The sequence below is a fragment of the Apus apus genome, chromosome 5 (genome assembly GCF_020740795.1).
Source record: "Apus apus isolate bApuApu2 chromosome 5, bApuApu2.pri.cur, whole genome shotgun sequence".
In the NCBI taxonomy this organism is placed as follows: domain Eukaryota; kingdom Metazoa; phylum Chordata; class Aves; order Apodiformes; family Apodidae; genus Apus; species Apus apus.
This window is the reverse complement of record NC_067286.1, coordinates 862,591-1,001,321: the sequence shown is the minus strand read 5'-3', so window position 1 is coordinate 1,001,321 and position 138,731 is coordinate 862,591. Positions and strand designations below refer to the sequence as shown.

General features: G+C 46.2%; 6 protein-coding genes across 12 annotated transcripts in view; 5 read left to right on the top strand and 1 right to left on the bottom strand.

Moving 5' to 3' along the window:
• The window catches only part of DEAF1 (DEAF1 transcription factor), a 16,376-nt gene extending 260 nt beyond the window's left edge, over positions 1–16,116 (top strand). The window contains exons 1-13 of the mRNA XM_051620552.1: positions 1–653; positions 1,709–1,806; positions 3,167–3,296; positions 4,030–4,176; positions 4,958–5,097; positions 5,796–5,861; positions 6,777–6,903; positions 8,691–8,819; positions 9,563–9,691; positions 11,980–12,230; positions 13,642–13,707; positions 14,787–14,876; positions 15,397–16,116. The exon at positions 1–653 is cut by the window's left edge and continues 260 nt beyond it. Of these exons, the coding sequence (XP_051476512.1) occupies positions 392–653; positions 1,709–1,806; positions 3,167–3,296; positions 4,030–4,176; positions 4,958–5,097; positions 5,796–5,861; positions 6,777–6,903; positions 8,691–8,819; positions 9,563–9,691; positions 11,980–12,230; positions 13,642–13,707; positions 14,787–14,876; positions 15,397–15,501 (1,740 nt within the window). The 5' untranslated portion in view covers positions 1–391 and the 3' untranslated portion in view covers positions 15,502–16,116. The remainder of the gene's footprint in view (positions 654–1,708; positions 1,807–3,166; positions 3,297–4,029; positions 4,177–4,957; positions 5,098–5,795; positions 5,862–6,776; positions 6,904–8,690; positions 8,820–9,562; positions 9,692–11,979; positions 12,231–13,641; positions 13,708–14,786; positions 14,877–15,396) is intronic.
• A 2,354-nt stretch (positions 16,117–18,470) lies between these two features.
• Positions 18,471–30,633, bottom strand: DRD4 (dopamine receptor D4). Its single transcript, XM_051621295.1, has 4 exons — positions 30,370–30,633; positions 20,383–20,495; positions 19,460–20,007; positions 18,471–18,746 (listed from the first exon to the last, which is right to left on the bottom strand). The coding sequence occupies exons 1-4, from the start codon at positions 30,631–30,633 to the stop codon at positions 18,544–18,546; spliced, it is 1,128 nt and encodes a 375-aa protein (XP_051477255.1). The 3' UTR covers positions 18,471–18,543.
• Positions 30,634–45,515: 14,882 nt separating this feature from the next.
• Positions 45,516–49,245, top strand: LOC127385293 (glucagon family neuropeptides-like). Its single transcript, XM_051620939.1, has 5 exons — positions 45,516–45,604; positions 46,457–46,561; positions 46,843–46,947; positions 48,022–48,123; positions 49,134–49,245. Exons 1-5 carry the CDS (start codon positions 45,516–45,518, stop codon positions 49,243–49,245), a joined length of 513 nt encoding a protein of 170 aa, XP_051476899.1.
• Positions 49,246–51,393: 2,148 nt separating this feature from the next.
• On the top strand, positions 51,394–64,928 carry CDHR5 (cadherin related family member 5). The gene is made up of 14 exons (XM_051622210.1): positions 51,394–51,530; positions 51,713–51,891; positions 52,787–52,837; positions 53,146–53,238; positions 53,357–53,455; positions 54,865–54,975; positions 55,328–55,504; positions 55,905–55,995; positions 57,438–57,535; positions 58,086–58,292; positions 59,352–59,468; positions 60,028–60,100; positions 61,410–61,561; positions 62,422–64,928. Exons 1-14 carry the CDS (start codon positions 51,452–51,454, stop codon positions 62,926–62,928), a joined length of 2,034 nt encoding a protein of 677 aa, XP_051478170.1. The 5' UTR covers positions 51,394–51,451; the 3' UTR covers positions 62,929–64,928.
• Positions 64,929–70,057: 5,129 nt separating this feature from the next.
• On the top strand, positions 70,058–91,276 carry BUB1B (BUB1 mitotic checkpoint serine/threonine kinase B). Of its 2 annotated transcripts, none has more exons than XM_051621287.1 (24): positions 70,058–70,144; positions 70,514–70,680; positions 71,723–71,782; positions 72,024–72,168; positions 73,003–73,199; positions 73,293–73,471; positions 73,591–73,784; positions 75,658–75,752; positions 77,843–78,063; positions 78,355–78,464; positions 79,795–79,895; positions 80,187–80,239; positions 80,713–80,793; positions 81,039–81,120; positions 81,577–81,679; positions 82,379–82,665; positions 83,592–83,776; positions 85,119–85,265; positions 85,436–85,548; positions 85,814–85,975; positions 86,691–86,833; positions 87,973–88,144; positions 88,508–88,614; positions 90,756–91,276. In XM_051621287.1, the coding sequence occupies exons 2-24, from the start codon at positions 70,538–70,540 to the stop codon at positions 90,943–90,945; spliced, it is 3,270 nt and encodes a 1,089-aa protein (XP_051477247.1). In that variant the 5' UTR covers positions 70,058–70,144; positions 70,514–70,537; the 3' UTR covers positions 90,946–91,276. The 2 variants fall into 2 exon arrangements, with proteins under 2 accessions (XP_051477247.1, XP_051477246.1); XM_051621286.1 differs by having other exon boundaries at positions 80,683–80,793.
• A 7,348-nt stretch (positions 91,277–98,624) lies between these two features.
• PAK6 (p21 (RAC1) activated kinase 6) lies at positions 98,625–137,961 on the top strand. 6 transcript variants are annotated; one of them, XM_051622184.1, is made up of 12 exons: positions 98,625–99,004; positions 110,808–110,955; positions 111,430–111,628; positions 112,242–112,308; positions 121,012–121,220; positions 125,033–125,647; positions 129,190–129,681; positions 129,932–130,065; positions 132,683–132,809; positions 133,001–133,126; positions 133,808–133,942; positions 135,846–137,961. In XM_051622184.1, the coding sequence occupies exons 5-12, from the start codon at positions 121,017–121,019 to the stop codon at positions 136,011–136,013; spliced, it is 2,001 nt and encodes a 666-aa protein (XP_051478144.1). In that variant the 5' UTR covers positions 98,625–99,004; positions 110,808–110,955; positions 111,430–111,628; positions 112,242–112,308; positions 121,012–121,016; the 3' UTR covers positions 136,014–137,961. The 6 variants fall into 6 exon arrangements, with proteins under 6 accessions (XP_051478144.1, XP_051478143.1, XP_051478147.1 ...); XM_051622183.1 differs by having other exon boundaries at positions 110,808–111,119; XM_051622187.1 differs by having other exon boundaries at positions 110,808–111,628; positions 129,217–129,681.
• Positions 137,962–138,731: the final 770 nt, after the last annotated feature.

Here is a 138,731-nt window from a genome sequence, read left to right as displayed (position 1 = left end):
AGGTATCGCTTCGGGCCGCGCTTCCACGGACTCGGCCGGGCTCGGCTGCGTCCCGCCTCGGGATTGGCCGGCCGGCGGGAAACGCGGGCCCGCGCGTCGGGAGCCATCGCCGGCCTTCGGAGGCGGCCTGGAGAGACTCGGGACAGTTCGGGCTTCATCGGAAGCGGCTCGGAAGCGCTCGGGGAAACAAACGTTCGGAAACGCTCGGGCGAGTTCGGCACCGCTCGGCCGCCCGCCGCAAAGCGCTCGAGTGACCCCGGAGCGACCCCCCGCCCCCGTCTCTCGCCACACACCTCGCGGCCCCCTCCCCAGCGGCGGTCGGGGCGGGGGGCGGCGGGCGTTGGGGCCCGCTCGGGGCGGCTCGGCTGTCCCCGCCCGCCGGCCGCCTCGGATGGAGGACGCCGAGTCGGCGGCGAAGCAGCTGGGCTTGGCGGAGGCGGCTGCGGCGGCGGCGGCCGCGGCGGCCGCGGAAGGACCCCAGCAAGAGCAGCAGCCGCCGCGAGAGGCGGCCCCGGAGGCGGAGCCCGAGGAGGAGGAGGAGGAGGCGGCGGCGCGAGTGACGGCGGTGACGGTGATGGCGGCAGGGGCCGAGCACATCGCGATGGGAGCCGAGCCGCTGCCCAGCGCCGACGAGGCCGCCACCGCCTTCGCAGGTCAGGGCGGGCGGAGCGCGCATGCGCCGCTCCCTCAGCGCCGGCGCCTCAGCCCGGCAGCGCCTGCCCGCCCGCCCGGCAGCTCTGCCCGCAGCTCTGCCCGCAGCTCTGCCCGCAGCTCTGCCCGCCCGTGGCAGCTCTGCCCGCAGCTCCTGCCCGCGGTGGCAGCTCCTGCCCGCAGCTCCTGCCCGCCGGTAGCAGCTCCCGGCCCCACAGCGGCCCCCGTGCCCGCCGGCAGCCCCGCCCGGGGCTCCCCTCACAGCCTTCCCGCCTTCCCGCCACGTCGTTTTACCTCAGGGGCTGCCGCGGGGACAGGGCAGCTCGCAGCTTTGCTCGCAGGCGCTTGGGCACTACACACGCTCCTCCACACGACGTAACCTTGAAGTAAAACACGCAGGAGGTGCCTTCCTGCGTCCTAACGTGGCTCTCAGCCCGTGCCCCTGAGCCCGGTGCCCTGGCAGGCTCTGGAGAGAAGCGCTGCTGAGCAGCGTTTCAGGGCCCTTCGGAGCTAGATCGGTATCGTCAGCCGCAGGGCTTTGTTGTTTTTCACTCTTTGCCCCGTGTGTGGCACTGAAAAACCTCCAGTTTTAGGGAGAGAGTCAAATATACATGTTAGGGACGTTTGGCTGGAAGTTTGGGCAGTCTTTAACTGCACCCTGTGTGGCAACACAGAAATCAATATATAGCAGAGGGGGAGTCAGTTGTTTCCTTGCCAGTCAGCTTTTTTTTTTTTTTTTTTAATAAAGAGCATCACAGATTTGTTTTTTTTAGTACAAGTGCAATATAAGTTTTCCCCTTAGTTCATCCCATGCTGATAACGACTGTTGAGGTCTCAAGGAGGTTAAAGCATGTTCATCCCCAAGCCACAGTAAAAGTCAGAATGACTTTTTGACGCTTAATGGCACTTAAAGGTGTCGGGAAAAATAAGATTAATTTTGAAGAGGGAGGAAGAAGGTTCTGCAGGTTTTGGTTTTTTTTTTTATTGCTGTGTAGCTGCTTGTCAGGCTCCCTGGGCTGCAGCACAACATTGACTTCACGTCTGTTTTACGTTTCAGAAGTCACCACGGTGACCGTGGCCAACGTTGGTGCCTCTGCAGACAACGTTTTCACTACTTCTGTGGCAAATGCAGCTTCAATCTCAGGGCATGTGCTGGTAAGTCTGCCCTTTCATCCGGGGGCCTTCGCAGAGCCCTGTGTACTTCCAGCGTCAACGAAGAGCTGTTTGTGTTGGAGCTGTACTGAGGCCAAAGATGTGTCTTGATTGCAGCGTGCAGGTTTATAAGCCGCAAAACCATCAGCCGGGGGACGTACGGTTTGGGTTTTTTTTTTTAATCACTTGAAGAGTTTTTGGGTGGTGTCTGTTTTTTTCACCTTTCCACTCGTGTGTAACGGAGCTGATGACCTGCGACGTGTAACCTTTGAATTTGGTTGGTTGAAATCTCACCAACCAACCCCCATGTGCGGGGGTCGGTGCAGCTGGGGGAGGGACCCCCGGGGGCGGCTCCTATGAGAAGCTGCTGAAAACTCCCCCCCCGGCTCAAAAAATCCAGCCCCGCCTCTGGCCCAGGCTGAGCCCATCAGCGACAATGGACGCGCCTCTGCAATTAACATATTCAAGAAGGGGAAAGGAGCTGCTGAAAGACCTCGGGGCGAGAGGGGAGGTGAGAGGAAGGCGGAGATCCCAAAGGCGGTGAGGAAAGAGGCGAGGGAAGGTGCCCCGAGACGGAGGTTCCTGCCGCCGGTGGGGAGATGGTGGGTTGTCCCCATGCAACCCGTGGAGCAGCACGATGGAACAGCCCGTGAGGGACCACGGGGGAGCAGATGTGGACCTGCAGCCGTGGAGGACCCCGCGCCAGGGGAGGTGACTCTTCCCGAAGCAGCCTGTGGCTCTGTGGGCAGCCTGTGCTGGAGCAGCTCCCGAGGGACTGCACCTCCTGGGAGGGACTCGTGGCAGAGAGGTTCGTGAAGGACTTTCTCCCGTGGGAGGGACCCCGCGCTGGAGCGGGGGAAGGCCGTGAGGAGCATCCTCCTGAGGAGAAAGGAGCGTCAGAAAAGAACGAACTGGCTGTAAAACCCCGTTCCCTGCCCCCCTGCGCCGCTGGGGGAGGAGTTAGAGAAATCGGGAGTGAAGTCGTTTGGGCCCTGGAAGAAGGGGAAGAGAGGGGTGGGGTGAGGGTTTTAAGCTCTGGTCTTTGTTTCCTCTCTTGTTTGCATCTGATCCGTGATCAGTTAAGTTGATACTTTTTCCCCCTAGTTGAGCCTGTTTTGCCCATGACCGTGACTGCTCAGTGAAGCCTCCCTGCCCTTGTCTCGACCCATGGTGGTTTTAGGTGGATTTTCTCCTCCCCATCCCACATTTTACTGAGGGGATTTGAGCAGCCTGAGGGGAAGTGGCAGCCTGGTGTGCTTTGTGAGTGGTGCTGTGGGGTCCCTCTGAGAAGGTTTGGGAGGGAATACTAAAATGCATTGCTACTGTAACTCCATCCATTTAGACTCTTTTGTTTCTTTTATAGTCTGGGAGAACGGCCCTCCAGATCGGGGACAGCTTGAATCCTGAAAAGGCCACTCTCATCGTGGTTCACACCGACGGCAGCATTGTAGAAACCACGGGGCTGAAGGGGCCCTCAGCACCTCTCACACCAGGTACAGGGCAGTCTGGTTTTGCAGTGTCACTCTCCCGGAGGGGGTGGCTTTTTTCCCCCAGTTGTGCTGTTAGGAATACAAACCATGATGTGCACAACATTACATAGTGGCCTTGTAAGGATGGTTTGTCCCCTCTTCAGGCTGTGGGACTTGTATTGCTGGGGAGTAGAGGAATACTTCAGATCTATTTATTTATTTATTTATTTTCTGTCAGAAATAGATTTAGTTTTCTTACTGTTTGCCCTAACCCTTGCAAATAAATCAGCTTCTTGAAAGATCTTGCCCTGCTGCCCTTGCCTACACCGATCCCACCCTCCAAGGCAGGTGAATCAACTTAATATCGATCATAAAAGTACCAGTCTGCTAGTTCTGCACATGGCTTCTTTTTAAAGGGGGCCCGAATCTAGTTGTACCTCCGTTCAGGCCGCTTGCCGGTGTGGAATATCGCGATAGCTGTTGTGTCTTGGCTGCCGGGGTCTGTTGCTCACGGCTGCTTGGCACTTTCCTTTCTGCCCACCAGGCGGCACCGCGACCCTTCAGCCTCTGGGAAGGGGGAAGATCCCGCCAGCGTTTCATGCCCTATTAAAGCCTCTTTCCTGCCCTTCTTTTCACGAGTAGTTTCTTCTCTTTCTTCCGTGTCTTTTACTTGGCACTTGCCCCAGCCGAGCCGAGGGCGTGAGGGTGTAGCCAGAGTGTTTTGGTTGCTGTCACCTTTCTTTTCTTTTCTCCAAAGGGCCGCAGTCTCCTCCTACCCCTTTAACAACCGTCCAAGAAAAAACTGGAACCAAGTATAACTGGGACCCCTCGGTGTATGAGAACGAGCTCCCAGTGAGGTGTCGGAACATCAGTGGGATTCTGTATAAAAACAGGCTTGGATCAGGTATCTGCCACCTTGGGTGAGGAACTGGGAGGGCTCCTTCTTCACAGGCTACTTTTAAGGTCCAATTGAGAGTTAAAAAAAGATTATTTCCTAGCCAGCCTAGTCCCTTTTGATATTACTGTTCTTCTCAGTTTTGCTCTTTTCTTCTGGGGCTTTTTAACATTTTTTCTTGAGTCTATGAAGACAGAGGCTGCTGTGCAGTGGGTCTCCCTGCTAATAAGTTGACTCTTCTAACATTCTTTTTGTCTGAGAAGCAGACACACCCCCGTGTTTCTACAAAGCTCTAAAGAATCCCTGCTGGAATGGGAAATGGAGCTTGTCCCCTGATGGGACTTCTTAGCTGCCTTATCCCCCCCCCCCCATCTCTTTTCTCTCTGTGGGAAACTGAAGGAGCAGCAGCAGGAATTGCCAGCCTGACTGCACAGCACTTGCTCCATGGCTAGAGAGTTGTCTTCCCAACCAGAAGGATTAGAAATTTCAGTGCTTATTAAGGAAAGGCTTAAATTACTTACCCCTCTGGTGGATGAGTAGTTTTTGTCCTAGCTTTTTGCTGCACCAGTGAGCCCCAAAGCTGGAGCTCTCTAAACATGCCCAGTCGTTGTCACAGCCAAGATAATAAATGGTCCTGGTTACCCCAGAGTGAGGAGCTGCAGCAGATGGGGTCAGATTTGGTGATTGCTGCAGAACAACTGCCGTTTTGTCCGGCAATTCCAGTATTTACTTCTTTGGGAAAGCAGCAAAATGATCCTTACTGTTGACTCACAGGTGTCTTTTCCATCAGGAGGCCGTGGCAGGTGCATTAAGCAAGGGGACAACTGGTACAGCCCCACGGAATTTGAAGCTATGGCAGGAAGAGCCAGCAGCAAGGACTGGAAGAGGAGCATCCGCTACGCTGGGCGGCCCCTGCAGTGCCTTATCCATGTAAGGTTCTGTTTGCTCCCTCTTTCCTGCTGGAGAGGGCAGGGGGAGCCAGGGCAGGGGCTGCAGCAGCCCAGGCTGTGCCCCAGCTTCTGCAGTTGCTTATGGTGGTGCCACAGGGCAACCTGGGAGCAACGTATGGATTGGGTTGAGAGAGGGATGTTTCTAGGAGTGTTTTCCAATAGCACAGTACCAGTCTTGGTTGTGCTTGGAAAGGGATTATGGGTCATGGAGGATGAAGGCCAGCCTGGAGCTGGATTGCAGACATTGAGAAGTGAACCCTCACCCATGATCCTGTGATTCAATAACCTGATCTGCCTGATCTTGTTTGCCTGGCAAACACCTTCTTCACTTGCACCATTTATGGAGCTTTGCTTTGGGTCCTTTATTTCCTCCCATGTCCAGGAGTCTCTTGGAGAACTGGGCATTGCCATTAGGCTGGCAGTTGAATTCTGCTCGGGAAAAAACTCTTATCAAGTCCCAGTTTCACAGATTTTGATTTGAAAATTGTTCTCCCTTCGCTCTCCTCCCCTCCACTCAACCCATCACCACACTGCAGGGGAGCTGCTCTGTTACTCCGTAGGGTTCCTAGGAAGGAATGGGTACATTTCTCTGGAAGCTGTTGGAATCTTTTAGCAGAATCCAGCTGTGCTCCTGGTGTTTCTGGGGCTGGTGCTGAACCTGCAACCTCCTCCTTTCAGGATGGGATTTTAAACCCTCACGCTGCCTCTTGCACTTGTGCCGCTTGCTGCGACGACATGACTCTGGTGAGTTGGAGAATCATGGAATTGTCTTGGTTGGAAAAGACCTTGAAGGTCATTGAGTCCAACAACCATTAGTTTAAAAACAATTCCATTGGTGAGCAGGTCATGAGGGTCCTAGGAATGTTCAGGAGAGCTGTGGCTGCAGCGTGTGTTGCTGTGTGAGAGCAGGAGGGAAGGAGCTGTTGGCACTGCTGGGGAGCAGCCTCATCACAATGGGGGACAGTTAATGCTTTTTTTCCTATTTATTTTATTTTCTAAAGTATTTATACATTATATTATTACTTGAATAATGTATTTATATAAAATGCCTTTTGGAGATCTCAAGGCTGTTTGAGATTTTTGACTAAAATTTCACCTTTTTTTTTGAGCTGGAAAAAAAAGTTTTTGTAAGGATGTAATGAATACTCTGTGTGGGATCCATGTTCTCATATTAAACTGCTTGTGGTTGGTTTGGGGTTTGGTTTGTTAGTTTGGTTTTTTTGTTTCAAAAATGAGGTCCTGAAAGCAGAAGCCTTTAGCTTGACTTGAAGTAGTTTTTTATATTTCTTTTCTGCTATGAACTGATGATTTCCTAGACCTGAAACTGTCCCCTGTCTTCCCCTCACCCTTGATCCCTTTTCTTCCACCAGCAGTCAATTATTTGCCCAGTTCTGCTCCTTAAATCATAGTGGAAAGAGATCTGAATCTGTGCCACTTCCCCCGGAGGGAGCTGAGCCCCACTTATATATATTTTTTTCATAGAGTTCTTTTGGGTTGGAAAAGTAGAAGTTTTTTGGTCAGTTGTTGCAAACCACAGCCCTCCATGGGTGTATTTGGTGCTGACCTTAGCTGCATATGGAAGGTTGAGAAGTAAACCCAAAGTCCCCAGGAGACCCCAGCTAATGCCTTTTCCTCTTCTCTCCTGTGTGTGTTGCCCAGAGTGGCCCAGTGCGACTCTTTGTACCCTACAAGAGGCGGAAAAAGGAGAATGAAATGCCTGCAACTCCAGGGAAGAAGGATTGTCCCAAAAACATCACTCTGCTCCCTGCCACAGCTGCCACCACATGTAGGTTCTTTGGTAAAAAACACTTCCCTTTTTAGATGAGGAACTGCCAGGCTAGATACTTCATGTCCCTCAGTGGCTCCTTGGAACTGGTCAGCTGAGGAAAAATGTCTTTTATTTTTTGCCACTTCCTTTTTCTTGGGTAGTTTTACTGGCTCGGTGTCTTGAGCTGATTCCACTTCCTGTTTTGTAGAAACTGGCACCGTGTTGCCACACTGAGGCTGCAAGCTGAGTAGGGAAAAGTACAGCTCTAGACCTTCAGGAGACTGGATTTTAAGCACCTTTTACATCCCCTAGGCTTCATATTTCGTTCTGAGAGCTGGATTATGTTGCCCCCTCTCCCTGCTCCCTCAGCCTGGTGGGGCAGGGGGAGTTGTGAAGTCCTGGCCTTGATCCATAGCAAGTTTCAGGTGGCTTAGTCACAAATGACAGTGGAGAAATTTCCTCCGGTTAAAATTAGGTTGAAGGGAAGACTGGCCCTTCTCTGCTCTGCTGGGAATCCCTGTTCCATGCCCTCAGCTTGGTTTTTGTCCTTCAGAAGCTGGTGGGGGTGGAGTAAGATTGGTGCTATTTCTTGAGATAGTAGAGAAGTGGGCTCTGAGCAGCTGGAATGAAACCCACAGCTTTGAAGTCGTTAATGAAAGAGGCAGAAGGTGATGTTTTCATCTGCAAATTTGCTCTCTTTAAGATTCAGGACACGCTTTCTTACTTACTGTTGATGATGGCTGAACCATCTGTGTGAGAACAGAAATTAATTTGCAAGCTCCTCAAGCTCACACGTTCCCAGCCACACTCGTGTGTCCTCCTGCTCTCACCACCATCTGGATGGGAACAGGACAAAGTGAATGGAGGAGGAATCAGCAGAAACCCAATAAAGAACAGTCAGAAGTAGGGTTGAATTAGCAGTGGCAGCAGGCAGAGAAACACACAAGGATTCTAGAGAGCTTTGGGGGTCTTTTTTTTTTTTTTTTTAATCCCCAAAGAGGTTTAAACTATATTTTCATTCAGGTGAGGTGCTCTGCAGTTGTGGGTTTGCTCCTACTGGCACCAGGGCAGAGGAGGCCTCTTGTTTTGGTAGCAGCAGCCACATTATTTCACCAGGCATGAATATGAAGTCTTCCAATTGAGTTAGTGCTTGGGAGGAGATCCCCCTGGCTGAGCCACAGAACCAGCCCCTCACCAAGCAGTGGTGCCAAGTTAGTTAATCCTGGTTAAAAAAAAGGGTTTAAACATTTTGGAGCCACTCAGATCTATTCATCCAAAAGGATTTTGTGACTTGTTCCTTGCATTGGCCAGGGATGTGGTGTCACTGAGTGCAGACAGACAGATAGAATTGCCCAGCTAACCAGACTGTCACAGAATTAATTGTAATCCACAGGTTTTTTTGTGTTGATTTAAGTAGTAAGAACCACTCTCTGCCAAAGTTGTAACAAAGCAGGATCAGCCAGAAACTGACGGGTTTTGTGACCCTGCTGGATCTTTCTGGTGGGTGTTACGTTACTGCCCAAGTAATAATTGGAAAGGAGGTGACTGGGGGAGTGTTCAAGAGAACATTCTGGCCTAGAACACCCTGAGGATAAAGGGGCCTGCAGGAGACCAGCAGCTCCTTCAGGAGCCCCCCAGGGCTGTTACCCCCATTCCCAGCTGTACTGGAAGGAGGTGTGACCCAACTGCAGGTGAGCACAGGCCACCTCCTGGTCTGTGAGCTCTGGGTGATTCAGGACAGGGATATCAGCAGCTAAAGGCCTCTGTGCTGAGTGTTAATTAAGGGAGTGCTTTAATATTTGCAGTCACTGTGACCCCCTCTGGGCAAATCACCACCTCCGGGGCCCTGACCTTCGACCGCGCCTCCACTGTGGAAGCCACAGCCATCATCTCAGAAAGCCCATCCCAGGGGGATGTTTTCACTGGAGCCACAGGTGAGATTGGAGGTGACATCTGGTGGGGTTGAGGAAAAATAGGTTGGGATGCCCATTGTTCTGTGCAGAAGCATTTGGAATGATGCACCAAGGGTTTATTTCTCTAGGTCTTACAGTGCGACTCTGCATAACCCCCTGTCCTCCCTGGGGAATCATTTCAGCAGTCTTACCAGCTGCAGAAAAGAAGTTAAAAGTTGTGCCCAGATGCTCAGGAGCACCTCTGCTGATCTCTAGGGGTTTATGGTCATCTCTGTCCTTTTTTTCACTCCTCCTTTGTCCTAAGATACTACTAAAAAATAATAATAAAAGCCGAGGGTTGAAACTATGCAAAAAGTGCTGCATAAATGCTGAAAAATGCCAGAATAAATTAAAACATAAATGCATGACATTGATTTTGGTTTTGTTTGACTTATACATGGGGTTGTGAGCCCTGCTGAGGGAACTACCCTGCTCTGAGAACTGGAGTCTGGGGTCCTGTGAGTATTGCAAATGGATCAGGGTACAGGAGGGAGAGCAGCAGCAACTTGGGTCTCTGGAAGGAAAGTCAGAGGGAGATGGAAGGAGTACAAAGTTGCCTTGCTTGCTACCTGTGGGATTGTGCTACTGTTTCCTGCAACCCTTGGGACTATCGAGGAACGTAGAACTTATATAAAATGTAAAAAAACCCAAACCAAAACAGGGTTGAGAGGAGGGTTAGAGATCAGCTGTTCCTGGGGGTTTGTAACACTGTTGTTGTCGTGCAGTTCAAGACACCAACGTGCAGCAGCCCTGCCGGGTCAGTCACCCAGAGCCTCACTACCCGAGCTACCAGGACAACTGCCAGATTTCACCCTTCCCCGAGGCTGCGCTGCCCACAGCCCATCCCAAGATTGGTACGTCCTGTCCGTGTGTCATGGGAGGTGCAGCTGGCACTGCTGGGGCTCCTTTTGCATTGTCTTTCTCAGCCAAGATGGAGGCAGAAAAAGAAACTGTTCTGCTTTGCTCCCAAGTTGTGTGATTGTTAAGCTTTGGACAAGCAGATTTTCCACTCTGGGAAGTTTTTCACTCTGTTATTGGGAGCTGTGGTGTGTTGGTTCCTGCCCGAGGATGCTGGTTGTCTCTTGATTTAATTTTCCCCATTCTGGGAAGTTTCTCTGAGCTTGACCTCACTGACACAGGGGTGCTGTAAGGCAGGCAGGGCTGGATCCCTGGGCCTGTTCTTTCGGGCATCAAGGAAAGATCAGGCAAACATGGAATTTTCCTTTGTGCAGCCTGGAATCTTTCAGAGCCTGTTCTCCCCTTGCCCTGACCTTTTATTTACTCGTTTGGAGCAGCAGAGAGTGTTCCTGCTCTGTCCAGAATGAAATCTTGTTGGTTTTAACCCTTAGTCAGATCTTGATCTTACTAATTAAACATGGTGGTTTTTTTCACCAGTTAATACTTTCTCTCGACTGATAGACCCATGCTGAAATGGGGGATTGGAAGTAATTCCAATTGGATAAGTGCTCAAGTGCCACTGCTGTGATAAATACTGTGCTGGAAATGTTGTAGGGGCAAAGGTTCTTCTGCAAATAGCTGCTGATAAAGGACTGGTTTATCTCGTTCATATCGAAGTGCAAACAGTTCTACACCGTTCATGTGCAAATTGGTGGAAATTACTATTTTAATTAAGGTCTGTTGAGCCTAAAATGTGTGTGTACCTGCATGTGAACTGGCCGGGCTGCAGGTCGGGAACCAGGTGGAACGTGACAGTCCCTGCAGGGTCTGAGCCCCCTTCTGTCTCCAGATCTGGGCTGGGCTCTTGCAGGTTTTGCTGCTTGCATGAGAAAGTACCAGAAAGGCCTGGGAAAGGGTTCAGGTGTCAATGCACTGAAATTAATTCCTGTCTTGGAAGATGCTCAGTGTTCAGTGGAAGAGTCTTTGCCTGCAGGTGCTTTACCACAGAGAGATTCAGAGCAGTGGGTGGAATGCTGGAATTGAGCCTGGCCCAGGAAGGTGTGTTGGCCTCTTGCTGCTCAGGCCAATATTTGCAGTTGAATTTTTTCAGGACAGGATTTATGGCTGAATGGTAAAGTACCATCTCAAGTGCAGCCCAGAAGACTTCCTAAGTGGAGGATCTGTTTGTTTTCAGCTGGGCTGTGCACCCAGTTGTTCTGTGTCTGAGGTCTGGGGCTTGTTTCTGCCTTTCTCTGTGGAGCCCCTTTGCTCAGACCAGCACAACTGGAAACCCAGAATCTGTGGTGACACCCAGACCAGACTGTGATGGGAGAGGGACAATAAAGCAGGTGATGTTTTGTTGGAGAACTTCCCTAAATGGTGCATTTAAATGCAAGCAGTGGTCAGTGCCCAGCAGGGCTGTGAATGCTCCAGAGCATTGTCTGTCCCTGGGAGCTGGGGAAGAGCTGTGCTTGGCAGGGCTGCTGGAGGTTGCCAGAGTGGTGCTTCTGGAAGGGAAGCAGACTTGGGATGGGATGTGGGATTGAAGTGGCTCAGGGCTCCTGAAGTGACACTCAGCTTTTGTTCAGTGCTTCTCTGATGGCCAAAGCATCCAGCAGTTGGAAAGCTCCTGCACTTACCGTGTGACTGTGTCACTCAGAATTTAAAATCAAAGAAGTGACCTGGCTTTTGGTGCCTGGAATACAAACAGCTCTTCACTTGACAGTGCAGAGCTGTCCAGGAGGGAATGTGATCTCTCAGCCTGCAGTACTTCCTGCTGCTTCTGGGTGCTGAATCGGCCTGAAACTCCTGCCTAAAGACCTGAGGAAAATTCCAGAGGTAGTAGGTTTTTGGCATAATGAGACTGCACAGCCCCAGCGCTGGTGGTGCCCCCTTTTTTTTTTTTTTTTTTCCTATTAAGCAATTTAGAGACGTATTTGTAGGACAGATGTTGGTAGATGTAAATGTCTTGGACTTAATTTTATGGCAGATGGTGAGTATTTATCACCGGAGCTAGAGTTACATTTTGAGGAAGTAAAGGCAGATCCTCTTTGGTGCAGGGAATGTTGCTTGAGCTGAGCTCCCACTGGGACTGTTTGCCTCCTGGGCCTGCATGGAATTTCCTCACACTGGGGTCTCCTGGAGCACGTGCAACCAGACCACACAGCAACAACAAAACCAGGCAAACCCCTCCAGTTTAAGGAAACAAACTGCCCTAATTTTCTTCTTCTTTCTTTCCATCCAGTGTTGACCTCCCTGCCTGCCCTGGCAGTGCCCCCCACCACCCCCACCAAGGCCATGTCCCCCTCGGTGGTGAACGGGCTGGAGGTGACGGAGCAGCGGAGCTGGTTGTACCTGGAGGAGATGGTCAATTCCTTGCTCAGCACAGCCCAGCAGCTGAAGAGCCTGATCGAGCAGGCCAAGCAGGCCAGCTCCTCCTTCCGAGAGGCTGCAGTCACACAGGCCAAAATTCAAGCTGATGTGGAGAGGAAAGAGGTAATTCTGCTGAGGATCTGAGAGCTCTCAGCCCAAGGGCACCTTCTTGGCTGAGTGAGGGACAGAGCAGAACCTTGCTGGTGCCTGAGTGTCTCTGATCCTTGGGTTACCCTCTGAGTGTTTGGTTTAGTGGATGTATTAATTGAGGGAAAAAACATCTAGGAAGAGAGTGAGTGAGGCAGCAAAGGCTCCGTGTCTCTTGTGAGGGAGGGTTGGCCCCTTGCAGGAGGGCCCAAGGGAGCAGGTTACAGGGTGCTTGGGCAGTGTCATGTTTTTGAGTGTGCATGAAGCCATCTTTTAATAAATCATATTGACTTCCAGAGTGGCAAAACTCCCCAAACTCTGTGCCAGAAGACATTGCTGGAAGACAATAGATATTCAGGAAATGTGTTAAAATAGTTTTTTGTATAAATATAAAATAATCAGTGTTGAAATCTGACAAGTGCTCTAGTTCAAATGGCCTCTGTATGTGAGCCCAGCCCGTTTGGGAACAAGATGGAAGATTAATTCAGCTCCCAGTTGGGTCTTCAGAATTCTTTTTTTTAGAAAGATGAGAACATTTCAGGGCTAGAGAGTATGAAACTAACCTAGGAAGGGTCAGGCATTGAAGAAACGTAGCTCTAGTCAGCAAACAATGGTTTGTGTCCTTCAAAGCAGCAGTGAAGCAGTTGAGAATGGGAGGTTATTTATTTTCTGGAGCTGGTTTTGTGAAAGATCTGGTTGTCTCTAATTTGATCCTCTCTCTTATCCCACCTTTTCCTTCTCCATAGTTTCTGAATATCTGGAATTCTTCACCCCCTGGCTGTGGTTCCATCAGCAGGTTGTGGGGCTGAGGGCAGGGCTGGAGGAGCTGCTGTGGCTGGATTTCTTTCCTCTTGCTCCCTTTCTCACTGGCCATTTCCCTGGAGAACAGGATTAGCCAGTTGTAGAGGATGAAGGGGAGTCTGGTGGAAGGATTTCAGTTCTGGGACTGGAAGGGAGCATGTTCAGCCCTGCACTGTGCACAGGCTGGTGGGAGCTGGGATTACCTGTGCCAAGGTTTTCAAGTCAGGTTGAAGTGCCAGCTCACCCCATGCTTTGGCATCCGCATTTCCACTTTTCTTTACAAAAAAGGAGTCTAGAAACATGACACCGTTTCCCTAGGCCAGTACTCCTGACATCCTTAAGGATTTTAAGGAGTGCTTGGCTGAAAGGAGAGGTCTGAGGAGGTGCTGTGGAACTGGCCCTTTGTCACCTGAGACCATTTGCTCACAGGCTTCTCCACACGAGGTCACAGTGTCCCCTCTCAGAAGGGAGGAGTGAGGTTCCCCTCAGTCCTCTGGTAGCTGCAGTTGGGGTGCCAGGACCCTCCATGTGGAGCCTCTCCTGCTCTGGCTGGACCATGACAGGTCTGGTGTGTCTTTCCTTGCAGCAATACCAGAGCCAGTTATTCCAGCAAACAGAAGATGTGGATGGGAAAACAGAAATCATCATCAAGGTGAGCTGGGGCTGTCTCAACGTTTTCTGGCTGAAGAGCCTTTTGTTCTTTGTCTTGTTCCATTTAAAGAACCGGAGTTTTTATCTTTCTTTTTTATTGTCACAGGAGCCATGTATTCTGACCTTGCCTTCCAGCACAAATCAGAGCTGTTCCAAATCCCCAAAACAAGCAGCTTTAAGCCCTTTTTTGGTGGCCTGAATCCCTCCGGCTGTACATTAGGAGCACAAATATAGCTCAGTCACAGCAGCTGTTAATGCTGGTCAGGTGTGAGCAGGCAGTGTGATGACCTCGGTGCTGACCAGGGTGGTGGTTTGGTTGTGCTCAGAGAGGAGCTGGTGGAACTTGAGACACCCCTGATACTTTCACAGCCCAGAAACTTCCTGTGGCAGCCTCAGGCTGCTGCTCTGACTTGCTAATGATCTGCCAGTAATTTAATGAGCTGGAAAGTGCTCTGTGAAGTGCTGCTTTTTGTGGTAGTTCAGTGATATCCACCTAAATATCCAGGTTATATTAATTGATGTCACTGGTACAAGATTAAAGCAATAGACACAAAAACATCCTATAAAATCCAGGTGTGATTTTTTTTTCACCCTTGTATCCTGTCTCACCCCAGTTTCAGGTTTAACTCCTCATTCCTGTTACAGCCTTGATGTTACTGCTCTGTCTCCTGTTTCTCTGCTGATGCAGTGGCAAAGGCACAAGGCTGCCCAGCCCATAGGAAGAGATCCCTTTTTCGTCTCAAAAAACCAGGAAAAGATTAATCTGGAGGGTCCCATCCTCAGACCTGCTGTTGTCCTTCCTCAGACCCTCTCTGAGACATGCCCAGGATTACAAACCACATCAAAGCAGCAACTGGAGTGATGTTTTTTTTGGAGATTACCTCAGAGCTGGGGTGCAGAGGGCCCGTGCGTAGCCTGGGCACTGTTGCTGGGGACATGGCAGCCTGGGTCAAGGATCTGCTGGGGAGCAGGGGCTCTGCCACGTCTCCTGAGTCACGTTGTGTCACAACACCTGCGTGAGCCTCGGTGACCTCCCTGTTGTTCTCTCTGACCTGGTCTCTCTGCTGTCCATCCTCACAGCAGTCCTGTGCCAACTGCGGCCGCGAGGCGATGAACGAGTGCACGGGGTGCCACAAAGTCAACTACTGCTCCACGTTCTGCCAGCGAAAGGTAGGAGCTTGGCTGGGAGCTGCTCCTTCAGTTGGCTGGAGAGTGGGTGAGGGCCTGGGCAGGGCAGTTGGAGCACAAGCTGTGCCCAGGTAGGCAGCCCTGGCTCCCAGAACCCTCCCCGACAGCTTCTCTCCAAGCAGGACTGAAGGGATGGGGCAGGTCTATGGGCCAGGGATCACAAGAGGAGGATCACAAAAGCTCTACCTTGTAGTGTGCTGGCTTTCAGGAGAGGGTTTAAGTCAAGATTCTGACTTTGTTTTCATAACTTTTCCATGACTTAACTGATGATGTCCTGGATCAGTTTTGGGGTTGAGAAGGCAACATTCTGCTTAGTTTGTGTCCACCTCCAGCACTGCTCCGCCTTGTGGCTCCTTTCCTGTCTGTTGTTAGTGGTGTTTGACCGAGGGCTGGAGACCTGTAGCCCATCTGTGCAGCTCCAGTAGGGCTTCCCTTGGGGCCTTGAGGGCTTCTGCAGGCTGACGCATCCCTTCACGGCCTTTCCCTCTGCTCTTCCCTGCAGGACTGGAAGGACCACCAGCACGTCTGTGGCCAGTCGCCCACGGTGACGGTGCAGGCTGACGAGGTGCACGTCACGGACAGTGTCATGGAGAAGGTCCCAGTCTGAGCACACTCCCCCAGCCCTTGGGCAGCGCCGGGGCGGCCGCTGGACCGGCCCCCCCCACAGTCTGTCCTTTGCCAGACACACTCTTCTCACTACTGACTCATTTTTTGAAAGACTTTTTAATACTGTGACAGCGTTTGCCTGCTGCAGTCCTCTTCCAGAGCCTGGGATAATACAGAGACTGAAAACCTGATCTGGAAGAAGCGAATCCCTCCCAGCTGCAGCCCAGCTGCTGGCAGCCGCCTTCGGCTGCGGGAAGCCTTGACTCTGCCAGGCTGGAACCTCCACCGTGTGGATGGCAGGGATCTCCTCACCCCTCTGGAGGTGGGTCTAAAGCAGGTGCTGCAATGAGCTCTGCCAGCAGGCCCTTCTCCCTGTGCCTCCCTACCTCGTGTTGGAAAAAAGAAACAGAACTTTGGTTTATTTAATTGCCTTGACAAAGTCAGTGCAGGTTTTTATTTGCCAGTGGAAGGACTTGGGTTTTGTTTGTCTTTTTTTTTTTTTTTTCCCCCCCCCTGTGTTCCGTCTGTGCTGGACAAATTTGGAACACATTGGAGCTTCTGCATTTGGATAGAAGTGAAAAATAACATTGTTAAATAAAATGCAGAGAAAGCACAAGTGTGGCCCCTGGTGCTGTTTAGTTCCCAGGGCAGCACCTTGAGATGCTGGTAGATGGTGGTAAATGCAGCAGGTGGCTGGGAGGGTTTGTGGCTGCAGTGGGGCTGTCACTGCAGCTGTGCTTACACATGTCTTCACATCCCAGGGGGCCACTGGGATGTGGTTGCTCCACGGGGAGCTGTGGTCTCATCCTGTGGTGGCCTGGGCTGTAGCTGTGGTGGCCACCTGGCCAGATCAAACCCACAGCAAAGAGTGTATTAGCAGGGAGCTGTCCTGCCAGGGCCATTTAGCAGCCACTAATTGAAGAGGTCAGGAGCTTTAGGAAGTGATTTCCTTCATTCATTGCAAGAAAATCGTTTAATGTTTAATGTATTTCTTTAATAATTTAGGCTAATTTGGCACCTTTATCTGTGCTTGAAGAGTAACATCCAGGCTGGAGGAGTCTCAGCAGACACACTCACATCTCTGGGGGTTTTGTAGCCTCAGGCAATAGAACTGTGAGGAGTTACTTGTCCTGTCTGGTTATTCACTCCATTCCAGTGTTGGTGGGCGAGGAGGATTCTTGCTCAGCTTGTATTCCAAGAGGGGTCGCCTCAGCACGACGGGGACCCCAACCCAGAGTCAAACACTGTTCAAAGGAGAAAACTCTACCCAGAGCTGCAGGAAGGAGCAATGGAGCAAAACATGATGGAAAACCCTGAAGTCTTGTGCCAGTGGTTCTGACAAGTCCCTTCCCTCCTCCTTGTGGGTGGCAGGTCTGCAGTGCAGGTCGGTGCACTTGGTGAATGTCTCTTCCTTGCCGTTTGCTGGAAAAGCTCTTTCTCCTGGAGCAGAGCTTGGGGGCAAGGCAGGGACTGTAGCCCAGGGAGGGTGAGGAGTTGGCAGGGGCAGAGGGGGGTGCTGCAGCCTCCAGGCCTCTGCTGAAGGAAACCATTCCCTGATGGAAAGCCAAGCACACACTGAGGCAGGATGGGAACAGAAATTACCTGTGTCATACTCCTGGGAAGGGCAGAACAGGCAAGTCCTTACATTTCCATAGCAAAATGCTTACTCCTGCTTCCCCAGAGTGATGCTTCAGTATGTCTAATCGTTTCTTCTCACACTGTTAAATGCTGATTGCCTGATTTCTAAAGCTTAAAGACTGAGTTAATTGAAGAGAATCTAAACTGAGCCCACAGTGACATGGCTCATTTGCAGGTTTCTTGCCTCTGTCTGGTGCCCATTAAGGCTCAGACCAACACCCTGTGCTGCTCTGGGTCTGCACAGGAGGGGGTGACAGCAGCATCTCTGGTGTTTGCAGAGCTAAAGCTGCATGGAATGTCAAAAATGGTGGAATGTGTTTCTGTCACTTCACCCCTTTGGCTCTCCTTGCAGTCTCCACAGCCATCCTGGGGTGGTGCTGCTGGTTGGAAACACAGCCCTGAGTGGATACAAGGACAAGAGGGGAGCAGAGACACCAGGTACTGATCCTGCAGCCCTCCTGCTTGTGCAGGTGACTGGGCAGCCCCTCACACCACCAGAGCCAGTCCTGCTCCAGCCTTACCACACAGGCTGTTGCTGAGTGTAGCTGAGCCTTGGTTACTGCCCAGCTTTTGGCCTTACTGCACTTCTTCAGGGGAAAAAAAAAAACCAAACAACCAAACAGGCAGAGAGTGGGGCAGCTTCTTTCTTAAATGAAAAACTGGTAGCTCGTGTAACTAAAGCTCTCAGGGAGCTTCTTGTCAGAGCCCTGGTGTCTGGGGCAGCTGAGCACCAAGGCAAGCTACACAATGCAAAAATTTACAATTTAATCACTGTGGGAATTTAGCCTGTTTATTTCTTGGTGATAAATTGATCGAGCAATTGTTAGTCAAAGAACACCTTCAAACCTCCCTGCAGTCCCTTTTTCCATTTGTTTCTAAGCAAACAAATTACCCCTTGGAAAGCAACAATCCTACACAAAAATCATTACTCAGAAAATGGCTGTTTCGTGCAATAATCATCTTCCCCTCTGAGCCTGAGGAAGGCACCAGCTGCTCCCTCTGGCTGCTCTTGGGGTCACTGCACTCAGCTTCACCGAAAGGTATCAAGGATTTTTTTCCTGCAGGCTGGAAATGATTCCTGGCAGACCAGACACCTAAAGCCAAAGCAAGAGCTGTTCTGAGAACCTCCCCTGCTGCCTGTGGCATCTCTTACCTTCTCAACTGCCAAGTGGTAAAAACAGTGGCTGCAGCTGCAGTTTCCAGTGGGAAGAGTATCTGAGCTGCATCTGCTGGTACTCACCTGGAAGTCTGTACTACAAAGAGCTGGGAACCAGTATCCTTTAGCTGCCATCTGGCCTCCTTCCCTCCTCCCCAACAAAGACAGCAGACCTTAGGCAGAAATAGATCTTTAATGAACTATACAAAAAAGGAGCCTGGTGGTTTCCTTCTCCCCCAGGGCCGGGGCTCAGCAGAAAAGGTGCAAGACTTTGCGGAAGAAGTTCCTGAACTCGGTGTTGAACACGGTGTAAATGATGGGGTTGAGGGCACTGTTGACATAACCCAGCCAAGTGACAGTGCTGGTGACTTGAGTGGGAATGGTGCAGGACTTGCAGAGAGCCCTGGTAATGTGGACCACAAAAAAAGGTGTCCAGCAGAAGAGGAAAGCACCTGCCAGAGGGACATGAAAGAGAGAAAGTGACATGAATGTGGAAAAGGGTTTAATTTACCAAGAACAGCCTGGGCTGAGGGAGAAGGGGAACAGCTAAGAGTGCTTGGGGAAAAGCAGCAGATGTGCTGACATGTAGAGCTGGGCTCACACCCAGACAAAACATTTAGGATGTCTTTCTCATCCTAAATGGTGACTAAAAAGTCAAAGTTATATATGTGGTTTCAGATACACATTTAAGATATCAGGAGTCACAGGTTTACCTTGAAGCCAAGGTTGGATGAGAAACACTGTACATGGGCCCTTTCCCAAGGGTGGTTGTTGGCGCTACTCTGGCTCAGAGGGATACTGAGATGGTCACTGGATAAACATCCTGCACAAGGAGGGATGGATGCAGCAGGTCTTGAGCCACAAGCAGGCTCTTTGGCAGGAACAAGGGCAGAGTGGGTGGTTAAATGAGCCCACACATGATGAAGAGGCAGGAGGACCAAAGAGATAGTGTTTATCTCAGCCTCCCCTCCTTCAGCAAGGAGAAGATGTGGTTCTCAGTGTGTCCCCTCTCATGGCTGCCCCAGCACTCTGCCTGGGCCATGTGGTTCCAGCAGGGAGCCCACAAAGCAGCAGTTCACCTCACCAGGTTCCGAGGAGTCCTGCCAGTCTGAGCTGCAGGACAAGGCCACCCCTTCCCCCCTGCCCCACACCCTCTGCTACTCACCAACCACGACGGGCAGTACTCGCATGGCCTTCCGCTCCCGGCCGTTGATCTTGGCCCGCTTCCGGCCCTGTCCTGGGTGGGGGTACTTGAGGTGTGGGTAGGAGACAGTCTGTATCCCATTGCTCACCCCATAGTCCCCAGGGTGGTCGGAGCGGGCGTAAGGGTTGCACTCCCCTGGCTCCAGTCCTGTCTGCTCCCTCGGGATGAAGGTTGAGGGGTGATAGAGCCTCCTGTTGGCCCCATAGATGTTGCCCCTTAGCTTGGCCTTCCTGGCTTCTTCCCAACGCTTGAGTCCTTGAAACATGGCGCAGTAGAGCACCAGCATGACGGGGCAGGGGATGAAGAAGGAGCAGATGGAGGAGTACACGATGTAGTTGTCATCCTCCAGCTGACACAAGCTGGGGTCCCGGTTTGGGACGTTGTTGAGCCCAAATATGACTGGGGATGCCACAGCAAAGGCGAAGATCCAGGTGGTGGAGATGAGGATCAGCTGCCGCAGGTCGATTTGTCGCCGGTTGTAGTTGAGTGGGATTGAAACAGCAATGAACCTGCCAAGACAGGCCCCAGGTGAGTCAGTCCCAGTATGGTGGTGTCACCACTGGTAACATGACCACGTGCTCCCAAAGCTGCTTGCCCCTGTCCTTCCCCCTCGGTTTGTTTACATACTGAGGCCTGAGCTACAACCAGCCTCCCTCCTCAGAAGAGCCCCCAAAGGGACAGCTCCAGCCTCCTCACACCACTGTGCAGTTTGGTCACCACAAGGGTACTGATGGGACACAAAGCTGGTGATAGGGGACACTGGCAGGGCAGAAAACCCTCCTTAGGGGAGAAAAGGATTCAGCCTCCCTCCAAGGACGTGCATGGAATCATCTCACTGCCACGACACAGTGCTCCCCTGGCATGGGGATGGGGAAGGCACTCACCGGTCCACGCTGATAGCACAGAGGTTGAAGATGGAGGCCGTGCACAGCATCACGTCCATGGTCATCAGGGCATCGCACAGCGCCGTGCTGAGGGACCACACGCCTCCCTGGAACTGAAAAGATCCCCAGGGTCAGCAGATGCCCTGTCCCCCTGCCTGTGAAATGACACCAAACAACTCATGTCTGGGCACCACTCACATTCTCCAAACATGGAGCCTGATGTTGAGCAGTCCTGGTATGACACTCTCCTTCCAGCTGCACATGAGAATTAGCCCCACCACGAGTTCACAGCTTGCTTAGGGCTTTGTAGTTCTGGTCTGGATGAAGAATTGAGCCCACAGACCATGGACCCAGGGCAGCACTGCCTTGGGTAAGTGCAGAGGGACAGCCAGCAGGCTCACAACCCCATGCTCACCACCCCAAAATCCCAGGAATGCAGGGCCGAGCATTCCCAGGGCAGCACCACCAGCTGCAGGTCACTGAGCTCAACTGCCCTTGTTCACATCCAAACTGCTCCTGTTTGCGGAGGACGTGAATAGCTGGTGTGTGTCACAGAGCTGCTTCATTCTGTCACTGAACACTAGGCCAGCCTCTGGAGACTACCAGAGCTCACCAGATCCAACCTCTTGTTCTCCTTCTCTCCAATTGCAGGCACCCAGGGCCAAGCAGCAGAGCTGCCAGCCAGAGGACATGGTCAGGCCCGTGTGATGGGTCCCTATTGGAAGCTATACAAAAGATAGCAGTTAAAGATCTACCTTGCTGCATCCCAGATAATCCCCAGGAAAAAACAACAAAGCTAGACAATGCCCAAAGGTTTGTGGATACCAGATTGTGGAACAGGAACGTTTGCTCAGCAGGATGCTGTGAATCCAGGTGTTGGAAAATGGGAATGGAAGGAAAAGCTCAAGCAGCACAGAAATAGATCAGGATTCATTCAAACCCTCTGCAGCACAGAGCACCACTTGTCCAGACCCTCTTGCACCCAAAGCTGGGGCACTGAATGTCACCTTCCTTCCTGCTGCTAGGATGAGACTTTAAACAGAATTTTAATAAAAATTCTAATTTTAGTACATAAGAGGGTATCTTTTTGTCTTCCCCTGACTGTTAAAAGAGGGACTCAAAACCCTGCTCAGCTCAAGCTCTTAGCCCTTCCAGCCTAGTTTAGCAGGAGAGAGGAAGACAGGTTCCCTCTTTCCCTGTATCAGACTCCTGTCAAACTCTGTCATCCTCAGCACTCAGGAGCAACACCACTGTGTGGTCTGCAAGCACCAACTCCAAATTAAATCCTTGTCAAAACCACTCAGTTCCAGGCACAACAAACAGAGCCTGTAAAACCAGGTTAGTGTTCTAGCATCAAAGCACTTCTGAGGCTGATGCAGAAGTGTCAGCTCAACCCCTTTCCTGTGCCATGCCAACGTGCTGTTGTTCCCATCAGCATTCTCAGCACAGGCAGAGACCTCTCCAAGTGCTCATCCCCCCCCAGGCAAACCAGGAGGGCTCAATGAGCTTTTCCCACTATGGAAGCAGAGAATTCTTCCTTCCAGTTTGTGAGTGCCAGGCAAACACCACCATCCCTTGGGTCCCTCTGCAAGAGCAGTTAGGTGAGGAGCCCAAGCTCTGTATTCAACATGCCATGCAAAGAGAGATGATCTAACTTGAAAACAAGGTGGTCAGTATCCATGGCCACTTGTCATGTCCCACTCAGACACAGGGCTCTCACTTGGAGCCTGTAGCTCTGTTCTCTCTCACACTAATCCTTAGCCATGCAGTTAGGTGATCTATATAATATACACATACATACACACACAGAAAGTTTGTTTCTTTAGCTCATATTCCTTGACAGTCTTAACACAGAAGCTTGTGGCCACCCTCTGAACAGGCTGCCTGCAGAACTGAAGGAGCTGAGCTGCTGGGAGAAGCAGCAGCAGCTCATGGGGATGCCCTGCCTAGGCCCAGGAGCCCCCCAGTCTGCAGCCAGGGTGGGAGAGCAGCAGCAATGCCCTGGCTGTGTCCCCTCCTGCAGCACCAGCCAATCCCGCCCCCCAAGCACTGGCTGGGATTAACCACCTGCTGCTGTGACCTGATTACTGCCAGGTAGGGTCAGAGCACACCCAGACAGCTCAGCCCCCTGCAAAGACCCATATAGACAGAATATAGATATCTAGGTATGGTCTTTTCACACCATAGAGAATACACACCTGTTTATAATTGTATATAATATACATACAGTAACAAGCTACATATTATAATTGCTGCAATATGAGATACAGAAGATGGTAAACATTTATACATATTGTGCACATAGAGAGGCTTTGGAATGTGTTTCTAGAATACATTGAATCGTTTAGAGGCACAGAAGCACAAAAACAGGCTGGAAAAGACCTTTAAGATCTTCCAGTCCAACTATTAACCCAACTCTACCAAGCCCACTGCTAAATCATGTCCCTCAGCACCACATCTACACAACTTTTAAACACGTCCTGTGACTCCATCACCATTTTAGACATTATATATAGTTTTCCTATCTCTTTCTATATAATATATGCTGTGTATGTAATGCCTGTGTATTTATAAATTAGATTTAAAGTTATTATGTTTATTATATACAAATAAATATAAATGTAAAATGCCCCTGGGACTTTGTAAAATATCAAACACTATATATATACACTCTAGAAATACTCTTACTACTATAAAAATATACATTATATATAATAAATATTACTATAAGGTATACATACGACTATATATTTTTATCTATGTATAATGTGCTGTATTATAATTATTTATATAATATATATAAGTTGTCCACCACCTTCTTGGATTAGCTCTTTGGTACCAGAGCAGTTTGGTACCAGAAAAATGCTGAGTAACCTGGGGGCAGTTGTTAAGGAATGGGACTGAGTAGCACAGTTCAGGAGCTGGGGATAAATCTGCTCAAGCAGAGAAGCTGCCCAAGAGATTCTGGTTTTATTCATGCCAGCACAGAAAAGGAGCCACGTGGGGAATGTTCTCAATGGCACATGGGGCAGGGGCAGCAAGGCCTGCCAGGACACGGGCAGCTCTGCAGGGATTAATAGCAGGCAGTAATGATGTCAGGCACAGGATTATGATTAGTGGAGCTGTGAAGCCAAAGGACAAACTGCAGAAACTGCCTGGCTATTTCTATACAGCCATCTCCTTGTGGGGTAGTGGGAACCTCCAGGGGAGGACTGGGTTCAGGCCTGGATGCTTCATTCAGCCTTTCCTCTAGCACAGCTCAGCCACCCCACACTGAATTTGGCAGCTGAATCAGAAAATACAACCTCTGATTTTTGCCAAGCTCACTAGGATCCTGACAAGCTCAGTTCAGATTAGGAGAGAGAAAATTTTATTCTGGGCTACAGTTTTCAAAGCCTGTTTGTGATTCTGGGGAACTCATTGCTCCTGAAAAGTAAAAGTGCTCTCAGACTGCAGCACCTTCAGAGGATGCAGCTTTTGCTGTGAGATTCAAGTTGGGCACTCAAAAAATGTTACAAGCTCTTCCCTTTCCCCACCAACCCCCAAGAATCAGGGAAAGTGCTGGGAGAGGACTTGCTGTTATGGGATGTTTCTGCCCTTAGCAAAATGTGCCAAGAGCCTCATGGATGGGTGAGTGACTTTGGATTAGAGGCATGGCTGGCTTTGCTGGGTCATACGATTGTGGTACCTAATTACAGGAGGTTGCAGAAGATTAACCCATCAAGGTACAATGTAAGACTTTAGGGATCATGAACAGCTCAAGCTACCTTTAACAAGTGCTCCAGAGCACTTCCACTCCCCTCAGCCTTTTTTGCATTCTCTGCTTTTTCAGTGCAAGACCCCTTGTTTTCAACATGGGGTCAGCAGTGCTGGTGCTGAGAAGCCACCAACAGCCAGTTGTGCAGCAAAGCAGGTGCTGTGCTGGCAAGATGCCTCCCTGAACAAAATGAAACAAAGCTGCAAATACAACCCCAGAGGCCAGCATACCTGCTACGACTGTCCTAAGGCAGATGACATGCTCTGCACAGCTCTGGTGAGAACACAGTCTGAGCCTTGAAGAGGTGAGGTGCAGTGACCATCACACTTGAAACCTCCAGGCATCACCTCTTGGAAAAAGATGGAAAAATGTATGTGTGTGGCAAGGAGGGTCACACCCTGCCCTTGGCTCACAGCTTCATGGCAAACAAGGAGGGTTTATAGGTAGGTGATAACAATGGTAGCTCTGGGCACTAACACTTCCAGAGTGATATCCCTGGCACAGACTGGCTGCTTGTTTAGCCAAGCAAGGCTGGCAAAGCCATAAGTTCACATCCAGCCACCATGTCTCTTACAAGGCACCAACATCTCATTACAAATGGCACTTAGGTTCTGGATCAACCACTATGTGCAGAGGAGAAACAACTCCAAATGTTTCTTACAACGAATAGAAAAAGATTTTATAGGATGATGGGTAGCAGGAGACTTCTCAAACACCCTTGCAGGCTGCCTTCCCAGTCTGGTTATTTTGATGTCCCTCTTCCTGAGCACCAGCTGATTTTTAAGAAAAAGAATCTGCCTTCTTGCAAACAAGCCTGATGCTAGAAGAGCTCTTACTCCACCAGTGCTCCTGAGGGCACGAGCCAGGACAGGGCCAAAGGTTTTATTCTTATTTGCTATGCTGCCAGTTCTTCTCTCAGTCCTGCCAGGTGCTTCTGCACAGCCCCACATGGCAGCTCCACACCCGCCTCTCTGGCCAGCCCTGCAAATAAGGGTCGCTAAGAAGCGGAGCACACAAAGTGATCCTTCCATCTTTGGTGGTGATGGCATCTGAAAGAAGACACCCAGGCAACAGCAGCCTGGCAGTGCAGTAGGAGATGCCCAGTGGACTTTCTGAACAAGCACCTGCCTGCCCTCAGTGAGGCCATGGCTCAAGCACATAACATGGAGAGACTGAAAGTGCTAATCCTAAGAGCCCAGGCCTGCTGAGAAGACTAGGACACCAATCAGAAGAGTAATAATCCTTGCAAGTGGTCTAAGTCCAGCACCAGAGTCCAAGAATTGTCCAAATGCTCACAAGAAGCTGATTCTGGGCTTTTTTCATGAGCTATGACCACTGCTGCACTCTGCAGAAGACACAATGCAGCCTGCAAGGGGAGCGGGTGAGGATAGAATGGGACACAAGACAAAGGTGGCCTCATGTCTGCTCTAACATCCCTTCTTGACTTAAATAATTGAGATCAAAGTTCTTCAGAAATGAGGAACAAGTGTGGTCATACACGCTCGAAACATTACGAGGGTCCAAAATTCAGAGACACCTTCCCCCTGCTATTGGTCACTGCAAATAAAATTCTTAGCACTGGTTTATATTGCTGGCCTGTGTCACCTCCCCAGGATTGTGTGCAGAGACTGTGTGGCTCAGGCATCAGTCAGGCCTAGGAGAACATCTATTTCCACTAAAGCTGTAAGATTCCAGAAAAGACTGATCTTGAATACTGCTGCAAAAAGGATGACATGCTTTCATAGAGAGCCACAGAAGATTTGGAAGAGCGTAGAGGTCTGGTCTCTCATCAGAAGAGCTGCATCACAGGCACACAACATGCGGTGGAAAAGAGATCTTTCCACACCAGTGGTACACTGACACCTGAAAGTTTTCTGCAGAACAGCAACATCCCACCCAGAAAACAGCTGGTGTCATTGGGACTGGCTGCTCTAAGGCTCTGGGGACCTGCAGGGCAGAGTGCGTGCTTGGAAGGACTCATCTTCCCTGTGGAAGGAGCTGGGCAAATACAGAGATCTGCTAAAACTGTTTCCTCTTTTTCATAACCAATTAGAGAGATCAGTTAGTGGTAAAGATGTTTACATAACCCTGCCTTACAGAGCCCCTGCAGCAGCCACTGGGATCCGGCCCCGTTCCCAGCTCAGGCACTCAGTGTGGATTAAGGAGAGAGCTGATCAGAGGAGCAGTTCACAGGGCCAGGCAGGAGGATGCTCCACAGCAGAGGGCAGGAGTGGAAGTTGCTCAGCCTGGAGCCTGCTCTAGCTGCTGGGAATGCCTCTGGTTAATGAGGACTATATAAACTGCTGCTGTGGCTCCTGCCATTGTGGCAGTATTTGGGCAAAGGAAGCATTTAACACGAAGACTTTGCAGCCCTGTGACTCCCTCACTGCTGATTTCTGGTAGGCAAAGCCACTCAGAGCCTAAGGAATCTGCAGCACCTCCACAGCACCTTGTAGCTTTGCTTTCTTGTGTCCTCACTGTCTCAGGGGAGCAATAACCCCCATTTTCAGTACTGTAAGTCCTCCAGGCAGACCCTGGCATCTTCTCCGGACCTCTCTTCACACAAAAGCAGGGCTTTGCTCCTGGGGAACTATTGTGGGCCCCTGGGAGTGCCCTAGACCACCTCCTTCCCCCTTGCTTCCCACTGTCCTTCCCTTACTGGCTCTGGATTTACAGCTAGGACAGCACTGCACACTCTCATCTGAAAGACAAGGCTGCTGCAGAAGAGCAGTCTACCTTCCCCAGAGATTTATACCTCTCCCTGTCATACTGCTGAGACACCATCTCCTGTCACCATCAGAAAGCCATCACACCACCATGGTGCTTCTCCCACAAGCTGCACATGTAAGTACATGACTAGGGGAGGTTTGCATTAGGTGGCCCCATTTTCCTGCCCTCTGCCAAGCTCTGGTTTCAAACAAGACTGCAGTGACTATGACATGGTATGGAAAAGAAACAGCTGTGACCACACACACCAATTTGCCCCTTGTTTAGCGCCTGTTTTCAGCAATCCTCCAACCCTGCAGGTACAAACAGGGGACATCCAGAGAGAATGAACACACAATTTGGCTTCCTAAAGCCATGAGTTCTGTATCCTCACCATGGCCTGAAGGTTTAGCTATGGCAGAAAGTTGTGCTGGCTCTTTCAGAATTACAAAAGGAGAGTATGTGTCAACAAATGCTGCTAACACATCAGAATAAGCTTTCTTAACAGCTAGAAATAGCAGGCAAGATCAAGGCCTCTCCCTCTGTGCTCAGGCTTCTGTGAACAGCAGCCAAAGATAATCCACCTCTCACAGGATGAAATCCTGTCACAAATGAAGCTTGTGGGAGATCTGCAGTTTTCTGGGAATGTCAGATATCACCTCAAAAGTTTCAGTCCCTCCAGCTGCTTTCTAAAGCCCTGACTGGGAGGGATGTTTCCAAAAACCCTACACAAGAAGCCATCTCACAGGAAAAAACCACAAGATGACCAAGCTTCTCCTGCTGAATAAAGGAAGTGGTCAGATTTTATTGTTGTGTTCCTGTTGAATGAGAAGCAGAAGCCCACCCTCTCAGCCTGTTTTTGTTTTCCAATAAGCCCTCCAAGTCCTCTTTTACTCTGTCAGGAGTATTAAAAATACCCAACGAAAAAAGCTCACACCAAGAATAAAGGTGGAACTGAACATTCAGGACTGTCCATGTCACAATGTCAGTGGCTCAATGCAGTGGCACAGAGTGTCAGCTGAAAACAAGCTAGTTTTAAACAGCAGCAACCACTATGCTCTGCACTTCCCATCCAGACATCTCATTCTGATCTACAGTTTTTGCTTTTGCCTCCAAGAAAAACAAACAAACCACAAAAAATCTGTCCCCTGGGACAGACTCAATGGTTACTCTCACTTTTCCTTAGAATATTTCAGCACAAAATGAGCCACAAATCCTGCACCAAATATCGATTATTCAAAATTAACATGGGTAACCTGGGCACTATGGGTGCTGAGCCCACAGAGGAACTCGCAGGCACGAGAGGGGTACTGCCTCAACACAGACAGCAGCCCAAGCTGCCCTGCATTTCCAGATCCCATTGCCTGCTTGGGGGCACTGTGCCTGCTGCACTCTGCTGCTGTTCCCTCCTCACCTGCTCAGCATCCTCCACATCCACTCTGTGTATCACCACTGCCTGGGAGGAGAGCAGATCCCAGTGCACAATCTTTTTACAGGGTCTCTGAAATCCTGCCTTGTTGCAGGAGATGCAGAAGTTGGAGGGAAAGACAATTCTGTCATATGCCATCTTCATCCCTTGGTGTTTAATATCCTGGGTGCACAGACATGGAAGAATTACACCACATATTGATGTTTACGAACAGCTATGGATGTGAACACACCAAGTATCACCATAGCTAGGGCTCAGGCTGGGCAGGCCAGGTTTTTAAAGCTCATACAGGGCTGAACACCCATTGCCTGAGCAGCCAGAATTTGTGGGGTGTCTGTGGCATCCAAGGAAAGCCCCATAACAGCTCATGTCCTATTGGAAGCATTTTCAGGGGTACCCAGGAGTATGTTGATCAGCTTTTTACATATGCCAGCAAAACTCAAGCCTGCAGCCTGGAGGAGACCACAGGTGTGTATGTCTGCCCACAGAATAGGGAACTAAAGGCATGGAAAGACAGCAGAAAAAGCAAGAAAAATAAGTGCATTCCAATTAGCAAGAAGTAGCTGAGTAGAATGTTGAAGACACAAACTTTCAAACCACCACAACTGTGTTAATGAGGGAAAAGCAAAACCACTAAAACCAAACAGCATGGGGGGGGGGGGGGGGGGGGGCGGGGTGGGGAGTGTGACTCCTACAAGTGTGGTAGAGAGAGGGGAACCTAATGCTCCTGTTCTTCTCTGGTCCTTCATATGGGTCCCCAGCTGAACCTGTCCCTCCAGAACACCTCAATACCTGTCTCCAGAGAGGTCATGATGTCCTGCAAAAACCTAGGGCCAGGTAAAGAGGCTAAGAGCATCATAAGCTCTAATCCCTAGCCTGCCTTGCTTAAGGAAATACAGGCCCATCACTGTCAGATGCTGAGAGGCAGCCCAGGCATGGGAGGGAAGGGGAGATGCTTTGGCCTGAGCTCTGCTCCTGTGCCAGCCTGTAGGATGGGAACACGGCTTGGTCTCCCTCATGGGGACAGGTGCTTTCAGTCCCTGAGGAAGCACCTACACCACCACCACCACCACCACCACCACCTTGCCAATCCTGTGGCTGTCAGAAACCACCAGGCACATCTGACACTCCCCTCACCCCCAGACTGCAGCTTGCTGGGGGTGCTCACTGTGCACAAGGTAACATCCTGGCTCCCCCCACTTTTGGAAAGGACTCCTTTCTCTCCCACCCCAGCAGCTCCTACAAGAGCAGGTGCAGGACAACTGCTGGGTTGGCCTGTGGGTGTTTCATCCTCTTGAGCAGGGAAAGAGCCACTGGCTGGTACTAATGGGCAGGCACTCACCAGCCTCCTCACCCTGCTTCACCAAATCCCCCGCAAAACCCTGGAAGCTACCAGGAGGAGCCCCGAACCAAACCAGCCAAAACCACCTTCTTGAAGGGTGACCAGATCCCTCTCACTCCCTACAAAGACAACGTCCTCATTTCAATTCATCATGGAAACCTGCTTCCTGGCTAAATGAGAAGCCATTAGAGATCTGGTGATAGGGGGCTAAAGAGCTCCCCTATCACCAAAACCTGCTCACCTTATGCCAAGCATAACACAGCACTGGAGCTCTCTACCCCTCCCTAACCATTTGCTGATGGCAGCCTGGGAAATGTGCAATGCAAGGGCTCCCCAGAGCTACTGACCCGGCGTGGGGCAGAGCCCCAGTGCATCTCTCCTCGGTGCACTTGGTGCATCTCCCGTCGGTGCACTTGCAGCTCGGCAATCGCCCAGGAGAACTGCGGGCGAGCCCACGAAATTGCACTAACGCGGCTGCCGCTCCCACCACTCGTGGTCCTGCGGCCGTTTGGCGCCGCAAGCAGCAGCGATGTCGTGGGACACTAAGGGGGAAAAGCCGTGGTGGTCTGAGAGCGGCTCAAGCCTCCCTGCAGCGGGAGAGGGGGGACGGAGCAGGAGGGCAGGGGCCGTCCCCAGGGGCTGGGCAGCGGCGGTCGCACTCCCGAAGCGGAGAGGATAGATTTCAGGATCCCCGGGCACAAAAACCACCACCCCCGGCCCACCGGTGCCTCGCAGCCCCCCGGGCAGCCTCACCTCGGAGTAGACGTAGAGGGGCAGGACGAGGAGGGCGAGCAGCAGGTCAGCCACGGCGAGGCTGACGATGAAGTAGTTGGTGGTGGTCTTCAGCGCCCGCTCCGTGCAGACACTGAGGCACACTAGCCCGTTGCCTCCCACAATGAGGAGGATGAGGAGAATGCCCAGGACCAGGGCGGCGATGTTGTGGCTTCCCGGCGGCGGGGCTGGCGGTGGCAGCTCGGTGCCGTTGCAGGGAGCTGCCCCGGTGCTGCCGTTCCCCATGGAGCCGCGGCGATGCTCCCTGCACCCCGGAGCATGGGAGCTCCCTCCCCCGCCGCGGGCTCCCGGCTCAGGTCCCGCCGCCTCCCGTCGTGCTCAGCCCCGCGGCCGGTGCGGGTTGGGCCGGCCTCAAACTTTCCGCGGAGCGGGGAGGAGCCGCCGCCGTGAGGCAGCTACACCCGGCTCCGGCCCCCGCGGCTCCAACTGGGTCAGCGAGCGGCTTATGGGGCGGGGAAGCGGGGGACAGGCTGCCGGGGTACCGCCCCCGTCGGAGCCCCCGGGGAGCTGCCGCTGCCGAGGACGCCCAGCCGCCCCCGGCCCGTGGCGGCGGGTCCAGCAACCCCTCCCTGGGGGATGCTGTTCGTGGGACCGACCCCTGCTTGTAACTGAGCTCCTCCAGTGGCCCCGGCGAGCGTCGCCAGCCCGGGGCTTCACCGGGGGAAGAAAAAGAAGTAAATGTTAAAAGATCCGGGGATTAACCCCTTGCCCTTCAGTGCCTACCTCACCACAGCCGCCTCCTCCTCCAGGTGTCCTCCCAGGATGAGGCTGCAGGTTGCCTCTTGAGCAGCAGCAAGAGAATCCGTACAGCTCTTCTTTGCTCAGCGCCCGGCGCCGGGTCCTGCAGCAATCGGTTCATATTCCCTGTGGGGTGCTTCCCGCCCCAAAGCAGCTCTGTGAGTGTTAAACGACAACACGACACTTGCTTCAAAGCTACAAACGATGATAAGAACAAAAGACACTGCAGTGGCAGGGTTTAGGGCTGGCTTTTGGGGTGGGTTTTTTTCTTCATTTTTATGCTTTGTTCTTTTATTTGGGCTTATAATTTGCTTGACATTTTTTGCATGGCAAATGTGGGGTCATTCAGTGACTTCTATTGTAAAAGTGGCACAGCAGGAGGATAAAAAGGAATAAGCCGAGGGCTGGTTCTCCTACAGTGAGACTTCTGTGTGATGGACACAGTGTCTCTCTTGGCATGAGCCTGGCCATGCACACCTCTCAGAAATGGCAGAGGCACTGGCCCCACCAGCACTGGATTGTAAATATTGTGGCAGATCAAAGAACTCTTGGGTCTGGGCTGGACACTCACAAAAAGGGAGAAAACTCAACAGGTAAGCAAGTGTTTAGAGTAGAAGATGGTTGAAGTCAGCCTGAGCTGAAGGTGTTTTCTCCAGGAGACTCAAAGCAGTTAAGATGAACAGTGAGTAGAGAAGTCAGTGTCATTAGCTTTGATCTCCAAGAGCATTTGAAGTCTCCGGAAGTCCAGAAAATGGCAAACACTACCTAGTTTTAAATGTGAAGAGACAAAAAAAAAAAAATCAGGGCACTAAAGGGCAACTTGAGTTGCTTTGATCCGTAGAAAGTAGAAGAGCTTGTTTGTTTCTGAGCCAGACCTGGGAGCACTTGTAGATATGAGGAGAAATAGTAAACACCACGGATCTCAGCTTTGACTCTAGCTGCAGTCTCACGTGGCATTCTCCTCAGCAATATAAGAGGAAAGACTAGGTGAAATTATTACAGGTTGGGTGAATAACTGGAAAATTGTATTCCAAGATCTGTACAGAACCTGGTAATCTTTAGTGTTTACATAATTGGCCTGCGGGTCCAGAGACCACTAATTAAATTTAAAGATAGTACCAAGACAGGAGAGGCTGCCAGTGCTCTGGAGCACAGAGGAAGAATTAAAAATGGTCTTGATCAGTTGGAGAAACTTTGCCAGATGTAGGATGGAATTCAAAAGGAATTTTGCATCTGTCCTGTGCAGATGAACTGCAGAAATGCAGGATCGAGGAAGCAACTGGCAAGGCAGCAAATATGGGAGCAAAGGTGGTAGAGCAGGTCACAAACTGAACATGGGAGCTACAGTGTCTGACTGATGAAAATGAGAGAAAAATAATAAGTGTATTCTGTACTGGCTACTGCTGGTTGAGAAATATCTGTGCAGCTGCAGTCTCAGGCAACCCTCATTCTGTTAGCCACACTGAGTCACTTTTCACATTATTTCTCATAATTACATCAACTAAAATAAGAGACACCAATTACAATTCCCAGAGGCAGGGTTTAGGGTAGTGTTTCTCGTTCCCTGGGACAAGCCCTTCCTCTCTGCAATGCTACAGGCAGCAAGGCAGAGACTGCCTGTGTTGGCTCTGACACCACTGACTGGTGTCTTTTTTACTGAGTAAGGATGGGGACAACCAGTACGGTGCCCCTGGCTGACTCTGCTGTACCTACCCCTGCAGTCACCCTGCCCTGATGGGAACCAGCTTGGTGCAGCCTAGCAGAGAAGGTGCCTGAGGCTGGGAAGAACAAGGAAGCTTTGACCTCCCCATTTCTAGTCCAGATGGCTTGGGAGATGTAGGATCTGATCCAGACTCAAGGGTATCTTTCCAGCTGTGCTACCAAACCTCAGATCAAATGTTAAGGGCCAGCTAACCATTTAGACCAGTCTGATGTTTATGGCAGGCAGTGGGAAGATAAGGCGCAGCAGGGAAGGGTTATTTACACTACATGGAGGGGGAAATCTATATTTTTGTCAGCTTTTTACAAAATGAGAACCTTCTCAGAGCTGTCTACAGGCTCCAGCTACCAGAGTTTCATCTAAATCTAGTAAGAGACTTGTGGAAGAAATCCTCCCTTCATCCCCATGCCCTTACTCCCCCCAGGTGCCTTAATTTTTTTGAAAAGGCCATGATTAACTCTCAGCACATGCAGCCCTGTTTTCAGCCATGGGGACACAGTAAGATCTGGGTACTGCCCTTTCCCTGGAGTGGATTAAAAGCAGTTGATCCACACAGTCTGTTTTACCCAGCTGCCTTGGACTCCACGATTTCAAACATGAATAGGAGAAAATTACCTTGGTTTAAGCACTTGGCTGGCAATCTGGCTTACCCAATACTGTCTTCAGAGGTGTGGCTTTCAAGTCTTTTCTAAAGCCAGCAGCAATGCCACCCTTCTAATAGCTACTGAGCCTTATTACCCCTCTCTCCCATCCCCAGTGTAGGTTTGCCACCCTCATTATGATCCCAATATCTATGGATTTGTCTAGTCATCTCCCTCTTTCAGCTTTGACCCAGCTTTGAGATGCACTGAAATCAGTGTGCAAAGAACAAGCTCAGTCCTGCATAGCACAGGAGAGACACTTCCATCTGCCCTGAGTGGGACCAGGTCTTTCTCCAAATTTGGCACTCTCAGCATCAGCACTGGAGTGGGTACTCCCACTCCTTTGGCTCTGCCTTTGTTCCCACATTCCTTTGGGAACAGTTTGTGTTGGACCCAGGTGGGCACAAGCATGACTGCACATCTGTCAGGTTAAGAAGAATTCATTTGGCAGTACCCACATCTGCTGTGAACTTCAGACAAGGAAGATGTATGTTATCAAGTGCAGTAAACTGGGACATAACTCCCTCACCAGTGGTTTTTAAGCCTACATGTCTTGGCAGTGTGTGTTTGCTCAGTGGTTTACATCTCCTGGTCACAGCTTTTGGTGGTTGTTCCCTAAAACTCAGCTGCTGGCACAAGAGATGCTGTCACAGCCTTCACTCAGCCAGGTGCTGGTGTAGCAGAACCGATTTTACCAGAACCCTTTTACTCCAAGAAATCAACTCAAATTAGCTAAAGGAGGCCCTGAAATGCATTAATGAAACTGCACTGAAACCCTCTGTGGACAGAATACCCTTACTTTATTTATGTTTAAACTACCTAAGCAGCAAAGAGAGCCCAATGGAATAGTGACTGCAGGCCTTCTGCCTTCCCACAGGGATTAATGCCATTTATCTAATCTACTTTAACAGTTAATTTATATTCATTATCTCAGTTTTCCCTGTGAGTTTGTGCAGAATGGCTCTTAATTCTGTGTAGAAGCCCTTATTCCAGACTAACAGTGCCTTAATCCTAAACTAGTTTAATCCTGGAGTGGATTAAACTAATGTGAAATGAGGCTTTTGACTTCCAAAAAAGAGCAGCCGTGCAAAGTACTAATTAGGGCAGCTCATCCATTGCAAATTCACAGGCTGCAGTAATCCTTGCTCCCTGTTGGGGGGTCCCAGGGTTCCTGAGTGTCTGACTGCCCACAGAGCATCCCTTGGGAGATGCAGTGGCTGTAAACCATGTCCTGCTAGGCCAGCTCCTGGCTGGGCTACTCACGTGGGCCAACTGGTTCAGATTTGGTGGGTGACAGTGTCTCCAGGGAGCAGTGAATCCTGGAGAGCAAAGGCTGGCAGGAAAGCATCCTTTTTGTCTGTTGGCAGGTATAGGCAGTAGACACAATCCCTTTCTTGGGTGAGATGAGCTGTCCTCCTAGCAGAGAAGGAAGGTCTGTAATCTATCAGCATATCCAAAGAAGTCATCTCATGTCACTGCAAGAAAGAAAAAATGACAAAGGGCAGCGTCGTTTGTCACCTTCGTGGAAAGCAAGAAGAATTAGATGTCAAAATGATGGACAGTGAATGCTTAGGAGCACCTCTGGAGAGTGTTTGTTGTGCTCAGTAGTTTGTAAAAACCCTTTTTTTGCCTGGATGTGCAGGGTGCCTCACACTGTGACAGCCTGCTGGCTCAGGGCAGGCAGGTGAAGAGGCTCTGAGAGCCACCCACAACTGCTCTTTTCTCACAAAAAATGTTTTCTTTTGCCCTAAGTAGGTGCTCTGAAGGACACAAGGTATGAACAGCAGCAACCTCTGCTAGCATGGACACCTCAGCCTTACATAAGATTGTGTCTCATTTTCCCCCTTTGTTAGACTAGCAGTCTAGTCCCCCAGACCCTCTAGCAAAGAGAGGTCTGCTCAGGAATAGAGGCTTGATATAAACCCCTACCAGTGCCTGTCACATATGGGGAAATATTAGATACTAGGAAGAAATTCTTCACTATAAGGGTGGTGAGGAGCTGGAAGGGGTTGCCCAGGGAAGTTGTTGATGCCCCATCCCTGGAGGTTTTTAAGGCCAGGCTGGATGAGGTTTTGTACAACCTGGTCTGGTGGTAGGGTTCCCTACTCATGGCAGGGGGGTTGGAGCTTGGTGATCTTTAAGGTCCCTTCCCACCTTAATGATTGTATGAAATGAGAGTGGTACCCAGGACCTCTCAGGACCTCTGCCTTTCCTTCTGTGCTATGCATCTGCAGCTGCAGCCTGTGGCATGCAAAGACCTTGCCAGTCAGCACAATGTCACCATCACTGCCCTCCAGCCACCTACAAGCTCAGCTGCCAGAGACCAGATCATGGCAGCATCTGGAAAGCACCCATTGCTTACGCAGACCAACAAAACAGTGGGAGATTGGCCTTCCCAGTGGGTTTTGGAGTGTGTTTTTAACAGCAACTCAGGCAAATGAGCAGTATGGTTGGTTTTCAGCAACCCTCTGCTTGCTGGAAGTGGCTGTGGTGGAACTGGTCCCCAACATCCAGCCAAGGAGCTGGGAGGAATCCCCCAGAGACTTCTCCAGATGAGTTAATGAGGAGGATTTGATTGTGAACCAGTTCAAATGATAAGGAAGGTCACGAAGTGAGACATCTGTCACAGTCTCCCAAAAGACGTGGAAGTTTTAGCACCACAGTTTTTCACACTTGAGGCACTGAATTTTTAAATAGAAAAGGAGAAAAAAATACCTGCCAAGGTTTCAGCACAGCTGTGCCTAAACTCAACCGTTGAATAGTTCCCTGATAGCTGGGCAGCAGATCACTGGGGCTAGCTTCAGGTTCAGAACAAAGAAAGGGAAATAAAGAGCTTTTAAAGCCAATCCTGTTCCTTTTATTTGACATACTTAGCTGAGCAATTCTCTGTAAAAATATCATCCTCAGAAAAGCTGTCCTGTTTTACAATCTGCCTGTAATACATTTCCAAGAGATAGAGGCAGCACCCTGCCCCTCAGGTTAACCTTTGCAGGAGAGGAATGAGGATGACATGTTCTGTGGGCATTTCAGGCTCCCTGAGTCCTCCTCTAAGAAGCTGCAGGGATTTATGTACACACTAAGTAGATCTTTTGACATTTAACATTCTGGGAAGTTATGATAAATCCATGCAAGGTGTAACCACTCAAGCATTTTCAGTTGTGATTAGCTGTGGGGATGAAGCTACAAAGGAAATGGCTGGATTTTCCATCTCTGTCAGCTTAGAGTCAAAATTATATGTTTTTGTGGATGCCTGTTTTCAGAGTAAGCCACAGAATTGATCTCACGCAGGGGCAGCCTAGTGGAATACAAGGGTTTGTGTCAGAGGGCAGATCAGATTAATACACTTCAAGAGCCCCTACTGGTTTTAAAACATGACTGAGCTTATTAGAGCCACTTGTTATGAAAAACCTCCTGGGGAGAAGTGCAAGGCAACATAGGCAGCAAAAGGAGTGTCTGTGAGCAGCAAGCACCTAGAAGTGCACCTCCTTCCACCCTCATCTCCACAAAGCCTGTTCTTGTACACCTGGAAGGGATGTCCTTCCAGGTCCCTGACCAAGTGCAAAGAAGGATGCAGCTGAATCAAAACCCAAGCAGCTGTGTAGTTGTCAGGAGCTGCTGTGCTCATTGCTGGCACTGCACACCTGGAACAGCTGGGCCGAGCCTGCCTGCCAGCCAGGACAGAGACCATGTCATCCTTATAATTAAAATTAATTCCCTGAAGTGCTTTCTCCTCTTCCCCAGACACAGCAAACAGCTGGAGGCTGAGATTATGGGCACTGATGCCAATTAGAGCTGTGCTGAGGCCAGATGCGTGGGGAGCATCAGTGCACAGCTCAGCTGCCAGGAGGTGGCCCTCGGAGCTCCTCTGTGGCCAGGCACAGGGCAGCTTCCAGCTGGGCACAGTGCAATGCCAGGCCAGGAGGGCACGGATGGCCAGAGCAGTCCTGGGGAGGAAGCCACCCATCACACCCCCTTGTGTTCCTGCAGTGATATGTTCTCCCATCCATGCACCCCACACCGTGGAGACAACCCGGAGACAGGCAGTGCCCCCACTCTGGCAGTCCTCAAAGGAGCTCTGGGGAAGGCCCATAGGTTGTAAAAAAACAGCAAGCGATTGATACAGCAGCTGCTTGTCTTTGTAGGTGTTTAAAAAGCTCTCTGGGCTTTCTTGGTGACAGAGAGACAGCTGCATCATGCACATAGGTTGGGAAAACAGAGTTCCCCTCTTCCTCTGAAAACAAGACCATGCCCCAAGCCTGGATTTTGCTTTTCTGGGTCACAGTGCCAGTCATGGCCAAACCAACCCTGGTTTCTCTCCATCCATTCCCAAGCAGGGAGGAAGATTCGCTGGCAGGAGGGAAGTGCCTCTTAGAAGCCCTTCCAAATCCAAGGCTGTCTCCTGCTTGCTGCAGGTGAGCCTGTGCAGGGAGCAGCCTCTGCAGGGCAAGCCTGGCTCCAGCCCAGCATCCTCAGGCAGAGCATCTCACACCCTTAGTACCCATCCCCACTCCAGAGCAGGGGGATGAGAGGTATTCTGCCTTGCTTCCAAAGCGCCTCTCATCCCATGGAGAGCCAAGGCACTCTGCCAGCACCCAAGGTACCACTCACATACCACTGTTTCCCTTTCTTTTCCCAATTTTTAGCAAAATGTTTCAAACTTTTTTTTTCTTTCCAAAGTGAGCCAAACACCTAATATTTTTCTTAATCTCTTCTTTCAAAAGATCTGGTGTTTACTGCCAAAAGTTTTGCTGTGGGAAGTGCCCCTGGGAAGTGCTGCCAACCATGGAGCTAACTAGCATGTCCAGCATCTTCCTTACAGACTTCAGAGCACTTTCTGGAATGTGACATTTAATGCTTTTGTCTCCTACATTGTAATTTTCTTTTAAAACTGGTGCACATGCAGAAAGGTGCCACATACTGCAGCAAAGCACAACACATTCCCACCTGGCTTATTGGACTCTGCTGCCCAGTCAAACAGAGCAGAGGAGAGACACAAGCAGTTAAACAAATGCAAGAGCAGGTCAGGAGCCAAACCCCGTGTAGGCAAACAGAGAGACAGCCACACACACCCTAGATGCAGACTTTGCTTGGAGTGATTTGCCCCTTGCTGGATCACAGGCTGCCATGCAGGGGTGTGTGGACTCAAGGACAGGGGTCTCCCATTCCAAGGCATTTGCACAGACAGAGCTGCTGGGAAGTCATCAAAACAGAGTGCACATGGCTTTTCCCTCTGTTTTCTGCATTGCTTTAAGCACAAACCTCCAAAAGGGATATTGGGGGGCTGACATGCTTCTGTGACACTGCATTTATTCCAAGACAAGGATTGCTCCTTATCCTGTTCAGGGTTTGGGAATAATAATTGCATTCCCCTTGGGGCTTGGGAGTGGGTTAGGTGTTTTTCTGAGGTCCCATAGCCACATGGGACTGCAGTTTTCCTTCTCCCTTCCTCTCCCAACCCCACCTACAGCTGCTCCTGCTCACCCCTTCCTCCCATCCCACTCAACCCTTTGGCAGCCAAAATTACAAAATCAAGTGGTAAAGATTAAAACCAGTCCTGAAACTATCCTGTACAAGAAAGGAGCATTTAGAAAACTAAATCCTCCAATCCCCTTATTCAAATTAGGATCCTTTCTCTTACAGACCTTGGAGTGGTGCAAGAACATGACTCCAGTCTGCTCTCAGTAGGCAGCAGCATCCTGGTCAGTTCCTTGGCACAGGGAATGCTCACCTGCAAACACACGAGAGAAAATCTTCACTATACACATGGACTCACACACATACATTAAGAAAGAAAGAAAAAAAAAAGAATGGGGGAGGCAGAAGTTCCTGAACACCCTGTAAGCTGATTAAAGGGTATTTTACTTTTACGTAGGAAGGATTTAGCCATTCAGTTCCTAGTACCATCTGACCTCAATAAGCTCCCATGCCATTGGCAGGTGCTGCAATTGGATGGGGTCACAGCCTGTGCCTGGGCTCCTTGAAGGTTAACTCCACCTAGCCAGCTTCACCAGGACTTGTAACACCATTGCTGCACATGTGTGGTGAATGAGATGGTTCTCTCAGCCTGTCTTGACCCTTGTGCACTTAGCCCCCTCAAGGCTACAGACATCAAGGAGAGCAGTGCAGAAGCTGTAGGAACATTTTGTGATGTGCATGTTGGCCAACCGAGGTGTCTCTGTGATGTAGAGCAGCCCCAGCAGACCCTGAGTTGCTGCAGTAACTCTGCTGGGGTCTGGACAGTGGACAATCTGGATGCCACCTTGTAAGGGTTGCCCTGGATAAACAGCATCCTCAAAGGCTGGATGGGCTTTCGTGGCCCAAGGCAGGAGCAACAATGTCCACATGATACTATAGCAGCATGTATCCAGCCTGTTCTTGAAGATCTCTGGAAGTGGAGTCTGAATGCATCCACACTGCTCCTCCAGGCAGAAGATTTTTTCTGATCTCCTGTATCAATGTGTTTGAAGTGTGAATGGGCTTTTCTGCCCTTCAAAACTCGGAGCGACCTCCCTGAGCTTTGTATGCTGATTTTTGAGGGTCTGCCTGCATCCTCCTTGCAGGGTAGGCTCAGAATATCTGGGTTTATGATGAAACGCTTTTTTTTTTTTCTTTTTTTTTTTTCCCCCCAAAAACCCCCGCAGTTTCTTGTGTCTTTTCCTTCAACACAGAAGAAGGCCAGGCCCATGGTTTCTCCTTAAATACTGCCAAATTTGGAGCTCTTACATGTAACAGTGCTAAGTTGCTGCCTTGGACACTGGAGGGCTGGTGACCCCTCCCTCCCAAAGGCTGCTGCTGGGAACAGCCCTTTCACTCGTGGCCGCTGGATTTAGTTAATGCAGCTCACCACGGTTTTCTCCACGCTGTGCATGTCAGCTGGTGTCAAGCCTATGCACAGGTGACTGCACAAAGCGGTGGCTTTACACCTGACAGTGTCCTCGGGGCAGCTCACTTTCAGTGCAGGGATGGCCCCGAGGTTCACAGATCCCTTCTACCTCCTGCTCCGGGGCATCTGTCCCTGCCCTCCTCAGGGAGTGTTGATGCATGACCTCAGCACTCCTGTGCTCCCTGTTGGTGGCACCCTGCTGGTGCAGGTAAGTCACTGGCAGCTGGTGACAAGGATCAGCTCAGCCCTGATTTCTTGCAGCTTCGGGTAGGAGAGCTGTGCAAGGAGCAGGGATCAGATGAGGGCAATCGTTTCCTTTTCCTTTGTCATTCTGAGTCAGTGATGGGGAGCTTTTCTCTGCAATGATGCTGCAGAGGTGATGGCTTAGATTACAGCCATTAATGGATGATTTAATCACGCTTTGTACCTGCTGGATGTGGGCCAGGGGAATCTCCACTCCCACTTTCAATCTCACACAAATGGAAAATGGGGAAAGCAAGGTGCCAATTCACAGAGCTCTATTCAGCTGATATTGCTAGGCAGTGTCATTTATCGCTCCTGTTTCCGTTATGTCTCCTGATGAGACTTTAATGTCACTTCTGGTTAAAGGAGACTCAGATGTTGTTTCAGGACTAGGGATTTGGTTTGGGTTCCAATTCATCCAGGTATAAATTGCACCTGGCAAAAGCTACTGAGTTTTCCTAGGTCCTGAATTCCCTCTCCAGAGGCTCAGGAGCTGCATTTAAGCTCAAACCCGTGGCTGTCACCTGCACCATGCACCTGCACCATCACCAGTGCTGGGCACGGCCACACACTTTTCTACCCCTTCACCTTTTCACTCTCTGCCGCTATTGCTGCAAGGCAAACTCCATTTTTTGTTGCAAAGAAGGTAAATCAGGTTTCTTAGTTCACGTTCTTCCAGTCCCCAGAAGCTTTTACTCTCCTCTTACTCACTCTCTGCTGCCACCATGGGGTCACTTCATCATTGCAATCTCCTCTGTGCTCCTCTTACCCAGACCTGTTTAGGTTCTCGAAGCAAACTGAGGTTCCTCAAGAGCTTGAGGACATTTCAGACCCATTGAGGTTATTTGCAAAGGAAAAGAAATCACATCAGTAATTTTAAGCTCCCTGCATGTTGTTTAGCCTTTTAAAAATAAACTTCTTTTCCTCCTTGCCTTGTTCCTACATGGTCTTTGTCAGTTGTTGATTATTAGCAACACCAGGAGCCCAGGCTGAAGCTGGCTACCACTGGTGCACACAGAAAATATAAATACAAAAAATATTAATATTTAAATGCAAAGGGCAAAAATACAAGAATTACAGATGTCACAGATGTCACTGGGGACTCCCAGAGCAGGACTGGGTGTCCAGAAAAGCTTTCAGCTGCCATGGGAGAAGGATGTGACTCACAACACATCCACACCTGGGTGTCTAGAGAGGGAGTGCATGGAATGAGGCTGCAGAAAGTGGCATCAGAGCAACGGTGGAAAGGCTGGAGGAGGAACGACAGCACTAACAGCTGGAGAAAGCAGCAGTTGCAGAAAGGAAAATGGTTGGGAAATGCCTCGATGTGTGCAGAACTAACCTGCACTGTCTCAAAGGAGAAAACTGATTCCTCTGTCCAAGCAGTGGCCATGGTAGCTCTTTGTCCTCCTGTCTGGGAATGGGGAGACTTTTCAACACTGTTCTCCCCTCCCTCTTGCAGGGCTCTGGCAGCAGCCTGCAGTAACACGCAGTAGTGCTGAGGATTGCTGCTCATCAGAGCGTGGGTTATTCTTCCAAGGGAAAGATGACAGGGAAAACCAGGTCCTTCCCAGCCCTCTAGTAGTGGGGAAGCCCTCTGCTTTTCAAAAAAAAAAAAAGATAAGTAGACAAGAAAAATGGTAATACAGGCCCTATTTCTCCAGCTGGAAGATAAGAAGATTTATTTATAACGATTAATCCTTCCAAGCTACTTTATACAACATAAAGAAAGGGTGTAATCCTATTTTCTCCCTGCATTTCCATGTTGCCTTTAGTAGCATATTTGACAGCAATGAGCTCCAAACCCCAGCAAAGGCAGGGAATACATTCAGGATATTTTCTATGCCTGTATAAATGTGCTGCTTTCTTTGAAGCTGTGATGCAGTCTGTTCTCAGCAAACCTTTCCCAGACATGTCTGTGAAACCACAGCTTGAAAGTATTGTCCCCCCATGCAAAAGTCAGCCCTCATCCTACTGATCAGGCCATGTTTGCCCTAAAAACACAACATATTGTTTAGCAGGTACACACATACACTCACTGACAGTTCCTGGCAATTGCAAAAAAAAAACCAAGGCAGGATTAAAAAAAGAAGAACAGAAGATTAAGCTCCTATCAAGAGGTGATTAGAGCCAGGAGAAGAGATAATGATGACAATCATAATTAATCAATTGGTACAGGGATGTTTGCCCAACAAATTACTGTAATAATAGACAAGAGCTGGAATTATTACCCATCAGCAGAAATACAGTCCATCAAACTGCTGTGAATGACCTGATCAGGTTTAGAGAGTAATTAAAAGGACATTCCAGCCTGGATGCATTATTTGCTGTTAATCATGATCACTCATATGCATATATTTACCCAAATAATTGCTTCTGATAAGGGCTGCAGATTTATAGGGGGCCATGGAGAGCAGTGGGACAGTGGTGCATCGTAACTGTTTGACAGCAGAGAGCCTAAGTGACTGCAGTGTGGTGAGTACTGCTGTGCTGACATGGTCAGGCTGGACCAGATGCCTTCTCCCCTCTTTCAGTTTTTGGGTGGTGGATTTCAGGCCTCCGTGGTGCTTTGCTGAGCCATTGCCATGAGACCGTGCACCTCCTGAGGAGCTATGCTGGTAATGTGTGGGGTCTTCCTCCTCTGGAGCAACCAGAGGAAAGAAAGGAACTCAAACAGCAGCTGGACCAGCTGGCTTCCAGAAAAATACCAGATTTAGGTAGAGCACAACAGATGGGCAGGAGCAAGGTGTGCAAACTGCCTGTGTACCAACCTTTTTGGAAGCTCTGTTAGCATTACTGCTCCTGCAGGGTGATGGGAGCAATGATTCAGCTAAGCCTTTGGGTGCAGTTGACATTTCAAAGGTAGGATTTGTCTGCTGGAAAGACCTGAGATGTTCCCAGGTTCCGAGCTGGCTTGGCGCACATGTCTTTCAGCTGGAGGTGCCAGATTCCTAAGGAGTTCACATTTACTGGCAGCCAGCATCACTGGGGAGGGCAATAAAAAGCTCAGAAGTATTTTAAGAAGGTTAAACAGTTCTACTGTGATGACACTGAAGACTTGCCTCCTCTCCGGGGTCTGACTGATTAAAAAAAACAATGCACTTCATCATATAATCATCATTATTGATACACAGGAGAAGTTCCCCAGCAGTCTTTACTGCTCCTAGCAACTTCAGCAACCGAATACGATCTGCACAGAGAAGTCAAAATTATGTCCAGAAAGGGAAAAGACAAGTTGATCTGCATGTTTTACAGCTAGAAAGGTTATGAAAAGAAGGGAAAATATGGGGCTAGGGATGAAGTTTAAAACAGCCTCTTAAATCTGGTGCTCCGAGGCACAAGGGATGGCACAAGGAAAACCAAAATGCTGTGGTGAGATCCTGGCCAGGGTCAAGGCACTGCATGGCAGCTGCTGGACAGGCTGAAGGACAGGCTCAGGATCCAGGCTTCCCTTCCCTGAAGCCTGCTGTGCTTTGTGTTTGGTGGCTGTTTTCAGCTCTTTTGTGTCCCTTAGCTAAAAAGCAGAACTGTGGAGTCTGTTTTGTTTGGACTAGAATAAGAAACTGGTCTTTGAAATGTCCTTCTTGTATTACTTATACCATCCTACTCAAAGCCAAATCAGTCAGGAAAATACAACTCTAAAGCATCAGAAGTGTGTGTGAGATGAAGCTTATGGATCCTTAATCATGCAAAACCTGTCTGCTCTGCAAACCTCATTAAATATTTGGGCTGTGGCTTCCAGTGACTACATTTCTGAATAAATCCCCCATTTTTGTCCTTCCTTGTCTTGCCTCTTCTCATCTTATGTAGTCTCTAGAGTAACAAACAGTCCCAGAAGGGTGGCTAGAAAGCGTTCAGGAAACTCTGACGGTCCTTTAATGCTCTTTGTACCATCTAGTTTCAGACTAAATATTATCAAAGTGTAAGGACTTTGATTTTGGCTTGGCAAGTACTATCTGAGAGTTTCCCGGATAGTGACTAAGAAAGCAAGGCTTGATTCTTTGCAGGAGGAAGGCGGGTATATTATAAATTACAGATAAAGCCCCTGAGTAATCCTTATGGAAATGTGAGCATCCTCTTACGAAGGCACACATACAGCTCTGCAGACATAGGGCTCTAAAAAGAGCCTGGAAATAAAAGGGAAAAAAACTTGCGATGGTTTGTGATAAACCAAATGTGCTTTTCTTTTCATTTTAGTAAGAAAACAAAATACAAGGTTCTGCTGCTACTGAAATTGTGTGTTATTTTGTTTTTCCTTCTTGAAATATTAGAGGATAGGCTTTGGCACACACAAGAGCCTTTTCTTCCCCTGTTTGGAAGTGAACTTTTATTTAGTAAATACTTCCCCCCGCCCTCCCCCTGAAAAAAACCCCAAACAGATTTCTCCTGGGCCATTCTCCAGGTACACTAACTGTCTGTGTGGGATATTTCCATGGGTGCTTCAAATCCTCTCCCTGAAGGGTCAGATGTCAGGAACTTAGAATAGGATGTTTTTTTCTCCATGGTGTTGTGCTACTGCTGGACTCACTCCCATGATACTTCCCTGCATACTCGAGGCACGTTACATGGACCCACAGCAAAGCTCTAGCACAATCACCCTACACAGCCAACCTCATACCTGCTCTGGGACTGCATGGTGCTGGTTGTGGGATACAACTACAAACAACCTCCAGCTGACTGGCAACATGAATGATTTGAATTGTTCATCTTTTGTATTTTAATGAAATACTATCTTTGCTGGCAGGAATTCCTGCCTAATTTAGTTGAAGTGGTGTTATTATGTAGCCATGTCTTTTGTGTGGCATGTGAAATCTATCAGACAAAGACCAAGGTCATTTGTGCTGCTGCTCATAAAACCTTGTGTTTTAATTCAGGGAAGAACATGGTTTCTCTGATGACTCGTCTGTGGCAACTAATTATTCCTGTGATTGTCCTATCACACTTCTCAGCATCTCTTCCAACCCAGGAGAGGTAAGCATTTCCTGGGCCTCTGCTTCCTGTTTCTCTGTAGCTTATTGTTCAAAGAGCCTGCTAGCTATAAAGTCAGCCTTTTATCTTCCTTCCAGAACTTCTGTGTGACTGTTGGATTTTTTTTCTTCCTTGAATTGATTTAGTTAAATGAGTGTGAATGTTGTTAACACCTTTTCGTGCTTAAGAATGGATACATTGATTTGGCTTAACTCAGGAGAAAAATCAGGCCCCCAGACAGATCAAACTACAGTAAAAAAGACATTCCTGAGCCTGTTTTCCAACTAGATACTTATGCAGGCTGACAGAGGTGGAATCATAGAATGGTGAAGGTTGGAAGTGATCTTAAAGATCACCAGGTTCCAACCTCTCTGCTATGAGCAGGGACACCTCCCACCAGACCAGGCTGCACAAGGCCTCAAACTTCGCTGAGGCTTTGAGCACATCTTCTAATGGCTTGTCAGTCACCTGCAAGTGCTGGTCTCTGGTGCTAGCACCATTATCTACCTGTTCCTCAAGGTTTATGTATCTGGCTGTTTAGTTCATTACTTCTCCAGGCTCTTGTCCTACTCTTTTGTGCTGAATCAGTGTTAACCTCACATCGCCATATCCTTGTGCTAACCTCACCTCATCCTTATGGTGAGGTGATTACATTAGTAAGAAACAAGTGCAGGTAGTTTTTCTGATATTTCTCTTAAATTCCAGTAAGATTTGTCCTTTTTTGGATGCAACTTTGCCAGATTGGCACAAATTCTTCCCCATCTTTGTTTGGGACCTTCTTTCCTTAAGGAGGCAGTTTTAAATGCTTGTTCTTCTCTGGCCTTTTCACCTCATTTTTCTCTTCTAACCTCCCAGGACAGAGAGACACGCTGATGGGCTCTTCCACAGTGAGCTCAGCAAGATGAATGGCAATGCTTACGTGAGGCAGCTCGTCAAAAACCTGGTGGGCCTCAAGGAGAGGTAAGGATCAGCTAAAACCACCCTCCTGGGGCATGAAAGTCTCCAGTGGGAGATGGAATCTCAGTAATGAGGGGAATGTCCATGGGGCTGAGCTGTCTCCAGCTCCAGAGCCAGCCTGACCCTGGTGTTTTCCAGGAGACGCCCAAGATGAGAGGAGACAGGAAAAGGGGACCGATAAAGGACTCCTTGATGGTGGGAAGGGAAAAATTTCTGTGTGTTGTGATAAGTCCCACATTACATGGCTGGGAGCAGCAGCTGTTGTACTGTTTTCCCTGACACAGGTCCCAGAGGCACTCGGATGGACTCTTTACCAGTGAATACAGCAAGATGAGAGGAAATGCTCAAGTTCAGAAGTTCATTCAAAATCTCATGGGCCGCAAGCGCAGGTAAGAGCTCTGCTTCCTGGGGAGGCTGCTGGGGGGGGACAGGTCTCAGCTTCTGAGCTGGTTTGGAAAACTTGAAAGAAGGACAAGCAGGCTGGGACTGGAGATGCTGTGCAATAGCAGAGATACCCAAGCAGCCTGTCTTGCCTCTCACAGCAGGCAGAGCAGGACACAGACCTTCTCACCAAAGCCATCTCTAGGCATAAACCAACATGATCTATTGCAGATGCTTATCAAGATTGATCCAGAGGACAGAAAACTTTTCATCAGATCACAGCCTGGAGTTTTTTGTTTGCATTTTGATTTAGCCTTTGGAAAAGTTGTTGTTTTACTGACTTCAGATAAAACACCTGAGAAAATATTTGTAGGTAATGGGCTTCGTGGCAGAATGAGGAAGACCTCTGGGTTTCATAGTCCCCACCCATGGCTCTGACTGCCAAACTGGGCAGACTTTAGACATAATGACATGTATGGCCAATATGGGGCCTTTCATCCAACCAACACGCAGGGCCACCAGCTCCCACTGAAGCCACATATATGAGCACATCATCATGTGGAGCACTGTGATGGAACTCACAACTGCAGCTGTCCTTGCTGCTGGTATGTTATGAAGGGACAACTTTGCCTGGAGAGGTTTCCTTCAGGGGTGGTCCTTTCTTCAAGGCACGTTGTTTCCTTCCCATCTGCTCAGGGTGCTTTGATATATTCTGGGGTATGTACCACTGACAAAATCCTGGCAGATGCAGTAGGTTTTTAATTTACAAACTCTGGAAAAAGGCATATATCCATGGGCACCAGGATATGCTGGTACTGGGTAATGAGGCAGATTGCAAGTGCGTATTAAAACCTGTCTCTTTGCCAGCCAGAAAGCATCTGAGCCTGATTTGAAGAGAACACTTCTTTTTCTTCCTGCACAGCTATGGTGACAGTCAGCAGGTTAACAGAGCATGGACCTTGGGGCAGGTCACTGATAGGGGTGAACCTGCCTTCCAGACAGCAGTGCTGCTCTACAGCTGTGGTGGTTGCGCTATGTGGTGGTTGTTTTAAAACTATTATCAATTTTTTTATCTAAACCAGCTCTCCAGGCCCAGTCAACACAGATGTGCAGGGGAGAGAGGAAGAAAACAGCCAGGAGGAAATATGCTTTATGTGGTTGTATCAGAGTTTTCTCAACAGCAGGTAGGTAGGACAGATTTTTCACCTTCTATGGCCGTGATCATCAAGTATTGAAGCCAAAAGATGACTTTTAGTAACTTTTAAATGCCTAGTTTTTATCCAAAGCACAGAAGTCTGATGTAATGTAGCAGATCAGAAGGGCTTGGCTGACATCCTTAAAAAGAGGAAGGGTGGAAGATTTCTTAAATTGCCCCTATTTTAAAATCTCTTCTGCCTCATTCCCCATCAGCTTATGAGGCACTGTCTCAGGGACTGTCACTGCAGAATTGCAGCCCTCCATCACACACTTCTGTGCCTCCTGTTACTGCGCCAGCAGCCACACTCCCAGGGGTAATTTGCAGAGCTAGGAAATCAAACGTTTTAATCTAACAGCAAGGTGGCATGTGGTAGTGTGCAATCTCAATTGATTTCCCTGCCTGCCTTCACAGTAATCTCTGTTTCTAGGTGCCAAGCCTACCTAGCACTCAGTGTAGCTCTACCTAATGCAAAGCTGGCACTGAGATGTAAACCAGGAAGTGCCATATAAAAGCCAGTTATTAAAAATAATATATTTTTCTAATTATAGACCTGTTATCCTGGACTGAAAGAATTGTTCGTCCCATTAGGAAACCTCATCTAACAGTTACAATAGAAAATCTTTGCGACCCTGTTTAGAGTCAGTTATTGATTCAAACTCACACCTCAGGATGGGCTGTCTCAGCATCTGAACATTGTCTCTTCCTAGTGACCAACCACTTTCAATTAGACAGTTCACTGTTAAATCACTAAAATTAGGAGGAAAACACTGGCCCTTAGTACCTCTTATCCATATCGCCTAGAATAAATGGGGATGATAACACTGGCAATGCCTGTGCATTTGTGGGGTGACTGCAGGCAGCCATGGTGTGGGTCCCTCTATCCTACATCTGCTCCTTGGAATCATCTGTGAATGTGACAAGGTGGCCTTGCCACACTTTCTGCAGTCTGTGTGCCCAGAAATAATGAACTACTGCTCCTTTTTTTCCTCCAAACAGCCACTCAGACAGTGATGCCAGGGATGCTGCTGCAATCACCAGCCAGTACATCTGCCCCATCTCCAAGCAGCTGGTTGCACACATGGAGGACGACACAGACAGCTTCAACTGAAGGTGAAGGGAAAGAAGCACCCAAGGAGGCAGCTTTGCTTGTGTATAGCCTTACAAATGAACAAGGAAGCTATTGCATTTGCTCAAAAAAACTTTTGAGATCAGCAAATAGGAAACAGATTCTAGAAAGCAGTCCAAACCAAATAAAACCTCTTAGATTATCAAGAGTGAAATATATGTCATTGTGAGCTGGTGTCAGTAGATGGAGCCTGAATGAAGCACATCTCTTTGTGTGAGCATCTGGCTGCCTGCTCCTGAAGTCAAATAAAGATTCGTTGGCTGTGCCTGTGCCTTGGCTACTCTTTGGGAAACAGTAACAAGGGTGGTACCACTATCAGGCATTGGACTGTTAGGAGTGCGTGGGGGAGGGAGAAGAAATTTCCTAGGCTTCACCCACCAGCAGGGATGTTTGCCAGGCTTCCATGCTGTGACTAGCTGGAGTCCCTGGCCACATCTTCCCTTAGCAGAAGCTCAGCCAGGTGCTAAATCTTACTGCAAAGAAACATACTGAGAGCTATGCAACACAGATCCACACTGTAAATGTTGTTTCCACTCAGTTCTGTCCCTGTACTTACTGGCTCATCTTTCTGACAGCCACTAAAGACAAAGCTCCACTAGGAGGCATTTGTTTCCACCATGCCATGAAGTTTATATGCTGTCCCTGCACCATGCTGCCTGGCAGATTCTCCACCTTTCCTGTAAAACCAACAGATTTTGAAGAGCAGCTCTAAAACAAGGCATCTTCAGCTGCAATCACATGTGCCTACCAGAACTGATCAGCCCATCCTGCACCATCAGTTTGCACCATTTATGGTGCAGTTGACATCTACAAAGAAGCCAGTCTCTGTCAAATGTTCACCTAAGCACCCATCCCCTTGCTGAGATGCTGAAATGCTGTTCTCACTGACCTTGGCATTCATTTATTTTTGTCCATAGAAAATCTCTGCTAAGAAAGTGAGCTCTTGGAGGAATTTTGAAAGGAGTGTTGGCAGTCTGTATTTTGTTAAGCCCCTAAAGGCCTTCTGGCTAAAATGCAGCAATTCAGTGAGAGCTTTCTGAAATCAATGGGGATTTTAAAAGGAGCTGCTGTCTCCTTTCTCATCCTGCACAATGGGCAAGGTGAAAACAATGGTGTTTCTTTGCAGAAGTGGCCTTGCCACATGATATTTGGCTTGGAAAAATTTACACAGGCTCAGAAAAAGACAGGACAAGACAGCAGAAGAACATGCTTTTGAGGCTTCAGGCATCTGCTGAGATGTAAATAATTGGAACCTGGATGGAGACTCTGGGGAGCATCCTTACAAAGAGCCACTGCTAGCAAGAAAGGTAGAAAAGGACACGCTTTGTCCTTACAAAGCTGCTGGGTAATCACTGAGCTGCAGCTGAGCCCAGTTGCTGTCTCTGGATCCACCCTGCTCACCTTGTGAGGGCTCTGTAGGGTGACTGGGAATAGCAAGGTTGTCTCAGAAACATCACTGATTTAGCTCAACCCAAGGATTTACACAGGGCCTCACTCCTTCCCTTACCATCCAAACAAAAAGCAGCCAAGACAGCTTTGTCTTCACTGGAACATGTGCCTTTCCAGAAATAAAGATGAGACATTTGAGAGCTGGCTTTTAGTTATTTTTTTAAATCCATTTTTAGGGAACAACATGACAGACTCTAACTAGAAGAGGGAAACCCTAAGCCACGGGCTGGAGAGAAAAACCTGTTCTAAAAGGGAATGTGGGCCATGCAGAAAAAAGCCTGGCTAAAGCAAAGAAAATCTAGGGGATATAGTAGCACCTTTTTCAAGGAAATGACTTGATCAAAACAGACCCTATCTCTGGCACACCAGAAACATAAATTTGCCTATTTCCTCCCCACTGGGAGAGGCTGGAGTATACAAAGATCTTCCCAAGTGCCAGCCTTGTCCTCCTCCATGCTCATCCCAGGGAGCTTGGTTCTGACTTCTGAAAGTCTTCAATTATCTCCCAGTTGCTACAGAGCATTTATGATAGGGAAGAGCTAGGAACAAAGTAGAAACAGGAATTTACACGTCACTATGTTCTGTGACTGGTAGATATCTTTCAATAAGTAACCCAATGAAGCAAAGGTTGAGCTGCAGCAATTTACTCCAGCCAACAAATGTGTTTGTCTTCATGAAGCAGTGAACACAGAAGACAGCACTGGGAGAAACAGGGAGAGAAGAGGATCAGCAGCTCCTCATGGCTGTTTCTCACTGGCTCCTCACTGCTGTAGTCTTTCTGCTGCCCTTCATGACTCAAGTTTCAGCACAGGAAAAAGGTAAGCTCTTGCAGGAGGTCCATGACCACAGAGGAATAACCCCCATGGCAGCAGGTTGCACCATTATAGGTGGAAGATTTTTACACTCCTACTCCAAGACAGCTTTGTTCAGTCACCTTCTCTGCGAGGGTAACCAGAGGGGTCTCAGGGCAATTCTGTGTCTCATTTTTGTGTTTTTCCAGGATGTTCTGTCGATAATAACAAACCAAGCATTTATGAAAATAACAAGCCTGGCGACGTAGTGACCACAATACATGTGGAACAAGGCTTCACTGTAATGATTGATCCTGCTTCCCCTGATGCCAGTTTTTTCACTATACAGGGGCTTGAACTGCAGCTGAGCCAAACTGTGGATTATGAGGTAAATCTTTAGCTAGCAGGCTGTTAGGAAGAGATGGATAATGCTGGGACACAATGAATTTCAACCTGGATTTTTGGACTTCCAGAGATTTGGAACCCATTTCTAAAGGATCTAGGAAGTAACTTTGAAAAAGAAACCTATTTCAGTTTGGTTTGAAAGGTCAGCCCTTCCACAAGCAGCGTATAGGGAGGGGAGGGATGCATCGTATGCCTGCTGTCACTTTCCTTCAATTAATCTGTATGAATTAAAGCAAGAGGAAGATTTAAAACCACAAATGTGACAGCTTTAGTGTTCAGAGCTCTCCAGGACTCAGGTAAAATGACCCCTCTTTGTCTTTAGAAAACAGCTCTGAGAAGTGAGATGATCTTGTGTGAAGCATAAAGGCAGTATAAAAAGTCAGTGTGTTCAGTAAGGTTGCTACTAGATTATTTTCCCTTCCTGCAGTGCTCCATACACAGCCACAAGCATCCTTAAGCTGTTTTTCCCCATTGAAAAACCCTGCATTTATCTGAGTGAAGGACAGCAGGCAGAGTTAACACCCGGCAGGCAACACTGTACTTGCTACATGGTACATTTCTGTTTCATTCAATTTAAAAATAATTCTCTGTTTGAATTCACCTTAAGTGTAAGAAAATGGTTGATTACCTCTGCTGATATAGTACAGGGATCGCAGGGAGGGAAACTGGAAGATCAATCTGCTTTGGCTCCATCACAAGAAGATCCCAGTGCTGATGGATAGCTGTAAAAGAAATAAAGGAAAAGTTAGATATGCCTGAAAACAAGATAAAGCCCATTAGCATTTCTGATTCAACAATACATGTCTAATTTACTTTAGAAAGAGTTAGTACATTTTTACTTATTTTTACAATGGCTGGGTTTTTGTTTTTGCACACAGAAAGACACCTTGCTTCTGGTGTTCCTGATTTGTCAGAACGCTGCTGGGCAGGTGAGTGCCCTTCCAAACACTCATCTTTGTTACAAGGTCCTGTAGGGCAGCACATTCTTTCCTCTGCTCTTTCCAGTCCACAGACAGGGGTGAGGAGACAACCTTTTCCATACACACCCCTCTCACAGGCAAAGAGAGAGCATCCAAGGCTCTGTGAATGGGAAAGGGGTGCTAACAAGGCCACAAAGCCCCCATGCACTGTCCAGCTGTGCTCCTTAAACCACCCCATTAGGTCACTCTGCAATTCAGGACCAGCCCCTAACTGTCTCACTTTTGTCTTTGACCCTCTTGCTTTACCTTTCCTGCAGAGGGATTCTTTGGAAATTAGTTTGACCATTCTCAATCAGAATGATAACAGCCCAGAGTTTGCAAAAGAGAATCTCACCAGAACTGTTCCTGAGGTAAGCCTGGCACAGAAGCGAAGAGGGCACTGGGCCACCCAGTGCTGTGGGACTCAGGAAGGGTCAGTAGACTTCAGCCCTTTTCACAGAGACAATAACCACAATAACTTTGTTTCAGGATACAAAAGTGAATGCAACCATTGTAGCCCGTACAGATTTAAGCGCTAGCGATGCTGACCTGGACATCATCTTCTATGAACTCACAACAATTGTGATGGTAAAAATCTTTGTTCTTTGGGGAAAAAAATGGTAGCTCTGGGGAAAACTTTGTGTGGCATTTAGAAGAGCCCCAACTTTGAGGCTAAGATCGTTATATTGCATTTAGTTCTCTGACAGCTTCTGGAAGAGGTGCATCTTTTGCAAAAACCAAACATTGGTTTGTTGAGCAGAACAGAGCAATCAATATTGCAGGTATTGAATTATTTTTTGCTGCTCACACTTTCATTACACTCTACAGATTAAACTTTCATCTAGGATGTTCTGAGCCATCTGATCCAGGGAAGTCTTGTTGGGATGGTCTGTAAACAAATCAGGAGAGACCTTTGTACCTCACAGAGTTCAGAATTGCACTGAGTCGGGTAGGGAAAGGAGTCATGGTCCTATTTGCCAGAAGGATCCATGCAGAGTGGAGATGACATGAGCTGCCCAAGATCATGCTAAAAGTCTTTGGCAGAGCCAAAGGCAGCCCCCGCTTTCCTCAAGCCCCGATTTAGTATCTTAGTTTATTTGCTCTTAAGGGGTTTACTTGGTAACATGGGAAACAAATTGTACGCACAGTTCAATTGTTGCCAGCCTAGAGTGCAAGGGCCTGCTAGAAAATAATATTTTAAATAAAAATAAATTCAGGAGAAAACCAAAATGTCTATTTCCATTTTTAAAAACCTTTATGGGAGCAGGGACCCACCCTGTGTGAGCAGGGAGTGTCTGACATGCTGCCTCCATTACATCCTTAAGCCTGGGGATTCCAAGGGTTATGAACAGAAACCACAAGTTTTTGAATTTCAGCTCTGGGACCAAACTTTCACTCATATTGGTGTAATTCCAGAGGGATTTAGAATCGCGGGAAATTCTAGTGAAGCCATAAGGTTAAAGGAGAAGCAAAGCAGGTGTAGAAGATTATGGAGTAAAATGCAACATATGTTACTTCACTTTGATTTACAGCTGCTTCCGAAGTTCAGATATGGTAGGCTAAAACAAGTGCTCTTGCCAGCTCCCAGTGGCTGAGCCATCTTTGATCTGCTCTGTGAACAGACGTGAGACTGCTTGGATATCACGGACCCAAAATCAGGGATTGTTGGCAACCTGTCAAGTGTAGAAATTAAATGAGGAGAAAGATTTCATCCAGTACCTGCAAGCAGGTAGGCAGGCAAAGCAGGAGATCTTGAAGGAGAAAACTCACATGGGCATGAACAAACCTTTCTGCCAAGACAGGCAACTCCAGGGTACAATATCAAAGACAAAATAGGTCTGGCATCCTCACACTGCTCCCTGCTCCCTCATACTGCTCCTCTCCCAGGTCCCCAGGTGTAAAGGTCTGATTGGGATCACAAACACAGCAGTGGGCAGTGTTTTGAACATATCTGTGATTGAATCTGCTAGTAGGGTTTTTCTTTTTCCTTCTTCCAGGGAACAGATGGTTATTTTGCCATAAGAGGAGTTAATAACCCAGAGATCTATTTACAAAAAACATTGGACTATGAGAAATTTAAATCTACAACACTGGCCTTGTATGCAAGGGTAAGTTATTGAGGAGGAACAAAATGTCTTGTTTGCCCCCATCACTCTTGACTGCAGGGTAAGTCTCACTGGGAGATCTCTGGGCTGGCAGGAGGGAGAGTGGATTGGGGCAGAGAATTTGAACCAACCTTCCACCCTTTGTAATTACACAGTGACAGAGCTGTGTTCAGTCCACCTTTGTCAGCAGAAACAGGCAATTCACTGCTATTGTTAATCCCACATAAACTGCTAAGCCTTAGACAGAATGGAGTTACAAAAGCTAAAAGACCCTGGGACACTGACTTGTGCAGATGGGTTGTTCTTTTGGCAATAAAAGTTGCATCTCAGGAGTGTCCTTTGCCTTTGGGTACAGGACAGGCCTGTGGACAGCGCTGACATCACCCACACAGCTACTGCAACAATAAATATTGTTATTGAACAAGCTGACACCAAACCACCCTGGTTCCTGCCCTGCACCTTCATCAACACAGAGAAGAGTGTGTGCATCAGCAGCCCCTACACTGGGAGGGTCAACATGGCCGAGATGTCGGTAAGCAGGCATGATCAAATCATATCCTTGATTCTATTCTCAAACAATATCCAGATGCCATTCCCAGTGCATAGTGCCTAATCATTTCCATGAACTTGTGCTGCTCTCCAGTCATAAATGCAGATGATTCAGCATGGCAAGGAGCCTTTGTCATCCTGGAGACTGGAATTTCCCCATGCCAGGCAGCACTGCTTGTCCTTGCAGCGTGTCCTGGGGGAGGCAAGAGCTGGAAAACCCCTTGCTCTAGGCTGTCTCACCCCTGCTCTGTCAAAACCATCTCCCAGCCATAAATGCCATTCTCCCCAGACAAAACCCCCAGAGCCATGCTGGGTGGGAGAATGCTGCAAGTGCTCATCTGGTGCTGCAGGGTGGTGTGTAATGCTTTGCTTTGTTCTTGCAGACGGAACCACTTGTCCTAGAGCCAGGGCCTCTCTATGCTATTGATCCTGACTACACTTTAAATGAAAAAATCGTGTACAGTATTGTTGGAGGTGAGTAGAAGTTGTCACCTTCCATAAACTGTGTTGCTCATGTCCCCTGTGTTACCCTCCAAAAGGAGATACCTGGTGCCCCTCTGTTTCTGCCACAAAAACATAACTAGATCCAATGTTCTGTGACATTGTGGATTAAGCAGAAGAAAGAGACTGCTCAGAGAGGAAGAAAAAGAGAATTATAGCCCCACAAACCAATCTCAATTAAACCTGTTTCAGAAGGACTTCGGTTTTTCGGGAGGTGAGACCTGTTTTATCTTCAAGCTTTTAGACTTGATTTTGCCAGTCTGGTCACACCTCTTCCACTGAGCCTTGGAGATGAACCTAAAATCTCCACATCATGAGAATAATTTTCATTCATTGCCAAGAATCCTGTTTTTATTCTCCAACACACTGTCCTATCTAAACTGCCCTTTTTTAGTCTTGATTTCACAAAGATTAGTTGAATACAGTCAACTGATTGCCCAGTCATTGACTGAGTCATTTATTTCATTCAAGTATTTCTTTCTCTCTTTTCTTTTTTCTTTTTTTTATTCTTTTTTTTTTTTTCTTTTAAACAATACTGGGACTTTGAATAACTATCAAGGCAAAGGTAGATCATATTGGTCAGATGTAGTCATTACTTGTTCATCTCCCTTTACCTACCCCACATGGCACTGCATCTGATAATCCTCCTGATAGTAAATACATTAAAGAACCTTCAATTCCACTGGCATTTTGGATGTAGAGTAGCCTTCCTATCCCACAGCCAACAGGGAACCCCAGACTGGGGGTGTCCTTGTCTAAATATAGCCCACAGTGTCTCATAGTGAGGAAGAGAACTAAAAAATTTGCTTATATTTTAACATATATCCAACATAGATATTTTTAAGATTTGAACACAGATTAGAGATCAGATAAATCATGCACTGAGATGCCATTTTGTCTTCACAATCTAAGTAAGAATGTCAGGTACAGATGCCTTCCCTTTAGATACCTAGAGCTATTCAAGACAACTCCCCAAGCAGCTACTCTTTGTAGATTGTTTTCTCGCCTTTGAAACAGGAATAATCCTCCCCTTATCTCTCCTGAAGTGCAGTATGGGTTCTGTTAGGGTTTGGGTTAGAGAACTGGAGTCCTTTGGTCCTAATATTGCACCAGAGCCTCCAGGCATTTGGCACAATTTAAGCTGGCTATAGGCACTAGAAATGCAAAGCTTTGCTGTCCTGTCTCATCTAGTTGGGTTCACACACATCTTCTTGGTGCTTTTAGTCTGTTGAATCCCTCTGAATGCCTGGCCAGCACTCCCAGCCCTTGGAGCAGCCAGGCAGACAAGGAAAACAGCAATATGCCCTGGGGATATTGTGACTAAGATGTGAAAACACGAGTCAGGGAGCTCCAGGTCACTTTATGAAGGTATCTGAAGGGGTCTGATGGCTGACCAGTCTTTCCATTTTCTTTAGGGGATCCAGACAAAGTATTCTCAGTGGGTGCAGACACAGGGAATCTAACCATGAACAAAGTAGCAACTGCCCCAGACTCCTACCTATTGCAAGTCATGGTAAGTCTGATGACATTACAGACACTCCCCCAGCAGAGATGGCTTTCTAGGAAGCAGCAGCCTTGATATGACATAAGTAAATTACATTAATAATTAAAGCTAATTTGGTTAAACCCCTTCTTTAGGAAGGTCGTAGTATTTGACCAGTGTCTTGTGCCAACTTACATGCAAAGCTCTTGCAGAAGTTAAGAGACATTTCCCCTCAGCTGTGGGTTGCAACATCAGAGCAGAGGAACTGAATTGGGACATCCTGCTGATCTTAAAGCCTGGAGGAGCAGGGCTGGAAGGCTTTCTTTGGGCACCACTGGAGCTTGTGTTACAGTAGTTAATGTAACTCAACCCTAGAGACAAGCTCCCCTTTTGGCTACAGCTCCAGAGGAAAGGAGGGAGCTGAAAAGCACTCCGTGCACATACATGCCCAGGAAGATGCCCACTGGAGACAATGGAAAGAACCCCATGGGTTGCAATGGGCTTCAGATCAAGCCTGTGCTTTTGTGTCTCATCACTAACAGGAAAAGGCTAACATATGTCTCTCTCTCTTTCTCTGCAGGCCACCCAGGTCAACAACATACAGAAATATGCCATAGTTAGTGTAGAGATTAAGGTCATAAATAAAAGTGACTATCCACCACACTTTGAGAGCAGGATCTACAACGGGATAGTATCTGTTGGGCTGGCCCCAAGAAGCTTTGTCTTCCGAGCTGGTGATCCTTCCAGCCCCCTGATGATAACAGCAATGGATGATGACTTCCCTGATGTAAGAAACTGCAAATGCACTGCATTCCTTCTCACTGCTTCAGGCTTAAAGCAGAGTCAGAAAACATGAGAAAGGGGAAGTGGGGGGAGGCAAATATGTTTTCCTCTAATGTTTTGTGTGATATTTCCCTGGAAATTCCACTTAGATCTGAACCACTTCTGGTGTGATGTAATGTGGAGAAGCTGCTGGACTCTATTCCAAAAGCCAGTCCCACCCAGTTTGATGTAGGTGACCTGATTCACTACAAAGCAGTGTGCTGAGTAAAGCCCAGGGTTAGGAAATGCTGTGAACAGGTCCATATCTGAACTAGGGCTGAGTGGAGTGTTTCCTTGAACAGTTTGGGGTGACCGGATCTCAGATGGAGGTGTCCTCTCTCTCCCAGGTCAAGGAGAGTAATTGTAGACTGGCCTGGGAAGAGCAGACAGTCCAAAGACAGCAGACTAGCAAGGACCTGCAGTCCTGGGCTGGAAATAGTTAACATTCTCCCTGTGATAACTCATTTTGAGTGAAGCATTCTTGAACAATGTACTGGAAGGAGGAATGGGGGAGAGATTTACTGACCAGTCATTCCCGTCATGCCCTATTAATTAAAGCAAAAATGCTAGCTTTATTGATGCCAAGGCTTCCATAACAAGACTGGGGACCTAGGAGAGGAACAACAGACTAGACACAAAGTAAAAAATCATGCAGACTTCAGCACAAGGATTGCTCTCCATGTACATCCCCCTTTGGCACTGTATTACAGCAGAACTGACCAAATTTACAAGATCTCTTGCACAGATGTGTTTTGCTTGGGCAAATACTAAAGATACCAACACAAGCTGGGTAAGACTTGGGATTTTTTTTGTGGCAACTTTCAGGATACATTCTTGAACTCTGAGAAACACGATGAACACACAAGTTCAACCTTTCTCACGTGTTCAGTCCAGATTTATTTATTGCACTATATACCTGCTCAGACTTCAGGTCTATTTAACAAATCCTGCCAAGAGGTTCTTACAGAGATGCATGCAAAGCACAAGCAGTGCGATTTAATCATTCACTCTTCTGGCCTTTCAGAAAGTCAACCCAAACATTGAGTACTACATAAAGAACAGCACTGATTTCATTGCAACGAAAGATGGACTCATCCTGACAAATGTGGAGCTGCAGTCACCAGGAACAGTAGCCATTGAGGTAGGGCAACTTTCTTCACCATCTTGCCAGGGTTGTGGAAGGAAAGGATAGTTTCTAGTAGAGAGGCACCAAGGGTGGAATTCCATTAGCTAAGGGATATAATAAATGGACAGTCCTTGCCCCAGCCATTTGCAGCATAATTGTATAGAGATGGAGGGAGATGAAGTGATAGCAGATTTACTCCATGTGCTATATCTGGTTCTAGCTGTAAAATCATTTTTTTCAGTCCTTTGGTAAATATAATTGGAAACAAGTAAAAAGCCAACTGGAGAGTTTTTAGGAACCCTCTTCCTGCATCCTGATTCTGATTAACAAAAAAAGGAGGGTGAGCAAGTGGGTAGGAGGTTGATGTGTAGGTATGGGCAGGGTATGATTGCTGGCATATGCCCCGGCTCTAAAGGCTACAGCCCCAAACTCAGAAATCCTTTGGTAAATCCAGTACTTCTTGTGCTCAGGTCAAAGGAAGCAGTTAATGACTTTAGGCTTTCTAAGAAGCTAGATGTTCACTTTGTCTAGATCTAGGAAGTCCCTAAGCTATCTCTTTCCCATGTTCACATAGGCTGTTGGAAAAGATATGGTGAGCCTGCAGAAGGCAAGCACTGTAATCCTGGTGGAGATCACACCTGCTGCAGGTAGGCTGGGAATCTCTGCATTCTTTTTTATCTTTTCCACTTCTGTGGGCAAACTGGCAATGACAGGTCACTCACTGAAGTCTGAGGACCTGGCCTGAGGACAGGAATAGCCTCAATAGAGCTGAGATTATCAGTTGCCTGGCCAATCTGTAAGATATTTAACCCTCAGCTCTAAGAGGTGGAGTTAAGGAATGTGCATTCAGTGGGTTGGAAACTGCTTAACTGAGCATTCAAATATCTAGGGAGAAACTAGAGTAGTTTTTAATACACTTCTGGAAAGTGGTAACTGTGCATTGGTCTCTGGTTGCCAAGACACCTGAGCCAGGTCACATGGGTCTCAAGGTCAGTCATTCCACCAACTGAGCTAGCCTTCACAGAGGCATTGTATGTTGCATGGCACAGAAAGAGTTAAGGGTTGTGGTGTTCCACAGCAGCTCTGTGGGCTGTGGCTCCCTAGGAGACATGATTAAGAAGGAAATATTCACTGTCAACCAATGTATTAATGATAAACTGAGGGTGCAATCAAATGCAGAGGGAATACTCAAAGTTCATTGTCATAAACAGGTCGGCAGGAGAACAAAACTCTGTTTCATTAATCATTAAACTTTACAAAATGAAGCTGGAAAACTTAAAAATAAAGAATCCCACTGACAACAGCAAGCTAAGCTGATTAAGCCTGAGGAAGTTACTGTCTTTCCACTATAATGTTGATCTCCATACAAATATGTTTATACCAACTGGTGGCTGGAAGCTGCTCCTGAGAAGGCTGGTATAGAGCAATAAAAGGACAGGGGGACCCTGTAATGCTTTTCTATTTACTATTATGTTTTTAAAATATCCTATTTTATTATGCTCATCAGGATCAGAGGTGACATTCTGGCTTAAAGAACATTTGCATTTTCACACACGTACAAACATACTTCGTTTGTGCATGCTGGTGTAAATGGGTGAAGTGGGAAAGCACAAGATGTACCCAGCTTTACCCCCTGTAACACCTGTTTGCCCAACAGCCACATAGATATTACCGTAGTTAAATCATGTGGTGAAAGTCACTGTCCTGTAACTGGGTGCTATTTCCACTTCATGTAACTTATTGGAAGTTATAATGGTCTGCGAGTGGTCACCTTAAACTCTGCTTGTAGGACAGGCCTTCTGTGACATTAAATGTGTCACTGTCACATTCTGCAGCACAGGATGCTTTTTTGCCCTTCAAAAATTAGTTGGAGCTTCCCCCCCAATAAAGCACCGTTAAAAAAAAAAATCTAGTTGCCATTTTTAGGCTTTGTAACACTGGTTTTTTTTCTTCCAGCTGTAACCTCCCCCGATAAAATATACACTGCTCAGGATATGGGTATCTTGGGTGGTATATTAGCAGCACTGCTATTAATTGCCTTAGTCCTCCTTGGAATAATGATCTATAAACAATATGGAAAACCAGTCAAATACCTGATAAGGAAAAAGGTAAGCACATTGTTTGTACCTGAACTTCTTAGAGGTAGAAAGTGGGATCTGAGGAGGTTCAAAATGATGGATGGGCTGTCCAAATACTACCCATGTTTGTGCCAAGGTAATTAATCACTCCTGAGACCATGTCTGCAAAGGTGGCATTGCTTTGGTGGTGTTTGCTGTTCTTTTTAGCCTCCCTGAGGCTGAGCAGACATGGTAGAGGACCACAGCTCCATGAAGCATAAAATCTAGGATAAATGTGACATATATCAGAGATAGTCTCTGTAAAACCTGTATCTGTGATGTAAACCACTGTTCATCCTTCCTCTATAGTCCCTGGAGAGAAAAGGCCCATTCATACCCTTATCCTAATGCCTTGTCTTAGTTGTCTTCTCCTGAGCTATTTACCTTTGGCTCTCTTAACCCCCTGGCAGTCTGATTACTTTGAAGCTTAGGGCATAGTTAATATGACCAGATGTTGGTCTCTGCCTTAGAGTGTGAGGAACCTGGGCTCCACAGACTACAGTATGAGTCCAGAGCACACAGCTCAGCTGAGTAACAAGAGTCCTTCACCCTGAGTGAGGTAAATCCCACTCCAGAGTAATACCTCAAGAGGATGGATACAAAGCAGCCTACACTGCTGGTGCTCAGCCCTCCTGGAAAACATGCCCATAGTTATCTGAAAAAATCCAGAAATGCAGGCAATAAAAAAATAGCTCTCCTAGAGAACCATACCTTTCCCAGGCTTTGAGTAGGTCTAACTGCAAAACAAGCTGAAGCTTTCTGAGCAGGAGCTCAGTCACTTCAGCCACCCCTTCTCCCTACTCTGCTTCTTTTCCTTTCAGTACAATCACAACATGTTTCTCCTTCCATAGTTCTCCAAAGAAATGTCTAGGGGTTACCGGAACCAATCCTACCAGCAAGATGAACACCCATATGTGAACACCAAACAGCAAGAGATGTCAGAAAATGGCGATGTCCATTTACACATGACACGTGCATTAGAGCATTCAGCATTTTCCTTGCCCTCGTCCAGTGCAGAAGAAATCAACAGCCAACCAAAGGTTTCTGTGGCTTCCACCATCATCTTTGACCAGGAAGAGAAAGAGAAAGAAATGGAAGAAGAGGAACAGAAAGCAATAGAAGAAGAGAAACAGAAAGCAATAGAAGAAGAGAAACAGAAAGAAACAGAAGAGGAGACTGGGCAGGAGAAAGAAGTGAAGTCTATCCTCAAGACAGACAGGCACACAGCAGATGATGGCTACAAAGCTGTGTGGTTTAAGACTGACGTGGATCCAGATGCTGGAGAGAGGGTTGAAATTATTGAGGACAATGCAGCAGATGACGATGATGACAGTGACCCAGATCTGCAGAAGCAGTAGCAGATATGTCACAGATGCAGTGGCAGAAGATGACAATGACATATAATGGAAATGGACCTGCACTCCCCACCCAGAATGGGTGAATCTCAGCTGCTTTGCAGAGTTGAAGCCCGTCTTTCTGCTCAGGGGGGAAACTGGAATGCAGGAGGATGAGGTTGCCTGTCCTGCTTGTCTGAATGCAGCAATTAAAGCCAGAAGAGACTACAGGTAATTCAACCTTAGTGAGACACTAAAAGTGAGGATTTTGTGTGGAGGAAACACAAATCTCATATCTCTACCTTCCTGCCTCTTCCCCTTGGAGCCCCTAATGTCACACTCCCCAAACTGGCTGCAAATACAGCAGAGATGTAGCTGAATTGATTTGGAAGCACTTAGCCCACCTCACAGTAGTAAATTTCTGCAACCGGATGTTCATCTCCTCTTGGCAGGTAAATAAGGCAGCACTGACTGCCTGGCTGTTCCCTTTAGGGTGTTAGTGTTTGATGCCAGCTGCAAGGTGTCAGCCAGCACACGTCACCCTGACCCTGCAGTTGCTCAGATGACTGTATCCAGGAGCTCACTGCAGGGCTTGGCTCTGCTCTCTGCTATGCCAGACTCTGTCCACAAGCAGCTGGCATGTGCCACCATGGTCCTCATCCTGCCAACAGCCAGTCTACACACTCGGGAGCTGCTGTTTCCTCTGTCCTGCTAAGCAAGGACTGATCTCATGTTCTTTACTAAAGGACTTTGTCATCATTTTTTCTATGTCATAAAATCACTAATTGTGCAGTACTTCTTTAGCTGTCTGTCTCATACCTGTCAGGGAAAAGAGCTCCTGCCAGGACCAGCCTATGAAACATCAGGGGTCTTTCTAGCTTTCTGGGCTTTTGGCAGCAATGGGTATCATTCCAGTGGTGCTGAATGTGGGGTCAGCATATTGTTTCCCATTGTTTCCCTGTCCAACAGGGCTCAAGGCCTTTTTATCATTGTTGCAGAAGGTGGAGCTCAGCATTGCCAGATATCACCACCATTTCTCTGCTCCTCTCTCATCTCAGATGCCAACCCCTTTGCATACCACCTTTTTTCATTCATGAGGAGAATAACAGGCTCTTCTCAGTGGTTCACTGAGAGCAAGTCAGCTCTGCCACGCTTGGCTTGAGTCCAGGCTTGAGCTAGAATGCCTGCTAATTGATTTCATGGGGTGACAGCACCATAGCATGTTGGACCCCTCCTCCCTCAATCCTCCCTCATCTTTCAGCAATATTGTCTTCAGTTACGGTCCTGCCATAAAGCCCAAATTCAGAAAAGTGAGCACAGCATTTCTGGGTGGCATGGGGAGTAAAGTGTTTGATGCTCTGGTCTAGATGCACACCTGCCACCAACCAACCTCTTCTCCCAGTTGGCAACCAAAAGCTGGGCTGATTTCCACTGGCTGAGAACAGAGCTGTGTGCATTTGCATCTTCTGATCTAACAGCACAAAATTTATGCTGCTCTTGGTTTTCTCATTTTGGGGCAGAGCAGACATGGGCTGTTGAGTGTTTAACTTCCAGTAGAAAGCTCAGTAGTGTCCAAGTAAAGGATGCAGCAGAAGGAGCTTGGGTCACTAATGTTGATCTCACTTTCTCAGCTTAGCACAACAGCATAGATTGCAACAAAGTAAGTCTCATGGCAGACATACAACACCAAGAAATAATCCTGCCTTTTCCCTATAAACCAAGATGCACATTGCTGCCATCATTCCAGATAAACCCTTGAGACAGGAAAACCAAAGCATGGCTGCTGGGATCCACATGTACACCAAAGCACAAATTATTTCCAAGGAGGCTTTTATCCTCTTGGTCCATACTTTCTGTCTGTACATCTCCCTGTCCCAGTGTTGCTAGTGCTCAGTTCAGCTCTCCTTTCTCTGAGAAGTGCTGCCCTTGCTGTGTGGACTTTGGGACCTGCACTTTTGCTGAAGGTGGAGATTGAGATGTGGAAAGCTTTCTTCCTTACTGCAATAAAGCTATTTGCCCAGAAATTATAAGTGTGGTTTTTCTGTTAAGGGAGGGTGGTGAGTGTGCCTTGTGTTTGCCATGTAAACATGGTTTCTCTAGTAACTCAGCGTTATCTCCAGCAAACATCTCCCCTGGGACTGTGAGAACTCTCCAGTAGTTGCTAATTGCTAGTGCAACATCTTCAGCCACCAGCAAGGGTGAGGGTAGAGCCCAGCCTGCCCTCCATGCTGATGCTGCTCATAGGAGGATTGCTGATGGGTGGGGGAAGCTAAAGTGTTTCTACTCTGACCCCCTCTGGGCATTTGCCTTTCTCACCACTGGCTAAAGGTCCAGACACATGCCACTAGCTTGCTGTGCACTAAGAATCAGCATTTGTGATTGTGCAGTGGTGCTAAGTGCCCAGCTGATTGTTTTGGTTAATTTTGGCAATGCAGGGCTGTGTCCCAGGTCACTGACTAACATAACCCAGCTTACCTGGAGCAAGGGATGATCTTTGTGGAGGCAAAGCAGAATGCTGGGCTCAGCAGCAGCAGTCGTGCTAATGCAGCAGTGAGTGCTCCTCATTAGATGGGCAAAGGGACACACTGCACTGTGCTTTCTAACCCGTGGGAAGAAGCTGGAAAGGACAGAGGAGATTTAAGAGAAGGAGCAAAATGCAGATAGGAGCAATCTGATGTGCACCAGCCCCTTTGCCCCAGTTTTCTGCACCTGGGACCAATGCTCACCAGAACTCAAATAGTGGTATGTCACATGAGTTGTAACTAGCCATTCCTGACTCAGTGCATAAGGAACTTTGAATTATTTTAAAGCAACTGACTGGCATTGGGAAGGAGAACTGTTGAATGCCAGATCCTGTTGGCCTCGATGAACCAAGAAAAACATTTCTGAGAGAAATGCTGACACAGACAGACCTGTTTACTGAAAGCAAGGGGCAGAGGATAGGTTCAACTCAGTTCCAGTGCAGCTGAATGTGTGCAGCCAGGTAGTGCTGGTCTGGTGTATATAACAGCATAGTGAACTTGGCCTCACCAGCTGTTACCAAAGATGATACTACCTCAGTGATGAAGGGACTCAGACATGCACAGACATAACTCCCTTAGACCAGCAGCCCCCTGAGTGTGCTAGAGCAGAAATACCTCCTCATTTCCTGCAGCATTTTGCTAGCCTTGGGATTACCCGAGGCGCAACTTTCCTCTCACTTCTACATTTAAAGGCTGTTTTCCTGTGGACTAATCTTCCTTAACTCTTCTTTCTACACACCTGGAGAAAGGAAAAAGCTTTTTCTGCTTGCCTAGGAGACTGTTTAATGATTCCTGTGACCAAAAACCAAACTAGTTCCTGGCAGAAGGCAATTCATGTGGGCTGACATAGCATAGCTGCTCCATTCCCCTCACTGCTGTGCCGTATATGATATATTCCTGCCCTTGGCAGTGTTGTCAGCCCATCTTCCCTCTGCTGCTGAATGGTTTGAGCTTCTGGGCACACACATTAGCACACTGTTTTATGAGATCACTCGATTTCCAGTCTCTGGTGCTTCACCTTCACCTCACTGATGTACTCCTCATGCTGCTAGAATCCAGGGTCCCTCAGATTGCAATCCACTGGCTTTTGGTGCTCTGGCTTCCCTCCACACCTGCCAGGCTCCCCTTGGCAGTTCATTCCTCTGCAACCCCAGCTGCTCAGTCTGACCCCCCACAAGCTTTTATGTTCTTGTTCTTATATCCTGCAAAATTCGTACTGGAAATATCCAGAAGTTTGTGCTTGTTAACCGCAAAGTTAAACAGCAGCACTCAGAACGGAAAAGTGTGTTCAAATAGTGCCACCACATGGACAGCAAAGACATCTGTCTTTTATTCTACACAACTGGAACGAGAAAGTGAAGGTGTTTCTTCCAACTCTTTCCTGCATTCGACCTTTCCCCCAGAGCCTTGTGGTGAACTGTGGTGTCCTGTCAGCAGGAAGGTTTTGCTGACCTTCCCTTTCTTGGGATAACAGCTCCAAACAAAGGCAGAATGCATTTGCAGAACCTGATTATGACTTTTACTGTAAGTGTTTATATTACAGGGCTGGCTGTAACCCCAGAACAAGGGTGCTGAGATGCCACCAGTGCCATGACTTAATAGATGTGCAATATCAGAAGATCTCACAGTGAGAAGGAAGTGTGGCTGCTGGCCTCTTTATGCCACCTTTAAGGTACTGAAGCCAGGGCTGCCAGGGCTGCCAGAGCTAGGATGGTGCTGGGAGAGAGGGGCAGTGGGAGGCTTGGGGCTGTCTTCCTTTGTCTGCACCTGGATGGGCAGGAGAGACCTAGGGAAAATATTCTTGAGCCATCACTTACGCTGCTGATCCTCGCCACCACACATCCTGTTTCCAAACTTGGGTCTCAAAAGAGATTTTGTGTACCTCTTTCTTTTGTTCTCTCCTGTAGAGACATCCAAGAACCCCAGTTTCATTCTGCAGCCTCTTCCCTACAGGTGCACTGTGAGCCATCAGTGCCAAGCCTGGCTTGAGAGCCATCCCCACACCCTGCCTGGCATGGTTTCTGTTGTCCTACCCTGCCAGGAGACTGTGCGAGTCCCTGCCATTAAAAGTGTCCTTTCATTGTGTTCTTCCCATCAGTACATACAGCAACAGTATTTGGTATGTTTCAAGGTTATGCTTGTATCCATTCAATGGCAATGATGTTTTGTAAATATGTCTACGGTACTGATGGTTGTTGTGAGGAGAGCTAATAAAACTTGGCAGCAGGCAGAGCTCAGCCTCTTAGAGCTACTGCCTGGTAAAGTCTCCTGATTCTATGTTCTGACAGTATTTTTGGTTTAAGAAAATCATTGGAACTGGATGAAAAAAATGGCAATTGTGAAAAATGGCAAACAAAACTTTTCATTTTTATCTTGCTTCTGATGTGCTACAGCTATTTCTGATTGGTTTGTTTGGGTTTTTTTTTTTTATGGAAGTAATATACAACAAAGAAAATTATTTAAGGAGGAAAAGTCCTTTCGCCCTCCCAATCTCACATTATTTTTTGAAAGAAAAAGAAGGAAAGTGAAGGGAAGACGAAGAGAATGTTATTTTTAAAGTTGAAGTCCATCTGAAATCACACTAAAACTCATTGGATTTGTCTGTCTATTTAGGCTGGGAACATTGACAAACTTTTTGCATCATTGTACAACAAACATACTCATTTATAAACATTTGTATGAGAAAGAGAAACGTACTAAGCAACAGAAATGTTTTTGTAAAATTGTTTGGATCAGTAGAAAAGCTTTTGATAAAGCAAAGGAACAAAGAAGTGTTTCAGTAAGCTTTTAAATAGATATCATAGGTTCAGATATGAATATTATGAGTATGACTTCTCTGAGACAGGCATAAATTTTCTTGCACTGGTTTCTACATGGACCCTTTTCTGTACAGGACTGAAAAGCACAGAAGTGCTTAAACTGAAGTGGTTTTTGATGGCAAGTAAGCATCAAAGTACCTTTAAAAGTTAATCCTTTATCTCCAAAGACATTAACATGTTGTCCAAACTTTACAGGTAGATTTAAGAAATCTCTTTCACCCATCCACAATCAAGCTCCAATTTTATTTCTGTGCCATCTTAGAATAATACTTTTAATATTTGTCATATAGATCTATAAAAAGTAAAATCTGGTCTTTGACTTGGGCTTTACAGATAGCAGCCTTTCTCTGTTTATCACTTTGTTTTAGTGATGTAAAGATCAACAAAGGCAGTCTCTTTGATGGATGCAAACCTCTAAGGAACAAATTACACATAACTAGGAATCTTCAATGCTTACCTCTGGAGTTAAAAACTACACAAAAAAAAGAACCTAAATCTCTAATCAACTTACTTACTGCCTTTTTTTCTCCATAGGTTCAATGTATTGCCTCATAAACTCACATTAGCTTTTCTTTATAAAAAGAAGTATTAATTCAAGAACCTGGATTATCTAAATTTGTGTCAGACTTAAAATACACTAACATACTGCATGCCATGTGGGAATCTAGCTCAGAGAAGCTGGTTTTTATTTTTTTCCTAATGCAATGCCAGTTCTGAGGTCTTTGAGAAAGCATGTTGCAGTGTAAGATGTGCAATAATTCTCAGAATTCTTTTCCCTACACAGCCTGGAGTGACACTGTGACTTAAGACAAACGACCACGCAGGGCACAATTCTAAAGAACTGGGTCCACCATTGGTGCAAACTGGGCTTAACAGGGTGGGAAAACATGCTCACAGTTGTCAAGAAATCTTCACGGGGGGGGGGGGGGGACGGGACAGCAATTTCAGTGTGACAGTGGTAATTTGGATTTGAGGATCCCAAAGGGATTCTCAGAGGAAAGCTGAGAGGTGGCTTGAAATGCCTTGCAGAGGTGACACAGCTGCCAAGGGAGCTGGTGCTACTGACGTCCCTGAGCTCTGGGTACCCTCCTCTGGAGGAACGCACCTACGAAGCAGTCTTTTTGTTATCACTCTCGGCTTCTAAGGAGGGGAAAAAAAAAAAAAAAAAAAGGCAACATCTCTTCTCGATTGCCAGGGAAAATTGTAAACCTGGATTTAAATCAGCAGATGTGAGGAGGGAATGTCAAAAAATAAAGTAAAATACCTCCGGGAAGCGGCGAAAACAAACGAAAATAAAAATCTCAGGTGTCTGAAAGTTCAGTTCAGCCAGCCCCGTTAGAAGCGAATAACCTCACCGGGTTCCCGGAGCCTTCTGTGCCCCCGCCGGCAGCAGGCGCAGCGCGGCTCCTCAGGGCGGCGGAGCGGCTGAGGAGACACTGTGACTCCCGTGACGCCGCGGGGCGGGCTCAGGGAGGACCAATCAGAAGGGGCGTGGGGACGGCGGCGGCCAATGGGGAGGAGGCTGGCGGCGTTTGAATTTCGAAGGGGGCTGAGGCGGCGCTGCCGTTGGGCGCCCGCGCTCCTCACGGGTCGGGGTCTCGCGCTTGGTGCGGGCGGCGCGGGCTGAGGGAACCTTCCTCCTCCTCCTCCTCCTCCTCCTCCTCCCTCCGGCCGCTGCCGGCGGGGCAGGAGGGGCGTCCCCGGGACGAACCGCCGTTCTGGAGCCGCTTGAGAAACGGCTTCGCCTCTTGTGCTGCGTGAGGAGCCTGCTCGGTGCCGCACGGTGAGGGGGGGGGGGGGGGAGGAGGGGTCCTCCGCCGCGCTCCTCGTCGCCTCCCGCTGTCGCCTCAGCCCAGGGAGCACCCGCCGGCCCTGCCAGCCCGCTACAGCTGCCTGTAGGTGAGGAGCCAGAGGGGCCTGACCCGGGAACGGCGCTGCCGAGGCTGCCAGCGGCCTCAGAGAGGGCGGCCAGCTCGGGGGGAGGAAGGGAGCCCGCAGGGAGGAGGGAAACGCCTTACTGCAGTTATTATCCGGCTAATATCGCCTGCCGGATTCCTGATTGTAAAGCAGTGCTTAGCTCATGTTTCATATCCCCTCCCCACGGAGGGGAATTAAGCGTCCAGTTCCCTCAAGAGTTTGGGGACTTACACGGTGTGCTTGCGGCTGCCCAGAGAAGTGTGGTGGATCGGCTGATGACGGCCAGATCTGCCCGGTTTCAGGTTAGTATCCTCCCCAGCGAATCAATTCCTGACTGCTTTTGTTGTTAAGGCGGAACTGAACGGGGAGGCTGTCATGTCAGAGGACTGCAACGACGCGTGGGAGCTGAGCAAAGAGAATGTGCAGCCCCTCCGGCAGGGCCGGGTCATGGCCAGCTTGCAGGAAGCGCTGTCTCAGCAGGACACCGCCACCCACACTGCTCTTCAGCTCAAGAAACAGTGAGCAATGTTTTGACACCTTCATTCCCCTTCCCTTCCTGCCTCCTCGTAAGTTTTTCTGTGCCTTACTTACCTGTGCTAATCGCATAGGCATTAAAAAAGAGCATAAGAGAAGTGTAGTAACTGATACCTGTGCTACCGTCCTACTTCAGGTGTGTAGGACTGCTTACTGTGGGGGCTGTACAGCATGTACTACTATTTGTAGTTTTGCAGTTGGATGTGGATTATTTTTATGGAAAACTACGGAATTGTTACTGTACTGGGCTCTGCAAGAGGGTTTGTCCAACTTGACTTGTTACGTTTGTGAGGTGTCAGGGTTGAGCAGAGCCTTCCAAGAACAAGGAAATGCCTGGGGGGCTCTACAGGATCAAGTTAGAGCTGCCACTAAACACAAACTTATGTACTTGTCAGACTTAAGCTGCAAGGTGGTTTTCCTTCTTGATATGCTGCTGGAGGGGAAAGTCATCATGTTGTAGGGATGGGATGATGCACAGGAGTTGAAGAATGAGACAAGATCAGTACTGTCAGTGCGGCCACTTAGATGTGTCTTCACTGTGCTCTCTGGTGCAGTTCTGTAGTTGTCTGATGATCAGACTTTTCCATAATTCTCTGTGTGTATTCCAGCCTTTTATACTTAAATAAGGGATGTTTCATGCAAAAACTAAGCCACAAGATATGTTTGCTAGTAACTCTTCATAACAGAGCAAGCATTCTGTCAAGGGAGACCACATAATCTTTGGTAGAAAATTCTGCACACTCATTTGAAAAGGTGCGTGTCTGTTCTTTTTCAATAATGAGGCATTTCCCAGCACTTTCATTTTGAAGAAGCATGCAAAAGCTTATTTTTTTCTTTTATTCTCATCAGTAAAAGCTCAACTCTAAATATATCGTAACATAACATCACATTTTTTTTTAATTATAGCCCTACAAAATTGTAAGAGTGATAGCAAAGGTCTTAGTTGACAGTGTAGAAAACATCTTTGCAGTTGCACACATGTATTTATTGGATGGATTTATGTTTGTTTGTTTGCTTTTTTTTTAGGGAGTTTGAATCAGAAATCCGATTTTATGCTGGAGATGATCCCCTGGATGTTTGGGACAGGTAAGTTTCCTTTTATTTCAGAAGAAAGGACAGAAAGGTCAGTTACCTTGTAACTGCTTGGGAAAAAAGATATTCTGCTTCAATAAGAAACTTGTTAAAGAATAAATTCTGTATCAGTTTTTTTTAATAGCGTGTTTCAACACTACGTCTATTTTTTTCCTCAACCTCCTAATGTTGTATAGAAACTGAAGCCTTGTATATCATTCAGAACTGACTCCCTGTGAATGTATCCCATCTCCAGGTACATCAGGTGGACAGAGCAAACCTTTCCCCAAGGTGGGAAGGATGGTAACCTGGCAGCAATCCTGGAAAGGGCTGTGAAAGCCCTCAATGAGCAGCAGCAGTACTACCAGGACCCTCGCTACCTTAGCATCTGGCTCAAGTTTGTGAGTGTTGTGGGAATGTGTCTTGGGTGCTGCTTTTTCTTGGTACTTGTCATGTAATTTGCACACAGTTAAGCTGTACCTCTCTGCAAACATTACCTACCCTTCAATTCCACTTCTCATTGTCAATAGGATCTTCAGACCTTTTTAGGATCATTCAGTTTGGACAGCTACAAACTCTCCAAAAGTTTGGTTCTGTAAAAAAGATAGTTTGAGTGAGTAGAGATGGATTATTTATTTAAGGAGAAAAGAAAGTGATTTGGATATATTTTAGGTGCTATATCTGTCCTACCAGTTATTTTTTCAACTTCTGACTGTCTTGTATACACTCCCTATGTTTAAGCAAAACCAAGCTGAGTGTGTTCTGGCCTTGCCCTCTTTCCATTGATATGGTTTTTGTTGTTCTTGTTGTCTTAAGCAGCTTTTCTCCAGGATTAGCTTCCTGAGCTCATTTAGCAGTTCCAAAACTGATGAAGAAGTATGTTGTACTTTAGAGAAAGGTAAACTAACTGTTCTCAGGAATACTAATATAAGATGGTTCAATCACCGAGGTATCTCAGATGAAAAAAATCAAAGAGACTTTGAATATGTGGTCTAGAATGAAGGGACTGGTAATAATATTACCCAATATATACATGCAGTCAGAGGTTTTCTTGTTATTCTTCTCCTGTTGGATTCCTTTTCTTTAGCTTTACAATTTTATGTCCTGGCCTTACAGCTGCTCCTGTAAGGTTTGTATGGAAACCTGTGGGGTTTGCAGGAGGCATCGAAACACAGACATCAACTTGGAATGCTTTGTAGTCCAATGTGATTACTGAAACACTTCTGTTTTTTCAGGGAAATTACTGTAATGAGCCCTTGGATGTGTACAGCTACCTACACAGCCAGGAAATTGGCACAACTCTGGCACTGCTCTACATAACGTGGGCAGAAGCACTTGAGGCTAGAGGAAGTTTTAAGAAAGCAGATCTGATCTTCCAGGAAGGTCTTCAGCGCAAGGCTGAGCCTTTGGACAAGCTCCAGTCCCACCACAGGTAACCTTCTAGCTAAAGTGAAGAACTTAGAGTGGTGATGTGTGCTTTGGTGGGCAGTGAGGTTGATGCTGACTTCTCCAATGTTTTTTCCAGGCAGTTTCAGACCCGCGTTTCTCGGCAGACACTGCTGGGGCTGGAGGAAACTTCTGATGAAAACGATACGGGTCTTCTGGGAGCTGCAGAACCTCAGAGAAGGTCTCTGGCAGATCTAAAAGGCAGGGGGAAGAAGAAAGTGAGAGCTCCTATTAGTCGTGTAGGAGATGCACTTAAAGGTACATTTGGCTGCTGAAATCACATATTATTATTGGAAGAGTTACATCTTTTTGCTGTGGAATTTGCACTTGAGTGTGATAGTTTAGAGGTTGCTTTACATAAATCTTTTTGCTTATAGCCACAAACCAAACCAGAAGCTTCCAGACTCTACCTTCTCAGCAGCTTTCAAGTAATCCAGGTTTTGCTGTGTTTGATGAAAATTCAGTTTCTGGACCTGAGATTCCCATCCTTACCCCACAGCCTTGGGCAGCACCTCCAGCTCCACGGGCCAAGGAGAACGAGCTAAGCGCAGGGCCTTGGAACTCTGGCAGGGTAAGGAGTCTCAAAATGGACTGGGGAAAAAGAGGAAGGTGTATGTAAGATGATGATCACTGAGACCAAGGCCGTGCTCTTTCTCCCTTGCCTGGGGTTTGTGTCTATTTGTAGCTACAGATTTTCTTGCCTTCTTCCTGAACAGCCTCTGGCTGCGCATAACCTGTTCAAGTGTAGCAAGCTGATCTTGCTAGAAAAAGTTTTTAAAACTCTCTAGAGCTTTTAAATAATTAAACCGTATTTCTTGCTAACTGGGAAGATCGGTAGAGATGGCCTGCCAAACTGTTTGGAGGGCAGAAAAAGAATTTAAGAGGAAAACACCAGCCAAAGAAAGGGAGAGAAACCAGGCATTAGTTAATTCTGTAAGACAGAAGAGCAAGAGTTAAATTGGTATCGTACAATGCAACCTGAGAACTTGTTGTCTATCTTCTTATGAAAATAAGGAAGAAGCTTGTGAGGAAAACAGAAGAGCAGAGATCAAAAGAATTCAAGAGCTACTGTATCAATGGAATATTTATCCTGGCAATAGGCTGACAGAAAGCAGGTTCCAGTGGTTTAAAATAATGCTGGAGAGATGAGGAGGAACAGCTGTGCTACAGGTGTCTAAGCTGGTCTAAAGAAATGATCCAAGACATCTGAAGGAAACTAATCCTATGAAATCAAGTTTGTTTCATATGTCCTTAGATAACCCCCAGTGTTTGCCTGCTCTTTGTAGATTGGAGGGGAGGAACAGAAAGTAATCAGATGATAAATTATTTTACACTTCTAAGTATAGAAGTCATTATAAGTGAAGATCAGAAACAAACTAATATAAGGGGAGGGAAGCCAATGGGCTGAAATTCACAGGAACTCCAGGAATAATTACTACCAGATACAAAGCAATGTGATTAAGTAAATGGGAAAGTTCAGTAAATCACAGGTTTAATTTAGCTGAGAGGAATGAGGGGGAAGAACTATTAATGTAAAAGTTTTTACCAGTTGCCTTGCTTTGGGCTGCTTAACACATTCATTCTGGTCTCCAAATACTTCTGTATTCTTTTAATATCTGTCCTTAGAGTTTTCTCTGTTCTCTCTTTAAATATATTTAATTTAAAGAAAAAATAAATAAATCTGCAGCTAAGAGAAGAGTTGAGGATGTTTGATTTCCCTCCACTGAAGCATGGTGCTCATTCTGGCTTGTATGAAGGAATAACCTCTTGTGAAAGCTTGGAGATACTAAAAGTTGCACAGAGGGCAGAGGCTTTTCTTACTGCCAATGTGAAGGTGCCAAAGTAAAGTTTGAAAAATGGTGGAAAAGAGAAGCCAGTTGGAAATATTCCTACCATGTACCTTTTTCTTAAAGAGTCTAGGGCAATTTCAAATAGGCAGATGAGCAGCATGTTGTCAGGCTAAATTCCATCTCTCCTACCTTAAATAATGGACCCTAAAAGCAGGATTTTTGTGGTGTTGGATTGGCCTCTGGGAGGAAAACTGAGAAGTCTGGAGGTTCTTGGTGGACAGCAGAAGGAATAATCTCATGGAGTTGGGACAGTCTTGGCTGAAAAATGAGAACTGTAGCATTTCTGGAAAACACAAGAGGAGTAGCTGGAATACCCTGTTTGACCAGCATTCCCTCAGGAACAGAAACTGGGTAGTTTAGGAGTGTGTCTTGCTTTCTTAGGTGCTTGTACCCAGCTGATGGTCTGTAACTGTTCATGTATTGGAACAGAATTAATCTTGTACATTAATCTTGGAAGTCTACCAGGTTCAATATTTTAAATAACAAAAACTACAAATAAATCTAACATTTGGAAAAGGGAGTTACAGGCTAGAGAGGAATGTGGAGTCTAAACATGAATCTTTAAGCTGTTAACACTGACTTTTCCCTCCTCAGCGCCCTCGCAGCCACGTGCACCCTGCAGTAGAGGTGCCCTGCCCAATGCCCAGTTTCACCCCCTTCGTGGAAGAATCAGCCCAGCAACAACTCATGTGAGTCTGCACCTCAGAGGGAAGTGGGGATTGTGTTGGAAATGATCAAAGCTGCTTCAGAAGATTCTGACTTGTTTTGCCAACCTCCCTATCTACAAGAAATTTAGAATCTGTCAGCCTGGAAGCTCTTAAGACTTTAGCTTGATGGCAGAGGCCTCGGTGGAGGATGCATAAGGACAGGGAAAGTATTTGACTTGCTCATTATGTGGAAGCCTATATCATATCTATATATGCTAATTAATTTTATAGCTTAACTCAATGTGTTTACACAAACAGTTACCTCTCCTCTTAGGATGCCATTTGCTATGAAAGCAGCCAGGAATTGAGACGGGATTACTGCTGTTTTCCTCTATTTTGGGAACTCTGTGCTCACTTTATCTGGAGTTTATCTGAAACAAGCTAGCAAAGTTTCCATGACAACAGTGTTGCTTAGGTTATGAGGAGTGTGCTGTTTTGCCTGAAGTTACCTTTCTGCTTGTCCTGTGCCCACTGAAATGCTGACGATTCCCAGGAGATGGGGTTGCTTTGCTTGGTTAGAGCAGAGGAAAATGCTTTTTTTTTTTTTTTATAAAGCTGCTTACTTAACCTTCTTCTGTGGCTAATGATGGCCATGGAATACACAGACTCTTCCTATGGGAAGTGGGAAAGAGTGTTTGATACTGCAGACAGCTCCTTGGCTCTGAATTGCATATAATCAAACACTGCAGGAAGGTGGCTACCAGCATGGGGTTTTTTTGTGGCCTTTGTATGTTGCATGTGGAGTGCAGAATAATCTAGGTTAACAATATAGAAAAAGTTATGGTTTTGTCTAAGCTATAAGACTACTTCTTGCTCCTAAAAGTCAGTGATACCATAGAATTGAATCTTTTGACATGCTGGTCTGTCAGATGAAGACTTATTATTTACAGAAGGCAGCATCTTTTTATGCCAGGGAAAAGGAAGTAATGGGTGGGAACTGGACATCCTGCCTGCAGTTTTCCACTATGCAGCTGAAAGTTTAAAAGCACATTATTTTTTTCTGCCTTGTAAGTTCATTTCCTCATGATGGTCAGCTAAATCAAACCTGAAACTGTTGTGCTGAAAGAGTGTAAACATGGTGCAAATCATGCCATCAAGTTGTCATCTGGAGATTTGGGTAAAAGGGCCCTGGGGTGATCTTGTTAATAAGCACTTACCCCCAGAAATAAAAGTTTTTAAAAACCCACAACCATTAGGAGTACCCTTTGCCTCCTAATATCCCAGAGGGTCTTAGGGTTCCAGGTGCATCCACATGCTAAATAAAACAGATGTGCACTGTGTTTTCTTTTGAACTAGCTATTTACCCAGACCACAGTTAATCCATTTTTTAAGGTCAGCTGTTCAAATAATCTTTTATTGAGGAACAGGTAATTGCTGCAGTCATCTGGATTACTGGTATCTGTAAAACTGCACGAATTCTGCATCTTCTCTCCTGAAATTAGCATGTAGCACTCTGAGAAAGACTTTCAGGCTAAGAACCTGACTGCTACAGACTCCTTCACTGAACAGGGATGGAGTTTGTTTGTTTTGTAAGGGGAGTTTATTTCCCTCACTCAGGATGCAAAACATCCTTGAGCAAACTCCCCTCTTCTCGCATCTTAATTATTCCCTTTTTTGTTTAATTTAAAATGCCAGGCTTAATCTAGCCCAAGATCTTCCATTTTTAAGTCCCACTGCTTTATTCTTCTCACAGATAAACTGTTTTATAGGATGATTAGGGACTAGTCACCTGGGTGGTCACAGATTGATGGAGCTAAAGTAAACATAGAACTAGCTCCAGAATGCTCAGCAGTTCAGAGTTTCATAAGAATGTTATTTGCTCTTGACTGGGGCCTTATTAACACTTTGTTTTGAGGGTTTTTTCTTTTTAAGATGACACCATTTGAGTTAGTGTCCTTGCTGTCACTCCTTCCCATGCTTGCTATGTGTGCGCATTCTGTTTTTCTTGGGTGTTTTTCTGACAAAAGAAGAGAATGTCTTTAAGCTACTCCACAGCTACTTTCTGAAATCAGCTGTTCTCTCCCATTTTGCTTTTCCTGTGTTACACTGAAGTACTGACTATGCTTTTTCAGGACTCCCTGCAAAATTGAACCCAGCATAAACCGTGTGCTAAGCGCCCGCAAACCTCAGCAAGAGGAGGATCCGCTGCAGCGAGTGCAGCAGCAGGAGACTGAAGAAAAGAAAGAGGTGGTGATGTACTGTAAAGATAAAGTTTATGCTGGAGTTGAAGAGTTTTCTTTGGAAGAGATCCGAGCTGAAATCTACAGAAAGAAAGCAAAAGAGAAAACTGAAGGTATGCTTCAGAATGGATTATATAAGACTTTTGGAGATGGAGTCACAAAGTTATGCTTAGTTCTTAGTAGCACACAGCTGTCTGTTGTTGAAGCTGCTTTCCTTTTTCTGCCGGGACAGTTTTTTTAACTGCTCTGAGGTATAGAGAAGGTCACATCTGACAGCTTTACGTATAAGCCATGGAACAGGGAAAGATGATCAGAAGTTTTAGCCCCTTCAAAAGTAATTTTAGGCTTTAGCCACAGATTGCATGGGAAATATACATTGTGCCTTATAAGCTTTTCTTCTTTAGAGGAGATGCAGGCTATAGCACAGAAGAAGGAAGAAATACAAAGGAAAATTGAGGAGCTGGAGAAGAAATTAAAGAAGAAAGATGACAAGCAGCAACAACCATGTGAACGGGTATTGTCCTCATTTAACTCTTCTTTTACAAATAATGGCTTTTTAAAATAAGTCTCAAAGGAGGAACAATATCAAATCTGTTTCTTTTAGGCTAACGTTTTTTCAACCTTTTCTTTAGAAGGGATGCTTCAGCCAGTTGTACACGTACCTCACCCAGTAAATCAGTGCTGGGGGAAATATTTCTTCTCCCCGAGCCACATCCTTTCACTACAGGACTGTAAATCAAAGACTTCAAGTTTTGTAGTGTTACTTTACAAGTATTGTTATTTAACAGTGGGACAAGATACCTTATGCTAAAGTTGAACTTAATTTTTTTGAGTAAAGGTACACCAAGTGCTTAAGGGCTAATTTCTCTTTCTTAAGCTCCATTCATTGTGTTTTCCTTTTATAAAGAGAATTTGTAGTGCAAAAGAAAACAGGAGGAGAAACTGGAACTAGGGAAGAAGTGAAGGGTTGCAAAGTGGGCTCTCCTGGGCTGAGATAAGAAAAATTCAATAGGTAAACATCTGTTCACTCTAGCAAAGTAAAATGAGTTCATTCACTGCTTCCCATTGGGAGGCAGGTGTTCAGCTATCTCCAGGAAATGCGTAACTGCTCCTTGGCCAAATCACTGGTGGGGCAGCATGAAGAACGAGGCCTGTGTGCTGCGTGAGCACTCAGCAGCAGTAGATAAAACAGTGAGTTAGGAACACTGTTTTGGTCAAAAATCCAAAATGTAGCATCATGGCAGACTCTGAAGAAAATTAACTCCTTCCTGGCCAAGACCAGTGCACAAAGCTATATCTGATTCCTCCCCAGGTTTGCTAGACAGTGTGTGATGTATTAGATGTTTTTTTTCCTTTTCCATGCAGCCCAGTCAAGCTGAGTATCTTTCAAGCAAATATTCTTTGGTCTGTCACTGCTGGGTACTGTTTAAATGCTGTTTTTCTTACAGGTTACAAATAACAAGTAAAAGTTCAGTATTTAAAGTTTTTCCTTCATCACCTGAACTAATAAAGCATGTTCTCTCTCTCCCCCCCACTCCCCTTCCCCTTCCACCAAGCAGTTTGGTGTAAGCTGTCACTGCTTACATATGTCTGGAAGAGTTGCAGTACAACTAAAATCTGCTATGACAGTTATATGTGTTTGCAAAGAGTAGAATTATGTACTAAGCAATAACAATGGACCTTTTCTTCATGCAATTAAAGTACAAATTAAAATGTCTAAAGACAATTATTAATCCATCAGGGCTCTAATCCCCTATACAGGATTATGATAATGTTCTTGGAACCTTCTTGTATGGCTTGTGATTCTATCACTGTAGAAAAAAAATACAATTTTGCTTTTACAGCCAACAGAGATAACAGGAGCTTTGCCACCTTTAGGACCCCAAGGATTTACTTTTTCTAGTGCAATAGAAGTTGGAGAGAAACGGCCTCAAAGGTTGCAAAGGTAATACAGTATTTTCTTAGCCAGAAATGAGAAAATTTGTGGGGATAACTAGTTCTGAGCCACCTGAATCATTAACAGCCTGCTTCTGCAGACAGCATGGGCATGCCCCTGGGCAGCAGCCTGTAACCAGGAGCTGTAGTCTGGCTTTGTATCATCTTGGTTATTTGTCTGAGGGATCTCAGCTTCTTACAAATAGCATATGTCAGCTTGGCTTGCCTTGTTTTACAAAGTTAAGTTATGTTTTGTGAAGGTGTGTATAAGATGAGAAGGAAGTTTGTATGTTTTTCACAGTGAATCCTGGGTCTCTGAAGGTACTTGGCTACAGAAACCAGCTTGTTCTGAGGGTAAGTACTTTAATTTTTTGCCATTAAGAGGGCCATGTTGGAGGGAAGTGTCTTCTGCATGAATAGCAAGACTGCAACAAACTAAAACCAAACATCTAGGTGGATTAGAAGAATGAAAATGAGGCCATGCTGGCATTAAGTGCCTTTAGCCGTATTCAGCAAAGGACCAAGTACCTGGGGGCTGAGAACTGTCATTATTTGAAAGGACAAATGGAAGAGCTTTTTTCTTTTAATAGCTGAAGAGCTTTCTTCACACTTTTGTATATACAGTCTTACTAAAATGTGTAAAAGAGTGTAACACTGAGGTTGATATTATCTTAAGTCCTTTTTCCTAAGGGGATTTGGTAGAGGAATCCAACCAGAAATTATGTATTAGTTTTGTCGATGGGGCAGGGTGCTGAAGAAATGAACTTTTGACCTGAATTGCCTGCTGCTGTTGACAGAGTTTATCCAGTCTCTTCATGTATGCCCAGATACAGAAAGGGGAAATGTGTTTTTAGACTCTGAGGATGAACAGGAGGAACAGAGGGATGAGACCAGCCTTGGGAAAAAAGGTACAAATTCTGAAGTATATTCTGAAAAAAGAGCAAGCTAGCTAATGGAATGTGGTGGTTAAAGCATTGTTCATTAACATGACAAAACCAAACCTTCTTGTAATAGATTTCTTTAAATGTCACTTCTGTAACATCCTGCTAGGACAGGGTTTTTTTAAGGCATTATTAAATGTTTTAAGTAGCATTGGATATACTGTTGTGGAAAAGCTGTTGATATAATAGAGCCTCTTGATTTTTCTTTTCAGGTGTAGGTCTTCCCACCCTGGATCCTGCCACGTCGTTTTCCATATTTGATGAATCCTCTACTTTGGCAAATCAGAATACAAGGTAGAGTTATTAAAGACCTAGATTTCAGAGGGAGGGAAACCTGAAGTATCAAGCCACTTTCTGTACCAGCTGAAATGCACTGCTGCTTCTTGTATGGCTGAGGGTGGTTTTCTGTTTTGTTTGTATTCATATTTTTTGGTTTATTGCATTACTTGGGAAGTTGAGTTGGATCTAGATGATCTTTAAGGTCCCTTCCAGCCTAAACCATTCTATGATACTACGAAGTTCATTATGAGAAAATACATTCTTCTTGTCCCTCCTCACTTTAGAACTATTTAAGCTGCTTTATAAATGGTCTTCATTCTGAAGAGCTGTATATATGGCACTTTACTGCTAGTTCTGTAGTGGAAACGGGTAGATGGAAATTGTCAGTAGACTTAGACCCTGGAGAGGATTCTCTGTTGAGGATTGGAAGCTACTCAAATAAATACTTAATGGAATGTGACTTTATCTTAGTTGTTCTGCAGACCGTACACAGAAAAGTGCCCGGCGGCCTCTTGCTGTTCGTAAACCTTCCGATTCCCTAACTGCCAAGGAAAACATCCCACCAGAAGCCTGTGTAAGGAAACAGTTTACCCCACAGCAGATTCCCTGTCAAGGAGAAGCCAGCACAGAATGGCCTGCTGATGAACTGAGTGAGATGTCTGGACTGACATGCTATGTGATAGACACAGAGCCTAAATTTATGTCCAGGATACTTGAATTGGGTGATGTTCAGATTACACTGGAAATATGTTTTTATTAGCCTTTAAGGGCGCTAATACAAAGAAAATGGTAAGGAATCTCCTCAATTCTAAGCAACTGATGAGTGGCCAGGATTACTCGTGGTGAACCTTTTAAAAAGTTTGTGTGGTGAAGAGCTGTGCTCTCAAATGCTGCCTCTTGCTCCATCCACTTTCTTGCCATGCATCCAAAATAGCATCTTGGCTCCTGTGTTCCTCACCCAAAGTACCATACACTTAACTCCCTTAAACCTTTGTATCCTGTTTGCTAAGCTGTCTTTGTGGCAGTTCTGCAGATGTTTGTAAAGCTTTCCACAGAGGTGGCAGTTCTTGGATCACCAAAGCAATTGGCTACTTCATGCCACAATAGACCTTTAGACTGGTCGAGTGAGAGGGTTTTATTCTGAGCTGAAAAGGATTTTGTGTACAGCTATGATATCAAATACTTCTCAGAGTTAAGAAATGAGAGAGATAAATATTCAGCTTTTAAATAAATGGGAAAAAAAAAGAATCTATAGGCTTCCTATTTTTTTCAGGATGAGCTGAATGGAATTGAACCTTTGACTGAAGATGCAATTGTGACAGGCTCCTACAAGAACATAACTCTTTGTGCCAACCCAGAAGACACATGTGACTTTGTTAAAGCTGCCCATCTGGCCTCAACACCCTTTCATGGAGTAGTAGTTCAGAGAGTCCCAGCTCCTGCTTTTCCACAGGGTGTCCTGAAGGAGGACTGCCCAGAATCAACGAGTGCACCTCTGAGTCAGGAAACGCTGGTTGGTGAAGGTGCCTACAGTGAAGCTCTGTGTGTAAACAAACTGAGGTAATTAACAGCAAATCACCTTATGCTCCTTTTACTGGTTGTCTTTCCTTGGTTATGGTTCTACTGTTCCATTGCTGAAGAAACAGATTTTTGAAGGCATCAGACTATACTGCAGACAGCCATTTTTCTAGTTTATGGTCCATTTTGTCTTGAGCAGACTTCAGAGGTAATAGCAAAACCCACTTGGCTTTTCAGCACTACTGCTATGGGGCCTCATCCTTTTTCTACCAAATAACTTGCAGGGAAATCAATAAACATGTTCTGGTTTTGTTACCAGAAATGAAAAGTACAACCCTCCGTTCCTTTTGTACTCATATGCTTCTATAGTTATTTTAGTAAATAAAGTGCATCTGGTGATTATGGCTTAGATTTCTCCTACAGAGGAGAAAAGCTGGAGGGAAGAAAAACTGGCAAACAACCTCCTGTTTCTTATCATTGTAAATAAAAAAAGCATTTGTTGTTTTCTTAATTTAGAACTGAGTTTATTTGCCAGCTGTTAGTATGTAAACATGTATACCATGCTGAAGGTATGTGTTTGCTTGGCAAGTTCCCTGGGAAATCATGCTGATTATAATATGGAAGAGCAAGAGTTACTTCCCACCCACCCCTACACTGCTTTCAAAGCACTGTAACTTTGAATTTTTGTAGCTAAGGGAGTGATAAACATGAAGTGTCTTTTCTTGTAGCAGTCATTTAATAGAAGATAAGATAAAATTAATCTGTAGACTAAGATTTTTGAGTATAAACAATCACTGAAGCTAAAATGAAGCTCTGACATAACCTATTGGTTTCCCACTAAGGATGAGAAAGGGCTTATTTAACATAAGGAAGCCTGGGAGTACACAGTATCCTCTCATAGTCACTGGGCTGGCTTTATCTAGACACTATCTTCTGAAGGTCTCAACAGTTGATGGCTTCATTCACAGCCCCATCATGGAAGCAAGCCTGGAAGACACTCGCTCGTCAGGTGGTTCTGTCTCCTCAGGATCTTCTCTTTCCTCTGTTACACAAATATCTACCATTAAAAACCTGCATATCCCTGAGAAGCTGGAACTTGCTCAGAGCTTGCCTGCTGGACTTGATTCTGGAGGTATCAGTGAAAGCATTACTGGTTAGTACTGAACTTTCACTCACAACAACTAACTTCAGCTGCCTCTAAACTGGTGCTTTTTCTTTGCTTCCTATATTCTACTATCCTTTTTGTGTATTTCCCATTACTTTGACTTGTGACTGTGTCTCCCTTCCCAGAAGCAGTAGTGAGGCACATATTTTACAGCATGCTTGCCAGCATCCAGAATATGTTAATACTAAGGTGACAGAAAAGTTATTTCAGGTTTTAAACCAGGGAGTGTGTAGGAGTAAAGGGGCCCAAGTCTGAAATGAAAAATTTGGACTGGATAGTTTGTAGTGAGAACTTCTAAGACAGCTTTGTTTTCATTTGATTTTTTTTCTCTGTAATCACCCTGTGTGTTCTCCCAATGTGCTGCTCACTGCCACACTCAAAATCTAGAGAAAGTTGCACAATTTTGGTTTTAAATTTGCTCTATTTTCTGTAAAATATAGTGCTCCTTGACAATGTATTTTTTCTTATTGAATGAAATCAATACTGGTCCTTAAATAGTTAATGTAATTTATTATTTTTTCTAGCCAAAGACCTTTGTTTTTCTTTATTCTAAATCTTTATGGTTAGAACATGAATGGTCTGTGAAAGCTTAATGTGCTGTGAAAGCTTAAAATGTTGCCACCTATTACTAGTCATAGTCTTTGGGAGAGGAAGACCATAGAAACAATCTAGTTCTGCTGTGTTTTACTCTCCCTGATCATTTGATATCAACTTTTTCAGGCTACCTGGGTTTTGTACAGATAAACTAATTAATCAACGGAATGATTTTTCTCTCTTCTATTATGTAGGAAAGTAAACTGAGACCATTATCTTTATTGTGTCATTATCTTATGTGTCTTCCAAGAGGTAAAAGCCATTAAACTCTTAATATTGCAGTGGACAGCAGAGCTGAAGTCCAGCTTTGTTTTCTTACATAAAACCCCTGCTGTATTCAAAGGAGTGAATTTCAATAAAACCCTTCATTAAATTATCACAAATTGAGTAACTTTTAAAAAGGAGTGTTAATTTGCAAAATGAGTTTGAATTGTGCTGTGGCTGAGCAGGCAAGAGCTTTGGCTCTTGTGAAAGAAACCTTTTTGGTGGCCCTGCAGTAGAATCATTGAGACCTCATGATGAGATGGTCTGTAAGGTAGTTTCAAAGACGGGTGTTGTGTTCACATAGTAAGAAGCTGTGGAGAGATGAATTGATTTGCTGAGAGATGATGCAGTAAATCAATATGCAGAAAGAGAGCTTCCAATATCCCGGTTACTTTTCTCGACAGATCTAATCAAGTCACACAGCTTCAACACCCAGTCTCAGCTCATCAGTTTCTATTACCTGTCTGCCCAGGTGATGATGTAGTCCAGTCCTTGTGGGGTGCTGAACAGCACAAGAAGCTTTTGGACCCTCTGCCAGAATCACTGAGTGCTGCTCCAAATCTGCACGTGGAGACTGGGGTTCTGCCTGGCCTGGAGTTGGAGAAAGATGTGGAGCTGGGTAAGTGTGCTTACCCCCAGCAGTGTCAGGGCTCTGTGTATCTTCTGATTGGAAGGAAATAACGTTCATACTCACCCTGACTAGTTTTCTGTGGCATAGATGGGGGATAACTTGAACAGCCTGGGTACACATTTGCAGTGACACCTCATGAATGTAACCTTCCATAACAGGAAATGAGACTTACTCTATCAAATGGGAATATTGGACAAATGAAGAATGCAAGATGTTTTTTGCCATTCCAGCTAACTTTCTCCAGCTGGATGCAAAGGGGTTTGCAATTAAGGTAATGTATACAATGGGCTTTGCACAAGAAGGGTGAAAGTTTAAATCTCCTTGGCCAATATAAATTAAAATGTACTAAGTTTAATCTTGTTTTCTGAATTCTGTGTAGCTTCCTACTAATTTTTTATATAGATGTAAAATTTTCTGACTGGAAAATGTCTTCCTTGGTAAAGTGGGGAGGAAAAAAAGGGGATGAGAAGAATACGACAATGAGCAATTTTTGCTTTACTCCAAAAAAAAAAATGTTGTTCTTTACCTTCTTGTAGGTGTATTCTCAGCCTGTGCCTTGGGATTTTTATATCCTACTGCAGCTGCAGGAGCGTTTGGATGCTGACTTTGACCAGAGCTTCAGTGAGAATTGCAGTTGTTTCCTGTATCACAATGGCTGTGCTCTTCTGCACAGGGATATCAACCGCTTCACACTTGGGGTCAGTACAGACACACCAAGCACACTTGTGGAAGATATGAACTCTTGCAGAAGTGCCATTAGTGAGTTCTGTCATTGTGCTCATTGATGAAGATACCTTCACATGTTTAGTCCTGCAATCTAGAACCTCTCTTTTCTGTTTTATCTATATACAAATTAGGACTGTCTGTTATAGCCTTAGTTAGAGCTGCTTTCCCATCATGTGCTTCTCAGAGACAAACTTGAAACATCTTTTCGTATTTTCTTTATTTGTGAGTGATAAATGACCTGAGCCAAGAACCACACCTTATTCTGCAACAAGGTTTGCATCTAAAAATCTTGTTTAACTTAGCAGCTTTCAATCAGTTTCAGTCTTCCAGTCTGCTACAGCAAGGTCATAGCATTTACTGCCTTGCTGAAGGATTTACATTTTAAATAAAGTCGTGTAAATGCATTTTGAATTGCTGCATATAAATAGGATATAAATTAATGGTGATTTCAGTCTTCAGTCCAATTGCTTCCTCTTGACCTTTTGTCCACTTCTGAATAATGTCTCTTAAGAGCTCATCATTCTTTTAATTCTGGCTGGGCTGATCATGGGGAAAATCTGATTATACTGAAATCAGGGTGGGGCTGTTATCTCTGAACAGATGAGTAGGGGGAAAAAGGCGAACTATAAGTGTTTCATTTAATCTAAGCTAGAATGGCACAGATACATGTTTGTTCCCTGTTTCCAGGATGTTATTCGTGGCTGCAAGTCCATTACAGAGGAAGTTCTCCTACTGGTTGTTTATAACATTCTGAGTGTGGTAGAGAAGCTCCACAAAGCAGAGATTGTCCATGGAGATCTGAGTCCAGAGGTGTTCTTTCTGGGAGACAGGTCTGTCTATCGTATGAATATGGGAGGACGTGTAACACTCAGTTTCAGCTACAGCTCTTGTGCTTTTGTCATTTCTCCCCTCTATCTGGGGTACAGATACTGCAGTCCAGTTTTCTCAGGCTACAGTGTATTCTGAAAAGAATGAAAACACTTTGTTTAGGAATAAACCTTTAGTTAGTTTATTTCTATAGAAACAGTATACAATGATGTAAAACTGAAACAAAATGTTTTTGCTATTGCCTGTGTTCTCAAGTTTCCACTTTACTGCTGTGCTGGACAGCTACCTGGTACTGGAATTTTATTTATAATTGACTTATTATTTTCTTTCTTTAATTTATTTGTTTACAAATTACATGTACTACTGAAGCTCTAATACTTTCTTCACACACCTCAATGGCCTTTCACATCCCTTAGGCTGCACACTTCCTATTTTTGAAGTCACTGATCTAACAGTGGCTTGATGGACTTGGGTATCTCCTGCTGGATTTCTCTCTGGTCAATACAAAGCAAACTGAACTGCCTAAAAGTTAGGACAGTGGGTATGGGTTTTTTTTAGACACAAAAACTATCCTAGGACAAGTGCACAGTATCCATTACAAAATATGCTCATGGCATAGAAGTATAGTATAAGAATATACAAGAACAACAGAAGTATGACCTGTTTGCATTGCTGGCTTGGCAGTACACCACCATTTATACAGATACTCCCTAACTGTCTTGTTTGTCTGCCTAGTGTGCAGACTAGGAAAGATTTACTATGAGGTATTATGAAGCTTAATTCTTTCTTGTATAAAGTATTTCTGAGACCTTGAAGGAGAGGGACAAGTGCTAAACGTGGTGCCATTTTCGCATTCCACCAGCTGTGTCTCAGATAACTGTGACAGATATCAAAACAGAGTCACTTTTAGCCCTCTGGTGTTTCCAGTTGTTACTCTGGAGGTACCAGTATCACCTCTAGGACTCAGGCTGGCAGCTGGTTCCCATCCAGGGGCAGTCCTTTCAGCAGTAGTTCTTCAGCTAACCATCAGAGGGGAGCATTGACATAGCTAAGACTTGCCTGCGCTATGCTTTTACATTTCATTAAAACAAATGTTAAGTGTGTTGCATTGTCTTATGCTTCATTTGCTTCCTCTGCTCAGGATCTATGATCCATTTACTAGTGAGGAGATGACAAGAGCTCTGAAGATAGTGGATTTCTCTCACAGCCTAGATCTGAGGTTACAGCCTCGAGTAAGTTTGCCCAACAGCCTTCCAATAACCCAGACCCCCCATGGGAAACAGCTTCTGGCAAAAAGTTCTCTTCCTTATCAGGTGTGTATCTATATAGCAGAACATCTTAGTTCCTGTGTTTCCTTTACAAAATCCCTAAGTTATATTTTGCAAACTTTGTGGAAAGCTCTGATCAAAAAGTACTAAATAAAGATAAATTTTCCTCTGATTAAATTTTTGGCCTTAAGTGAAGGGACCAGCAGTGCTGTTCAGTGCCTGTGACTCCTGTCTTTATTTAGGATCATACAATAAGACCAGAGCATTGCTTGCTTAGCCAATCTCTGGAAGATTCTGATGGAAAGACCAATTCAGACTTAAATGCACAAAAGCACCAACAGTAGAAATTTGCAGGAGACTGCAGGAGCTGGCAGAATTTGAACTTTCTGACCTTTGTTGTGATTGCAGGTAGACTTGGTTGGCATTGCAGATATAGTCCATTTGATGCTGTTTGGGGATCATGTCCAGGTCTATCAAGAGAATTCCATCTGGAAAATCAGCCAAAATGTACCAAAGTAAGTCTTTTTGCAGAGGAGGCTGCTGGGAAAGAACGCTTTTAAAAAAAATTGATTTCCAGTGCTCTCTTCTAGCCTTGTGTTTTGGCTCTAAAACAACTCACTCTGCTGTCATCTACCTTTTGCTCTGAGACTAAACACTTGTTTGCTTTATCAGTTGCATCCTGCAGAATTTTATGCCTTAGCATTTCACAAGGATTTTCCAGAGCTCTCTGCTCATGACAGAAGTGACTTGGCAGATGTCAGCATCCAGGGCTGTGGTGTGTCAGCCCCATTGCCTGTGTGGATGTGCTTCCATAACCACTGCTCCAAGAAAGCCTGCTGCCAGCCTGGGAGTTGCCCAGTTCCCTAGCAACCTGATTTACTTGTACCTCCTAGTTTACTGTATTCTACCTTTGAAAAACATCTCACCATCATAAGCTGTGTCCAGGGGAAAACCACATTTTTCTTTATTTGGCATGTATCTTTCTCTGTGTTGTTGCAGGCTGATGCCAGTAGTGCCCAGGCTGCAGCAGCTGCTGCTGAGTATTCCCCATGCATGCCAGGTTGTACACTGGAGCTTTTGTTTTCCCTTCAGAGGGTCAACTTCCAGGACTAGACTGTGAAGAAGAAAATCACCAAGGGTGATTGTTCTCTGAAGAGATAAATATCAGCAATCTATGGGTTGGCAGTGAATAAGTATCTCATACTGCCTTTGTTTCAGAAATACGAAAAAAAAAAAGGGCAACTAAATCATAGATGGGAATGGTTTGTGCTGCCCACTGACATATTCCAACATTACCTCTCTTTGAGCTAGGTAAATCTGACCTGCTCTGAAAAGTAGGACTCCTGTATATCAATTTCTATCAAAACATGATCTGTTTTTAACAATATTCTGTAGGAATAGAGGGACAGATTTCTGATAAGTGTTGCCTTTTTAACTTGCTTTTTTATTACTAATTTTTTAATTCTACAAGAGATTAAATTGAGCTACTGTTGTTGAAGTCATACAAGGCCTGAGTTGAGAAGGTAGGAAGGAGGTGTTGGGGACCTCATCAAGATGTGGGTATGGTAAAAATGGCAGTAACTGACTGCCTAAGGAGCAGAAGGAGCTGAGCAGCAGGTACAGCAAAGTCTGAGTTTGGAAGGATAGGGCTGGCTGTTATGGGGAGTTTGGAGGGGATGGGTCAGGCTTTTGTGAGGTACCCCACAGAAACCTTGTTTGAATTTTTAGGGCTATTTTCATCACTCAAAACTCCTTAAACGTCCTTATCAACGTGTAACCTCTTTTGCTCTGCCTCTTCTCCATGAAGAAAATGGTCTGGAGTCTTGCAGTATATATATATATTTTTTTTGTTAGGTTCTGTATGACTTCATTGTTTTAGAAAATAAAGTTACTAGAGTAATAGAACAGGCCAGATTCCTTCTGAGATTCCTTCCTTCTGCTAGTTTGTGAGTCACAGCAGAGCCAGATAATTTGTCCAAAAGCTAAAGTCACTCCTAGCTGAGGGAGAAAAGGGCTTCAGGAGTCAGAAGCAGTGTGGACTGTGCAAGACTGAAGAGTAAAGGGTTAGCTCTTTTTATTTATGTTTTGTAGGTATATCTGAGAGAGGAGACTTATTACTATTATCTTTAAATGTTATCTATATGAGAATTCTGGCAGATGGAAGGCAGGGAAAAAATGAAGTAAAACTGGCTGTAAACCATTCACATTTTGGTATTTCTCTTGCAGCCTTCCTTCATATATTGACCTGTGAACTTATCTTATTCCCCCTTTTGTAAGTTTTACCTCTGCCCCTCATTCATGAAAGGAATGTGCCAACTTTGTTGGTTCAAAGAATGCTCTTGAGAACTCCTTCAATTCAAAAGTGCTGTGGCTCAATGTGAATGGTGATGGTGGTCAGGTACATTAAGAGGTAACTGTAAAATAGTGGGTTTGATAAACTGTGGAACAGCCTGTCTAGTTACTGCCCAGAATCCCACTGGAGAAAGAGAAAGGGGCCCATATGTATAAACTTCACAGCACATTTAGTTATGTGGGTGAAATTACTATTTCACACTTGGGTTTTTTTGCCCTTTTTAGTGCTGAATGTAAATGGCAATCTTGACAGACATGTTGTGTGTGCACACCTTCCTACTGAGAACTGCTCTCTTTGTTTTAGGGCTGTTGATATTGATTTCTGGAGTAAACTTTTGGGGAGAATCCTGAATGCAGATGGTAAGTCCACGGTGCCTCTGCTGAAGGAGTTAAGAGAGGAAATAAGTGACATGTTTGACAGCTGCTTCCAAGAACGACTTTGTGAAGCCTTAACTGCACTGGGAGAGACCTTCCGCTTGGAGAACTTCCTGTGATTTCATGGAGGACAAGTACATTTTGTATTACACTGAAGAATTTGCTGTTAGATTCTTATTTATTTTTGCTTTCAGACATAAGCGTGGACAGTGACACTGGTTGTTTCTGCAGTGCTTCACACGGGACTTGCTAAAGAATGTTGCTAATGCAGCAGTGCATAGATAACCTCCTCAGCCTGCTACGTGAGCTGGTCTGTGGCTGAGCAGTTTCCCAGAGAAAATGGGTTGTCATGACTGCCCACCCCTTTTTGTAGAAATCCTTAAAGATGTGTTTAATGCCCAGCTCACACCACAGTCTCTGAAGTGTCTTTGTCCTGTGTTTAGCTGGTGTTTTAATTAGTGTTTAATCAATAAAGTTGTATTTGGATAGTAACTCTGTCATACTATGCATTCCTGTCAGCTGGTTTCAAAAGTCTGGATTTGGATCCATGCTGAAGGGCTTCTGCCTGGCTGGGAATCGTTTGTGGTTGCTGGACACAAAAGCCCCTCACTTGCTGGCAGCTTTTGTAACCACACAGCACTTCCTGGGCACTTGAACATGCCTTGAATGAGTCTACTTGGAATGTGTTCTCATGGATGGTTGTCATAAGAAAGCAGATGAAGTCATGAGTGAAAAATACACATTTTTCTTCTCCACACAAGCACTAGAGTTACTGACTGGATTGAGCATCTACCAGAAATTCCACTGGAGTCTCAGTTTCCCATCTGTGCTCACATGCTTGCAGGTGTTTGTGGAGACAGATTTGTGTTACCCTTCTGTGCCCTGTATTATTGGCTTACAAAGGTTTGGATTAATTTTATTCAAAAGAACAGCATGTAGAGGTTCCAAAACCAAGATGCTACGTATGTTAAGTGGAGAGGAACTTCTCAGATGTGGGGTTTACTTCCTCACAGCTTCTCCCACATATGAAAGTGAGAGCAGAAGACTGCATTACCAGTAAATTAACCCTATAAAACCAAAGCAGCTTTAAGTATCTATATATATTTTTATTTGGTCAAATTACTAATTAGATGCAATTCAAGTACAGTCTAAATGCTCTGCATGATACCACATTTGGAATAGGATTGTTGTCCAGATTATGCTTTTTTTCTTACCTGGGTAACTTGCAGTAGGCAAGTTATTATTTTTATGCACAGCTAATTTCCCTGCTTCTAAAATGTTTCAGTAGTATCACAGGTGTTTGACAAGCACACCCCAGAGGAGGCCACAGAGATGATCAGAGGGCTGGAGCAGCTTTCCTATGAAGACAGGGTGAGAGTGTAGGAGTATTCAGCCTGGAGAAGATTCCAGGGAGACCTCAGAGCACCTGAAGGGGCTGCAGAAAAGCTGGTGAGGGGCTTTGGACAAGGGTATGTAGTGATAGGATGAGGGGTACTGGTTTTAAGCTGCAAGAGGGAAGATTTAGGTGAGACCTGAGGAAGAAATTCTTTAGTGTGAGGGTGGTGAGACCCTGGCCCAGGTTGCCCAGAGAAGATGTGGCTGCCCCATCCCTGGCAGGGTTGAAGGGCAGGTTGGATGGGGCTTGGAGCAACCTGGGCTGGTGGGAGGTGTCCCTGCCCATGCAAGGGGGTCGGTTCTAGATGACCTTTAAGGTCCCTTTCAACCCAAACCATTCCATGATTCTCTGATTCTAAGAAAGGTCTGAAGGATAGAAGTGATTTGTAATGCTGGACACTGCAGAAAAGCACATATGGAGCCTCCTACTCAAGCCTAAGAATCTTATTACTTGTAATTTTTCTTAAGATCCATGTTCCAGCAGCAGCTCTCTGAGCTTTAAATCTGTCCCTAGAGTTGGCCAGAGAGTGGAAAGAGAACAGCAGACAAAACCTGCTCCTATTTCTTTTTTTATTCCTTCCTAGAATAGTGCTGCAGTGAAAGGTTCTTAAAAGGCTAAAGAAAATGGAAAGAGCTGAGCTTTCAACTTTTTCAGAAATTAAGAGCAACTTGACTGATGCTCTAGGTGCCTTACTATGCACTTCAAGTCATGGAGCCCCAACAAATGCTACAGATATAAATCTAGGCTGATCAAATGTGCATGAGATGTTCATATACTGTGAGTGGAGCAAAACCCCACAGGTATAGCCATTTTCTGCTCATGAAGCTCTGGCAGCTGCACCTGGGTTCAAAGGAGTTGCTGCCCCTGTGTCTAGGGCTCATCAAGATTGTCTGCACCTGAGAAACACAGATGATCCAAATTACCTTGTTAGTCCTGATGTCTTGTAATGACCCACAAGGTTACAGAACCTTATTAATCCTACTTGTCTGTGTCAGTGCAAATGGCAAGAAAAAGCAGATCTTCATAGTGAAAACTTTAAAAAGGCTTTAGTGAGCCATTTGTCATATCTTTAGTCTAAAATCAAAATAATTACAGAAGGAAAAAAAATCCTGGTTATTTTTTAGGAAGAACACTGTCACTTTACATCTTGTGTCATTCTGATTGACCTACCAGCCTGGGTTCCATGCACTGATGAATTCTGCTTTGTTTCTACTAAATGTTCTATAAATCAGGTCCAACTGTTTTTTAGTTCATTAAATTTATGAAGACTTTTAAAGGCAGACAAATTACACCTCCTGCATGTGCATCAGCAAATAAATCTAAATCTTTCCTCTGTGCTGCAGCTGATTTCCCAAATAATAAATATTCCAAAACGGCTTTGGGCTAAACTAACTTCTGAGGTGTTGTGCTCCATGCTGTGCACTAGTGATTTCCCCAGCGACTCTCTGGTGTACAAAAGCTTAGTGTACTTATTCTAAGTGAGTTATTTGACTGTGGTCTTGAGAATTGGTGGTTAGAGGCTCTCATTTAGCCCTGGGCTATGGGCACTCCAGTCTTATTGATGTGCATGTGCTTAAAGAGATTGTCCTTAAAGATTGCTAAAGAAAGACTGAAGCTCCTTTAACAGTTTCATTCCCTTGGTTCTTTCTGTTTTACACCCCTTGCCCTTTTGCTTGGTTGATCAAGCAGAATGCCATGGTTAGAAAATGAGAAATAAGGAGGTTTCGTTTCCATTCATCCTTTATCTGTTGGAATATTTTAAATTATTAAACAGGCATGTGAACATTGAGGTCACTCAGTAAGACCAGGGAAGAGTTGTTCCTTTTGTCAGTTCTAGAAATATTTGTTCCCTACTCTCCTTTTGTAATAAGTACCATCCAAAGCTATTTAATTATTGATCCTAGGGCTCTAGCTGGTATGGAAGTGTGATTTACAAAGCAGGATCAGCAGCTAAGAGACACCATGCTGACAAAAGACAAATGTTAGTCTTCTGTTCAGTTTCTGTGCTTGAGCTTCTGTTTGTTTTTCCAGTGCTTTGGATTCTCTTGATGCACAGTTCTTCAGTACCTCATAAAGAGTATGGTTCCTTTCTTAAAGCTAAACTCCTATTTTGATGTACTCTCATAGTTCAAATAATTGTTTGCTCAGGAGCCATTTTATAGGGAAAAAAATGTTGGAGTATTGAAGAATTCAGTGGTGGCTGGATGTGGTTTGTTGGTACATTTCCTCAATATCCAGTCAAAATAGACCCAGTAAAGTCCTTCTGGACCTTTCTGCCACACCATTAGAGCTGCATTTACTCCTAAAGAGCCACCCTGGATTAGTACTTCACCTGTACTGTGAACTGAACTGGCTACAATTCGTCTTTTCATGAATCTGTTCCCATGGCTCCACAGTCCAGACCTGCAGATACCCTGTTGGAAAAGGTACATATGGCAGGGATTAAATCCAACAGTAAGTGGATACCTATTGTTTTAGTGGCACCTTGTCTGCTGCTCTGTTTTCTAGGGGAACCATGGAAGACTTTTCCCCATATCCCTTTAGTGGAGTGTGCCATATTCCTATGTCTTGGAAACTATTGCTTAGATCCTGTGCAACTAAAACCAGCAGGTTTTATATCAAGATGTAAAATGTAAGTGTCAGCTGAAAGTCTTGCCTAGCCTGAAGCAGAAAACATTACTGGCAACTGGTGTGGGCAGCTGTAAAGATAGTCTCATTAGCTTAACATATGGGGAATGTGTAACAGCAATAGTCCCTTTTAATGCAATTTTAAAAGTTTTCATTCTTCCTCATCTCCTGGGAAAGCATATTTTTTCACTTGGTGAGCTAGATAACAACAGAAAACTCCATATGATTCTCTTTTGTTCTTTCAACAGATAATTCCCCCACAATTGAACATGAGAGCCTTCTCCATCACTTCTTGTTTAGGAGCATGCAGATCGGCTACACATGCTCTGTGCACCAAGATTAAACCAAGATTACCTTCCTGAGACAAAACTGAGGAGATTTTTATCAAAGTGAGCATTTTATCTATATATTTTTAGACTGTCCACAAATTGCTTCAGAACCTTCTCAATTACAACTTTAAGTTTGTGTTCTTTCATTCTGTGGCATATTCTTCACTTAAACTTTATTGTGGTTTCCACAGTGATCTTTCCTGGTTTATCAATGTCCTTTCCAGAAACAGCTACATAGCAATATGGGTGGAGAGGGAAAGGCAGAACAATTGACATGTGATTAGGACACACTGCTGCACTGGACGAGGCTGAGAGAAGAGAGTTCCACTTCTCCTTGCTCTCCCAGTAAATTCACACAGGTCCTCTTAGAATGAGAGGCAGCAAATTTGGAAATGGTGTTTGAGTAGCTGGACTCGGAAAGGAGGGGTAAGAAAACTGTGCTACTCCTGAATCTTCTTGCTGTTTCATTATGGTAAAAGCCAAGCTGGTGGGTATTGTGCTGCTGATGGGTATTATGCTGCAGGAGCTGTGGATGTTTGGCAAAACCCTGTTAACGTTTTTAGCATTTGCAGTTTTGTTAAACATATTCCTGAGAGAAACACAGCTCCAGAATGAAGATCCACTTTCCACTGTCAGCATTGCTCCTGGTTTTTGCATGCAATACTCTACAGATAAAATTTTTAAGTCCAAATAATTTAAGTCCTGGGTTTTTAGCTTTTTGTTTGTTTGTTTATGAAACTGGTATATTATACTTTGGTATCTGTTTTCATATCTAAATATACACATTTCTAAGTGTTTTGCTCCTGTGGAGGAGACATGGTTCACAAAAGCAAGGTAACACTTTGATACATTCAGTTGCTGGTTTCCTACCCTGCACTGGGATTAGTAATTTTTGTTGCTCCCTGCCCCTGTTGTGTTTCTAGGCAGTTGAAATGTACTATCAGCCAGTAACACTTTTCCAAAATAGGTTTTGGTTTTGATATTAGTATCCAGAGAGGAAAAGAGGGGCACTCTGTTCTGACTGATGCTGTTGTGTAAGCTGGAGTGTAGCTGTTCTACCAGCTGTGAAGATTCAAGCTATTTTCTTTGGAAACGAAGCTATTTTTGAAACTCAAAAAATAATTTTGGGCCTTGACTTGTATCTTTGTGAAATAATTCTTTTTAGCATTCAGCTTTGAGGAACGTCACTGTCCTGTCAGATTTCAGTGTTGTAGGTGGTTGCATGTTTGATTTAGCTGCCATACATGTAAATAACACTCTTGACATCTGTGACAGCTTCCCTGACATGTTCTTCAACCCTCCTTTGTTCCTCTCAGTTTATTCCAAATGCATTCTAAAATTAATTTTCTTGTTCATGTCTAAGTTCATCACCCTCCATTTTCTATCTCTTCTGTGGTTTGCAGTTTTTACATGCACAAAAATGTTCCACGAGGTGAGGGTTGCACCCATGTGCAGGGGCATCCCACGCAGCCAGGGCAGAACCAACAGTCAATTAATATTCAAGGCATTTATAAGCAATACGAAGCCTTTCCATAACACAGGGTATCTTTCCTTTCTTTTTGTGACATGCAGTTGTTTTTCCTTTCAGAAGTGGCTGTGTTTTGCTAAGGCTGCCTGGATTTTTCAGGATAGAAGTTACTCTACAAACACGAGTGTTCTAGGACCTCAAAAATAGCTCTGAGCTGGAAAGCTAAATGCAGCTCGAATGAATGAAGTCAGAAAGCTGACAGCATTCACAATTTCATGGGCTCAGGATATTTTCTAACAAGAAAATTCATTGCTGAGACTTGTTGACAGAAACATCAAGGATAGAACCACTGCCTTTGCCTCCACACACCCCAGCCAAGAGTGGGGGGAGAGAAGCAGCTCGTTATAAATAGCCCTGTTCCTGTTGGATTTGTAAATTCAGTGCTTTTTGTGTCAATGACATTGCCCTCTTCTCCATGGCAACTCTCTACGATGTCAAAACTGGAGGGCACCACCAGAGAAACTTAAACCAGCAAATGAACAGGTTGATTCAAGATGATTTAATTGAAGAATAGTGCAGGGGGTGGGAGGAGGGGGTGGGAAACATGAGCAAACAGGCTCCTTGTCAGCTCTGCTTCTCTGGAAAGCTTGCATCTGTAATGACTGTCTCCTAAAACTCTGCCCTCTCTCTTCTTGTAAGTCCTTGTCAGGAGGAGGAGGTGGGAGGAAGGCATCTCATTCTCCATCTCCGGTGTGTCTGGAGAGAAGCACTACAGGTGACTAAGCAGGAGGAGCATGACTGACTCACTCCTGAGTTATTTTCTCACTCCCCTTCCCTCCCTCCTATCTTTTCTGTTTGTTTTTTAGCTTTCACCCAACAGCTTGTATTTTTCCCCAGGCCCTGATGAGAAGGAATTAGCAGCAGGCTTTCTTGTTACCTAATGTTCACAAAAATGTGCTTGTGGTTATCCAGGTGAGGTAATAAAAGCCAACTCTAAAAGCAAGAAAAATTGTCTCTTGGATACAGCACCTTTATCTTAGGGAAAAAAAAAGAAAAAAGAAAAAAAGAAAGAAAAAAAGCGCAACAGCTTCTGCTTTCTGAATGTTGTCCAGGAAATACTGAGGTAACTGACATGCCAGGAAACTGTAAATAACTGCCTTCTTTATCAGTCTACCTATGGAAAGTACTTAATTGCTTTAGTGGCAGCCCTGCTGGTTTTGACTTGATTTCTAAACTGACAGCAGTGGGGGAAGCTATTTCACTTGCTGTCATGATTACAGATTTGCATTCTGCTGGCTTCCATTTGGGACTTTAGTAGCAAGGACTTAATGGTTACATCTGCAGTTTCAGCCAGTGTAAAGTGTCACTGCTTCAATCAGCTTAATAAATCTGTCCTAATTTACATCCCTATGAAGTCTAAAGCTTTAGAGCAGTTTTTACCTTCCTTCTTCTGCAGGGTGCCATGAGATCTGTTGCTGAAATTTAGCCTGAAGAAGTGTCTACTTGGTGTTCTATTTTGCACTTTTGAAACTGCATGACATGGACACAGGCAAGTTATGCAAGATCAGCACAATGTCCACAGAGCTCCACATCCAGCCAAGGACGTGGCAATGCTTAGCAGATGGATAAGGAACACCTTGGTTTTTCTGAGCAATGGAATAACTCTATTTGCCACCCATGGTCTACAGTTTGTACCTCTAGGGCACAGGGGTCTTTAATGCCAGGCTCTCAGAGTGTCAGGCTTGGTGTCTGTCACACTGCACTGAAGGGGAGGAAGGGAGCTCAGCCAGCCACCCCGGGATTGCAGCAAGGCATCTATGGTCTTTAGACATTAGAATCTTGATTAGTATCTTGCTCTTGCCTTTTGTGCAAAATGCCACTCAACACACAGTCCCATCCTCTTTGCTGAGATCACAGCATCAGCCTGTTCTACAGTGAGTCCCAGAAAACATTGATTCACTGCATTACAGAATCTTGATGTGCCTGTGTCTACAAAGAGGTCTCACCAGTTTTAGCTGCAGGATTTTAATGGACTTTTTCCTTGTGGTCTTCTCCGGTGAGGCTGTTTCATCTTCAGTGAGTGCCAGCACCTGTGCTGCCCACCAGGAGGGGGTGGCACTCGTGTCCTGCTGGAGGGACAGGCAGTCTGGGCAGAGAGCAGCTGGAGCTTGAAGTGTTTGCATGGGCATGAGGCTGAACCCGGATCTTTCTGAAGAAGCTTTCAGATGAAATTGCTGAGAATTTTTGCCTGAAGCAAGGGATGTTTCCCATGTTTAAGACAAGCGGCAACCTGCAGTCAGGAGGAAGAAGGGACTGAATTCACTCCAGAGTATTTCTCGGAGATCTTTTTTTTCAAGGTAAGGCTGCTGTGGGAGGCAGGTGGGGCAACAGGGTCCAGCATTTTGAACACTCACATTGAGACGACTTCTAAAGTTGTGGGTTTTTACCTTCCCAAGCTATAGAACTGAGATAAATCTGATCTCTCTGGCACTCCTTTTTTAGACTGGAAGTTTAAATCAGCCCATAAGAGCTAATTTTCTGAGGTTTGAAGCCATAAAAAAGGGGAGAGGGGGGTGCTTTTAACACTGCTTTTTGCCTGTCTCTGTTCTAGTGGGGAATAAATGCCACTGGCTGGGCTTTGAATCGTGTACTTTTGGAGTAGAATAGTGGGCACTGTAGGAACAATGGGTGAATGAAAGTAAAATGTAGTAGATAGACATGACCTTATGGGTTATTAATTTAATTAAGTGCTTTTAAATATTGTCAGAGTATTGGTTGTTCTGCAGGAGGCAAAATGGAGATGGTTTCTGCCTTACAAACTTGCAGGTTTTCAGTAAGCTTGGCTTGAAATGCTATTGAAACACAAGCAAGGAGATGGGAAATGTTTTTAAAGCATGTTTGAATCACACCTGAACAACCAGTTCATCATTGTTGAAAACTATTTGTGGAGAGGCCAGAAAGTAGTAGAGAGCTCCTTGTCCCAGCTGCAGGCAATTTGTTTGAAAAGCCTTATTTAAGGCAGGAAAAAAAACCACCTTGAATGTACAGAGATGGCTCTGGAAAAAACGGGTGAGTAACATCTAAAAAATCTTTTATCACCAGTATTCCCTCCTCCCCAGTACAAACCAAAACCTGAAACTCCTCCTTGTTGGGAATCCTCCAGACTGAGAATTGTATGCTTAAGTTGTGGTGTATAAATTATAGTCTTTGATGAAAGTAGAGCAGAGCAGGAATCTTCTAAAGGTGCTGGAGCCACTAAGGAATGCACTTGCTGAGCCTGGAAGTGCAGGGCAGAGTGTAGGCGTGAGTCTACACTTTCTCTTTGCACACTAATTGATCTAATACTTGTATGCAGTTCTGTCTTGCTTTTGGAAAAGGAAAAAAATGTGCTCATAAAAGCAAAAAACATGTTTAGGGAAGTTAAGTGCAGCTAGTAAACTTTGGAAATAGAGCTGAGAAGGAGGGAAAAGCCTTGTCAAGTCTGTGAGAAGTAAAATCAAAATGATCTCTGACTCGTTGCCTCCTCATGGAGTGGTGCCTGGAGGGGAAGCTGTGCTCTGGGAAGGCTGCTGAGTGGTTGGGTGAGATTGCCTGGGGAAGGGCTCTTGTGCCCAATCCTCAGGCAGGGGAGGATGGCCAGGAGGGCCCTGGGTGCCAGCAGTCCTGGCGTAACTTTCTGCTGGCTCCGCAGCTGGCTCTGCCAGGTGCTGGAGCAGTTAATGCAGTTGGATGCTGGTGCTGCAGTTTGATTCCACTTTGTAGAAGCAGTTGAGATGAGGCTGTTCCTGCCAGCTTCACAGTCGGCAGTCACCAGTTCTGCCTCTGCCACCTGGGGAGCATGAATGAATAACTCTTAAAATGTTAATCTAGGGCAGCTTCCAAGAGCCCTGAATAGTAAAGTCCAGAATACACTGTGATCTGACTCACTATCCAGGGACAGCGAAGACTTTGAAGAGGTGTTTACCCAGTTTGTGGACACAGTGAACTTCAAACTCACAAGGAAAACCTGCCTTGGCAGCTTTCAGGAGTATATTTGGAGAAGACAGATGCAGCATCAGAGGGCAGGGGAGCATGGGTGTGCCAGCAGGGCTCCAGAGGAGCAGGAAAACCAAAGAGGAACAGCAACAGGCTGTGGGCTGGTGCATGCAGCACAGCACAGCAGCCAAGATGGCTTAGAGGGCTATGGAAGATGCTGCTTTGGGCAGTGTCACTTGACATAATTTCAAACTGGAATTCTGCATAACCAGTGTTAAGCACTGGGTTATCTTCCCTGGGATGGTTCTTTAGTGAAATCTTGTATTTCTTTTTGCTGACAGGATTTGGGCAGAGGAGGGGACTTTTTTGCAGTTCCTGAGAGAGTTGTGGAGGGAGGGATAAATAGGAGGAAGCCAGTGATACTGCTGGAGAATACAAAGCACAGCAAGCTAGATAGAGGTGATCCTAACTGAGAAGGAGGACTGGTATTTAATTAAAACTTGTGCTAAAAACTAGGGCTCTTAGTAGTAAAATAAATAATAGCAGGACATGAGTAATTCCTCTCGGGGGAATGTCGGAGACAAAATTACACTAATGTAATAATAAAATGGGCGTGTGTGCAATTGCTCAGAGGAATAGTAACAGGATAGGATGATTTTTCACTGCTAAGAAGTTCAAATGTGGTTCAAGCCAAAAGGGACTGAAACCTGTTGCAGCACAGGCTCCTCAGGGCTCTCTGGGCATTTCAGAAGCAGAGATGTCTGAGTTACTGAACCTTCCATCACTGCTTTGCTTGGCAGTCCCAGCAGAGAGTAGGAGTTCCAGCTCCTCTGCTTTAGCAAATGATGGCAAGATAAGTGTGTCACTTGCACCCCTGCTGCTCAGTCTGTGTATTTTCAGTGAATTAAAAATAAGTGTTTCAGGCCTAGACTTAAGACCACTCAGCCATGTGTCTTGCATCTGGAGGCTAGAAAGGACATTAAACCATCTTCTGCTTCCTTATTTCCCTCCCACCCCTGATTTCAGAGCTCTGTCTGCATTCATCAAGCTGTGATGCCCATTCTGGTGAGGTGGTTAAATAGAATAAATTCATTAACCACTCTCAACTGAGTAACACACAGTGACACAACATACTTTTTTTTCCAGAGCTGGCTTGCATAATGCTTCACGTCAGTGGCTGTTCTTCATTTCATCCTTTTCATTTCTATGACATCCATCTGTTTACCAGACAAGGTTTAGAAAAAAATGAAAAAATCCCAGAATACAAAAAAAATCCAACACCCACAGAAGTGAGTGGAAAGTGGATTTAACAAAGAACAGAGGTATTTGGACACTGGAATGAGAACTGCTGTTGCAGGAAAAGGCAGGAAAGTGAGAGAAGGTCCTGGATACCTGGGGACCAGAAAAGCAGGTAGTAGAACCTGTTCTTGTTGTTTTGCCTCCCTTCCCTTTTGCCCCCAACCTGGAAAAAGAATCCCACCAACTCCCCTTACTGTCCTCCCCTCAAAAGAACCCACCAAAACAAAAACCCCACAAAGTCACCACTGAAGAGCTGCATTCTGGCTGCCTTAGATTTACAAAGACTGACACAATTTCCTAAAAAAAATCTCTAACAATAACTGATGTTCCTTTGGACAAGTCTAGCAAGGAACAGCACGCATTCAACCAGGGAGCACTTTGGAAAGAGTTGAGTGAAGTGTTTTTTCTCCTGCAGGTTGCCGAGGGGAAGGGAGAAGGGCCTGGTGGGTCTCAGACCCTCAGGGGGCCCTGTGCAGCAGCAGTGCTTTGCAGGGAGCAAGCAAAAACCCAAGTTTAGACCAAGGGATGAGAAAGGTTATAGTGGTTTGGGGTAGACAGGGAAGGAAATTCAGTGTGTCCTGAAGAAAGGGTGTGTAGCCAGCCTGCAGCTCCACGCCATGTCTACTGGGGACCCAGCTGAGGCTTGGCCAGGGACAGGTATCCTGCCCATCCCATGTGGAGACATTTGAAACCCCAGGGTAGAAAAGAGATGTTTTTGTACTGGAAAGGAAAGGTGCTTTTTCAAACTTGAAAGCAGAGACTCAGCAGTTCCAGCAGAGGAGGGTCTCTATGAACTGATAATATCAGCTTGATGGCTCTGAGCTCAGTTGCTTTTCCCCTGAGAATGTGGTTAAATGGGGCTGTGGGTGTGTCAGGGTTCCCTTACTGCTGGCTGCCTGGTTTCCTGACTTCGCTCTCTGCAATGGACAATGCCTTATAAATGCCTAGATTTTGTATTGCTTATACTCTGCCTCATTTTTTGTTGAGATGAAAAAATTCACTTAACTCACTCATCTCTTCTCAATTTGATTGTATTCAGAACTGTGTCCAGCAGGCAGTACTACAAGGCTGCAGAGCCTTGGCCGTGTTACTGCAAGGGTCAGGCCACTGTCCTACCTGCTGTGTTGTGGGGTCATTATTTTTTTTCTCACTGTGTCAACCTTTGAGTGTTCTTTCCAAGCTGTGACTTCCAAGGCACAGCAGGAGCTGAGGGTCTTCTACAGCAGTGCTGAAGAGCTGTTTAGACAGGGAGAACAGATATGAAATTCCTTAATCTGGACCAGGAACAGAGGGGTTAATATGTGTAGTGGCCGGAAGGCTCTACACAGAGCTTAAAATAACCAAGATCAGGATAATTTGGCTTTAAAAACCATCTGGGGCTTGATTCAGTGCTCATTAAAATTCATAGTAGCCTTATGATTGGCTTCTGGAAGAATTAAGCAGTGTTACACTTTATAATGAGTACTTTGGGCCTTGTCCAGGAAAGTACATAAATGCATACAACAATGTTAGAAATTAACTTCTTTCCTGTAACATCCAGCATAGAATAAGAATCTTTCCAGCACTTGTGGAAGTCAGTGGAAAACTCTGGTTTCAAGGGACTTTGGATTGTATCCCAGGAACAGATGTTACAGTTGACTCTGGAAAGAAGTCTCTCTGGGCAAGTCATCTCTGAGCTGTTCATGCTACAGCAAGCTGTCCAGTTAGTGTGCACACATAATTAATTTGCAGAAATCTGAGCTCCTGTGTACTGAAAGGTGTGGAAAATCAGGTTGCAAACCTAGATGCTGTTCTGGAATATCTGGGCCATCAAACACAGAAAGCATGCTGTGTTTCTTTCATTAGCAACCTCAATGTCTAAAGCAATGTCACAAGTAGTTTAGATCTTGCCCCACCTCATCAACCATGGGTGATGATAGCAGACAAGATGCTCCTGTCTGAGACTGCTATTGAGGAAGCTGCCTGATTTCTGACACTTTATTATAAAATATGCACTGTTTGCTGTTAACAGCAAAGAAAATACTGCTTCTGCTTCTTGCTTCCTGATCAGGAATTTGCAAAGCTCTCTGGACTTCTCTGTTCTCTTCCAAGTTCTAAATATGTTCTCCCTGAGCTACTGCAGAATAGCAGCCTGAGTGACGTAAAGCTGAGCCAGTCACTTATTTAAAGAATGTTGCCATTTATTTCTGTGTCATTTAAAGGTGTGTTTTTCAAGCAGCCTCTTAGAACTCAGGTCAGCTAAACTGCCTGACTACTTCTAATTTGTGGTCTGTGATCGCCTTCATAATGGGTTGTGGCTATTCTTGGACTGAGGATGTTATTTGTTGAAGGAAATAAAAGAATTTTGCAGATAACTACCCAAGTGTTTCTGTAGGGAATCTATTTCAGCACTTGGGCACAGCTGTTAGCCACGCTTTCGGTTTTCATCAAAGGTCTGAAGAACAAAACAAGAAAATGCTCATTTGGAGTCATAATAAGCATTTGTTTTTAAAGGTCACATGGAAATGTTACAAATGGAACTAAGTACTTTTTAAAATTTATTTATTTGAACATGTTTGTCTGAATTCATTTATTTATAGAATTTATTTGGCACTCCCTAGAGCACACAAAATGTGTTTTTTAATTAGTAGTTTGATGAATTATGATTAGTAGAAGGTAACCATGATTTTTTAACTTTTATTATGACATTTTGGAATCTCCAGATCTGCAAAACAGGAGACATTCCATTTCATTTACAGCTAAAATGGCTATGTCTGATGTTGCTCTTTTCTTTGATTGTTATTGTTATTCAGAATCTGCATATTTCCAGTAATTTTATATATATATATATATATATATCTTGAAGAGGATTCTGGTTCAGTTGTTGCACTGTGGTTTCACTCCTTAGAGCAGCCAGCAGGATGTAGACCTGTTCCAAAGGAGGGCATTAGTTATGATTGCAGCCAAACACCAGCAGGTCCATGTGGCTGGGTAGGCTGTATGCCTGGCTGCACTTTGGACTCCATTAATCATGGTATGAATCATGGGGTTGGTAGAAAAAGGTTCTTCCAACATCAGAAGCAGCTGGTATGTTTCCGTCCTCTGTAACACACGCAGCCCGACGGGGTGCACGTTTTATTTTCTTACTCTGAACTCTGGCAGCATGAATAGTCTCACAAATGTTTGGGGCAGTTTTGAATTTTGTTTTTAATGGGAAAAAATACGGTTGGAAGTTTTAGAGCGTGTTCACCAGGCTGTGTTCTGCTGCAAACGTGCCCCAGAGCAACCAGCCTCTCCTACTGTTTTGTGCCGGTGTTTAGGCTACTGCCCATTGCAGCCTGAACCCAGCCTGGAGGAGAGGGCTGACAATAAAGAAAGTAAAAGGCCTCTAACAACTGGCAGGAAAGACCAAAAATCACTCTTAGGGGAGGCAGCAATTAACAACTTTGTCCTCTGTTGTAGCGGTTAGTACACAAGCAAGGGATGTCACAGCTAACATTTTTCTACACTACATAAATAAACCTAAGTGGTGATAATAACCATTTAATCCTTTGCAACCCATCCCGTGGACTCCAGTGCATCCACAGCTCCTGGAGTTAAGGGAAACTGAGGGTACAGGATTTTGATGTGGTTGTTTCAGTGGCAAAACAAGAAGGCCCAGTTCCGGCAGTGCAGGTCACTGGCTTCTGGGTTGTGGTGGGGTGGCTGAACTTATTTGCCAGGCTGCTGAAACAAGCAGAGTTTGAAAATAAATTAAATATTAAAAAGCCTGAGCAAATTTAACCCTTCACCTACTTCCTATTTCCAGTAGAACCAAAAGCTTTCTGATGCAAGTAGCTGCATAGATTATCTGGGTGGCACAGCCTGCAGCTGTGTGGTTGAACCAGCACAGTGAGGAGAAATGAGCTGCAGAATGAGTGTGAGGGAGCAGGGAGAGGAAAGCCAACCCTCAGTCCAGCCTCAGCAGCTGGAAGGGGTTGAGGTGCATTTTGGATGCTTTTCCCCTCTTCTCTCCCTCAGATTCCCTCCAAACAGCTGCGCTCTGTCTCTGCCAGAGCTGTGAGGCCCTGGAACAGGCTGCCCAGAGAGGCACCATCCCTGGAGGTGTTCAAAAAGTGGGTGGACGTGGTGTTTCAGGGGATGGTTTAGCGGTTAGGGGTTGTAGAGTGGATGGTTGGACTTGATGATCTTGAAGGTCTTTTCCAACCTTGATGAGTCTATGATTCCCCCAGAATCATAAGATTCTCTTGTATCTTATAATAAGCTCCCCTTGTACCAGGTACTCTGAAGCACCCTCTGCACTTGTTGGGTGGCTGCTGCTGGGAGGGTGACGTGACACCCATGCCCTGGCACAGTAACAGTGCAGCTCTCTGGGGTGGGCTGCATGCACAGAGCTGCTGAGGGCTGTGCTCCCTGCCAGGGCAGGTGTTCCCTGCCTCCAGAAGGCAGCAAGTGGGATGGGAGCTTCCTGCACTGCTCAGAGCCACCTGGCTGGATTTTGATAAGCATACGCTCCAGCCCCCAAATTATTCCAGGCTCTTGAGCCTTGGGTTTGAACATACCCAGAGGTAGAGGGTGACTAATAACAGCAAATGGTGTTTGGCTTTTCCTGCCGTTATTTTAGCCATTAGGAATTCTCTCAATGCTGGTTAATACTTTTGCAATAGCTGACTGACCTAGTTATTGAGAACAGAAGCTGCAGTCTGTATTCCTCTGGTGTCAGCCAGGGATTTCACTCTGCGTTTCTGGAGCATCTTGAAGAATTGCAGCACGCTCAGAAAAACAACAGATTAAGCTGCCTCTGTTCTGTGGGAGTTAAGCTTTGCCACAATCATTTTACCAGTGTGCAAAATGACCTTCCCAAGGTGAGCTGGAGAATATAAGGAAGGCTACACTGGCTTTCTGCACTGATCATCCTGACTTGTGGGAAGCAGCAGATACACCTTTAGTAGAGGAGGGCACAGACTTGTCTGGTGGAACGTGACATTACTTCTATTATAACCTAATACGTCTGTGAATTTTTGCAAGTAAAAGATCTGGAAGAAGTGTGAGATGGCTGTGATCCAAGCTGTATTGATATTATCTGCAGGGAATGTCTACCAAGCCGCAGGAATTTAACCAGTAGCAAAACAGCATGTGTTGTGTGCAGGTTATCCTTTTGAGTTTTAGCTTTTACTTCTCATCAGAGTAGGAGCTAAATTTTTGAAAGGGAGTCTGCTGGTTTTTTACCCTCTTTAAGCTTATTCTGCTTTCTTGCCTATGCTCCCAGCTCTGGCTGCTCCAGCCTGGTGTTCTCAGGCTGACAGAACTTGCAGGTCCCTGTGCTGCTTCCTTGCTGGCCATGCTTTGCTCCACCATTGGAGTTGCCTGGCCCAGGAGAGCCTCTCTGTGTTTCTGCCCTAGTGCTGGTCAGAGCCTGAAGCAGCACGAATTTGCTTCTTTCAGGTGCCCTAGTGTCTGTTGTATTTGGTGGTGGGCATGTGGTGAAGAGGGATTCCAAGCACCACCCTGCCCTGCCGGGCTTGAGCACAGGGCTGTGTCCTGCTCTGGAACTCCATGCAGTGCCCTGGCAGAGGACATGAACTTGCTAGACCAACTTCCAGTTCAGTTTTGGTGCATTTGTTGTTTTCCCAAACAAATGGAAGCTGGATTAGACCATAAACCTCAGAGACACTTAACAAGCACACTGAAGGAGCTCATGCAGTGGGAGTGCAGATAGGCTGTGTCCTGTTGGGGTCTCCAGGACACTGTCTTCCTCATGTCAGCCATGCATAGTAAGCAGGGGGGTAACCCTGACACTAGAGCAAGCAATCCAGACAGTGCTCTCTTGACATTTGCCCACCTCAGAATGCAGTAGCCTTGGGCAGAGGTACCTAAACTGTAAGCACTTATTTAAAGCGAAACTGCCTCTGGATCTCTCCCTCCTTATCTCTGGCTAATGTCATGTGTTGATTATGAGACTTGCAGACTTGATTCTTATCTTGTGCTTCCTCCCACCAGTTGATGCTGATGCTTTGTGAATTTGCAACACACCCTTTCTCCCAGTGACCCCTTTGTCCCAGTTGTTGGCATATTTTTTCAGTTCCCTGGCCAGCTTACTCTGGATTCCAAGAGCCAGGAAAGAGAAGAGGAACCACACTTCTTTGATGGAAGTGCATTTGTGCCTCCTGGCAAATCCCAGAGCTCAGAGGAGCCCTGCAAGAAGATCTAGCTCTGAACCACAGCCTAGCTCCATGGCTGGAATAGCTGGGATTTCCTGAATGCTCAAGATTTACTGTGCCTTGGTATTAGGCTTCTCCTGGAAGCTTTGCTGAAGCAGGATAAATTTTTCTTAACAGCTTGCCCAGTTCCCACAAGCTCCAAACAGGAGGCCAAGTATGTTTCTCCTGGCTGAGATAGAACAAATACTTCATATACGGTAAAACTGGCCTTGGTGTCTCTAACGTGTTTTTTATTTGAGGTGCCCAGTCTTGCCTGTTGGAACAGTAAAATGTTGAAAAAAATGTTTTCTTTCACAAAAAATTCTGCTCCAGTAGAGATGAAATGGGCTGAAATGGAATCTATTGCAGCTGCAGTGAGAACATGAGGTACTGGTGCTTCCCCATGAGGTACTGGTGCTTCCCTGATATGGTGATGTGGACAGGCCGTGTGAGAAATGAGGCAAGACCAGCAATTTTGATCTGAAAATTGCTACACTTTGTGTCTGGGGAGGGGACATGGAGTAAGGAATGGCCTTTGCTGTGCAGAGCAATGGGGCACTTAATCTGTGCACCTGTAGCACTCCTTGCCTGGCAGTCGTGGCAGCCACAGCCAGGACCTGGATGAGCAACTGCAGAAGGAGTGGGGTGTGTATGTGTGTGTTTGTATAAATGTGTGACTATAATTATTTATATTGTGCAATTCTCTAGGTAAGAAGGGAGCAGTGGGCAAGGAAGGAGCAGTGAAGTGTTTAGGGACAATTGCTAAAGGGGAAGGTTAGAAATGCATCATTTTTGCTGAGGAATTTTTCTTTGAAGTATGTAGGATTGCTGGGACCAGACTTGTGAATAGAAAGACTGCGAAGTGTCCTAATTTTTCATTAAGATTGTAGGCAGCAGAGGTTCACACCAACTCAAAGCTGCCTTGGATTCATCTAAGCTTGTGTCTTGACAAGTAAAATCAGGCTCATCCATTTATAAAGAGCTAGTGTCTTGTTCTAGAAGACTGTCCTAGCATGTAAGCCCATGAAATATAATAGTTATGCAAATCTGAAGCCAGTTCCAAGCCTAGGTGACTCCTGGTGGAATATACATGGCGTTTCTTTGTGACTCTCCCAAAGCTCTTAGTGTGTAGATGACTCCTCACCCACTGGCACAGCAGCAAAGCAGAGATTCCACAGATGACAAGGGCAGTTTGCACCCACTGTCGCCTTTCCTCCACACCTAGCAGGGTAATGCTGTTTCCTCACCTCTCACCTTCCACTGCTCTGCTTCTGCCTTGCAAGTCCCAGTCTTTTGGAGGAAGAATGCTGTCCCGCTCTTGGTTGTAGTTTGCTGATTACTACTAACACGAACTTTTTGGTTTTGGATGCCATGTGTGTGCGGGGCCTGCCCTGCAGGAGGAGAGAGGCTAATTCCCCAGACAGAAAGGAACCTGGCTAACTTTATTTTCTACACCCTAGGGACGCTGCTGTGAGGTAACAGGCAGGAAATCTCAGGCTCTGGCAGGCAAGGACCTGCAGCGCAATGTGCAGGTGGTGACTGCACTTTCAGGAAGCAGCCCTCTACAACTTAGCTGGCAGGTCTGGAAGTGAGGGTTATGAACCTGAGACCATCAGCTGCAATGCAAAGATTTCCTTTACGTTCTCTATACGAACACCAGTTCTGTTCCTTCTCTGTGATATTTGTGTAGATCTCGTGCATGCCAAGTGGATCTGTGACTCTGGCTGTTGTGCAGAGATCAACCCAGGCTAGCTAGGTGGGGTGAGTAGGTAGGAAGGAAAATGGGAATGGGGGAGTATGGCTAAAAGGTCACTGGGCTGTCCTACCTCTGCTGGACAAGCCACTCCCAGCAGAAATTATGACAGCTTAATAATTATTTGTAGCATGTCATTTACTTATTTTAAGGGTGGCTCAACAAAACCAATGTCAAATAATAATCATGGGGGCGGATTTTTTAAGGCTTTTATCTCTGCTTTTTGGACTTTAAAAATACCTTGGGGTTAATCTGGCATTGTTAGTGGTTGGGAGAGGCCAAGAATCATCTTTACTTGCAGCAGCTGATGTGTTTGCTGACACAACCTCTGACCTGTCCTGGGCTGCAATCCCCAAAGTGTCCTCTTAGGATGTCGCCTCCCACCTATGATCATCCACTGCCACTGAGCAGTGATGGAGCTGCTGTCCTACTGAATCACAGGTCGCTTGTGGAAATGTGGCTTGCCAGGAGCCAGGAAACCCTGAGGCAGGGCACAGGCAGCCCAACAGGATTACAGGGTGATCCCAGACTCCAGACCTGGCAGCACTGACTCATGCCCAGCGACAGGGAAAAAGTAAAAGCGCCAGGTCATGTGCTGCTCATCTGCAATGCAAATACATTGGTGGATTCGTCTGTAGCCAGCCATATAGCCAACAAGCAAAGCTTTCCTGCCAGGAATGACAAGGAACTGGTGGCAGGTCCTGAAATCTGCAGCCAGGCGACACAGGCAGAGATGTCGGGATTCGTTAGAAACGGCAGCAGCACGAGCCCTGAGGCTGTGGAGAGAGAAGAGCTAACGAGCAAGTCAGAGCTTTAATAGGTCAGCAGTGGAGTAGGGGGGTGGGTAAAGAGGGTGGAGAGAATGGGAAATGATCTCCCCAAGGTTCCTGCCTGAGACCCAGCAAACCTTGGTGCCCAGGTGTGACTCTGAGCTCTTTCTCTCATCCCCTCTAGGGACCAACCGGAGGAGACAGTGAGGAGAAGGCAACATGGTCCCAAGAGGCTCTGCTGCCGGCGTGTGTCATTTTCCTTGGAGCAAGAACCTGAGGCTTCTCTGTGTCCCATCTCCTACCACACCCTGAAATCAAACTCGGCAGCTTAGGTGAACCAGGCACTGTACAAACATGTCAGACTTGCCTCCACCCCTTTTCCTTCTCCCGCTTTCTGCTGCCGTGTTCCTCTCTCAAGTGTATCGGCGTGTCCGTGGATTAGGGCGGCAGAGCATTCCCACCTCACCTCTGGTCACAGAGCCATGAGGAGCCAGGGGTAAGCTCCCTCCTGCAGCTTTGGGGCTCTGAATTGACCTGCCTGCTCTTGAGCCCTAACAGCTCCATCCTGATGGCTGCTGTTCTGTGCGGTTTGTTTCCCCTGTTTACAGAGGACTTGGTTTGTCAGTTTGAACTAACGTCTCCGCTCCCCAGTGGCTCTGCTGCTGCAGCTTAACCCGTTCTCTGCGGAGCTCAGCTGTGCCACTGCCCTGGATCAGCATCATTATCACAGAGGCGTTGGCAGTGCCAGCCTGGGGCAAAGTGAGGGGGGAACAGTTCCAGGGGTCATACCATTTTTTTCTCTCAAGGGATGGTTCTGGAAGGGAAGAAAATCAGAGAGCTGGATTCCTTTGGGAAGGAGTTTACTTCGGCTTTACTCCTATAGCCCAGCAACATCATCCTCCAATGGGCTTCGCTGCATGACAGTGGGAGAGTTCCCCTCCAGACCCTTCTTTCTCCATTCATGTGGAATTGTCCTCTACCAGCATCGTTGCAGCAGGACTGCCAGTAAGATCTTCCTTTTTCTTTCCAGTGTCTTTTAGGTGGGCCAGCCTATGGGTCAGTAGTGCCTGGGGTCTAGTAGTTTACCCTGTTGACAGTCAGGATAAGGGGGAATGTGGAGATGAAAATGCATTGTTGAATCTTGCAGGGTGATGCTCTGAAAACATTGGGGTGAAGAAAGGGTTAAAAATTACTCTGGGTGATGCTTGAGAAAGCAGACAGCATGTCAGGAGCATGCATGCTCCTTGCCTTTCTGCAAGACACAGCAATACCTCCTCTTAGTCTGCTGTATCTTCAAGGACCCTCACCACCTCTTTGGAAGAGGTCTAATTGGCTCTGTGTCTGTGATCCTGACCTCCTGGCTGCTGTGCTGGCCAAGATCCTTTCAGCACACCCCCTGAACCCAGGCTGGAGTACTTGTCTGTGGATGTGTGCCTGAGTGTATTTTGGCTATCTGAAAGCTGGTTAATCTCCTCCTATTCAAGCTACACTCTACAATATCATTGGGTATTTGTACTTAATTATTTTTGCTATTACCAGCATAGACAGCTGGGTATTTACAGCTGCAGAAAACAGCCCTGTCCGGTAATGTTGATTTGTTTGCTTTCTTCTTTGCCAGGACATTACTGCCTTAATTTATTTGGGGACAGAGTACTGAAAAAAACAGAAGAGAAGTTTTGTGGCTGGTGAGTGCAAGTTCTCAGGGGAGCCTGGGGGATGTCCATAGAGTAAGAGATTTGCTGTGTCTTCCTCTACTTTTCTGAGTTTTGTGCTTGTTTAAAACCCAGCTCATCCCCTACACAGCTGCTGGGGTAGGGAATGCTGCTGCATGGTGCTCCCTCAAGCCCTGTCCCACTGAAAAGTCTCATTCTTGATGGTGTGATGCAACTCTATTAATTTTAATATTTTGCACTGCCTTGGTATGTACATCCTGTGTGCTAAGTGTGAGCAACGGTGTGTGTATCTAGTAGCAGAGCTGATCAAACAGCAGGAAAATCTATCAGCAAATAGTTTGCTGGATTAGTAACGGTGTCTGGTCCCCGTACGGGGGTTGTTTCTGTCTAGGTGTGTGTGAGTATGTCTGTACCTGGAAAGAATATCCTTGGTCCTGCTGCCAAGGCTTGCAAAAGTGAGACACTTAACATGACAATAGAGGTGCCACAGTGAAGGTTCATCACATTGAGCTTCACATCATTCTGCACGTGTACAAGGCATCAGATCTGGCATTAGTAAGAGCAGCTGAAGTCTCACCAGAATGTCGTGCTGCTCAGCACCAATAGCTGGAGAGTGCACAGCAAACTTCTGGATCTTGCCAAGGGAGGCTCTGGATTAGGGGACCAGTTTCTTGTCTGTTGTACTAACCCTGCTCCTGCACCTGTCTCGTCAGCTTCTAAGCTACAACTGTGTAGGGTCCATGCAGTGAGATACAGAACCAGGCCTTGGCTGATACAGCTCTTGTTTTTAATGAATTTCTCAGAATGGTTTCTAAAGTTGCAGAGGGATTACCATGTGGCTTGAAGAGCAATGCACTGAGATTTGGTCATTGTCATGATGGTGTTTTGAGACTCATCTTCCATTTGTCTGTTGTAAGAGAGCAATGTGAATGTAGGGTGGCAACAGACTTAAAGGCTCAGATCTATTTACCTCAAAAAAAAATAATCTCAGGAAATTACATTCACCCTAGGGCTGAAGCATTTGAACTTGTAGTGTTAGTAATTGGATTATTTTGTAATTAATAGATGAACAGAATGGAGCTGTAGACAATAACATTTATCTTGTGTTAGGAGTGCACCTCAGGTTTTAATGTATGGAATGCTGTGTGAACATCCATGCTCATGGTGTGTGTTTTTCATTTCTGAACAGAGTAACTGATACTCCCGAGGAGAAGACTTGTCTGTTGTGATTTAAATTTCCACACTGGTGTTGGCAGTAGTGAGTTGGAAGGCACTGAGAGCCAGCCAGGTTGTGGGGTATAAGCCTGTCTGTCTCCTCTGTGTTTTGGGGCTCACTGCGTAAGGTGCAGGTTTCCCAGAGTTATCCCATGGGGATGACACAAGTGAGCTGCCTTGCAGGCTGTTGACAGCAATTAAATATGTATGTGTCTCACTTTGGGAGAACGTGATGATCATAAATAGGGATTGAGATTATTTAGGGTTTTTTGGAACGAAGTTTCACTCTTGCATCTTTACACCAGTGGGTGGTCTGGAGAGTCACTGTGGTGTCTCTGGTAGCCCTTTGCTGTGCTGCTGGAGGGAGGAGTGGGATCCAGGAGGTGTGTGATGGCCAGCGCCTCTGCTGGGACAGGTCTGCTAGCAAGCAGTCAGCCGTGCTTACCGAACGTGTGCCTCTTGCTGGACTCCTGCCCCTGCTTCCCAAAATCCAGGTCTCTCCCTAGACATTTGCATCACAGAGCTGCAGCTTCCCTCTCCTAACCCAGAGGAGCTGGACCTGAGAGGTGGCACAGGGGAGCACAGTGAGGTCACGGCAGAGCCACAGGACGTCGCTCCCGGGGTCTGGAAGTGCTGTGTGTGGAGCAGCCTGTTCCCAGATGCAGCCCCGTGCCTTGGCTCCTTCCTGTGTCAGGGCAGCTGGCACACCAGATGTGGCCCCTTGCTCTTGTCCCAGAATAACCTCCTATCTGACGTGTAAGACGCTGCTGCTCACGTGAGTTTTTGAAGACAGAAACTTGACCGGTTTTGTTCTAATCTTGGTAGTATTTTTATGCTCATTTTGGGTGGATTTGTCATGCAAGACAGAGGAGGGTGAAGCCCCATATCCCACCCTGTCTTGAGGCTCTTCAGTATTCTGGATTAACAGCAAAATGCGACCACTACCCTGATGCCTCCTTTGGGCAGGGTAATGTCAGCAAACCCATCTGAAACCATACAGCTACTCTCTGGACATGGCACAATGACGTGTGCAAGTGTAAGGCAGGTGTCAAGAGAGATGCAGTGCTCCATGGTTTTGTACATCCAGAGCAGGACACAGCTGTGGAAAAAGGGTCATAGTTGTTACAGTGGCTTATGCCTTAGCCTTTCAACCTGCAGCACCCATCCTGCTAGCTTTGGGTGAAGAGGATGCCATGAGTCGCAGCCTTCTCTTGGTGCTGCAGCGGAATTTGCTCACTGTAACTTCTGACAAAGCAAACACAGATGGGAAAAGGCTAATCTTATAATGAGAGCATTGGATTGCAATTAAGTGTGATTTCTGTCTGTGCTGCTGGTTTCTGTCGTGGTGTCTAGACCTACGTGCTGGTGTCAAGATCAAACATGTGGTCAGAGCATGTCTTGGCTCCCACTGGTGCTCTGCACCCATGTTTTCTCTCCATGGAAGCCAGGGGGTGTTTGGCCTGGATCTGGCCTTGATACGAAGTTAAAGAGCAGCCAGGAGACACACCTGGAAGCTCTTGTAGGTTTGCTAATCTAGACGTAGCTGGGAAGAAACCAAGCTAGTCATTTTTTTTTCTGTCTCGCCTGCAAATGAGGATAATAGTTCCTTTTCCTTACCTTTTGTCTGTTTAGATGAAACCTCTGGAGGGTGGGGCCTTACTTCAAGGGCTGGCACAATGGGACAGTGACTTTAGCTGGGATTTCTAGGGCACTATAAAGAGTGGAAAACTTTATTATTTGTCAAGAAAAAAAGCCCATTAGCATTTGGGACATGCCCATACACATTTCAGAAAGTTCACAAGGTCTTTTCTTTGCAAGTGCTATTATGTGTCTCGGGATGAATTTGTTCTAGTATAGCTAAAACACACCTAGCATTATGTCACTGAGCAGTGTCCAAAACAAGCACAGCAAACAGGCGTTCACTGGTTCCAGGTTTTAATCCTAATTTATGAGCAAGCAAATGGAGCAGGAGAGAAAGAGGCAGAACTGTAGCCTTTAGAACCTGTTCAGTGGAGCCAGGGCAAAAAACATCAAGCACTTCTGTTGTTTTTCTCATTTGTCAAAAGTAAACCCATCAATATAACAAGTATGTCTCTCCCTAAGTTTATTTCTAATGGAATGTTAATCTGTGTGCTGCTGTGTGTTTGGGCAGGATTTAGAGCATGACAGCAGTTTGCTGTGCTGCTAGTTTGCTGCAACACCTTGCTTGGCTGGTGAGGGAGAGGAGACTGGAAGGAAAGGACTTGAAATAGGGGAGCGTGAACACAGCAGCAAATATCCACTCTTCCTTTGGGGGCAGGTGGTGGAGAAAGTACCTAAATATTTTAAAAACTAGAATTGCAGACAAATGCAGAAGGTGTCATCACAAGAACGCTCTGTGCTCTTAAATCCCATTTCAGACTATTTTGCTTTTCATTCCCTCTTTTGCTCACCCTTTGTTGTCATTTCTTGCTGCGAGAAGTCACATTTAGATTTGTAAGCTCCTCAGGGAAGTAACCTGTCATTTTTTTCTTCCTCTGCAAAATGCTATGAACGTTTATGGCTTGTTATAAATAACAATCATGTCAGAAACATCAGGAGAGCAAACGTGAGGATTCCAGAAGGTATGGAATGCAGTAAAATACCAAGTGTGCATATTCACACATACATATATGCAGGAGCACATGCGTGTATGCATACAGCATGCATTGATAATGGCCTGTTTAATTAGCCCTGCATTTGAAATGTGCTACATGAGAGTGACCTGCACAGCAGAGTATGGAAATAGGGCTTTCCTTTTGACTGGTGTGTTCTCTGGAATCTTCTTCATCTTCCTACTCCAAGCTCAACCTGCATATTGCAATTCCTCGGGTCCTGTAGGAAGAGTTCTACTCCTTCCCCTGTCCTCTTGTAGCTGGCCAGAGGAGTTTGGCGTATCAGCTGAAGGAGGGCTTAGAAATGATGGGAATTCCTCTCTCCAGCCCAGGGACCAGGCGTTATCTCTGGGCGGGAGGAATGTAGCAAGTCGCGTCCCGATCTGCGGTGGCAGAGAGCACTGCTGGGTGAGTTGGGTTGCTGCAGCCAGGAGGGGGAGGGAAAGCTTATTTGTAACTGGAAGCCACAAGCCGGGCTGAAGGAGCTCTCTGCTGTCTCGTTGCCATCAAGTGTAAGCGAGGGAGGTGTGAGCAGAGCTCGGCGGGTCGCTGCGGGGCGGAGGCAGGTCGGGTGAACTGACCGGCACCGCCAGCTCTTTGTCCCCGGGTTTCAACTCTGTGTTGTAACCAGCAAGCCCCGATAACATTTATCTGCTGCTTCTTTGCGGTGGGTCTGAAGTGCCCTGTGCCCTGCCCCTCGGGCTGCCTGTCTCCCAGCCGTTCCTCTTTCCCTTCCTAACTCCCATTCCCGTTTCTCTCTTCCATCCTTAATCTTCCCACCCCTTCCTCTCAACTGAACCTGACCCTTCTCTTTCTCGCCCCTCCTTCTCAGCCGATCCCTCCCCCTGCTCTGGATCTGCTGCCTGTGGGATTTTTTTCTCAAGCTCACTGGCAGATGTGACAGCTTTTGGAACTGTATCATCCAGGAGCAGCTATATCTGGAGTTGAAAAACCTAACGTGGTTTCCCAGGCAGCAGGAATGGATCGCTGAGAGAATTTCAATCTCCGACTGCTTTTGTCTTGTGGTAGAGACTTTTATTATTTCTGTTTGTCACATTTCTTACAGTACCGTTGTCAGCAGTGAATGAAAGACTAAAGTCTAGTAGATTATTATAAAATCAGAGTCACAGTATTTGTATTATTGTATTAAAGGGATGCTGTCTACGTTTAAATACAGGTTTGGCTTGATTTACAAAATCTTATATGCATAAAATGTTCTTTTGAATTTCTTACTGAATTAGAAAAGGCCTGATTTATATATTATATTTAAACATTCTTTAGCTGGGTTTTGGAAATACAAGTAAATATCTCTTGCATGAAAACCACAAAGTGAAAGGAGACTGTTTAAATACAAACCTTCTCAATGAAATGCAAAACCTACACAGACTATTGCAATCCTTTGGATCTCAAAGACCTATTTTTAGTGTATGAATTTCATTTGCTCTTAATGCAGTGTCCCTTTAAACCACCTGTCTGATATGGCAATGTCTTTATAATCGGAGATTGATGCTGATCACATAAAGCAAATGTCACTGGATGCCCAGGGACATGCTGTGCTTGGAGTTTTGTTGTTTTTAAGATGTCTATGATCAGCCGATAAGGTCGACAGGCCATGGCAGATCATCACCTTAAAACTGACCATGAACTTAGGAGGTGCTTCTTTCTGGGTTTAGGGAGATGCTAGGTAGATGGGGTCTAAGTGTAGTCCAGGTGTTGACTGGCAGGTATAGTGATTTCATGTAAAAATACAAATGTAGTGTTTTTGCTTCTGCAAGCTGATCTGGCACAGAGCTGCTGTTCTGGTTGGGGCCAAAATATCACCCAGGCTTTAAAAATTGGCATTTTGAAGTAGTTCAGCTAGAGTCCTTCTCCTTATGGAGGAATGATTGAAATGCTCAGCAAACTACTGAGGCTACAGCTGCAAACGGTTCTGGCATTTGTAACACCACATTTTACAGGACACTTTGCCCCTTGAAGCACCTAAAGAGTAAACTTGAAAGCCACTGTGTGCTATGCCCTGAGTATCTTCTCATTATGATGATGAGATGAGGAATGAAGCTGTGAGAGTTAGGAGCAGGAGAAGGAAAGATACTGGTTAACATAGCAACACTGCTCTGGACATGTCCCTGTTGTGGTGGATGAAGAAGCTGACATGTAGTCAACAATCCAGAGCTGAAGCACTTGCTCCAATGCTACAGATACACTTCCTGCTTCCCTTTTAGGCTGTGGAAGCTCCTCAGCAGCACCAGCTGTGGGTTTGAATAGTAGTAACACCATCAGCTCGTAGAAGATCTTTCCTTTCTAGGATTGTCTGCACTCTTTTTCCTCATGAAGAATTGCCCTATGACTTTAGTCTCGGTGATGAGTTCATCTGCAGCATCTGAGGGGCCTTAGAGATGAATCATTGTATTTGAGTAGCTGCTGTGCAGACCTGGAGCTTGGACACTCTGCCCATAAACTCTCCATGAAGATGTACTGGGGTTTTCATTGGAACATACTCTGAGAAGCGCTTACTCTGCCTAGACAGAGCAGTTGCATCCAGCCTTTTTGTAAGTGTTTTTTCAGGTGCCTTTTGCTTTCTTTTTCAACTGCAAGGTGTCTTCAGTAGGCTTCTGGACACAGGATTGCACTGGGCACTGTCAGTGCCTCAGTTTGTGTCTCACCAGTGATAGGTGGTGTGATGGGGGCTTGGGCAGTGCAGAGATCCTTCTGTGACAGACAAACACTTCCCATCCCAGTGACTGCAGGATCACAGGAACCAGCCTTTCAGCTGGTGTGTGGGCATTTTCAGCATCTTGGTCTATCTGTAGGAAGCAAAGGCATTGCTCACTGAGTGGCTGCACTTTGCTCCCTACGCAAGTTTTACGTGGAACAACCTGGGAAATGTTTGACATATATTCCACTGAGGGGGAAAAAAGCATATGTGCTGATTTTTGAGACCAGTGTCCTCTAGAATGTGTTAATGTCTATACCACAGCGTTATCTCCGTGTTCTGCGTCTCTGACCCTTGTAATATTTATTCAGCACAAATAGTTGGGAGCTGAGGTCCTGTGTAGGGGACGAGGGATCACTACAGGGTTGAAGATCAAGTAAGTCCTCTACCTGATGTCAAAGAAGAGGTAGTGTTCACCACTTTATACATAGTATTAGTGAGAGGCAAATGCTACTATTAAAGTTGTCAGTGGAAAGGGAAGAGCATATGAACCATATTTTTGTTTTCTACTGGTGGATATTAATGCCTTAAAGAAACCTGCACAGCTTTTCCCCAAGCTAGAGAGCTTTACAACTACGTAAAATGTTTAGATCTCTGCTTTGTCTCATGTCTCTCAGGGCTCTCACTGCCCAGTTCATCCTGTGCATTGACAGAAGATTCTTGGAGAGGAGAGGATGAGCTCTGCAGCTCACCAGTTCCATCCCACCCCCACAACAGTAACCTGCCCATTAAATGTGTTTCTCCAACAGTGAACAGGAAAATGTAGCTTGGAAAACTTGTAACTTTAGAGCCATCAAACCAGCCAGTAGAGTCATAGGACACTTCAAGGAAGAAGGGACCTCGAGATCTGTAGTTCAACTCCCTGCTCAAAGCAGGTTCTGCTCTGAGGGTCAGACCAGATTGCCCAGGGCTTTGTCTTCAAGAGCAAACTTGCTCTTGAAAATCTCTGAGGCTGGAAGCTGCTCCAATGTTGGACTCTCCTGGTCATGAAAAAGTTTTTCCTTCTCACCAGTTGGGACCTCTCCTGGTTTGATTTATGTCTGTTGTGTCTCAGACTCCCACCGCTCTCCGCTGTGCCAAACCTGGCTCTCCATAGAAGATCTCCCCACATCTGAGCTGCTTCTTCATGGAATGGGTAACTTCCCCGTCTGTCTCTTTTGAAGGGATTGTGTCCCTCCATCTCAGTCCTGAAGTTATTAGATCTTTCCCACCTCTGGGACTGCCAGGGAAATTGATTCTTCCTTTTCTTTCATATCTTCCCAGTTTCAGGGAGGTCTAAAGCTTTTATCTTTTGTCTATCAACATATCTTTTTTTGGCTACAAGGTCTAAATGCAGATTTTTAATGTCTTGTGTTTAGGTATAGGTAACTGCTGGCTGGTTTTGCCTTGTTGTAATTGTAATGGCTGTTCACACAAATTGTCCCTCTCAGCTGTCAAGGGAAAGGAATCTTAGTTTTTAATTTTAGCTTCCTTAGCTACCTGCTGACAGTTTGATTTCCACCTACCACCTTCTCTCTCTCTCCCTTAAGCCCTCTGTCTGTGTTAGAAAAACTGGGATCCAAAATCAGTCTTGGGCAGCTTATTCTTTGGCAACAACTCTGTTTTTAAATGGGAATCAAATGTGTTACTTGGGGTAACCAGTGAGAAGGCACCCTGAGCCCGGTTCTTAAGCACCTTAATTTCAGGCTCGTAGTGGAATCAACACCGTCTTAACTGGCTAGATTCCAGAGCCATTTAACCTAAGTACAAGCCTGTAAAATATAAATATGTATCTCATATATTTGTGTAAAAAATGTTGATAGCAGGCAATATGAATTTGTAGAAATAAAGGAAGCCAAATGGTGGGAGTTCAGCTATAGCTGGAACAGGTGCCTGTTCCTTCTCTGAAACAGGAGCAGTGCTTCAGAGTGGGCAGAGCACTGGAAAGGTCACTAAGGAATCCTAGCTCAGCCCCGACCTCCTAGGAGCATGTCATTGCTCTCTTGTCCTCATCCATCAAAGCAGATGATCAACTCCATTGTTAAAATGCTTGTCATTGGAGAATGTCCTTAATACATTGTGATGATCATGAATCAATGATACTAGTTAGTACTGACTGGGAACAGCAGACCTAGAGGAGCAGGAGCACTGACAGTGTTGCCTTCTCCCATCCAGGCATCATGTTCCGCAAGAAGAAGAAGAAACGCCCGGAGATCTCAGCTCCGCAGAACTTCGAGCACCGTGTCCACACTTCCTTTGACCCAAAGGAGGGCAAATTTGTGGGCCTGCCACCCCAATGGCAGAACATTCTAGACACGCTGCGGCGCCCCAAGCCCGTGGTGGACCCTTCAAGGATCACAAGGATGCAACTGCAGCCTATGAAGGTAAGAGGAGACTGTTCCTTCCTGTTCCCCGGGCTAGCAGGGATTAGCAGGGTCTGGCCTTTTTGTTTTTTCTAAGGCACTAGTAACTTCCTCAGAAATAAGGAAAGTGGTGTCCTTGGCTGCAGCAGTGCCAGTGGTGTCCTGAGCAGTGTCACTGCTCAGATAACCAGCCTGTGGCTGTAGTGAGGACCTGTGAAAGCTCCCTGGGTAGATACCAGGACCTGGGATGTGTTCAGCTGCTGTACAGAAAGTTTCTTGTGGATGGGTGTGTTTAGGTGCTTTTCTTGGATGGCTGTTAATAGCACATGGGGGCTTGTGTGTTCAAGAGTGACTGCAGGGACCTGCTCAGTGAGGAGAGGCAGAGTCATGGTGACCTCCTGGAAAAGGGAGTGAAAGAGGGTGACACAAATACTGTGTTCAAAGTCTTGCTAGCTTGTGGGAAGTTTTTGTTCCCAGTTAAAAAAAACCCTACAGGGGCCTAAAACCTGAAAAGTAAATTGTAAAATAAAGAGGTTACTACTTGGCTTTTAGGACAGGACATAAAAGAAAATAGTTGTGTGATTAATACCTTTAGCTCTTTGTCTACAGATGCTTAAACCAGGGGACTAAATGGGACTACATTTTAGTATAATCCAAGCATCGATGCAAAATCAAGGCCACAATTTAAAAGGCATGTCAGGATCTTTCAGCACAATGCTGATTTAGAAAGGAAAAACTTGCTCAGGAAGAACAGGTAAAAGAAAAAGGGAGAAGGTTTTGTCTTCTGTTTATGGTGTCCTGAATGTGCTTTGAGGTTCAAAATGTAGTAGGAGAGAGGACTGCATTTCAGAGAAGAGATAAAATGTGTAATGAGAGACCAACTTGGTTAGATGAGGAGCTCTCTAATGAGCTTAAACTGCAGGAGGATTGCTCAGAAGGGTGGAAACTAGGTCAAGTTATAAAGGGCAAATAGAAATTTATGTAGGGACAAAACTGGAAGGCCAAGGCACAAAAAGAGATGTTATTCTCAAAGAACATAAAGGGCACTAAGGAGACATCATAAGTACAGTGAGGAGAACGAGGAGGGTGAAGGAAAGAATTTGTTCACTGCTTGTTGTGGAAGAAAGTTAATAACAGATGACACTGAGAATTCTTAAATGTTTAATGATTTCCTTTAGTCTTCATTGGAAAGGCTAACTGTGATCAGGGACAACACAATTAGTATGAGCATGAAGGGAGGAGAACCCAGGCTTCAGTAAGAAAAGAACATGAACAGAAGTGAGACACTTAGATAAGTTACATATTTTCAAGTCAGCTGGGCCTAATGAAATTCAAGGAATTACAGATCAGTCAGAATAATTTCAATTCCCAGAAAGAGGCTGGAACAAATAAGCAAGTAATCTATTTGCAACCAGTTCCTCGGAGACGGCACGGCAATAGCTGGCAGCCAGCATGGATTTATCAAGAAAAATCATGTCAAGCAGTCCAATTTCCATCCATCACAGGGTATCAGGCTTTGGGTCAGGGTGAAATGGCAGATCTCTCCTGTATCATGACTCCAGTTAGGCTCTTGACATGGTACCTGTGGAATTCCCAGAGCAAACTGAGCACATTTTCTCAGGTATTAGGAGTAGTAAACTCAATAGTGTGAGGCATCACTGTCAAAATAGAAATGTGCCTGCAGAGATTTGCTGAAGTTTGTCCTGAGTTTAGTACTGGTCAGTACTTTCACCCATGAGTTATGAAACCTGATGGTGAAAGCTGAAAGAAGGTGCAAACCTTTAAGAGAAAAAGGATTGAATACCCAACAGGCTTTAAAAACTAGAGAAGAGTCTTAAACTAATATTGAGGGTTTTTTTGCCCCAGTAAGTCCAAGTGAAAATACTCTTAGATGTATCTTAGATGCATCGCATGGTTGATTATTTCTGGTAAACTTCACTTGGACAAAATCCTGCTTGGTGATACTAATTAATAGTAAGATCTTTTTTGAAGTACTAACTGGCCATATTAGGCCAAGCCCTTAAAGACAGCTGCAAAGTTCAGCGAACTCCCATCTTCTCTGTCCACCGGGGGTAGGACTAGAAGTGGAAGAAGACTGAGTTGAGTCTGATTTTAGGTAGTTTTGAACTAGGAGGTGAGGCTGGCACTGGAATGGATTGTTTAGAGAGGCCATAGCCTCCCTGCTTGGGGATTTCTTGCTCTGAGAACATGTCAGACACAAGTGTTTCTGGAATGACTTTGGTCCACCTACTTTTAGCTATTCTTTTCTCACTTTGCAGAAGCAATGAGCCATTGGTGAGTGCTGGAGGGAGGGCTTCTTGCTCTCCCATCTGCCTGTGCAAGTAGGAGCCAGGGTGTGTGGGCATCCTGCTGAGTGCCCTGTGACCTGGGGGTGCATGTTGCATCTCCCTCTGCTCAGCCTCACTTATATAGCCTCACTCCTGACTGAGTGCATTGCTGGGGGAGACTGATGTCTGATGTTTCTGGTGGATTAATTAGAATGGGCAGAAGACTCTTCCCACGCCACTGACAGGTTTCAGAGACTGGGTTTCTGACCATTTACTTTTGGTATTTTTTCTCCTTTTGACTTTAGTGCCAAAGTGTTGGAAGCAGTTTGAGCAGTTAGTGTCCTCAGCCTGTTGTGTGCTTGGCAGCAGCTGGGACCAGGGAGGAGGGTGGTGAGGGAGGTTTGTTGCTGCAATGGGACTGAAGGACTGAATGTCTTGCTGCAGTTGATGCTGTGTGCAGTGGTGTGGGTTGGATTGTCCTTTCTCCACCTTGTTTGACAAAATCTTCTATTCTGCCTTTCATTCCCAGATGCTGAGCAAACCAGCTGCTCATTTTGTGCATGGTGGTGGCATTCTCTTGAAATTACTGGTGCTGCTGATTTGCACCAGTTAAATATTAGGCTTGGTGTAATTAATTCAGCATCTTTGGAAGATCCCTGGAGTTCAGTTAGCAAACAGAAGATTGCCAGTTCTCCAGGGAAGGACTTTCCTCAGGCAGAGATTTGTGGAAGTGTAGGAGTGATCCTCTGCTGTGAATTTCTGTGAAGAAATGAAACGTTTCGGTTTCCAGCACTAAAAAAGCTGCTGTAAGCTTTTCAGTTCCAGAACAAACAAGGTAGAGCACCATATAATATACCAACAGCTTCAAGTGTCCTACTTGACTAGTGCTGTTGCTCTTTTGGATGGAAGCCTTGTTCTTCACCATTTGCTTACAATGCAGTTGTGAGCTGTTGTGACCCTTTGTTCATCATTTTTAATTATAATAGCTTGGCAGAGCAGGGCAGGGATGCGGTGTTGGAACAGTGTGGTCTTCACTGGTCAGGATTAAGATGCATTAGCAAAAATTCTGGAGAACCAGTCTAAGAGAGGCTGATTATAACACGATTGGGAGTGACACAGGGGAGAGATGAACCTTGTATTGGAACAGCAAGATGATTTTTGCAGGTGGAGCTCAGGGCACGCTGTAACTTCTGAGGAGCTTGGTGAGCCCATGTTAGTGACCTAGTGTAGCATAATGTCAGGGCAAGAGAGTCAGGGGTGCTAAAACCTCCTGGTTTTGCTCTAGCGTTGTCCTTTAGAATGTGAGAGCAGCAGCAGAATTGACTGTTCTGGCTGAAAGCACTGCTGCCTCTGGCAGAAGGATGCAACCCAGTGATTCTTTTCCCCTTCGGTAAGGACAATTAAAACCAGAAAGATACATTACTGGTATTTCTTTTTTTCCCTAAATTCCCTGAGTAATCATTGGCTAGATGGACAAAATCTAACCTTTGTCAAGATAGAATAAGCCTTAATTTTTACAACTCCCTCTCCCTCTGTGTTTCCCAGACCGTGGTGAGGGGCAGCACGGTGGAAGTAGAAGGCTACATCTCCGGGATACTCAACGACATCCAGAAGCTTTCTGCCATCAGCTCCAACACTCTGAGGGGAAGGAGCCCCACCAGCAGGAGGAGAGCTCAGTCCCTTGGGCTCCTGGGGGAAGACAGACCCCCAGACATGTATCTTCAGAGTCCTGAAGCAGACTGGGCAGACAAATACGGAAACTACCTCAATTGCAATGGTGGGACCAAGGTGACCCGGAGGCAGACCATGTGGCCAGACTATAAGCCCCGACTGGAAGGAGAGTCTCATCCCAATGGAATGGTAACAAAAGCACAGTCCCTGGGGCCTTCGGAGTTCCAGGTAGCTGAGGGCAGCTGCCTCCAGCGTGCCTCTGGTGTGCAGCAAATGCCAGCTCTGCCAGGGGAGACTGAGATGGGAAAAAAGAGCTCAGAGGAGTGCTGGCCTCAGTCGTGCCTCGTCCGACAAGGCAGCTCCAGGCCTGCAGGGGAGGGCAGCCCGAGCTCCAAATCCAGGGAGAACAGCCTGAAGAGAAGGCTGCTACGCAGTGTCTTCCCCTCATCCAGTGGCTTAAACAAGTCAGGCCTTTCCCTGCAGATAAAGGTATAGTTATGTAGTGGTTTTGAATGAATGCAATGTTGACTTTACAGTTCTAGAGGTTACTTACACAGCGGAAGAAATTTAATTGCCAACATCATGCAGCCATCTGTTATTGTTATGATTAATGCTGGAATCAGAATGATCCTGGAAAAGGGAAATGTGTCCACCTAAGCTTCACAGAGTATGCTGCTAGGTGGAGCTCAAAATGGCAGCCAGACCTCCATCAGAGAGGCTTGTTGGTGGAGCTGTGCTTGCAGGAGTGTGGGCTGAGAGGGAACTGGGGGATTTACTCAGTTTTGCCCTTCTGTGGTAGTAAAAGGATAACTTAGATGCTGTTATGCTGGCATGAATGTGCTTGTGCCATTTGGGAAATTGCTGTCATTGACATGAATGTGTTCTTTTGCCTGTGCAAAATGGGGCTACCTGGGGAGAGCTTGTTGGTTAGAGCAGTATCTGCCACCCTGCTGCAGCAGGAACGTTGCCATCAGCACCCACTGCACTGTCAACCAGGAAATCTGGCTGTTGGCTCTGTCAGGGTGGGACAGCTCATAGCTGAACCTCCCCCAGGAAAACTATCCTGAATGAATGACTCACTTCTTACTAAACTAGGAGAAAAACTCTGGTTCCTGTTACTGGAGAGGAAACAGCCCTTCAGGCCACTGGTCCTCATTCATCCCAGGCTGGCCCAGCACCCAGTGTCCTCGCAGGGCTGTTGGGTGGTTGCAAAGGTTGGCCTGGTGCTGGTGCAAGGCCAGATGATTTCTAGCAGGCATGGAGTCCCTGAACATGGCGGGTCATGACAGGAACCACTGGCCCAACAAAACTGGCTGCCCTGGAGTGTTTTGCAGGATGGGGCTCTCTCCAACCTGGCTTCTTGCAGTTTGCTGAAGGGTCAGGCTCAAGGCTTGCAGACACAGCCTTTTCCCTGCAGATTCCCTTTCCCAGGGAGTGGGGTTTTAAAGGGATGCAGTGCTTTTTGTAGCACCAACTGCACTTGTGCTGTCTTTAACTCTGGGCTGATCTGGTGGCTGGAGGCCAATCTGTGAGCCCTTGAAGAGCTGACTGCTTCTTTCTTCTCTAGCAGGAGTGTCCTGGCCATGCTTTGCCAGAGGAACTTTTTACAAGGACCTGTAGTGACAGGATGAGGGGGAACAGTTTTAAGCTGAGAGAGGGGAGATTTAGGTTGTATGTTAGGAAGAAATTCTTTAGTGTGAGGGTGGTGAGATCCTGGCCCAGGCTGCCCAGAGAAGCTGTGGCTGCCCCATCCCTGGAAGTGTTGAAGGGCAGGTTGGATGGGGCTTGGAGCAACCTGGGCTGGTGGGAGGTGTCCCTGCCCATGCAGGGAGTGGGACTAGATGGCCTTTAAGGTGCTCCCTTCATCACAAACCAGTCTGTGGTTCTATTATTTTATGCTTCAGCCCTTTCACAAGGGGGAGCAGAGGTTTACAGTCAACATGGATGTGTTTGGGTGTGTTTGAACTTGAGCTGCTTGTGAGAGGAGCAGGAAAGACCTCAAGGTTATCTAGTCCATCTCCCTGCTCCAGTGAAGGATTGGTGCCATTGTTTATCTAAGCTGTTCTTCACAGCCTCCCTCACAAATGGAGATGATGGCGTGTAATTGTGACGTGCCAGAAATGCACAATTGCAGATGAATTGGAAAATGGGTATAATTGGCTGACGATGGGGAGGTGGGTGCCTTGACAGGAGTCTTTAGTCACCAGGGGAAGGTGGAGAGCTCTTCCCTTTCAACCTAACATGGGGGGAAAGAGTGGGAGAACTGGTGACACAAGACCTAAAATCTGTGTACAGGGGCTGTGAAATGACAGGAGCAGGAAACAGTTCTCACATGCGGTTGGGCAGACATGTGTGAGCTTGCGTGCATCTTGTGTGCCCTTTTGCATGCTCTGGGTTATATAAACCCCCTTTTTTTTTTCTCTCTCCTGAGACGAAACAAGAGTTGGGACATAAATGCTTGGTTGCCATGAGCGTGTCTCTGCAGGACTGCAGGGGAGGAGCTGATAAATGAAGAGGAAGTCCCTTCTGACAGGCAGTTTGTGCTACTAGATCACACTTCCAGGGCCTCTGTGTCTTTCAAAATGGGCTCTGTGTGTGTTCAGCTTGTGCAGATTTTACTGTTGACAAAAATCCTTGATTAGAACCCGAAGTGCAGAGAAGTAAATTCCATGCTATTATTTTCTGTCTGAGAGAAGATGAATACTCTTTTAAAAAATTCTCTATTAGCAGGTTTTGGTTCCCATACCCATATTATTAACTTTATTAATAATCTCTCTGAATTGTGAGAGAGAAGAAGCTCATTGCTTTGAAGTTTTTATTTTGTCCTATAATATAAATGACTAGCTTGTTCTTTCTGAAGTTCCTGCTCTGTCAGAGCCATTATTATTTTACATATCACTAAGTATATAATGTATTTTATCCCTAACCTGCTTCCAGGGTGAGTATTAGCACTTCAGGTTTTATCCTTCTTGGGAGACCTGTGCTAGGGTGGGAATGTATATCCTGGAGCCACATTACCCCAGGCTCTGATCTTACCAGATCTCATCAACCAGAGAGGGTTGGGGCTGCTTGGGACTTGAGTGGGAGCTCTCAGAAAGCCTTGGGTGCTTGGGAAAGGAGCAGCACTCATCCAAATTCAGCATGCGGCAGCTCAGAGCCAGTGAGTGGCTGGTGGCTCAGTGCAGCTGGAATGTCACACTGGCCACCCCCAGCTGCCCTGGTCATGGTGCTTTCCCAACACGGAGTGCTGATCCTGTGTCTGATGGTCAGGAATGCTCTGCAGGTACCAGTGGGAAGTGCAAGGAGAGTTGTCAGTAGGCAGAGCATAATTACCCAAAGGGAATTAGGCCAAGACATCAAAGTGATTTACAGCTTTGGCATGAATCCTCTTTCCTTTTATATATAGGAAGATCAGAGGCACAGAGGGATAAAGGATTTTAGAATTCTCTGCAACACACGTCACCCCTGAGTTTTGGTGGCAAAGTTGGAATGCTTTTTAGCAGCTGGTGGTTTTCTCTGGGTTTTGTTTCTTGGTGGTGTTTTGTTTTTTTTTTAAAGCATGTGATTTAAAAAGTCCCTTTCAAACTGCCTCAGCTTGGAGGTCCTTAGAGCATAGCACCCATCCTGTAACTGAGCCTTGAAATCTGCATCCGTGGGGTTTCCTCTAGTCACACAGCAGATGTTGGGCAGACCAGGAGGTAAGAACCTAGACCTCTTGATTCTGGTCTGCTACAAATTTGTTCAGGCTGCCCAGAGAAGCTGTGGCTGCCCCATCCCTGGAAGTGTTCAAGGCCAGGCTGGATGGGGCTGGGAGCAACCTGGTCTGGTGGGAGGTGTCTCTGCCCATGCAGGGTGTTGGAATGAGATGATCTTCAAGGTCCCTTTAACCCAAACCAGTCTGGGATTCTATGGAAATGTACTAGGCAGAAGTGGCATAACCCACCAGTGGTCCCTGACACTTGTTGTTAATCTAACCATCTTGTTAACCTAACCATTACTTTTTCTCACTTCCACATTTGTTCTTCCCAAAGCCTAACGCTTTCTTCCGGCCCCAGCAGTGGGGCTCACCATGCAGCTCTGCAGCCAAAGCCCAGTCTCTGCCACCCGACCAACCTGCCTCCGATTTCCCCAGGATGATCTCAGAAACTGGGACCCCCCAGAAGTCCCCAACAGTGGAGAAGGCAGTTGCAGGGCCCCAGGGCAGACCCTCACCCGCCGGGTCACCGAGGAACCGGCAAACTCAGACCAGTTCCAGCAACCTTCACCTTCCCCAGGACTCTTCTGCAAAAGGACAGCTGGCCAGTGAGGACCCGGTGGTTGTGACTCATGAGCAGTTCAAAGCTGCCCTTAGGATGGTGGTAGACCAGGGGGATCCCCGGACCTTGCTGGAGAACTATGTGAAGATTGGAGAAGGCTCCACAGGCATTGTCTGCATTGCCCGGGAGAAGCACTCAGGGCGGCAGATCGCCGTGAAGATGATGGACCTGAGGAAGCAGCAGCGCCGGGAGCTGCTCTTCAATGAGGTGAGTATCCTGACAAGAGGTGAGGGTTCTGCTGGCCTCCATAAAGCCAGGCTGGTAAAAAGAAAGGGAGAGCAGAAGACCTCTTCTTTTTAATACAGAATTATGCTAATACCGAAAACTCCCCTGAAAAGACTAGAGGGACAGAGGCTGCTGCCTGGTCCTCCCAGGGCTGTTCGTGGTTCCTTTGTTGCTTATGCTGAAGTGGTGTTAGGGATTTGGTGGTGGTGAATTGTCCCCTGTGTTTTTACAGGTGGTGATAATGAGGGACTACCAACATGTCAACGTGGTGGAGATGTACAAGAGCTATCTCGTGGGAGAGGAGCTCTGGGTGCTGATGGAGTTCCTGCAGGGGGGAGCACTCACGGACATCGTGTCTCAGATCAGGTACAAAGCAACATCCAAATCATCAACGTTTGTGTGCCCACCTGGCAGGCAGGAGCAGAAGGGTGGAGATTTCTGGGAAGAACAGTTTCCCTCAGAGTTCTTGTGATTGCAGTGCCCTGGAATGATTACACCTCATAACTGTCACCTGTTTGAAGTATGTGATAGTACTTCTGGTACAGAAGGGACCTCACGTACAGCACTGATCCCTTCAGATACCCACTAGTCATCTACTTGACGACCTTCCCTGTAGAACACAGTACTCATGAAGAGCATTGCTTACTGTATCTGTTGCATTCTGGCCAGGAAGCTCATTGAACAGGTCTGAAAGAACATGCAGAAATAGTTTTTTCAAATTCAACCTTAGTGAGGTTGAATTTGTGTCTCACTCCTCTGGGGAAGTGCAGCAGGGCCTTGAGATCTGGACTCCTTCCCAAATTTCATTGTCTAAAGATAGCAACGACTGGACACTCTCCTAAATTTGTTTACTTATTCACACCATTTCACATTGATTAATGACCAAAGCCTCCCTGTAGGGCAAAGACTTTGTTCTCAAATGGCCTCTAGAGTCCCACTCACAAGATGTTCCAAAGATGCAGTTATGGTGATGGTGTCTTACCCGTGACTCTGGAGCTCCTTCCTCCTGCTTCCAAGCAGTCCTGCGAGGCTGGAAGCTGGTGCAGGGAATGCCAATGCCAGAAAAAAACTGACCAGGAAAGTCTGTAGGATGAGCTTTCCTCTGTGGAAGATTCAGAATCCTAATTGGATTACAATTAGGTAGTATCGCTAACACTAATTGCATTACCTTTTTAATCACAGTATGGCTTTAATTCACTTAGATGCTTTGACTGGCCTCTGCTGATCCTGTGGTGGATTTAAGGCATATATCTTGTTCTGTTGGATTCTCTGTTTTGGATTTGCATCTGTGGTGTGTTTAGGAGGCATAAGAAAGTACATTGTCCTTTGTAGCCTCTGCAACTCCACCTGTAAGGAGTGTCTTGGAGACACCCAAAGGTCCAAGCCCTCCAGCACTGGGTTCAGAGGCACAGCTCAGGGGCTGGGAACCAGGGTGCTGGAAGTTTTGTACCTGCTCCTGGAGAGGAGAAAGAGCATGGAGTCCTGAAGAGTGTTGGGTTATAGCAGAGCCAGTGAAATTCTTGTAGTTCAGCTGGTATTACAAAGTGGAACAACAGATAAAAACATATTCTGAAGAAGTTTCTGAAGGATCTGTGTAGTTTATGTCCATTGTGGGACCTCAGCCTAGATCTAAGTTGTTTTACAGAGCCTTCCTTTGGACCTTTTAATGAGAGTTTGTAGTGGAAACAGGATTCGTGACAACATTTATCAGAAGTCAGCTGCAAGCCTCTTTATCAGTTACTCACAGGGAGGAAAATACCCTCACACCACTCACTGCACATTTGCTGAAGCTGGTAGCTGATTTGCATCTCCAGGAGTCAGCTAATCCTCTGGTAATCTGTTTGACACTGTGCAGTCGCTTGACTGAAACCAAATTCCAGATGTGACAAGCTGACCTGGCCTCTTGTTAGAGCTCCAGAGTGGAGCAGCTTTTCCTTACAGCTCGGGCACCATGAGATGAAAAGCACTGTGAGTAGGTTAGGTCCAGGCAATGGGAGCACATATTTCCCAGCTGATGGTGCAACTTGCTTCAGGGATGTGCAGCAACTGCTGTTCTGGGTGTGGAGGTACCAAGCGCTCGGCACCCTCCTGCCTTCAAGCACTCTCTTCTCCTCAGCCTCACTCTCAGACCTGGGTTTGAGGAGGTGTCATTTCCATGCCCTCAGCTGAGAGCAGTTTGAAACAACTGCTAGAGACAGCCTGGGAATCAAAAGTCCTCAAAATAGGCACTTCAGCTCTTCCTTGAACTGCTTCTGGCTTTGCCCAGCATGAATGCGCAGAGAATGCTGCCGCTGTCCCCAGTTCCAGGAGATAGTTTTAATTTCTACCATTTTCACTGATGCTTGGTCATGAAGGTTCTTGTGTTGGTACTCCAAACAGCAAGAGCTTGTAAAGATAAGATTCTTGGTGCCCCTACTTGATGTGCTAACAGGGTGGTAAAACTCAGCATCTTCCCTGCTTGTAACCTGTGCTACCTTTAATTAGATGCAAGAGTATCCAAAGTGTCTAGCTGTAAGAACTCTGGAAAGGATCCCTATAGTCTCTATCAAATTATGTGTTTAGATACATTCTGGGGCAAGTTGCACAATATGCCTCATAAACAATAGCTTTACTGTATTTGCTTAAAAAAAAAAAAAAAAAAGAAGCTGTCTCAACAGTTCCTGTGGCACCTTGGCATGAAGAGGCAGAACTGCCTATCAGAATTGCTTGGAGCAGCATCTTGAAGGGTGAATTTGGATACAAGATGTAAAATGCAATTTCTCTGCATTAGACTTATGAAAGCTTAAGATTGCTAACCATCAAGAAAATATTGTTTTCCACAAGAAAAGCCAGCCACAGAGGAACTGTGAGGTAGTAATGGTCATGGGGAGCCAAAATATTGATCTGCAGTTCAACCTCAAAACTGCAGCGTGCCTTTAGAGAGGACCTGGGGATGAGTCCTGCCCCATGCAGTGCCCTTACACTCCTGTGTCTTTAATTTCAGGCTAAATGAAGAGCAAATTGCAACAGTGTGTGAATCAGTGCTGCAGGCTCTGTCCTACCTGCACTCCCAGGGGGTCATTCACCGGGACATTAAGAGTGACTCCATTCTCCTGACGCTGGATGGAAGGGTACGTTTCCCCTGCAAGGTCTTCCTGCCTTCTGCTGCTGTAGCCTCAGTCTGTCTCCTTATTTCCTTTCTGCTCCCAGTCTCCTGTTTGTACCTTGTCCTCCTACTCCCTTTGTCATCTTTGTCTTCGGTGTTTCCCTCCATGTTGTTTAACAACTCCTTTTAAGGCTGGTTGCTTTTCTCTTTGTACAGGTCAAACTCTCGGATTTTGGCTTTTGTGCTCAGATCAGCAAGGATGTCCCCAAAAGGAAGTCACTAGTAGGTACACCCTACTGGATGGCCCCAGAAGTTATTGCAAGGATACCATACACTACAGAGGTGAGGGACTGCTTCCCTGATATCCACAGAGGTAGCAAATAATATTCTTCCCTATCACAGGAAAATAACAATTGGATTTTCTAGGAAGAGCCTCTAGATTCTATTTAAAACCTAAATACAACTGTGACTGCAGATTTGGTTGTGATGTTATCAGGATTTCCTAAACCAGTGGAAAACCAGGTTGTTCTGCTTCTGGGAGCAAGGTGTAAACTTACTCTGTTCCTCTCCCTGAAGCTTGGCCTGGGCTTGTATCTGCAGCAGCATGGCCAGATGTTAGCAAGGAGCAGCCTGTGGTGTGATAAGGATCAGTAAATCAATGTGATATGGATCAGTAAATCAATCAATGCCATGAAGGGAGGGGCAGGAGAGGAGGAAAGGCAGAGATGGGAGCTCTTAAGTTATGGGCAGATGGCAGCAGACATGAGTTTTGTTTACCAACCAGTCAGGTGTAGCACAAGCAGTTACCTGCAGGCCTTGGCATGTTGCAGCAGCAGGGTGGCTCAGTCCTCGTGGAAGTTTGTCTGGTGAGCTGCAGCCAGGGGCCCCTGGCACCAGGTGGGCTCATGTTTTACTCTCTCCTAACATCTGTCATGGGTGGGGTCTTGTAGTCTTTGTCAAAGCAGCAAAGCAAGGGTCTGTAGCTCTGAACTGTGTATACTGGTGTGACACTGGCTCCCACAGGTGGATATCTGGTCTCTGGGGATCATGGTGATAGAGATGGTGGATGGAGAACCCCCCTATTTCAGTGATTCTCCGGTCCAGGCAATGAAGAGGCTCCGTGACAGTCCTCCTCCCAGGCTGAAGAACTTCCACAGGGTGAGCATGCTGGCAAAGACTCATGAACCTGGTGGTTATTGTGGGGAAACATCTGGATCAGATGTTCCTGGTAAAGCTGCCTGTGAAAGCAGTCTTGCTAGGACACGTTTCTTGGGCAATTTCTTTGGCCCTGGTGGCTGAGGGGATGCGAGCTGCTGCTGACAGCTAGTGGCTGCTTGGGGCAATGGCTCTAGCGATGGGAGGTCACTTGGGCTTAAGCCTGGCTTTGCAAAGCAGAGCTGCTTCGGGTGGACCTGAGAGTTGAAATCCTGGTGATGGTGGCAGAGTAGCTCATCTTTTAGGGCAGCAAAAAGGAGGATCAGTGCTCTTGAGAGCTTCCAGCTTCGTGGCTTTCAAGACTGCAAAGGCTGCATGGTGGTGAGAGCAAGAGAGCTCAGTGCAGACAGCAGCCCAGGGAGACACAGCAGCTGCTTTGAAGGTGGACTCAGCTTCATGGTTTCTTATAAAAAAGTAGCAGTGACATAAGAAATGCAGTGATTACCTTTTAGTCACCACTCAGAGCAGTCCTCCTTTCATTTCAGTCCAGGCTCCTGAGATCAAATAGCTCCTGCAGCATCCTGAGCTACCAGCCCTTCCAATTAATCAGAATATCTGCAGCTGCTAAACCTGAATAATTTAAGAGAGCAGACTGCTGAACTCAGAGCTCACACTCAAACATCAACAGCTGCTCTTTCCTCTTTGCTTGGCAACACTCATTACAATGGCAGGGTCACTTTCTGGAGCCAGTGCTTGCACACCCCAGGTGGTGTAAAGCCCCTTCTGGTCCAGATTTCACACCTTGCTTGGTGAGGTCACCCCACCATGGGCTGTGGAGCCAGAGCCCTCCATGTCCTTGCTCAGCTCCACGTTGTCCTGGGAAGCAAACTGGCTTCCAGCAGCCCTGGGGGCTGCCAGGCCAGTCACCATCCTCCCCTTCTCCCTGCTGGACGATGGGGCTCATCACCAGCTCTGGGTTCATCCCTCTGTTCAGGTGACAGTGGCTCTCTGGGGTCAGCTGTTGCAGCTCTGGGTGCAGCAGGACCAGCAGACACTTCCTGGGATAATCTCTGCTGCTTTTTCACAGTGCACACAGATTCATTGCCAGAGTGACAATGGTCCTGGCACTCAGGCTGAGCTCTGCCTTCCCTCTTCAGCAGGACAGTGAGGTCTCTCAAAGCACTCATGGATTAAGCACTAGGCCAGTGAGAACAATGTTTCATGATCTAAGTTTACCAGAGCTGGGGAGATGCCCTCAATCTAAAAGGGATGTAATTAGCAGCATTAAAACAAATATATACCAGGTTCATTTTTTATTCAGTTTCAATGATGCAGAGGAGATGTGCTGTGCCTCTCAGTGGTAATGGGGTCTGGCTGCTCAGCAGCTTCTAAAGGACAAACCTGCTGAGGTCACTTGGCTTTTCAGTACTCACCATCCTGCAGCTCTGTGGTCTTCTTGTACCAGCATCAGGTCTCCAGGCTCTCAAAACCTATTTGGGAATCCTGTTTATTTTTTCCACAACCTGTGGCAAATGAAAGAATGAATTGATCGACCCTTCACACCCAAAGTGATGGGAATTCTGTTGAATTTTTGGAGCTGAAATGCAGAACAAATTAAATAACAAAACTAACTTAGATGGAAGAACGTAGCAGGGGGTCTTGTCTTAACTTGCTGTGCCCCATTAGAAAGAAAACAACCTGTGTAAATGTTGTGCCTACTGGTGATGGAAAGTTCTTGCTGCAGCATAAAAACCCTGCTGCCTCATGTCACATCTGTGGGCAAAAGCAGGGTTAGAGCTGAAATGTGAAGAGTCTTTTTTAACCAGAGCTGCCTCACCAACAGCTGTGGCCTGAGCTGCTGCCTGGTTCCTCCCCAGGGTTGACTTGGTTGGTTCCTTTTCCACAGACCTCCCCAGTTCTGAGGGACTTCTTGGAAAGGATGTTGACACGGGATCCAGTGGAAAGAGCAACAGCACAAGAACTTCTGGATCACCCCTTTTTGCTCCAGGCAGGACTTCCAGAGTGCCTGGTCCCCCTCATCCAACAATACAGAAAGAGAACCTCTACCTGCTGACTACACAGAAGGGCAAATGCCGGGGAAAAGTCTTGTTTATAACAAAATAATATAAATCAAGAGACCAGGCAGTCTCATCCTGTGAATGGTGCTTGGAACTTTTAGAGGACAGATGTGAAAACTGTCCTTGCATTCCCAGCCTTCTGTGGCTTCTCTTTTGCTGAAGACAATCACTACAAACCAGATCCAAATCAGACCAGGTCTGGCTCCAGAACAGAGCAGGTGTTTCGTGGCTTGTGGATCACTTCTGCTGAAGGATGAGATTTTAAACTGGAGTCTGAAGTTTTGTATCTGAATGTCTGGAAGTTCCTGCAAACCTTGGCTGCTGACTACTGAACTGGAGTGATATTTCCCACTTAAAAATGTGACCTTTGTTTCCTCAGTTGTTCACTGGGGTCTGGAGCTGACTCAACTATACGTTTTGGGGCATAGACCCATTTAAACTTTCAAACAATGCACAAAGACTTGACAATTTTTTTTCCTCTGAGACTTTTTCACAGATTACTTTAATTTCCTTCAGTTCAAAGTGGACCTAGAAACCTGTACATATTTTCCTAGGGAGCAGATGTGATGTGTATATACTTGTTTCTCAATGGTTCTCTGGCATCGATGTGCTTCTCTTGCTGAGGAATATGTATGGTTTAGTGGTCAATCTTGAATCCATTTCATGTTCTTAAACTTTTGGAGGGGGAAACCCTTGGACACAGACCTGCAGACAGACTATGAAGACAGGTGTTCTTGCCACCAGAATCTTGTGGTTGAAAATTCCCAATATGCAACATCTCCCTTGTTGGCTGGAATGGAGAATCTGGGACATCTCATTCCTGTGTTTGCTTTCCAGGCACCTTTCTTTCCAAGTTCTTTTTCCCAGGAGAGGCTGCGAAGTGCCACTCTGAGACAATTGCTGGGGAGCACTTTGAGGGTGCTCCAGGAGACTGGATGAAAAAGTTTCAGCTGTCTTGTGTGTCCCAGGAGGAGTTTTTGTGTTCCTGTGAGGTGGTTTGTTGAGCTCCCCTCTCCCCTGCTTGCTGCTGCAGAAGGTGGGAAGAAGAGAAACTTCTGATGTGTGTTTCATTACTGGTATGCCCTTCCCCACCATTCCTCTGCTGACACGTTCAGAAGGTGACTGGTTGTCTAAAAACCTCTTTCAGTCATTTAAAAATAGAATTAGATATTTTGTATCACACACTTTCTGATCTGTGAGATAGTCAAGGTAATGGGACTCTAGGTCAGGATGTGACACTGTGCAGTACTGGTGTGTATTGTGAGGTCTCAAGAATATAATCTTACATGTGGAACTGGGATCCTGTTTTGAACCTCCAGATACAGATTTACTGGAATTTAAGTTATTCTGGGGACAGTCCTGCTGGCTCAGAAACTAACCTCCTCACTGCATTTTATTCAGGAGATGTTAATCTCTTTCCTCTGCTATTTACTCCAGTTACAGATCCTGCTTCAAAATTGAAGCCACAGCTGATTACTTGAAATAATTTGGGATGGAATTGATCTGCACGGATGCCAGCCATCTGAATGGTGGGCACCCAGTCTGTGAAGTGTTCTAGGTTGGCTCTGTAGAGCAAGGTGAGAGGAACACCTGCAGAGGGTGACCCATCTCTGCTGCCAGGAGCTGCTGAGGGCTGGAATCACTGTCCCTCGTACCACCCTGCCTGTGGCCAGTGGAGGGATCCTGGGTGGTTTGTCTAGACTGGATGTCTAAGTTTGGGGCTGATGAAGTTGGTTCAAATGAATTAATTTAGCTCCTCTCTAGCTGCACTGGAAAGTTTTTGATGTAAAGTGTTTCTGTATTCCAGATTTACTGCTTTTTTTAATGCAAAAGAGCAGGGCTTTGAGAAGATTTATAATTTGGAACAAACGATCCTGCTCGTCTGTAGTTGTGAATCCTTTGCACTTGTGTTTTAAATTAAAGTAGATCTTGATTTATTCGTAAGTCTGTTGTGGTGCTGAGATGCTTTAAGATATCTACAGTCCAGAGCTGCAAGGGACGTGTCAACCTTGAAGTCTGGTCTAACTTACCTGCCCTGTGGCCATGTGGCTTTTACAAGAAGAGTCTGTAGCAGGAGCCTGGTCCTGAAACAAACCTTTCTTGGGGGCAGGGGTGACAGGTTTCACATTGATCACCATTTTATACTTCGGCCCAAGTCTGACTGAATAGGGGGAGGGAAGGCCCTTGAAAGGTTGCATTCAAGTATCTGATAAAATTTTAAAACCTCATTACTGTATTTGTGAAGAGTGCAGAAGTATCCATCTTCCTGTCCAACACGGAATGAAATGCCTGATCATTGTGCTTCTCTCTTTACAGTTTGTGCTTGGCATGTCACCAATTAATTGCTCCATTACGTAGATGAGTGTGGAATTGAATAGAAATCCTCAGGTAACTGTAGATTAGTAAGAAGGATGAAGCTGTCACCAAGGCCAGCAGCTCCTGCCCACCACCCAGGCAGGCAGGAGAATTTCCCTGAGCAGAGGAGGTTTGTGGTTTGCATTGCAGGGATGTTCAGGAGCCAGATCCCTCATGTGCTGAGGGGAGGAAGGCGTGGAACAAACTGTAGCCTCTTCTCTGAAGAGAGAGTTGGGTAATTACGCTCTGAGATGTTGTTTTATCTGGAAGTATATAGGAGAAGATGCTCAACAAGGTGTTACACTTGTGTCTCAGGCTTTTCTGTTGTTTTGTGTCATGTTTCACCCTTTTATTGTTCC

Bases quoted from the DNA above. Each gene is read 5' to 3' on its own strand.
- DRD4 (XM_051621295.1), bottom strand. From the start codon at position 30,633: ATGGGGAACGGCAGCACCGGGGCAGCTCCCTGCAACGGCACCGAGCTG. The intron at 20,496-30,369 runs GTGAGGCTGCCC...GGATCTTTTCAG, and splicing joins CCCTCTACGTCTACTCCGAG to TTCCAGGGAGGCGTGTGGTC. The intron at 20,008-20,382 runs GTGAGTGCCTTC...CTGTCTTGGCAG, and splicing joins TGTGCTATCAGCGTGGACCG to GTTCATTGCTGTTTCAATCC.
- LOC127385293 (XM_051620939.1), top strand. From the start codon at position 45,516: ATGGTTTCTCTGATGACTCGTCTGTGGCAACTAATTATTCCTGTGATT. The intron at 46,562-46,842 runs GTAAGGATCAGC...TCCCTGACACAG, and splicing joins CTGGTGGGCCTCAAGGAGAG to GTCCCAGAGGCACTCGGATG. The intron at 48,124-49,133 runs GTAGGTAGGACA...TCCTCCAAACAG, and splicing joins CAGAGTTTTCTCAACAGCAG to CCACTCAGACAGTGATGCCA.
- CDHR5 (XM_051622210.1), top strand. From the start codon at position 51,452: ATGGCTGTTTCTCACTGGCTCCTCACTGCTGTAGTCTTTCTGCTGCCC. The intron at 52,838-53,145 runs GTGAGTGCCCTT...CCTTTCCTGCAG, and splicing joins GTCAGAACGCTGCTGGGCAG to AGGGATTCTTTGGAAATTAG. The intron at 53,456-54,864 runs GTAAAAATCTTT...TCCTTCTTCCAG, and splicing joins AACTCACAACAATTGTGATG to GGAACAGATGGTTATTTTGC.
- BUB1B (XM_051621286.1), top strand. From the start codon at position 70,538: ATGTCAGAGGACTGCAACGACGCGTGGGAGCTGAGCAAAGAGAATGTG. The intron at 78,064-78,354 runs GTATGCTTCAGA...TTTCTTCTTTAG, and splicing joins AGCAAAAGAGAAAACTGAAG to AGGAGATGCAGGCTATAGCA. The intron at 81,121-81,576 runs GTAGAGTTATTA...ACTTTATCTTAG, and splicing joins TTGGCAAATCAGAATACAAG to TTGTTCTGCAGACCGTACAC.
- PAK6 (XM_051622184.1), top strand. From the start codon at position 121,017: ATGTTCCGCAAGAAGAAGAAGAAACGCCCGGAGATCTCAGCTCCGCAG. The intron at 121,221-125,032 runs GTAAGAGGAGAC...TGTGTTTCCCAG, and splicing joins TGCAACTGCAGCCTATGAAG to ACCGTGGTGAGGGGCAGCAC. The intron at 125,648-129,189 runs GTATAGTTATGT...TTCTTCCCAAAG, and splicing joins GCCTTTCCCTGCAGATAAAG to CCTAACGCTTTCTTCCGGCC.